Raw genomic sequence first — 136,145 nt, forward strand, 5'->3', positions numbered from 1 at the left:
GCCACCATGTCCCTGGCCTCGGCTACCACCTCCACCCTACTAGACTCAGGAGCTACAGGGATGTTTATAAGTCGTGACTTTGTCCGAAAACATAACCTGGAGACCATCCCCCTCCCCCAGCCAGTCCCAGTCCACAATGTGGATGGCACCCTAAATGAGAACGGGTCCATCATGGAAGAGGTGGAAGCGCTCCTTAGCTTCAGTCGGCACACAGAGCAGGCCTGATTTGCAGTAACCAACCTAGGTCGTCAGTCAGTCATCATTGGTCATTCATGGCTCCTGCACCACAACCCGGAAGTGGACTGGGCCCGGCAGAGAGTCACCATGTCCCAATGCCCACCTGCCTGCGAGGCCTCATGTTACAAGGATGGGGAGAACTCCCCTTTCCTCAATCCGTTCTTATAGAGGGATGACAATCGTTGTATCTAGTCTGTACCATAATGGGATATGTAATCGATGAGTGATCCCAGTCTTGCATGGGAGTGGATGATTGAATTCCCATCGATCGTGGTTGGTGATGTAGTGAGCTATTAAGGAATTGATGGTAGGTAGTTGGAGACGTCAGGATGGATGGGTCAGCCACAGGTACTTGGCACTCCTCGATGGAGTGTACCGTGTGCATGGCCGCGACTCGTGAGGTGGGTGAGAACTTCGTATAACTGCCATTGGTTACTTGGTGTTCGCAGTGCGAACATACCGGTAGCAGGTTGATATCATGAGTGTGCAATGAGGATTGACTAGTGGGGCCTTCGGTGACTTGGCATTCCCAAAGGGAACATACCGTTGGCAAGGGAATATGATGACTGATGAGGGAGGGAACAGACAATGGATGGACGGCTACTTGGTGCTTGCATAGCGAGTGTACTGGCATCACAGGAATGTGGGCCTCAGAGTATTCATGATCTCCAAGATCATGATACGATGTCGTCCATCGAGCACTGGGGGGAGAGCTAAGTGATGAAGTCCCATAGGGTACAGGTTCCATAGGATGATATACAAGTCAAGAGTCTTTGACTTGTGACCTCAAGTTCTCACGGAGAGGACCGCTAGAGGACTTGACATAACCAGACTTATAGGACATGTTGCAAGTTGTACAGTCACACAGGTTCAGTTGAGTCACCAGAAAGGGTTGTTACAAGGGACGGCACACAAGACAGTTGTAGAGAGTGGTAGTAGTTAGTGGGAACCGCCTTCAGCGGTTTCTGTACAAGACACATGACTATCTACAAATGGAAGGGTTGCAGGAAATCCCATGAAACACAAGTAACCTCGGCCAGCACCAAAACCCCAATGGGGAAAGCTTTGCACGAGGGGGGGGGAAAGGGGTAGAACAAGTAAGGAGGGTAGGGTATCAGGATAGAGGGCAAAAGGGAGAGAGAGAGGGAGCGATAGAGAGGGGAAGTCTTTGACTATGCGACAGATATGGTCATTGGAGACTCCATATCCGTAACACCTCAGGCCACAGCCGGTGACCCCAAAGGACCCAGACCTCACACTGGAACCCAGGGATGGGGTGTATGCTGTGGTAATCCCCCCTGGATGGGGGCATGACCTGAGAGCAACTACCACCCCATTGCAGTGGCTAGCCCAGGAGGCTCAGGATGCCACCTTGTCAGGGCACATACCCTGACTTAGCCCGGACCCGGACCCGTGTTTGGACCTGCTCCACTTCCCGTGCCGCATGATCCGTGCGCCACATGCTCCGGTCCCCAGATCCTACCTTCATGTGACTTCCGGGTATCCCTGGAAGTTTTCGCCATATTGGGCCACTGTGGGAAAGTGAGAAGTTAACCTTCTTCTCACTTTCTTACCCACAGTAGGCAAGTGTATCTTACTTGCCTTTTATCTTATACACTTTCTTACCCACATGTCAGGAACATGCCAGAAGCGTATCCGGATGACCCGTGAGGCGCGCGAGGTCGTCCGGGCTCGTAAGGTCGGAGGGGGGGGACTTTAGCTTCAGCGACTCGGGTGGAGCGCTGCGCTTTGTTCTTACGTTGGTGTCCCAATTTCAGACAGAAGCCTTACGATGAGGATAAGAGTTCAGAGGGGGAATCCAAGTCGATATACGAACTGAGGTACATCCGGTGTAACCTACACGCGTTATAAACACAAGTAACTAAATGAGAGCGGCCTGGAAGGAGTGGCGGATCAAGCGCAATATTAATGAATGAAGAAAGGAACAAATAATCAATATCGGCAAACTTGGTCAACAAAAGGAAAGCAAGGAACAATAGGAGGAACAATAGTCCGCAAGCGGACAAAAGAGAAAAGGCCATCCAGCTGTCTAGCAAGCCGTCCGGCTGGGGGCGGACAACAATGAAGCGGGCAACCTAGGTTGGGAGGTACGCGTGCGAGGGAGGAAGTGCAGATGAGGGTGACGGGTGGATGGATGGGTGGACGGATGATGATGATAGCGGGAGGGACGGGCCAAGTGACACTAGGACGCGTAGAGGGAAGTGTCGGATATGTCAGGTCATGACACCACAGTAGAGTCATTGCCCTGGACAGTGTCAAAAACCCGGATTGTAGGGGTAAATGCATGAGTCCGAATGCAGGTGGGGCTCAACTAGAGGGGGATCCGAGAGCTCCAGTGGTGGACCGAAGCTTCTCCAGGAAGCCCAGTTCTGCTGGATGGTACAAGAGGCTCTAAGAAGGACATGGCCTCAGCAACTCAGAGGGAGCACTGTGCCTCCGTTATGTCTCAGTTAGTCCTTGTATTTCTTATGTCTGAGGTATCTTGTAGAACGGGAACGGGATTCACTCAGAGGGACTTTGGGTAGCATTTTAGTCGACATTAGAACTGAGGAACTACAGGTTCTAATCTATGGGTATTTATAAAGGGGAATGGAAAGGACTTAGTGTCAGGGGACGACTCCCAGGTCCCCATGACCCTCCCCTATGGCCCACAGCCTCTGGTCTGGCCAGCCCTATCCAGGGCACAATCCTACTGTGGGTAAGGAGATGAATAGATAAAGGCAATGTAGAATACACTTGCCTACTGTGGGTAAGGAGATGAGAAGGAAGCTAACTTCTCATCTTCCCACAGTGGCCACAATATCAGCAAAACTTCCAGGGATACCCGGAAGTCACATGAAGGGGTAGGAACCGGGTCCGGAGCATGCGGCGTGCAGAGCGTGCGCACATGCGGGAAGCGCGGCAGGTGGAAGCGGGTCCGGATGCGGGTCCGGGTCCGGGCTAGTCAGGGTGTGTGCCCTGACACTTAGTCAAAGTCCGAATGACAATGGGACAACACCGAAAGGTGCTGAATGATACCAAGAGGTACCGAAAGGTCCTGAACGATATCTTTAATGGGGAACCGAGGTGTCGGACCATGGAGGGTGGAGTAAGAGGCCGGAAAATGAATGGGAATGAGAAATGGGTAAGGGGGGGTTAGCCGACTGAATGGTAAGAAGAAGATAGTCATGCTGAGAATGGAAGGTGACTAATAAGTGATGATGTGAGTGAGATCACCGAAGGATGCAGGTAACTCTGAAAGCAGAGTTATGTATCTGAAGGATGTTGGGTGACTCAAATAAATGAAATGGGTGGAGAAATGGTTTAAGGGTGTGTCATGGGATGTCGGAGGTCCATCAGGATATCGGAGCAAATACGGAGTCTCTGAATGTTCCGACTCAGGACCGAGCTTCCGGGATGGGAGTGGCCAAGGTTCAGTGTGCCGCAACCAGACTGGAGCTGAGACAGTCAGGAGGGAAGGTGACTTGGGGAGTGGGGAGGCATGGTGTAGGGGATGGTGAAGTTGTTAGGAAGGTGTGATGTGGTGGGAGTGCGCGGGGTCGGGATTCCGGGATATGACAGACAGGGCTGTTCATAGGTTAGGCTGTGGGCCATAGAGAGGGGTCATGGGGACCCGGGGTCCATCCCCTGACACACCTCAGGGGAACAACCCTTCTCTGAGATGGTGCCACAACACTACCAAGACTTCAAGGACGTGTTCTCAAAGGAGGCCTTTGACGAACTACCCCTTTGGAAGCCCTGGGACCATGCCATTGACCTTGTCCCTGAGGCCAAGCTACCAATGAGGGAAGATGTTCCCATTGTCACCTATAGAGCAGAGAGAACTCAATGACTTCCTTAGGGAAAATCTGGCCAATGGATGGATCTGCCCATCCAAGTCCCCATGGGGCTCCAGTGTTCTTTGTGAAAAAAAAAGATGGCTCCCTGAGGTTGGTCCAGGACTACCAGAAACTGAATGAAATTACGACCAAGAACTCCTACCCCCTCCCCCTCGTCTCCGACATCCTCACCTGACTCTGCACAGCCAAGTGGTTCTCAGCCCTTGATCTGAGATGGGGATTCAACAACGTCCGCATCAAAGAAGGGGATGAGTGGAAAGCTGCCTTTGCCACTAACTGGGGATTGTTTGAGCCAATGGTAATGTTCTTTGGACTGTGCAACTCCCCCACCACCTTCCAAACGATGATGAATGACATTCTCCAGGACTTCATAGACCGAGGGGTTGTCATCTGCTACATGGATGACATCCTAGTGTTCACGTCTACCCTGGAAGAGCACCGGAAGGTCGTCCAGGAAGTCCTTACCACCCTGAGGAACTGGAGGCTATTCCTCAAACCGGAAAAGTGCAAGTTCGAACAGCAGAAGATCACTATCTAGGGCTAGTCATCTCAGAGAACCACATTGCCATGGACCTGGTGAAGGTGCAAGGAGTGACCAACTGGCCAGCACCCACCAAGGTCAAGGAAGTCCAATCCTTCCTTGAGTTCATAAACTTCTAGCGCCAGTTCATCCAGGACTTCTCTGAGAAAGCCCAACCTCTCCATGCACTCACCAGGAAGTCAAAGCAGTGGACCTGGGGGAAGGAGGAACAAAGGGTGTCCAACGGATTGAAGGAAGCTGTCACATCAGCACCAGTCCTCACCTTCCCCTCCGACTCTGGCTGCTTCAGGCTAGAATGTGATGCCTCGAACTTTGCCACAGGAGCAGTACTCTCTCAGCTCCAAGAGGATGGAGAGTTCCACCCGGTGGCCTTCATGTCCAAAGGCTTCTCAGATGCAGAGAGAAACTACGAGATTTATGACAAGGAGATGTTGGCCATAGTCCGGGCCCTGGAGGAGTGGTGCCACTTCCTCGAAGGCACCCCAGAGGCCTTCAACATATTCACTGACATTGGAACCTCTCCTACTTCCACTCAGCCCAGAGGTTGAACCGATGCCAGGCCCGGTGGTCCCTCTACCTCTCCTGCTTCCACTTCTTGTTGGTCCATAGACTGGGAAGGCTCATGGGGAAGCTGGATGCACTGTCCCACCACCCAGACCACCCAAAGGGAAAGGAGGACAATATGGACATGACCCTCCTGCACCCGGACTGGTTCGAGGTAAGAGCTACAGAAGGGGTTACGGTGGAGGGAGAGGAAGCAGATATCCTTGACTGTCAGGGGACGGACCCCGGGTCCCCATGACCCCTCTCTACAGTCCACAGTCTGGCCTGTAAACACAGCCCATCTCAGGGCATAGCTACTGTGGGTAAGAAAGTGTATAGATAAATAGAAAGTAGGCTACACTTGCCTACTGTGGGTAAGAAAGTGAGAAGAAGGTTAACTTCTCACTTTCCCACAGTGGCCCAACATGGCGAAAACTTCCGGGGATACCCAGAAGTCACATGAGGTGGGATCCAGGGTGGGATCATGCAGCACGCGGAGCGTGCAGCACAGGAAGTGCACAGGAAGTGGAGCGGGTCCGGACACGGGTCCGGGTCTGGGCTAAGTCAGGGTATGTGCCCTGACATTGACAGAATATGCAGAGGGAGGGACCACGACAAGGGGGTGGTGAAGGCACTGAGAGAGATAGAGAAGGGGACCCTACACTCAGACAAGTGGGGAAAGGAGGGAGAGCTGATCCTCTACCGAGGACAGGTGTACGTCTGAAGGGACCCAAAACTCTGCCATGACCTGGTCTGACTCCACCATGACTCAGCAACAACGGGACACCCAGGGTGCTGGAAGACCCTAGAGCTTGTCTCCCGCAACTACTGGTGGCCCAAGATGCCTCAATACATAGCCCAGTACGCCTCAGGATGCGACACCTGTAACCAGGTGAAGATGTTCCCATCTCGAAAAGTCGGGAAGCTCATCCCAAACAAAGTCCCATCCTGCAGGTGGCAAGTGATCTCAGTAGACACAATTGGCAAGCTCCCAGACTCCAAGGGGTACAATGCAATCCTGGTGGTGGTGGACCGGCTCTCCAAGTGCATCCATGCAATCCCTATGGTCACCACAGCAGACTCGGCAGGCATAGCCTGGCTCTTCCTTGAGCATGTCTGGAGACACCACAGCCTTCCAGAAGAGGTGCTCAGCAACTGAGGCAGTGCGTTTGTCTCCCATTTCTCCATGGAGCTGGCAGCCCTCCTAGGAATCAAACTTGCCCCCTCAACAGCCTACCACCCACAAACCGATGGCCAGACCAAGCAAGTCAACCAGGAGATAGAAACCTACCTCCAGGTGTTCGTCAACCACAGACAGGATGACTGGGCCAACTGGCTGCCACTTGATGAGTTTGCCTACAACAACTGCATCCATTCCTCCACCCATTGCACCCCTTTCAAGCTTGACTCTGGGCAGCATCCATGCATGGGAACCGAACTGACCCACACATCTGAAGTTGAAGGGGCTAATGACTTTGCCTCTTGGATGATGAAAATGCAGGAGGAGGCAAAAGCAGCACTGGAGCACGCAGTGGATGAAATGGCATGGTATTATGACAGGAACCGGAGAGCAGCACCAGCATACCAAGTCAGGGACAAGGTCTGGCTCAACACCCAGAACTACACAACAGACCGACCAACCAAGAAACTTGACCACAAGTGGATTGGCCCTTTCCAGATTGTTAAGGTAGTATCCCTGGCAGCGGTAAAGTTACAGCTCACAGCCTGGCAGAGGGGAGTCACAAACATCTGCCCCTATACCCCTGATGGAATTGCTGAACGCCAGACAGACCCACCCCCAGGCCCAGACGTCATAAATGGGGAAGAGGAGTATGAGGTGGAGAAAATCATGGACTCCAGGTACCGATATGGACAGCTCTGGTCAAATTCTTGGGCTGGCCAAATTCGGAAAATGAATGGCTCCCCAGGGAGAACCTGGAGAACTCCCCAGACCTCATAAAGGAATTCCACCAGACTCACCTGGAAGCCCCCAAACCAGCAAAGACAAAAGAACCCTGCCAACCAAGAACCACAGCCACTTCAAGGAGAATGTCATATCCATACAATCCTGACCTCCGCTCCGGGCTCCCGGAACTCCGAACCCGACTTCCGGAGTCCTACTTCCCTTCCGTCACCTTCTCCTTGCCGACTCCCACGAGGTTACCCCACCTCCGGCTCAGACACCACCTTTGGTCCGACTCCGGAACATTCCGGGTCCAACCCCAACCTCAACACCTTCCAGATGAGTATGCAAAACCTAAGCTCCTGACTCCGGACCTCCGCTCCGGAATCCCATTCGCATCTCCGTCTCCGGAACCTCCGGTCTTAGCTCTGACCTCGGACTTTGACCCCACCTCCGCTTATACCCATTGTATTGGTTAGCTCATTCCATTTAATTATGTTTGCCAATATTCCGGAGTTTAACTTCCGAGTTCAGACTTTCCGGACTTACCTCGGACCTTGCAACTATTGCATTGTCCTATTCAATTCCGCTATTCTCCCTCATTCCTATTTGGGCTGCTGCTTCCTTTCTATTCAGTCAGCTAGCCATTCCCCACTCCCAACCTCCTTCCTTCCTCCTTGGGCCTTGGCCCTTCATTCCTCCTTTGAGAAACACCATTGAGTCAAACCCTTGACCCTCGGTGTTGTTCCTCTTTCCATCTCCCTTTGTCTCCTTTCGTCCTACCCTCGCTCCTTTTGATTCCGGACCCCTCCTTATATACAATGTACATAGTAACTTGTAACCTCAGTCCGAAATCGACATGAATTCCCCCAAGAGACTTTCCCTCTGCTAGATCCGAAATTAGGGACCCCTAGGACAACCAGCAATGGCACAGCGCTCCGCCTGAGTCGCTGAGGCCGAGGTCCTTCCACGCTAAGTCTCCGATTCCATTCCGGAGTCGTCCGAATCCGCCCGGTTCTAACAGAAGGGGGGTGATGTCAGGGCACAGCCCCTGACCCCACACACCCTCAGGTACCCTTGCCCCATTTTCTCCTATTTTTCCCTTCACTGTTCCACAATCCTGCATGCATGGAGACCCATGGGAACATTCTGGGCAAGTTACTTGCCCAGAAACCATCACAGCCATGACTGTGGGAACTTTCTGGGTGAGCAGCTTGCCCAGAATCTTCCCACAGGGGGTGCCAATTATGGAAAGTCAGCAAAGAGCCAAAAACTGTATAGTTCCCAACTTCCATTTGTAGTGGCTTCACAGGAGGTTGAGAAGGTTACCCTTCTTCTCAACTCATTTCCTGTGAAGGCTGGGGCTAGCCCCCTCAGTGAGTTTGAGGATCTCAGACTGGGACTAGACACCCCAGTAACTAGGAGGATCTCCCTGGGCCTGTCACAGAACAAGGGCCGGACCCTGACAGCTGGATAGAACTTGCAATGACAAGGCTAAATAAGAGGCATATGAAGTCAGATGAGTTTCATGTAGCAAACACCAAAGAGAAATGGATTCTTCCATGGAAGGCACAGCTTTGGTAGGGTGACCAAGGGAATGGAACAAGCAAGCAAGATTTTGGAGTGATTGAGCCAAATATGGGGTGTATGATGTTGGGTGAATGGCAACGAGCCTGGGGCAGAGCTTTACACATTCTTTGATCACCAGCAGCACCTCAGAATGACAGCCCAGATTGTCCAATGATACCTTAAGATTCTGGAGTGATTGAGCCAAACCTGGGGTATATGGTGTTGGGTAGATAGCAACAAGCTTGCACCAGAGCTCCACACTTTCTTCAACCACCAGGAGTGCTGTAAGCAAGCTAGGGATCTAACCCAGCAGGCAAACAGGAAAGGATGGGGATGGATTGGTATCCAGCAGGTCAGGAAAAAGGGGTAGTGGGAATTGGTGAAAATGGTCCAGTGGCATCAGCAAAAAATTGTTATGCTCCTGAGTGCTCTGGAGTATGGAGAGCACTGGGAGAATCAGGAGGAGATTGGCCGGTCCAGGAACAGCTCGTTTCCTCTGGAGTTGGCCAGGTACTCCAGGGCACTCCCAGGAGGGCATGGAGCATTGCTTTGTGCACAAACATATCCAGTAAATACAATTTAAATGCTTCAAAGTGTATAGGGGTGAGAAGCTTCTGGGAGCTCCTGGAGCATTTGAAAATGAAAAGGAAAAAAGAGGGAAGATTCCCCATGAATACCTCCTACCACAAGACTAACACAACAAGACACTGCTTAACATTTAGATCAAACACTATACTATATATCAAGGACACTGAGACTCACCAATACACAATCAAAATTTATGGCCTGATATATGATTAATCTGGCAACTTCATCACTTTTGGGCTTGCAGAATATGGAGGAGGGGGAAATGGGGGAAATGGGGGGAAATGGGGGGGGAAATGGGGGAGAATGAGGGGGGAAATGAGGGGGAAATGAGGGGGAGAATGAGGGGGGAATATAGAGGGAAATGAGGAAAATTTGAAAAATAGGGACTTCTAAAAAGTCGAAAAAATAATTAGGGAAAAATCAAAAAAAATTCAGGAACTGTAGTGCCTTTGAAGTGCTTTCAGGATATATAATTATTTGCAAAATTGAGGAAGAAATGATGGAGAAAAATGGAAAATACTTTCAGAGACCCAAGAAATAATGAGAACTAAATTGATGGGAAAGTCTGAAAATTGAATAGGAAAGTGAGGGGAACCCTTGTAGCATTGTTATTTTCTGCTGTTCTAATTTTTCCTGATTGTTCTTGGTCTCACTCCCAGCTGCTCCTGGATACTCCTGGATACTCCTGGAAGCTCCTGAAAGCTCCTGGGAGGGTCCAGGAGCAGCTGGGAGTGAGACCAAGAACAATCAGGAGAAATCAGAACAGCAGAAAATAACAATGCTACAAGGGTTCCCCTCACTTTCCTATTCAATTTTCAGACTTTCCCATCAATTCAGTTCTCATTATTTCTCAGGTCTCCAAAAGTATTTTCCATTTTTCTCCATCATTTCTTCCTCAATTTCGCAAATAATTATATGTCCTGAAAGCACTTTAAAGGCACTATAGTTCCTGATTTTTTTTTTTTGATTTTTTCCCTAAATTTTTTTTCAACTTCTTAGAGACCAAAATTTTCCTCCCACTGCTCCTGGCACATTGCATACTCCTCACCACTCCCAGCTGCTCCTGAACCCCCTCCCAGGAGAACACTATTGGCTCCAGGAGTGCCCAATCTGCTGTTTTGTCTCCCACATGCTCCAGCCACTCTTGATGCTCTGGAGCATAATGGACCTTTGCTGATGTGCAGTGACTTGGTGGTTTCTAGTCTGAGGGGAAAGGTAGATACATCCTCATGTACAGTATATATGAGAAATGATCAGGAAGAAATGATGGAAAATATCCAATGAGTCCCATGTGCTTAGGTGGGTCATATCAGCAACAAACAATATTGTAAAAAGGAAGGGAAAACAATAATGAAATAATAAAGCAATAAATGGCATCCAACCAAAAATATCCAACTCTATCCATCACCAATGAACTCCTGCTAATCATGTATCCTAATACTCCTAAATGGCACATTTCCAATGATACCAACATTGTCCAAATCAGTCCAGTGGTTGCTGAGATAAGTGAAATCCAATCTGAGTGTGGCCACACTGCTGGTGGGCATGGGAATTTGGTCTGTGGGGACTGGAAACGTGTATGAAAAATAGGGAAAAAATCGTGGAAGGGTAGGAATAGTATATGAGGACATGTGAGATGCATTTTATGAAGTGGGGATGTGCTGGTATGGGGAAATCACGATATTTGGTTTGTTTGTGCAGTACCAGCTGTGCCTGCCTACAGCACCTCAGAATGATGGCCCAATTGGTGCAATGAAAGGTTACAATTTATGAGGATTGAGCCAAATCTGGGGAATATGATGTTGGGTGAACAGCAAGGAGCTTGTGCCAGAGCTTCATGCTTTCTTTGATCACCAGGAGCACCTTGGAATGACAGCCCATATTGCCCAATGGTACCCTAAGACCCCGGAGCGACCGAGCCAAATCTGGGGTATATGATGTCAGATGAACAGCAACAAGTTCATGCCAGAGCTTCACACTTTCTTCAATCACAGGGAGTGGGAGCACTTCGAAATGACATCCTAGTTTGTGCAGTGATACCCTAAGATTGCAGAGCGATCAAGCCAAGTTGGGGGTGTAGGATTCTGAGCCTGCTGATGCAAGACAATGGCAGAGTGCTACGGAATCATTTGCCAACTCATACACCTCCTGAAATCTTGAAAAGAAGGCTTCATTCGCTCTCACTTCGTCAAGCACTTGAATTAATGGGTGAATGTCTTCCTTTGAACAGCGATCAACACTCAACTGAACATGAATGAAGAATGGCTTATGGAGCTTGTTGATGACTCATACCTTGGCCCACTCGGGAAACAATGATACGCTAATGTACGTTTCCGTTCTTATACAGACTTCCACCCAACACGTTATATGCTGATTTAAGAATGTGCGAACCGACACACCGAGCTCTCCTGAACTTCAATGAGGTGATACACGATATACCGACATGAGTAACTGAGTTGTTCAGACAGCGTCTCTTGAGGGATACCTGGCAGTGCTTCCTTTTCAGCCAAATCACCAATCAGCCCCAAACCCTCCACACAGCCAAGATCCTTATTCAAAATTTCAGTGAAACGCAGGGCCATCGTCACATTCACCCTGGTCGTATCCACCGCGTAATGATGATGGTTGGGCGATTCAGGCTCAATTTGGCCCATGAGGAAGTCATGGAAAGACTGGTGAATGATACGAATTGGCGTGTCGGAATATGGGTCCCATGAGAGGAGGGGAGTGAGCTCAGATAACGTGTCATGGAAGATTTTAGGAAGGGTGACAAAACTGTGTCCCACGCTGGAGTAGACAGTGGTTGTTGGGCAATTAAGACCGCTCCCATAACAATTGGGTAGTCATGGACAAAATCTTCATCCTTCCAACTACACTTGTCCAGAATGCTTGTATACAGGCCATCCATCATTCCTTCAGGAGAAAGTGTTGATCGGTTCGTACCCAGTTGAGCAGCCTCTCCAGTGTTCTCCTCGGATTCTTGCCACTCAACTTCATATAATGGAAGACAACGCTGATCCAAATGAACAAGCCACTAGCCTTCTCCAATATCTTGTGGACTAACACATCCTCTTCAATGGATTCACTCAGACTAGGATGGGCACCTTCAGACCTCTGTCAGGGACTCGTCCGGGGTCGAGGGGGTCCGGGTATAACGTCCGGGACTGAGAGCCTGGCGGGGGGCGGATCGGGCGTGCGTACTGACAGGCCCGATGTGGGACAGCAGTCCCTGGCCACTTAGACTGAAGTGGAAAGTTGAGAAGAAGGCTACTTCTTCGGTTCCCACTTCAGGTTCGTTTATATACATGTGGCTTGGATCACATGACGGGTGCCACGTCACCCTCGCACACAGCCGTAACCACCCGGGTGTCTCCGTGGGAGATCCCGAGGGGATCTGGTGCAGGCGCGCGTGCTGGGCACAGCGGGAAGTCGCCCGAGGTGCCCGGGCCGGGTACATGGTGGGCGCGCTGCAGATGGGTCAGTTGTACATTGATACAGAGAAAGTCGTCCGTGTAGAATAAAGAGAGAATAAAGGAGAAGTAAGATAAGGAGAAACTGAGGAGGGGAGGATGAGGGGGAAGAAGGGAAAGGGGGAGGAGGTAAGGAGGGGTGGACCGGCGGGGTACCGGGTCAGGTTGGGCCGGGTGGAGCCGGGTCAGGTGGGTGTGCCCTGACATCACCCCCCCCTTAAGCCGCTTTGCCTCGAAGTGGCCAGGTGGTTCTCCCTTTCTCTCCCTGGGGCTTGGGGGTGCGTCCTGTGAAATTCTTCGATTCGGTCGGGGGCATGGGTTAGGTGGTCCCGCTGGAGCCATTGGTTTTCAGAGTTCGACCAGCCAGTGAACTTTACCAGATACCAGAGTTTCCGGCGTAGCCACTTAGAGTTCAGTATCTTCTCGACCTCATACTCTTCCTCTCCTTCTACCAGTTCCGGGCCTGGGCGTGGGTCAGCGGGTCTTTCTGCGATACCGTCCGGGAGGTGTGGCCTGACGTTCGTCACGGACACAACTGGGTGGATTCCCTTCTGTCGGGCGGTGAGCTGGAGCTTAACGGCGGCCGGGGAGATGACTTGGGTGATCTTAAAGGGGCCAAGCCACTTGTGGTCCAGTTTCTTAGTCGGACGGTCGGTCGTGTAGTTGTAGGCATTGAGCCAGACTTGGTCACCCTCTCGATACTTAGGGGCCGGGTCACGGTCCCGGTCGTAATATCGTGCCATCTCGTCCGCTGCGTGCTCTAGGGCTGCCTTTGCCTCCTCTTGCATTTTCATCATCCTTGATGAGAATGCATCGGCGGCTTCCACCTCGGATGTGCGCGTGGGTTCTGTCCCCATCCTGGGGTGTTGGCCGGTGTCGAGTTCAAAGGGGGTTCGGTGAGTGGAGGAGTGAACGCGGTTGTTGTAGGAGAATTCTGCTAGCGGGAGCCAGTCCGCCCAGTCGTCTTGGCGGTGGTTGACGAACACCCGGAGGTAGGCCTCGATCTCTTGGTTGACCCGCTCCGTCTGTCCATCCGTCTGGGGGTGGTAGGGCGTTGAAGGGGTCAGCTTGACACCTAGGAGGTCTGCCAGCTCCTTCGAGAAGCGGGAGACAAAGGCGCTCCCTCTATCGCTGAGGATCTCTTCCGGGAGCCCATGGTGTCTCCAGACATGCTCCAAGAAGAGTCGTGCGATACCCTCCGAGTCCACAGTCGTCACGGTGGGGACCGCGTGGATGCGTTTGGACAGCCGGTCTACTACGACCAAGATGGCATTATATCCTCTGGACTCTGGGAGCTCCCCTATCATGTCCACTGAGATGACCTGCCAACGATGGGTGGGGATCTTATTCGGGGTAAGTTTCCCAACCTTTCGTGAGGGGAAGGGTTTGACGCGATTGCAGGTGTCGCATCTGCGTACATATCGTCCGACATACTCAGCCATCCGGGGCCACCAGTAGTCACGGGAGACGAGTTCCAGGGTTTTCCATCGCCCTGGGTGCCCCGTCGCCCGTGAGTCGTGGTGTAGCCGTACCAGATCATGGCGGAGCTGGGGATCTTTTGGGACATACACCCTTCCCCGGTACAGGATCAGGTCACCCTGCTTCTCCCATTCGTCCGACCTTAACATCCCTTCACCCAGTTCTCGCATGGCCTTCACTACCTTCTCATCATGGTCCCTTGCCTCACGTATCCTTCCCAGAATACCCGCCTCTTCACCTTCTACCGAAACTGCCTCTGTCGCGCGGGCTTCAAACCAGGCGGGTTGGAGAAGAGTTAGCCCCTCGTTGTCGTCTCTCCCCTTCGGGTGGTCAGCACAACGGGAGAGTGCGTCCGGCTTCCCCATGAGCTTCCCAGGACGGTGGACGAGGGTGAAGTGGAAGCGGGAGAGGAAGAGGGTCCATCTGGCTTGGCGTCGATTCAGCCTTTGGGCCGTCCGGAAATAGCTCAGGTTGCAGTGATCGGTGTAGATCTCAACCCTCTCTTCAACGCCTTCTAGGAAGTGCCGCCACTCTTCAAGGGCTCGGACGATCGCCAGCATTTCCTTGTCGTACACTTCGTAGTTGCGTTCTACGTCCGTGAAGCTTTTGGACATGAACGCTACCGGGTGAAACTCCCCATCCGACTGGAGCTGGGAGAGGACTGCACCGGTTGCGAAGTTCGAAGCATCGCATTCGAGCTTGAAGCGGCCGGAGTCTGAAGGGAAGGAGAGGACGGGTGCAGTAGTGACGGCTTCTTTAAGGGCTAGGAAGGCACCGTCCTCATCCGGGCCCCAATTCCAGGCTTGGGTTTTCCGGGTCAGCTTGTGGAGGGGGCGTGCTTTCTCTGAGAAGTCCTTGATGAACCGGCGATAGAAGTTCACGAACCCTAGGAAGGACTGCACCTCCTTCACTTTGGTTGGGACCGGCCAGTCAAGAACTCCACGGACTTTCACAGGATCCATCGCCATGTTGCCCTCCGAGATGACGAGGCCCAAGTACTCAATCCGTGTCCGCTCAAATTTACATTTTTCGGGCTTCAGGAAGAGCTTCCTCCTTCGCAGCGTCTCCAGGACCTCCCGTACTACCCTCCGGTGTTCCTCTAGGGTCGCGGTGAAGATGAGGATGTCGTCCATGTAGCAAATGACGACTTCCCAGTCGATGAAATCCCGAAGGATGTCGTTCATCATGGTCTGGAAGGTCGCGGGGGAGTTGCACAGGCCGAAAAACATCACCATGGGTTCAAATAACCCCCGGTTGGTCGCGAACGCTGCCTTCCACTCGTCCCCATCTTTGATCCGGACGTTGTTGAACCCCCAACGTAGGTCCAGGGCCGAAAAGTACTTGGCGTTGCGAAGGCGGGCGAGAACGTCTGAGATGAGGGGGAGCGGGTACGAGTTCTTGACCATGATTTCGTTCAGTTTCCGATAGTCTTGGACTAAGCGCAACGACCCGTCCTTCTTCTTGACGAAGAAGACTGGCGCCCCCATCGGGGATTTGGACGGGTGTATACGCCCGTTCTGCAGGTTTTCCCGTAAGAACTCGTCCAGTTCTTTCTGCTCGGGTCGCAAGAGAGGGAAGGTCTTTCCTCTGGGTAGCTTCGCGTCTGGCACCAGGTCTATGGCGTGGTCCCAGGGCTTCCGGGGGGGTAGCTGGTCAAAGGCTTCCTTAGAGAACACGTCCCGGAAGTCCTGGTAGTGCTCTGGTACCAACATCTCGAAGGGCACGGGCTCTGCCCCCGGGTCGTGGGCCTCCTGGGCCATCCGCTGGGATGGCGTCATGGTTGCTCTCAGGTCATGTCCCCACCCCGGGGGGAGGATCGCAGCATAGATCCCGTCCCCAGGCTCTACCGTGAGGTCTTGGTCGTCTCCCACTCGCGACCCCCTGCAGGAGGATGGGCAGCGGGACATGACGACCTTCTGTCGTGCCCAGTCCACCTCTGGGTTGTGATGCAGCAACCATGAGTGCCCTATGATGAGGGATTGGCGTCCCAGGTTTGCAACTGCAAAGCGGGCCCGTTCTGTATGTCGTCCGAACGTCAGGAGGGCTTCTAGTTCTTCCGTTATGGCCCCATTCTCGTTCGGGGTGCCATCGACATTGCGGACGGGTATGGGCTGTGGGAGCGGGGTGGTCTCGAGCCCATGCTTCCGGACGAACTCAGGGCTCACGAAGTTCCCGGTGGCCCCTGAATCCAGGAGGGCTGACACTGATATGGGGGCGAGAGAGGTCAGGGCGGTCAACGTCACCGTGAGGTTGAGTGACCTGGGGGATTGTTTGGAAAGGACGTAAATGGCGGGTGGAGACACCGCTACTTCGGGTGTTAGCTCTGGGCGTCTCTCACTTCTGTGGGTAGAGGATGCGCTTTTCCTCTTTTTCTTTGCGATAACTCGATGGAATTTCTGCAGTGGCTTTGACTCGCGCACGTTGCGGTATTTACACGGGTTATCTTCTACAGGCGGCCGGGGCGCATCCCTCACCGGTCGCCTTCCTGAAAATCCTCTTCCTGGGGGTCTGGCCCCGTCTCTCCCTCTTCTGCCTCTGGTCCCTCACCCAATTGCCTCTTCAGCCCTTCCATCAACGCTCGTAGGTCCTCTGGATGCAGGCGTCGGACTCGGTGGACCTTAGGGTGCGGGCACTCTCGTGTGACATGGCCTGGGGCGTTGCAATTGTAGCACAACCCCTTCCGTCTTTGGTCAGTCCTCGATCGGTCGAGGTCCATTGGCTGTGGACCTGTTCCTGGCGTGGGACGGGTTGTGGGCGTTGGGGGTGCGGGTGCGGGCGTAGGTCGCGAGGTGGTGGGTGTGGGCCGCGCGTAGGGGGGGGTGGTGGCTAGAGGGGGTCTGGTTGGTGGGAGTGGGGGTCTAGGTGGGGGTGCTCGTGGCTGGGTGGCCTGGAAACGTCGCCACTGGTTGTCGAGGAGGGTGGCCTCGCGTTTCCATTCAGCCCAGGTGGTGGGCATGGGGCGGAGACGGTAAATGCTCTCGCGGAGCCGGGCGTTGATCGCTTGCTCAAAGCGGTCGACCAGCCCTACGTCACCCAGTCTTGAGGCAGGCCCTAATATCTCGAACTCCTGGATGACCTTGTCCACGGAGTCGCTCCCCTGTCGGATGGCCGCCAGCTTCTGCCGGGCGGTGGCTTCCCGATTTGGGTCCTGGAACATGTCGTCGAGTTCCGTGTTGAACTCGTCCATGGTGAGTGCCGGGGACCCTGCCGTCAACAGCGAGATCATGCGTTGCGTTGCCCATGCTCCTGCCGGCCCTCCCTTCATGTAGGACAACACGAAGAGAATCTGGGAGAGGGCGGTGGGGAACTCGGACGTGCGGACGTGGAAGTAGATTCCACATTCGGCTTTGAAACGGTCCAGGTCCTCACTGGCTCCCGAGAAGGGCGTGGGGGGGGCGACCTTAGGTGGCTTGGGTCTGGGGGCAGGTGTGGGAGCGGGTGCGGGGATAGGCGCGGGTGCAGGCGCAGGAGCAGGTGGGGGGTGGTTAAGGACTTGGTTTTCCACAATAGCCTGCAGTTCCTGGAACCGGGCTAGGAGGTCATCGTACTGTTCTTCCGTCACCATGGCAGGGGAGGCAGGGGAGGCGGGGGAGATGAAGTTGAAGCCTTCTTCTGCTGTCAGGGACTCGTCTGGGGTCGAGGGGGTCCGGGTATAACGTCCGGGACCGAGAGCCTGGCGGGGGGCGGATCGGGCGTGCGTACTGACAGGCCCGATGTGGGACAGCAGTCCCTGGCCACTTAGACTGAAGTGGAAAGTTGTTATTATTATTAAAGGAGAAATATTGTACTACTTACCTGAAGTGGAAAGTTGAGAAGAAGGCTACTTCTTCGGTTCCCACTTCAGGTTCGTTTATATACATGTGGCTTGGATCACATGACGGGTGCCACGTCACCCTCGCACACAGCCGTAACCACCCGGGTGTCTCCGTGGGAGATCCCAAGGGGATCCGGTGCAGGCGCGCGTGCTGGGCACAGCGGGAAGTCGCCCGAGGTGCCCGGGCCGGGTACATGGTGGGCGCGCTGCAGATGGGTCAGTTGTACATTGATACAGAGAAAGTCGTCCGTGTAGAATAAAGAGAGAATAAAGGAGAAGTAAGATAAGGAGAAACTGAGGAGGGGAGGATGAGGGGGAAGAAGGGAAAGGGGGAGGAGGTAAGGAGGGGTGGACCGGCGGGGTACCGGGTCAGGTTGGGCCGGGTGGAGCCGGGTCAGGCGGGTGTGCCCTGACAACCTCGCAGCTGAGCGCGGATGTAAACGGTGCAGTCATGCTTGTTTGCATCATCCAAGAGATCCATTCTGAAGCGTTCGATCGGGAAAGCAGGGGAGAGAAAATGATCAACAAGATCAAAATGTCTTGAGGTGGCAAAGAATTTGATGTTGGATGGCAATCTCGGCACTTCTTTCCAGAGTATATCAGCAAGGTATTCGAAGACTTGCGGGCATCAACAATGACCACCAAAGGACCACTGGAGGGCGATGCCCTCAGGCGGAGAGGTCCGGCCATGAGCTTCTGGAATTGCACCGAGAAAGGTGCAGTTGCGAGGGTTGGATCATCCTTAAGAATGGATATGACAGAAGCACAATATGAGGGATCCTGCATTGCTAGAGATCGAGCCATGCCACTGAACAGGTGATCCGGCTGCGACTGCTCACCCGCTTTGAAGAAAAATGTCAACAACAGTAGCCCCTCACTCACACACTTTTCCGCAGTTGAATGAGCAATGGATGTCTTTCCAGCTCCTGCCACCGCCATCAGTAGCATCACCCGCCTTGCGCCGTCCTCCACGTTGCAACACCAGGCCATGATACAATCGATAAGATCTGTTCTAGTTCCCTCCAGGCACCCCTCAGCTGGGATATTGCAGTTCACTCAGAACTGAGTTGCGGGTTTGGTTGTTTGCCATGTCTGTTACTTTGGCACCGGTTGTCAGGACTAGAAACTAGTGGGGCAGCCAAAAAGTGTCTCGGTGGCAATGCCAAAATCTAGAGGACCCAGGAAATAAAATTATCAATGTGATCTGGGTGTGAATAATCTCGCCACCAGTCCCAAAAATCGATGACTCACCGATTCCCTCCATGGGTTTCCATGCTGCCACCAAATGGGGTGATGAAGACGAGCGTGGTGCTTGGAGGTGTATGGCCAGAGAATGGTGTGTGATGGGCCTGAAGGATATGCCGGTGCAGGTACATCACATCGGGATGCCTGAAGGGCAATGAGTTTAGGGCAGTGTACCATTTTGTGAAGAGGAGTGTTTCATTAGCTTTGTCTTGTTCAAGGATATGGGGACTGATAAAAAGATGTATTATTATTAGGTGTAACTACATATACAATGTTTTATAGTATGGCTACATGTGGAATGGCCAACGGACGAGGCAGGAGGCAGTGTCAGAGTAGTCATGGGATGCTGTGCATGCATGCACTGCATACCCGATAAGGCTAGTGAAATGACTTGTTATCCCAGTCTGTTGTTATGAGTAGACTTTAGGTGCTCAACGGCAACACTCAGACACTAACAAGGGACTCAAGCTCAAGTAAGTATTGAAAGATATTATCCTTAGGTTTTGACTACGAGGTTTTATAGTACAATGGGGCTATGCTACAACTGGGATGGCGCACGGACAAGATGGGAGGTGGTGTCGGAGTAGTCATGGGATGTTGTGCATGCACGCACTGCATACCCGACTAGTGATATTCAACAACGGCATTCACTGTTGATGAGGATCAGGACCCTTCGCATCTCTCTGCACCCATCTAAGCTTTCTCCACGGACCCAGCAGAGGAAGATCCTGCAGAGAAGCAACCTCAGTTCATCCTATCTCTTGCACTCGAGGTTACCTTCACGACTCTTAATTTGTTCTTTCTAAGAACCTGCTTGACTCCTTTGTCAGAGAAAGCATATGTCGCAAGGTGTGAATCGGACTCAAGGAGTGACTGATTTGATTGTGGAGTTGGGGATTTGATGAGAAGAAATACATAGTATTGTGGTGAAATAGTGGGAAAATGAAATAGTCAATGGGACTGCAACAAGTCCAGAGTTAGCACAATGAAGTGGGCAAGGATAGCTAAGAGGAGCTCACATCATATCACGAGAAGCAAATTGACGTGCTATTACCGGCCGAAGGTGGATGAAAGTGAACAGTGAAAGTGCCTTTGCAAAATAGGTACAGATTGATCAGCGGCATCGTCGTCACCTTCGAAGCAAGAGGCAGCTGGATTTGAATCCCAGTCACTAGAGGTATGGGATCCTAACGTTGCAAGGTTGGCTTGTTGGCCACAGTGGCTCTTGCCCCAGAGCCAGGTATGAACCATTCCACTCCGCTCTTCTTTGCGCATCACTCTGACAAATTCCTCGACAATTGGCCCTGCTTTTCGAGTCAGATCATGACCTGCCATACCCCGCATCCAAACACCCTCATCCTTCTCAACTTGTTGGAGGATAGTTTCTCTGGCCTCAATGAGATAGTCTCCCAATTCATTGAAATGAGCTCGCAGCTCGGCAATCTTTGAACTCGTAAGTGTGAGAACCATGCAAGAAATAATGCCACCACACCTCATCCTCATCCGATAAATCACTGCCATGGAGATTCACAACCTCGTCATTGCCAGCAGGGGTGAGATTGGTGTTGTGTGAGGTCTTTGGGTAGCTCAGCACACAAGGCTGTAAGTGATACAAGTTTGTGTATTTTACGGTGGTGTGTAAGCAGTTACCTGGAGGTTCCCACTTGCCCACGTGACTATATGTATCTAATTTACATGTGGCTCGGGGTTCGGGGCTATTGCCCTGACATTCTCCCCCCTTGCATTGCATTTGCGATGCATACAAGGTTGATAGTGAATAAAACAGAGTTTTAATAATTGATTTACATTGAGTTTGGAATTATCAATGAGTGTTTTGTTGTCGCCACTTTAAAGTGGGCGATTTTGTACATGTCAGTGAAGAAAAGAGAGGGGGTTTAAGGAATGAATGAGTGTGGGCCGTTACTTTGAAGTGAACGGCGATACATTGGTATCGCAGGGAGAGAAAAAAAATGGTGGAGTTTGTCGAAAATGAATTTCGACCCAAAGGTTGTATGTCTTTGGTGTTCCTCACTTGTTCTGTGAGGGTTCGTGTGTAAGTGGTGTTTACACACGAGCGGTGGTGGATGTGGGTCTTTTGATGGAGTGGAGATTTCTGCAATTGTTACTTGCAGTTCCTTGCATACAGTATTGTGTGCAGGGCCTCGAGTTGGGGGAAGGTGTTTTCACAGGCGCCTCAATGGCATATTACCGTGTCACTTTCCCCTCTCTCAAGGGTGGAGTCATTGCCCCGGAGGAGGGTTTTCCTCCGGGTTGTTCATCTGGACATCCGATTGCTGCATCGGATGCAATGACATAGCCTGGGCTACATTGTCGGGCTGTGGGCTTGACGAAGTGGGTGCTCCCTGGGTGGGAGTGGGTTGTTGTGTTCCTGAGCTGCTTGGCTCAGGTGTAGAGTATGGTAGGTCTACCGTTCTTCCCATGGGGAAGGGTGGTCGTTGGGCTGGTTGTCCAGCACGGAGACTTGCATCTCTTTCCCGGTATTTGGAAGCTTTCGCTTCCCGTTCTGCAGTTCTTGCGGCACGTTCCTCAGGAGTCCTGAGTGGTTTGAACTGGGACTTTAAGTAGGCAGCTTTGCCTAGACTTTCCCAGGAGATTTTTCCCTTATTCTCTGGGGAATTATATTCCTCCGCGAGTCTTGCGATACTCGGGAGTCCCAAGAAGTATTTCTCGGTTTCCTTCGCTTTTTTGCGAAGGGTTCTGTGTACCTTGCTGCTTTTGAAGGCTGCTTCGGCCTGTTCGTACCAGTGTACGAATTCTTTCCCACTCATGCTTGTCCACCAAGCATATGCACCGTCATGCACTGCTTCTGACCCTGCTATTCTCCTCATGGGGAAGTTGGGGTCGATTGTTATGTTGACTGGAGCTTCGACTTTGCCGAACTCGTTGAGTTCAGCGTTCTCATATAGCATGTGGACACTTCCCTGCAGGGTAGCTTGCCCATAGGGTGCTGAGGTACTCAGCAGCCCGCCACCTCTGGCAGTGGTCCCCGTTTTAGGGTCTGCTGTCGGTTGCCTACCGCTCTCCCTCTTCCCCTCAACATGGGTTTGCCCCTCTGAGGGCAGGCCCTTATGCAACCCAGACAGGGTCGCCTGCCCACGGGGTGGCAGGATAGTCGGTGCCCCACCCCTTGATGTGCTAGTCCCCATGTGGGGTCGTGCCTCATGAGGCCCGGAACCGTATCCCCTCCCCCTGACCTGGGAGGCCCCCATCATGATGGGTTTGGCAGTGAGGTCTGCCAGTGCGCGTGCCTCTCTGAGCTCGTGTTTCAGTAATTCAATCTCCCTTTTTTGGAGATCGACTTCTCTCTCTGTGTCTTTCAGAGAGTCAAAGATGCCCTCAGCATCTCTTTGTGCTCTGTTGTATTCGCGCCTCCAGTGGGCGCAATTGTTACGGGGATGGGGGAAATTCCCCATTCCTCGATCCGTTCTTATAGTGGGAAGGCGAGAGTCATGTCTAGTTTGTACCATAACTGGAAGTGTAATCGATGAGTGGTCCCAGTCTGACCTGGGAGTGGGCAATCGAATTCCCATCAATCGCGATGGGTGATGTAGTGAGCTATTAAGGGATTGATGATTGATAGTCGGAGATATCAGGACAGAAGGGTCAGCCACGGATACTTGGCGCTCCTCAATGGAGCGTACCGTGTGCGAGGTCGCGACTGGTGAGATGGGTGAGAGCCTCGCGTAGTTGCCATCGGGTACTTGGCGTTCGCAGTGCGAACGTACCGGTAGCGGGTTGATATCGTAGGCGTGCAATGAGGGCTGACTATTAAGGCCTTCGGTGACTTGGCGTTCCCAAAGGGAACGTACCGTTGGCGGGGACATGTGATGACTGGCAAAGGAAGAAACAGACGGTAGATGGGCGGCTACTTGGCGTTCGCGTAGCGAACGTGCCGGCATCGAGGGTAAGTGGGCCTCATAGTGTTCACGATCACCCTGATCGTGATGGGACGTCGTATGTTGAGTACTGGGGGGAGAGCGGAGTGATGAAGACCCATAGGGTACAGGTTCAATAGGACGATACACACGTCGAGAGTCTTCGACTCTCGACTTCGAGTTCTCGCGGCGAGGGCCGTTAGAGGACTCGATATAACCCGACTTATAAGACATAGTGAGAGTTGTACAGTCACACAGGTTCAGTTGAATCACAGGGAGGGTTGTTACAGAAGACGGTACACGAGACAGTTGTAGAGCAGTTGTTAGTTAGTTAGCGGGAACCGCCTTCGGCGGTTTCCGTACATGACGCGTGACTATCTACAAATGGTAAGGTTGCGGGAAATCCCGCGAAACACAAACAACCTCGGCCAGCACCAAAACCCCAATGGGGAAAGCTTTGCACGAGAGGGGGAAAGGGGTAGAACGGGTAAGGAGGATAGGGTAGCGGGATAGAGGACGGAAAGGAGAAAGAGGGGAGGAGCGATAGAGAGGGGAAGTCTTTGACCATGCGACGGATATGGTCGTTGGAGACTCCGTATCCGTAACAGCAATGGTCGCAGGCATCTTCTGACGCCCTCGAGTTATCAGACCGTGCCCGTTTGGACGGTCTGGACAAGGAGCTGCTGTCGCTCCCTCGTCTCCCTCCTACGAGGGACTTCATCTCTTTCAGCTCCTCACGGAGCTAACCTGTCTGAGCAGCTACCGCTGACACGATGGCTGATTCCCAGCCTGCATTTGGCTGGGGTGTTGTTGGACCTGGGCCAAATTGGCTAATCCAGGGGTTGATCTGGCCAGGGAAGTTCCCTGGGGAGTATGCCTGGGGCTGCAGCAGCAAATGCTGCCCCTGGAATGGCGCTTGTTGCACCATCGGTGCAGTTTGCACCGCATATGGTTGGAAGCCTCTTTGGGGAGGCTGGGGGTATGCGGTGCCTGTTAGCAATGCGGATGGTTGTTGGTTCGCAGCACTCATTTGTGCTGCGTGCGTTGTGTAATCCATGGCACTTATCTGCACCTGGTGTTGTTGTTGTTCCGGGGAGCCTTGCTCCCCGGGTTGTCATATTTTGATATCTGGTGGTTTGTTTGGATCGAACCGAGGGTTGCCTCCCCCAGAGAACGACATTTTGTTGTTATGTTACTCGTGGTGGTGGGAGGGGTTTTCGTTCTTGCGTGCATGGGATCCGCCACAGTTGTGTGTTCTTTTGCACGTGAGCCTGTGGTTCACGTGGTCTAGGCGAGTTACTCGCCTAGCCCATGTGATCTCTAGTACATGGTGTGGCTGTCTGGGTGAGTTACTCACCCAGAACTTTCCCATGCTCTTGGCTGTGGGCCATCGTCCCTCGGCTTTACTTCCTCTGCCTCCATTTTTGGGGGCGTAGTGATGCCGAGAGTTCCCTGTCTTCTTTGATAGGGAGTTTTTCTGGTTCCCTTACATTTTGTAAGGTGAGGTACTCGTCCAGGTGGACGAGGTGGTTGCAATTTCCTAGGGGTTCCCATGTGGTGTCCCCTAGTTCCCATTTGACCTTAAACCAGAGTTCGTTGTGAACCCATGCGTGGTTTAGGATTTCGCAAACTACTGCTTCACGATCGGAGTCTTCCCCAAAATTGTAGAATATGTTTACTTCCCTATTTGGGAAGATTTCCTGGTCATTCGGCTCGTGAGGTACGAGCCGGGATACATGGAATCTTGGGTGGATTCCGCATTGTTCAAGTTGTGGTGGCAACTTGAGGACGTAGTTTGACGTCTCTGGAAATGTTTCCAGAATTTTGTAAGGCCCTATGTATAAGGGCTTTAGTTTTCCTGCCCTCCCTTTGGGTAGGTTCAGCTTATCTGTGGATAAGTATGCAAGCTCGCCTTTTCTCAAAGGTGGGTCTGGGCATCTTTTCTTATTTGCCTGGATTGTTTGAGCAGTGCAATTGTGTATTATTGCGTCATGTGCTGCCATGAGGTTTTCCTTCGCTTTTTGGGCGAAGTCATTTACTCCCGGGTAGTCCGAGAGTGGTGCTGTTAGGCACATCTTTGGCATATGGCCGTAGATTAATTCAAACGGGGCAAATCCTGTCGATGTGTTCAAGCTCGCATTGATCGCGAATTCCGCCATCGACAGTTTCGCTGCCCAGTCGCGTTGGTCTGGTCTAACCATCGTGCGTAGTATTTGTACTACTTTTTGTATCATTCTTTCCGCTTGGCCGTCGCCTTGCGGGTGGAATGCAGTTGTGAATTTCAACTGTACACCGAGTGTTCGGTGTAGTTCGTGCCAAAATTTTGACGTGAATTTTGAGTCTCGATCTGATATGATCGAGTGTGGTAGACCGTGGAGTCTTACAACTTCACGAAGAAATACAAATGCTAGTTCTAGTGCATTCGTTGTTGTCTTTATTGGAATTAGGTGGACATTGGACGTCAACCTACAGATGATTACCCAGAGGTAATCATATCCCAAGCTTGTTGGGAATGGACCTGTGAAGTCCATGGCTATTGATGACCATGGTGTCTCTGGGGTCAGGAGTGGGTGAAGCATTCCGGGATTTCTCCTGGTGCTTTTCTTTGTCGTTTGACAAGTTCCGCAAGACCTGCAGAACTTGTGGGTATCCTTTCTCATCGACTTCCACCAGAAGTGTCAACGGAGGGTTTCCACTGTTTTCTTGGATCCTAGGTGTCCAAGTGTTTCATGGATGTTCTCAAGGATTATTCCCCAAATGGACTTCCTTTCGTAGTTTCCTTTCGGGACTACTATTTGGGTCGTTCCTCCTTCTCCAAGTCGGGTTATCAGCCCATCTTTTATGGAGAAGTTTTTGAAATTCCCCGGGTTCTCTAGGATTTCCCAGTGGATCTGGCTTTTCAAGTATCCAGATTTTATTGCCTCAATGAGGTCTTTTTCTTCGAATTGTTTTCGAAGGTTCTCTTCTGGAGTTATGATTTCTTCCAGATTTTGGGCGCTCCCCCCTAGAGTTTCCTCTAGGTTATCACTCCCCCCTAGAGCTTCCTCTAGGGTATTTCTCGCACGTATCGCTGCGAGTCTCTTTCTCTCTGAGTTTTTACTCAGGGTACTGCTTAGTAGCAGTTCTTCGTATTCCTCGATTCTGTCGGGGATAATGTCTTCTGCATTTTTGTCCAGGTGGATGTCCGCCGACACATAGTCGTCGAAATGCAGATCCTCGTCCATTGACAAGTTGTAGTATCGTGAGAGTGCATCTGCCACTTTGTTTTTGTGGCCTTCCACGTATTTTATTTCACAATTGAAGCTTGCAAAAAAGGCTTGCCATCTCAGGTGTCTCCCTGAGTTGTGGTTTCTCACTTTGAAATATTCCAAAGCTTTGTGGTCCATGATTACTGTGAATTCACAGCCTCCCATGAGGTCGTCTTGCCATCTCATGAGTGCTTTGAGGACACCCAGTGCCTCGAGCTCGTAGGCGAAGTACCTACATTGTGTGTTGGTGAACTTTTTGGACATGAATGCGGCTGGGCAGCAAGTCTGCCACCTTTTGCCTTGTCCAATTAATGCACCCATGCCTGCTGGGCATGCATCTGTTATGACCCAGACGTGGAGTTTGGTCCTCTCTTCTTCTGAGAGGCTTCCCAGTGGGTTCCACTGGACGGGCTTCAGGATCGGAGCCCTGCATGCTAGATGTTTGATCTCGTCGAAGCATTTCTGGTGGAGTGGTGTCCACCTGAATGTCTGCTTGTTTGAGCAGATTGTTTGCAGTGGTCCTGTGTAACCGCTGACGTTTGGCATGAATATCGATAGATATTCTACCATTCCCAGGAATCTTAGGACTCCTGTGTGGTCTACTGGCTCTCGCCAGTGGCGGATTTTTTCCATTTTATCTGCTTGAGCGTTGTAGGAGAAATAACGGCCACACTATGGAAACCCATTATGGAAATATGCCAGAATTTTTACGAATTATTATGTCTATACACGATAAATCGAAAGAAAGAGAAATAGCAAAAATACTTCAAGCTTACCATCAACGAGACGGAATTCTCGGGGGAATTTATAGCAAATATTAAACCAAGAATTAGGACAATTGACCAAGATTTGACTATAAAAATAATCAGAGAACCTCCATGGAAACTACTTTCCCACATCCGCACATGTAGCCAAGGATGGAAGTACCATGGAACAAAGATTCCTCAGGAACTAATGCAAAAATCAAAGTCGTGTTTATAATAGGCAATGTAGATGTCCCCCAAACGGAACCAATGAGAGTAATTACAGGGGAAACTACCCATAAACGACGGAGATATGACTAAAACTCCTGCAAAACAAGGACAATGTCTAAAAGGCAAGTGCGAAGATTAACTAGTAACGACCGAGACAAGCTTGATAGCCCATTAGAAAGGAAGGGATCTAAACTTAATCCTCCCAAAGTTTCATAATAAAAGGATCATGCGTTAATGAGATATCCAATAATGGGAATAGCGACATCAAAAGTCCGAGCTCAGGGAAAAGACGATGTTTGCATAGGATCCATAATTAAAACATACAACGAAATTTACACAGAAATTATTAAAAATGGGGAACTATAGTTATGCAAATTTTCAGCCCAAACGGTCCAGCCGTTGTGAAGTTATACCCATGATGGGAATATAGAAATCCGCATCATGTATAATGACATGTGAGGGTGGCGATGTGCAGGGAACTGGCCATCAGAACCGAGATCCGCACTTCGGCAGATTGCGAAGACCAATTTCCGTCCAAATAAGGAAGAGCCCGGTCAAAACAAAGCATGGAAAGTGCAAAACAACCTTAGATCATGAGGGAAAAATCTGAAATAAATCACAGAAGCCCATATGAAAGAAATAAACACCCACGCATATCATAAATCCCGAACAATTAAACGAAAACGGCTCCCGCATATGAATGACTATGGGAACGACGCACATGATTACCGAATGTGCACACGAATCTTTGCTAACTCAACGAATACCAGGAAATGGGACACAATATTAGTACCATTGGAAAGGTGGGAATAAATAAAAATTTATGATACCAAGAACGTAAGAAAACATCCAGAAATGAATGAGATACAAGGACATGAAGTTAGAAACCTGAAAACATGTGGGAAGACAGCTTCAAGAGGTCCAGAGTCCTAAATAAAATAGATAAAAATATGATATCTTCAAGGACAACCTACTATAACAACCAACAATACATAAGGAGGATTAGGATGTGATAATACAAAGGGGAATCAGGGAATATGAACGAAATTCACGAAAACCACTAAACTATGACGGACCATGGCGGGAATTTTAGGGAACGATGTTCTAATGGAGTGGAGAGCTATAACACATTCGTTTGAGTAATTCTTGACTACTAGCAACTTTTTCTTTCAGTTTTAAACCTGAATAATTCACTCATTTATCATTTCAGTCTCATTTTAACTAAATGTCACTAAATAAAATTGGAATAAATCAGCTGAAGGGCTCAGCACAGCCGTACGCATAATAATGCGAAGTTTGAATTCAGAATCATCGAGTCATAGCAAATTTAATGGTATATATAGGGAATTTGAAATAGGTAACTGCAACAAATACAGCGCAGCCAAGTTCCAATTAACCATTAAAATAGCTTAGGCGAGGGAGGACAACAAGAATTCTAGGCGCAGTCTGACTGCAGTAGAACCGCAGTTCAGCGCAGCACAAGCGCAGTAGAACTATAGCATGAAAATTTCATTTTTTATTCAGTTTGAGAAAATACACTGTAAATAAATCCTGTAAATAGAAGGTAGAGCGTGAAAAAGGAAGGCGACCCAAGGAGTATAAAAGGGAGACCCTTTCTGCGACTTTTTGCCCCCTTAGAGAAGTAAGAAAATAGAGTATTATTTTTCTCAAGCATTTCTGGTTGTCACTCCAGTGTGAAAAAGTGATATACAGTTAAGATTGCCACTGTAGTAAAAGGCAGCAATAAAGGAGAGAAATATTAAGTAGATATTTCAACAGGAGAGCTGGTTAACACTCCAGATTTCAAAGTGTAAACACAAAACAGTTATTTTGCTACTGTTAAAACAAGCAATAAAATAAGACAAAAATAAAACAAACTCAAGGGACACTCCAGACACAATCCAAATCCATTAACTGATTAGAATCTTTGAAACTTCACCAAGTAGAAGATTAAATCCAAATTAAAACAACACTACACAGAATTACACCTAGACAAATTAAGAAATTTCAATAAAGAAACAGCTCCGCAGGGCTCGGTTTATCTGTAAGTCAATTCCCAGGAACTTTAAAACTAACCCATAAAAATAGAATTAGCCAAAACACTCGGATTGGTACTATATTTACAATAAATAACATTAGTACACTTCCCCATCCTAACTAAAGAACCAGGGAACAGCTTGGTGGTGGTCTCGTTTGAACCTCCCAACTGACCTTCCTTCGTTCTCTCCTTCAGCGTGGATGCCCTGTTCGTCCACTCGGCTTCCTAGAACGCCTAGGATTGGGGCAAATGGCTGGAATTTTTCCGGCTTATGTAGAATTTCGCCCCTTTTAGGTGAGTGAATAACCACAATGGTGCTTTATTGTGGTTTTCCACCAAGCTTGTGCTGGTGAATATATCGTCGAACCAGACGTGTAGGCGTCTGCCTACTTCTCCTCGTAGTTCCCAGGTCAGTGTGTGCTGGAAGGTGCAGGGAGCGTTGCAGTCTCCTTGCTGCATCATGTTCGAGTTGTACATCCCATGGGGCATGGAGAATGTTGTCCTATGGACGTCGTCTGGATCCACACATATTTGTTCATACGCGTCCGACATATCGATCTTGGATCGGTATGTTGCTCTGGCGACTGATTCTTGGATCAGTCGCATGTCTGGCATTGGTGTGATGTCGAGGATCGTGTTTGAGTTATGGTTCCTCACGTCTATTACCGTGCGCAAAGATCCATCTGCTTTGTGAATGCACAGTAGTGGACATGCTCGCTCGCTGTTCACAGGATACCACCATCCTGCTTTTACATAGCGATCTATTTTGGTCGCTAGTGCTTCCTGCAGTGCTGCAGGACATCTCGGGGTGTTTTCCCGAAATTTCTTGTTCGGATCCTTTCAACGGGATTCGATGGTTCACCTCCCTCAAGGGAGGCATTTCTAATGGTGCTGGCGCCATTACAGTTTCAAATTTTTCTCTCCACCACTCCCTGAGTATTTCGAACTCTGGGTTGTTCATTGTCAGGGCACGCCACCGTCGCTGCCGCTGCCACCTCCTTTCCTTTCGTCTCACCCTCTCTTTCTCTCTTCTTTCCCTCTTCTCTTTTTTCTATCTTTATACAGATGATCTCTCTCTTTCTCTCCTACACTTGTAGCACGGACACACCCAATGCTGAGCACCCCGTAGGGGCACCGCCACGCCGGACGCGCTGCACACTCCTACTTGTATTTCCCCTCCAACACTCGGGATCGACCGCGGAGCCACCCACGGTAACCCGGCTTCGTCCGAAGGTGACGTGGCACTCCCATGTGACCCGTTCACACCTGTATATAAACTAAGCCGAAGCAGGACCGAAGAAGTAACCTTCTTCTCATTTCCCGCTTCAGGCAAGTACCCTAGTTTAGTCTAGCTTCCCACCCTAATAACAATGCATTTCCCGCTTCAGCCTAAGAAGCCACACAGGGACGTAAGCCTGAGTAAGGGCTATCCACTATACGGTCTCACCGCCCCGCCGCTGCCTGGGCTGCTAGTGCCGAGCGTTACGCCGCTACCCCCGCCTTCCTCAAGCTGTCCCTGACATTCATGGAGAGACCTTCCAGGTGTGGTATGTCTGGAAGTTCTAGTTCTTCCGGACTAGGATTGGGCCAACCTTCAGGGTATTTTCTTTTGATTACCCTGAGGTGTGTTTCAATCCCGCCTCCCTGTCAGGGGGGCTTCTTTTTTGGTTGTTCTCGGGCTCTTGCTCGAGTTTTCCATCCATGTGATCTCGTCACATGGTCTTCACTTATTCCAAGGGTGTCTATGTTGCCCTTGTTCACCGTTCTCACTTTGTGGGACCAGAAGTCTAAGCTTACCTGGTTTTTGTTTAACCAGGGGTGCCGAAGATGGCATCGTATCTGTCGATGTTAATTACATCGAAGTAGTGTTTTTCTATTTGGCCATTGATCTCAACGTCCACATTGGTTCCGAACAGGATCTGTGATCTTGTTCCTTTCGTCCCCATTTGAAGGACGACTGGGTTCTCCAATTGGAGAATTGGGATGTGGACCGTGCGGACAAAGTCCGGCGATAAAGCGTCCATTTCGGCTCCACTATCGAATAGCGCATAGGCTTTTATGCCTGCTATTTTTATGTGAGCTGTTAGCATTCTCTTCATTGAGAGCGGTCTGTTTGCGGGGTATTTTCCCGCATCTTTTGAGATGCGGAATTTCGCATCAAACAAGGGGGACTGGGTTTCGATGGGCTTTTGGTCCTTCTTCCCTTTGTCCTTGTTTTCCTTGGGTACTTTGGTGTATTTCCCCAAGGCGTCTTTTCTTGGTGCTTCCACCAAGGCTTTGGCGACTTTTTCGTCTGCCGTGTTTTCTAACTGGTGTGCTACAGCCAGTTTGATTTTATAATTTATGTCATCGTGATCGACGACTGACATTGGGCCCATCCTTATGGTCCCAACGTTGACTTCCTCACCCTCTGAGTCGGGTGAGTATTGAGGTCCTTTGTATGGGTCCTCTACTTCGAAGCTTGATGCTTCGGAGTTACCAGAGTTGTTCTCTGGTTTCTCATCTGATGAGCCTTTCGACTCTTCATCCGTTGAGTTCACGATCTCCATGGCAGCTATGCGCCTTGGTTTTTCATCGCTCGTTATATTGTGTCTTGGGCAATCTTTCGTTTGCCCTATTTTGCTGCATTTGCCGCAAATTGGAACTGACTTTTGGTCAGTTTTCCTCGAGTTTTTCGAGGATGTATCCTCTTTCCATCTGGGTTTCAGCTCTTCCACCTTCTTTCCTGATGGGAGGGCTCTGCCGTGGCTCATGGTTGCCGTGGTAGTTGTTCAGGTATAGTAACCTGATTTGTAGGCTGAAGACATCTTCAGCCCGTCAATTATCTCGTCTACACGAGATATTGCTTTTAACATCTCTTCGTTTGAGGAGAAGTCTGCTCTGATTCTATCATGAGCAATCATTTCCCTCTTCCATTCGAGGGAAATGTAGTTTAGGAACCTGGCATTGAAGGATGCCTGGTCTGGCGGCGTCACCATCTGGGACGCTGCTTTTGACAGTTCTAAGTAGAACTGTTTTAGGCCTTTTTCCACTTCGTATTTGACGTTGCGGTATTTCTTTGTCGCATTCAACACGGCGGAGGCTTTGATGAAGGTTCTCATCAATATGTTGAGAACTTTGAGGAACATGCCCTCATCTCCTCTGAGGTGAGTTTCGTCTCGGAGTCTAATTCCGAGGTCGAATGCAGGCCCCCCTAATCCACGAATCAAGCAGTCCAGGTGGACTTCGTCAAATTGGGGACCTTTGCATCCTCGTGAGGCGAGGAATCCCAGTAGTTCTGTGAACCACTGCCAGAACGATTCCATGTCGTTCTCCCCTGACCATTTCTTGTCAGGGAATGCCAGCCCATTCTTTAGGGCTTCTGGCTTCACTCCTTCTGGGTAGGGAGTGAGTATTCTCACTTCGGCCATTCTTATGGCCTTTTTGTACCATTTCTCCAGGTACTCTTCTTGCTCCCCTGCCTTCACAGGGTCGCTATCCAATGGAGATCTCTCCTTTGGGGGGGTTTTTGCTGGGGGAAATCTTCCTCGCAGCATTTCTTTGGTTTCAGGCGTATTCACCTGAAGTTGTATTTGTATTCTCTCATTGTTTTGAGAGGGTGTGAATGAGTTACCTCTCTGTTCGAGAGGTCCATCATAAGTGGACATTTGGCCGAACCTTTGGTACATGCCAATTCTCCTCCTAATCTCTGAACGATGCCTTCTTTCGGCATCGTCTTCTCCTATCCTTGGGAGAAGGATCTCCTTAGCATCTCTGTCAAGTTGCTGATGATATTCCAGTGTGCTTTCACTGGTGGTTCTTTTCATGAATTTTTCACGAGTTCTATTTATGTCCTGGACCGTGGTCCAGGGGTGTTTATTTGTTTCCTCACTTTTTTGTGAGAAATTTATTTCCTTCAGCAAGTCTGTTTGTTCGCTGATTTTTTCAGTCAACGGGTCGATTGTGTTGGCCATTCTTTCTAGAGTTATCTCTAGACGAGCCGTGCTATTATGGTTCGTTTCCTTGATCTTTTTTTGGATCGAGTTTATCGCGTTTATTATGCACGATTCCTGGTTTTCCAGGAGGAAGTTTGGTTGGGCGAGCAGAGACTCTCCCCAGTTGACATTTCCGCTTCTGGGGGTTCCAGAATGGGTTCTTGGAGTGAACACTCCACACTCGCTTTGTTTAGGCGAGGCCGTTGCGGAGGGTGCTTCCCTTTCATAGAGGGGTCTGTTCGCTGGTTTTTCCTTACTTTTACGTAAGGCTTCCTCAGTGAACTCCCTCATTTCAGTTCGCCTCCTCTTCATTATCTCGGAGACCTCATCCAAGGTTGGCGACCTTGCCTTGTCTGGCATGGTGTGTGGGAGTGTAAACAGCGGAAGTTCTTTTGGAGCTTCCCTGCTCTGGGAGATCCTGCTCTCAGGGCGTATCTTCGCACCTTCTCAGGCTGAAAGCCTGAGAAGAAGTTGATCTTCACTTTCTGTCCTCCATTCAGATGGAACCTGGAACAAGTCCAGTAGTTTTTCGGATAGCCGATGCGGGGGCTCTTCCCTTTGTTTCCCTTTGTCTGCCTTTGGGGCTTGACTTGGGGATGTGAGGGGGGACTCCAGGGGATAGTGGGGCCCTGGAGTTTCCTGCGACTCTATCTGATCAGCTTTTTGGGCTGATCGTTCAGCACTTACGTGTTTTTCGCGCAAGTCGATCACCTCGTGAGGAGGTGAGGGATCTTCCCCAGCTTGGGTTAGATTGGTGTGTTGTGGAGTTCTGGGGGTAATTGGCCCCGCACTTACTCCACGTAAGTTTCTAAAGCCTTCAGGGACCAGCCCTGAAGTGGTAGCTAATGCCGGATCATGTTGATCCTCATCGTCGTCTGACAACGGCTTTTGGTTTGAATCTCCCATGATGGGAGATTGCGGTTTCTTAATAAACTGCTCGTTTCTTTTTAGTGTCGCTGCAGATGCGACCTTGCCCTTGCGGGCGTGTTTAGGTGCCATAGGCGCTTCCGAGTCAGATGTTAAGATTGTAGAGTTGTGGGTTGTGTTGTAAAACACACCTCATGCACTTAAAAAAGTGTGAGGTCTTTGGGTAGCTCAGCACACAAGCCGTAAGTGATACAAGTTTGTGTATTTTACAGTGGTGTGTAAGCAGTTACCCGGAGGTTCCCGCTTGCCCATGTGACTATATGTATCTAATTTACATGTGGCTCGGGGTTCGGGGCTATTGCCCTGACATGTTGACATCCATGCGCACCTGAATCAAGATGTCAGCATGAGCGATTGAAGTGTCATATTTTACCTTTTTAGCTGAGTGATCCAAATCTTGAGTCGGATCTGCTAAGGATGAGTGAGTGCACTTGATTTGTTTGGCAGCTTGGTCACGGTTCCGGAGGTGAGTATGCTGATACAGGGGCATAACACGACACCGGTAGATATCTGTCAGGGCACACCCACCTCACCCAGCTCCACCCAGCTCCACCTGGCTCCACTCCACCCGCTACCCCTTCTCCCCCTTCCTATCTCCTCCTCCCTCCACTTCCCCCTCTTCCTATTTCTTCTCCGTCTCATTCTCTATTCTTTCTATTTCTATTTACATGGACGACTTCCCTTGATCGATGTACTACTAACCCACCCATGACCCATGCATGACGCACCCAACCCTGGATGCCCCGGACAACCCCCAGGTACACCCAGCACACGCGCCTGCAGCGGATCCCTTTGGGATCCCCCATGGGGATACCCGGGTGGCTGGGGCTGTGCATGGGGACGATGTGGCAACTCTCATGTGACCTGAGCACCATGTATATAAACATACCTGGGGTGGGAACCAGAGAAGCAGTCTTCTTCTCACTATTCCCACTTCAGGGACACTCGCCTGCGCTGGATCTGTCCCCGTATGCGCCCGCTTCATACCCCACCGGGCCCTCAGCGCTGGGCGATATACCCGGACGCTCTCGACCCCGGACCGGTCCCTGACAATATCCTCCCAAAATTCCATAGGAGGTTTCCCAGCAGAATGTATGAGGTGTTTTCAAAGGTGAAATGTGTTGGTGGCTTGTGCACCACAGTGGCAGGTCCAGTCTTTGATGTCGGTATTATAGTTGTGGCTGCTGATGGGCCTCTTTTCAAGTTCATTCCAAGCAGACTTGAAAGCTCGCTGCCAAGTTGTGAGGGGGCAGCTCCTGCCAAGGCACCAGTCAGGCTCAAGAAAGTGGGATGTATGAATATAGGAGTTAATGGTGGAATAGACAATGATGTAAACAGTCTGATCGAGCGGTGAGCGTGTTTTGAATCGAAGATAGCCATGTTTTAGACGCTTCCAGTGATTTTCAGTGATCATGGTTGTGCAGACATGAGAGAGACGAGATTCACAGGAGGATCGTGCCCAGAGATCCCATTTGCTGTACCAAGAATTCCAAAGATAGGCCCAAGCCTCTGTCAGACCATGCTCCCGGCAAAAAACATACATGTCATAGACACAGGCACGTTGGATGTCCCTAGAGTTCTCGAAGTTGCTGGAGGGTGATGGGAAGAATGGGTGATGGCAGAGGTGTTGAGTGAATTTCCGAAGGAGTTGCCAATGGTGTGCCTCGGGGCAGAACTCATATGCAGGGTCAGTCACGCACTTTTCCCCTGCTTCCAACTCATACTCTGGGGCATCATCACAGTCCTCACCATCCGACTGGGATTCCAACTCCTCTGCATCACTGTCCCTACCATTCTCGGCACTCCGCGTGCCACATCTGGCTTTTTTGAGCATCAAAAGCGCATTTTCTAGCTCATCTAGATGGGGATCATCTCCATCCTCTGAGACATTGTCATTGTCGTCAATTTCACCCCCAATGTGGGCGTCTAAATCTATTGTGGCATCTTTTAATTATAAGGATCAGAAGCAATATTGCACATACCATCTCTCGGACTGCTTCCCTGATCATGATCACTCGCCACCTCACCACCATCCAGTGCTTGTTTCCTCTTCAGTTTGAGCACCACCATGGCTCTAGGTGGTGCATTTCATACTATCAATCTATCTCCAAGCTGAACACGGAGTGTTGCAATAGTTTCCTTTGCAATGACAATCTGGTTTGCTCGTTGATGCTTTGTGCCGCTTTGTTAGTAATTTACATGGGATTCAACACCTACATCGCTTCCTGACAGCTCATGTCGTTGTCCAACTGGGACAAAGTATCTCTCAATGAATTCAAACCGACTTTGGGCACAATCCACTGCATATGGTGCTGGTGTGCGTTTCCGCATTGCAAGTCGCTTCTTCACTGCCCGAACAACATGCCAGTAACACAGTTGATAATTGGCTTCAGGCCAAACCAGCTGGAATGCATTTATTTCTGAGTAGTCTTTGTCGGAAAGGGTGAAGTGTGGCTTGATCCTCCCTTCTTCGTGGAAATAGTGCATCCACTCAGCCAAAACATCGTGCTTTGCATTCTGTGGAGGGCCTTTGCGCTTTGGGCGAATGAACAGCCATCCCAATGGCAAGCCTGACCCACATGCCTCCCCCATTAGAACAAACAGCTCCCAATCACCACCCACACACTTCCCTGGTAAGCCAAAGAATTGAATTTGCTATAATTTGGGCGAAGTTTATAGTACACTCACAACTTGAATCCATCAACACTTCTCGGATGTGGGGGCCCCAAGTTTTTAAGATGTGAGGTACCAAAAACGCAAGTGCCTCATATTGATCCTGGCCCTTCATTGGAATAGCCGATACCCTAGGTAACCCTGACATGAGCTTCTCCATTGATGCTTGCTCAAGGACTTTTTGGGCCAATATAACAGGATCTTGGTCAAGATGCCATTTTTTTTTATCTGCATTTTGCCAAATGGTGAATGCAGACTTCCGCGTGAATTGGATTGGGTGGTAATTGGCAAGAATCTTGGTCCAAATCTGTGTAAGCATATTAAATGAGGCCTCTCTTCAAGAAATGCCGAGGTTACTCACATCCTCGAATGTCTTTGAGTCATTAACCTCAATCAACCTTTGCACAGCCAGAGGCACCTCAACCCATTCATAGGGGACATGACTCATGGTGTGAGTTATTTGGACACCTGCACATGTTTGGTCCCAAATATCCTGGATATCAATAACAAGCCATCCTTTACAGGGAAAGGTGTCCATTCGGCAAGTGTCACAGTGCCATGATGGGTCATTGTGTTTTCGGTGGTGCTTTTGTGTTGATGAAAATTGTGCACAATGGAACGTGTATTGGTGAAGAGCACCTGAAAGACCTTTCCTAACGTTGTGCTTGTGGTAACTGTCACTGGTTGGTAAGTACAAACTATAAAATGGGGAATGAATGTGGGTGTCGACTGACCACCAACGGTATTTGGTAGATTCGGATATCATGCCAGCCAAATACTTTGCATACAAAATAAAGTATTGGTGTCGGTCAGGGCCAAGTTCTGCTGTGGGGAGCAATGATGCAGCCAGTTGGGTAGAACTTGAAGTATCGTCCTGGAAGTCTTTAAGAGGAAGGGTAACATTCTGTTCAAATTTTAGTGTAGTTGGGTTGGATGTAGTTACATGCTCAAGGATCTCTGGATCCTTAAGCTTACTGAGGAACTGTCGGGGGGAAGTCAGGGATTGAAGGAAGGTAGTCTCTTTCTGCTTCTGCTGTGAATCTTTCTGCTTCTGCCGTGCATCTTTTTTCTTGGCTGTGAGCTCCATTGTTACAGGAATGGAGTCTCTCGCGACCATGTCGACTGAACGTCCACCATGGCGGGTCCTCCTTCTGTATATCTTCCCTTCTCTTTGTTACCTTCTCCCTGCTACTCCCCTTTCTACACGTTCACTCCACGCTAAGCTTTCCCTTATCGGGTTTTGGTGCTGGCCGGAATATTTATTCTATTTTGCGAGACTTCTTGCGATCATTTCTTATTCAATAGTTAGCGTCACGTTTATGTACGGCAAGAGCCGAAAAGATGGAACCTAACGAATAACACATCACCCTCTGCTGTGCAACAACTGTAAACCTCCTTGTGCCAACACTGTATCGTCTGTGTAAGATTGTGTATGTCTCGGTCGTCGTCTATATGGGTCATCCCTGCCGAGGTTGACGACTCTAGCCACAGATCATCGAGTTCGCGCGTGACTCAACTCAGGTATGCGCAATCACCTTTTGCTGCGACTCATGTCGTTCGCCCAGGTACTGGGCCTGCATCTGTCTCACCTTACGGTGAGCATCTGGTTAACTCTACAGACGTATGGGTATTCGATACAAGCCCGTTCCCTTCGTCGCTGGTATGCTCTCGCGAGTGCCAAGTAGCCATCGAACCCACCACGTGTCGTTCGACCTACGAACGACTAACTCCTCCGTCACCGGTACGCTCTTACAAGCGCCAAGTATCCATTGACACATATACGGACCGTCCGCCAGATGAACGGTCTCATACCTCGTTGCCGGTATGCCCAACTGGGCGCCAAGTATCTGTCAACCCAGTCTCTGGCAGCTCCCTCAAGGAGCTGGAACATCACTCGTTGCCGGTACACCCAATTGGGTGCCAAGTACCCATCAATCAATTCTCAGGAAGCTCCCTCAAGGAGTCGTTATTTCACTCGCTACCGGTACGCTCCCTCGAGCGCCAAGTACCCGCTAGCCCTATGTCCTCGACTAGTCTCGTTCAGGACGTTCTCTCAACCTGTGATCCTATACACCCGCACACGGTACGCTGACGTAACGAGTGCCAAGTATCCGTCGTAACAGGCTCCCATTCACCGCGAGGTCTCAGCTTTCTGTCAAAAGCTCCATGGCCATTGGATAATTCTAATTGCACGACTAAGCTGCCCTACATACATGAGGTGGACGATTCTAAGTCGTCTATAAGGACAGAAAGATGTGGGTTACCCTCAACCCATTTCTTTAACATCCATGTTGCATGTATGGCAATTTTTTAATATTTTGGTGGTGGAATTGTTGGAGATGGTAAATTCTTTGATAGTCATCTTTAGGCCACATTTTGTGCAGTGCTTTGTAACTTGATTAGAGGACATGGAGAAAAGAGGTGACAGGTGACAGATATTTAGCGGCAATAACTATATATTAATTTTTGATTTTAGATTACATGCAGGTCAAGGGGGTCCTAGTGATTGTCTTGTCACCTGATGTTTAATGCAGAGTCCGCCGAAGACACATCTTGGCTGCCCCATCTGGTGAAAGTGTTGTCAGGCTAGTTCTCAGCTACACGGTTCCGATCGATCAGGATAGTGGTGGAACAATAATGCAAGAAAGAATTACCTGAAATATTGTTAAAGCTCTGTCGAGGACTTTCTTGAAGTCATCAATCCTTCCCGGATGCTTCAAGTGTGAGAAGTTGGTGACAGCAGACCATTTCTCCATTTTTGCAAGGATTGGTTTCATTTCAGTTGTAATCTTTCTAAGCGCGCTGTGGAGTGTCACATAAATGGGACAGCCTATTGACTGAGAATCATCTGTACGCACTCATCCAGCTTCTTGATGTTCTCTAGCCAAGGTTTTGCTTCTTCTGTCGAAGTGTCATAGGACTCGATGGCTGCTAGTACTTCCACTACAACTTCAACCACATATTTCCCAAATTCGTCCCATTCTTTCTTATCCGACTTGAACTTCTTTGTGTTACGAGTGATGAGCCTTAGTTCCTGATTCATCAGAACCCATCACTTACTTGGACCTCATTGGAGATGAAGAGCGTGCCGCTAGTGGCGCTTTTTAGGGGAGGGAATGCATCAGATGGAACATTGATGGCTGTGAGAATTGGGATGGCAATGTCACCTCCTGCTGCAAGGATGTGGTTAATGTCTCATCTGAGAGCATTAGCCTTTTCCTTGAGCGACATGGTTGACAGGGAACAGGTCGATGCAGACAGGTAACAACACAGTGGTAGCAAAGCAAGCATATACTTCACTGCCCAAGAGCCATGTGGTTAACATGAGGCACTGCCCCTTTCAGTTGGAAGGTGAACGCAAATCGATCAGTAGGACAGGCTGTCGCTCAGGGTGATGTGATGCACCATTTGGAAGAATGAGGAGATGCAAGATATCCGACTCAAGTTGTGCAGGAGCGATAGGACAAGGCCAACTCAAAGGGAGGCTGGTGGCTCTTGGATGGGTGCCGATACTTGATCTCACACAAGACCATGCAAATTTCGGTGAATTCCAATGGTGTTGTGATGGTCCACCAATCTTATTGATCACCAAACAATTGGCTTTGGATCATCGAAGTGGACCAATAGCGAGCACACTCATCTTTCTCTCCATCACGGTCCATCCAAGCAAAGTTCAGGTCATACTTGCTACACCTTGGACAACCACTATGTGGGCCTTTATAGGGGGGACCTCAGGACGTTTGCATGGGGCCTAAAAGGCCTTTTTCACTATAGATGTCCTAATTCAGTTTGATTCAATGGTTGCAAATTGTCCCGGAATGCCATACTCGTCCATCCCATGGTCTGTGCACATGCTGACCACTGTCTAGAGGGATGTCAACACTGTTTCCCACGGTCTGAACACACTTTACATAGTTGAATAGCCCCTTTGAATAGCTTCCAGAATATATATTTTGAGACTGAATTGACCAATAAATCATCGAGAAAAACGCAAAATACTTTTTTGGACACGAGTCTTTTGATGGTGGCTGTCCAACTTAATTAATGTCTGTGCACAATGCTGGTCACTGTCTGAAGGGGTGTCAGCACTGTTTTCCACGGCCCCAACACACTTTACACAGATAGATAGCCCCTTTGAATAGCTTCCAGAATATGTATTTTGAGACTGAATTGACCAATAAATTATCGAGAAAAACACAAAATACTTTTTTGGACGCGAGTCTTTGGGTTAGTGTGGCTGTCCAACTCAATGTCTGTGCACAATGCTGGCCACTGTCTGAAGGGGTGTCAACACTGTTTCCCACGTCCCCAACACACTTTACGCAGATGGATAGCCCCTTTGAATAGCTTCCAGAATATATATTTTGAGACTGAATTGACCAATAAATCATCGAGAAAAACGCAAAATACTTTTTTGGACACGAGTCTTTTGGGTTAGTGTGGCTGTCCACCTCATGTCTGTGCACAGTGCTGGTCATTGTCCGGAGGGGTGTCCAGACTGTTTCCCACGGTGTCAACACACTTTGGGTAGTTGGATAGCCCCTTCAAATAGCTTCCAGAATATATAATTTGAGACTAAATTGACAAGCAAGTTATTGAGAAAAATGCAAAATACTTTTTTGGATGCTAGTCTTTGGGATAGTGCTTGGGCCACTAAATTTCACTGACAGTCATCGAAGTCATCGAAATTCCCGGGTCACTGATATCACAAAGACTCGTGTCCAAAAAAGTATTTTGCATTTTTCTCAATAACTTGCTTGTCAATTTAGTCTCAAATTATATATTCTGGAAGCTATTTGAAGGGGCTATCCAACTACCCAAAGTGTGTTGACACCGTGGGAAACAGTCTGGACACCCCTCCGGACAATGACCAGCACTGTGCACAGACATGAGGTGGACAGCCACACTAACCCAAAAGACTCGTGTCCAAAAAAGTATTTTGCGTTTTTCTCGATGATTTATTGGTCAATTCAGTCTCAAAATATATATTCTGGAAGCTATTCAAAGGGGCTATCCATCTGCGTAAAGTGTGTTGGGGACGTGGGAAACAGTGTTGACACCCCTTCAGACAGTGGCCAGCATTGTGCACAGACAGTTGAGCAGCCTGAGGATTGTCATGGGAAATCAGATTCAATTGCGGCATTATGTTTTGAATGTCTACCCTGAATAATACAAATTTGATTGAATCACAGAAGCATTTGATTGAATTTGATTGAATTATAGAATCATCCCAGGACCTAGGACGTCCTGGGGACATCCTGGTGAATGGATCAGTCTTCACCAGGATGTCCAGGACATCCACTAGTAAATACCCCCTTTTAGGCCCATTTGAAGGCCAAACGGCCCCCCTCTATAGGCCGTCATTAGATGGCTGACTAGGCTGATCCTCGACTGCGTCCATCAACATGGTCGCCATAAACGGTAGGATCGGGCAATCCTACAAGGAAATGTCCGTGCGCAAGAAATATAGTCCATTGTATTCAATGATCGGTCCACAGCGTACCAAGAAACAAGGATTTCAACAATCGGGTCCTCACTTGTGCCTCCACAGAGTTCGTTTCGATAAGAGTCACGTTGAAAGCGAGAAAGCGATCACTCCCAGGGCCGATACCAGTTACCTCTCCACGGTAACCATACCCACCCGACATCTGATTTGTTCTCATATGCTCACCCTATGTTATCCAAACACGAATGTTGTTTGTTACTTTTAGTAGAAAGTTAACGTTTTGTTAGAATTCCGAGGGGATGGTGCTATGACGGTGTTGTTACATTGTGCTTTCAGAGAGGCGGTGTTCAAATCCTACACTGCTAATTTAATCAAGTCATTTGACCAACATCCGAGCCGCTCTCCTATCCTATATGGCATTCTGATACAGTCCCAGCGATCAAAGAACATCCCAATCTCTCGGTTGGCCTTCATCCGGTGCCATGCAACACTGGTCTGTCCCGGATAATCTTGGACAATATCCTGGTGCTCTTGCATTGACCAAGGAATTAACCTGTAGCGAGATCAGCCCGTGGTCCACGTGTCTCGCTGTCTACATTGTCCTGGATAATGTTATGAAGTACTCCAAGTGACAGTTTCCATCTATACCAACAGCATGTTGCGTTCGTTCCGCGTAATACCTCTCTGACTTGACTCGTTTGCTCACCATGCTGCGTAACCAATCTTGGTGTTATTCCAATGCCCTCCCAGCAATCGGGGAAAACGTCGCTCTTTGGTGACAGCTTGTTCTGTTTCATTGATTCCATCTATGGTTCCATCAAGAACTTCACCACGTACCCCAACCTGCCATCTCGGATAGCATTCCGAAGCTTCCTAGTGGTTGAAGGCACAGTGTCAATTCCCAGTGCCACCTTATTGTCCCTCAATCTTCAGTTTGGGCTCCATCGTTCCACAATAAATCTCACCAATTTCAAACGACTTGCCAAGAGACTGCCCACGATTGAGGGAAGTATCGATTTTCGACATCGGCTTGTTCACCTTCATCTCCCATCATATGCTCCCTGATCTGGCTCGGAAATATACAGGCCTGACATTCGGGCCGTTCCCCGATCTTGAGAGCCATGGTGAACTATCAAAAAATGCGCCCTCCCTTTGCCCATCCAATTTTACCTTCAATTTACCCTGGGTGCTGGCCGCCCCAATGCAAATGATGTAGGGGCTTCATTACCGTGCATTGGCAGCTCCACCTGTGCACGCATTGCCAATGTATCGGGATATCCTGACAGTCGTGAAGGGACGACGGCTGTTCATGCCTGATGCAGGACTCGTGCTTACGGCGCCAACACAAACTACATTTCTTTTGTGCTGACCCAATATATCACATTGATTCACAAGTGGTAGGGAACAGCGTAGTGCACAACCTTTTTATTGAGGGAAAAGCGTCCGACGGTGAGCTTCGCTTACGCTGAAATCGGTTAGAATCTCGCAGGAAGGGTAGATACAAGGAAGGCTATCGATCACTACTGCAAGACCAGCCTTATATTCACACGCGTAGGTTAGCGGTGACGCCTTCACCGCTCGGCATTCATACGCTGAGTTGTCTCAGTCTTCAAGTGCGTTACACGGTTATATAGAGATCTGAGGAGAAAGGAACAGGAGCGAAAACACAACCCCAAACATTAAATGGTTCGTTCTGGAAGATCTCAGCACATAGATGCACTTGAAGCTACGGCACACGTTGTTCCTCCAACATTTATGCAAACAAGGGCTCTCCTTCGCAGAAGACTGAGCTGCGCATTTGTCTGGATGTTTTGTTTAGATGATTCTGCCCTTGGCGTGGGATGGGGTTCCTCACCCAATCCCATTGACTTCCACTGGCCTCCTACCAACCCTCCGCCCCCCATAGAATTCTACACTGTCGTATACAGTCCCTGGTCATCACCTAGGAACATTAAGCATATTTCATGGGATCTATCTAGCCTGAACAAACATGATGCAAAAGGAAGCAGTGGCTAGCGCTTGCGCTGAAAGACCAAGAGCTGATCTGAGTCCACGGGTTAAATAATACAAGGCTGCGAAGATATCAACCACGACTAAGGCATCTCAAACGCACCTTTTCAAAACTCCGAAAAAATCCTCAGCTTTGATTCTTGCTTGGAACCTGTCGGCATTGCTGGAGACATTCCCCAACTCGACAACATCTTACGTCCCGTGGTGCCCGGGGGTGACAACCTCGTCGGAAACACGCTGCCCGTGTCAGGGTTCATACATACCTCAGCAATATCGCACCGCTGAGTCGTAACCCGATATCGAGCTCTGGTGCTAACCTTCCTTTTCGACATGACTTTTATTACGCGTCAGTATACTGAGTCTCTTGATCACAACTTCACCATTAATCAAGGGTCTGGCCAACTGTTTCACAATCCACCTTGCTTTCCCTGTAATTTTAGATCGTGCAAGACTTAGACTTCTCAGCGAGCGATACTATTTGCGACTCATGTGCTAGAGTAAGAATGGGACAATGACACTTTCCACGCGTTAGACAGATCTGACATGTCCGCCTGATATTGACGCCCGCGATTGGGCTGGCAGCGTGAAGCGATGATATTGCATCGTGGCTGTGTGAAACCTCTGTCTGCTCGCCTGTATCAATGCTCTGGCCCTTCTCAGGTGCTCTCCAGACTGGAATTTATCTTGAGTGAAATGGCAACGTTTGCTCCAACTATCAAACGCCCGGATGTGTATGAACCTATTTGGCCATTCCTGCTATTGTCAAACCGGGCCGGGCACGCTAGAAAGGATGAACCCACACTAAAATCTAAGTCAGGGCTCACAGAAAGAGAACACAGGACCAACTTTACTTCTGTCCCCTCCAGAGGCACATGCTTCTGTTGTCGTCCCCCCGCACACTATGGAGCGGACATTGTCGACATGCTTGAACATACCATTTTCGCGGTTGAACGATGCAAATCGGTGGCCAGATGGCCAAAATCTTTAGTTTTGAATTTCCCTTGAACCAAAGAGTGACCCCACGCGGCCGTACCGATTCATCCACGGTCTCAGGATTCTTTGATGTAGAACAACATAGTTATTCTGGGTTGTGGGGAACCTAGGCCCATGGAAAGGCATAAAAGGTGGGCTTTGGGGGCGATTCTTCCCTCCACACTTGCACTTTCTCTTTCTTGCGTTCAGCGCCGACTGCTCATCTGTACTCCATACTGTGATATCGAGTTACACTGCACACCGCGATTGTCCGCTGAGATGTCTTAGGCGGCCAGTGATCACTGGCGGGGCTGCTCACCGTGGATCCATGCACCGTATACTTTGCCAAAGTTCGCTAGAGGTCGGCTGCTATGATACCCTGGATTGTGAACATGTGCGTCTAGTGGTTTGACACATAACGCAAAACCCTTCACAATGACGACCCACTGTAGCATGATATCTGCCCCTAAAGCAGCGGCTAACATTTCCTTTAGTCACAGACGCGTTGTCGTTTGCCGAAAAGGCAAGGCCCAAGTACATCCCCTCATTTCTGAACCCAGCATGAGCGATTATCCCCATTTCCGCTCTACTTGTTCCAACAGCGAGTACTTGTGCCTCCACAGCTGGGCTTTGTTCCCCGATACTTATTGACGCTTGTTTCTGGTTAGGTCTATGCTGTTTCGTTTCTTGACTCGGTATGTGCGGACATATGCCCGCTCAGGTTCTGGTTCTTTCCTATTGTGAGTAGTTGTCCCGTTTTGCACTAATATTTGCTGAATGTTATTTCTCCATAGAGACCACATGGTCGCGTATTTGTTTCATGTCTCGTGTATTTCCTTGTCGGGCGGCACAATAGCGGTGATGGGCGTTGGGGCCGTCCTGAGCTGGAATTTTAACTCACGATTCGCCACTCGTCTAACCCGTCAACCGTCTGACCGATATCTGCATATCATCCACCCTCACCACATTCAAGGTGTGTCCACCCTTCTGTGCGTAAGTGCTGTACCGGTAATCACATGTGCATCCCAATGACTGATGTTCTTCGTTGCTTATCGGTCCCTACTTACTCAAATCTTCGATTATGCCTCCTTTAGCTTCAATTGTAATACTCCGGTTACTGTGCAACTGTGTTGCGAAATGGCGGTGCCTTGAGCGCACATCTGCCGGAATATAACCTTTTTTGTCCGCTTCTCCCATGCGCTTCAAAACTGGAACCTTGGTTCTGCACGCCGTCTGCAGAGGACGCTAGATCATCATTTCAGATAACATTCATTGCTTGCTCGCAAGAAAGACTTTTGACCGACAGGTCCCAGTTTGCCTAATCGCTATGACTGGCATCGGTGTAACGAGGTAGAAGCAGGATTTGAAGTGAAACTGTCCTAGGAGACTGCGTTGTGAGAGTAAAATCTGGTGTCCATATCTGAGAGGGAGACGGTCAGAAGGGCCAAACGGTGACGGTGCAAAGGTAGGGATGATGTAGGAAGCTCACACGGATCTGATACACGTCGTTCCTGCTTTGTAGAGTTTTGCACAGTGCTGGTGCACCGGCTGCAAACAAGTTGAACGCCGATTCACGGTAAAATCTGCCTCCTAACACAGGTCGAGGTCATGAAGCTCGGAATGTGGAAGGAGAGGGAAGCGCGCACAACTGGATGATACCACCCGCAACTTGTGGAGCAAAGCGACAGGTCGCGCGCGCGGTCGTCGTTGAAGAAAAGGTTCTAAAGAGTGCCTAGCTCAATCTTAACTCTAACCTTTTTTATGCGTTCAACCTAATTGTTGTGTTGCAGCCGCGTGTCCGCTATACAGGGCCTCCGATGTTGCGCGTCTAAATTGAAGGCTGTTTTGTTTATGATCAATCAATGTCGATGAAGCAAAAGGTCGGTGCCTTGCTTGCTGCCGGAGGACATGGCGATTCTAGTCACCAGCGCAAAATCTCGACAGCCATGAGATGTATGCGGAGTCACGAAGGAACACTCACAAAGTCTCTGTTGCAGGGATTCCGGGCGATGGGAAGGATTCGGCAGGCACGCCGTGGACACTGTAGCCGACGGGGGGGTTGCAGCCATCGACTCCTACGACACTTCGGTGGATGGACCACAGCCATGGGTGGAGAATCTCGCGAAATTGAACAAGTGTATCATGATCGTTTGATGGTAGGCGATATCATGCGCCGGCGGGCACCAATATTGAATAGAGCTCTTCTGCTTGCCTTGGTCCAACCTGAAGAATGCAAATTCGACTACTGAGGTAAGACATTGGACTACCAGACCGCACAGACTTGACATCCCGTGCAATCACGGTACGTGTCGCTTCTCTAGGTAGAACCAGCGGAGCTCCGAACTGCTGGACAGAACGATGGGGCCTTGCTTTGGGTAAAGTATGCGGATCCGCGTCAGGCCTGGCTGCATCGCGGTGGCTTCAAGGGTGTCCTAAACTTTCCCACGGGTCCGTTTTGGCAGCAAGCCGCTTCACCAAATAGGCTATTTAGGCCCTATCTGATGCGCAAAAAACACCCCCAGATAGGGTTTTAAACTTAGCTGAGTAGCCTGCTCTATTGCCTTTATCCTTTTCTGCTGACATGGCATTGATGCAGACGCATTTGTGCGCACTATAATTTCTACTGGGCAGGACTTCGCTAAGTCGTTAAGTATCCACATGGATCGCTACTGGCCCGGGCAGATGGCTGTAGTATTGCAATTTCTCTTAACCGTCCATGTCCAGAACCTGCCATCCCCCCTCAAACATTTTTCTCCCTGTGCCGCAACAGGCTCACAATGTCCAAAGTCGCCATTGGAGGCAATCCAAAAGTTGGCGTCAGTATTTACTCCAATATCAACCTCGCAGAGCCCAAAGACCTCCATGAATCTCCCATAGCTCACATCCTGGCCGTTGTCGTCGTGGTAATGCATTGCCCAAATGCAAGTGTCTGTTGGGAAAACATAGGTTAAGACCAGGAGAAAGTTTTGGTTTACCTACTTTCATATGAACTACCAAGTGAAGGGACGATGGCCCCGAACGGTTGTGTCTGGTTGGGAGTCATTTGGCCAACAGGTGGTGTCAGGTCGGGAGTCATTTGGCCAACAAGAAAACCAGCCGTGACAACGGGAAGTAGAGTAATTGGGGTGAAGGCACTCCACAATCGCATTTGACTTTCAACACTGCGGGCAGTATGAGTACGGCGTGAGTGGCTAAGTAATGTGAGTTAGGAGTGCTAACCTTAGTCTCGAGCGTAAGTGCGGAGGAGAAAAGGAGGTCAAACCCAACCGGTTACAAAAGAGCTAGACCCTGTTATATTTGGAGAGTGAAAAATAATCTTCCCTACCAAACGACCAGTAAGATTTTCCTTTAGGAGTGAATGACCAGCTAACCGCATATTACTGCAACAACGTGTTATAACGTTACATAGATAATAAACAGCATGATGAACAATTTTCAGAGCAATCTATGCACCAGCCGGGATTGTCCCGTTTGATGGGAACTCATGTGGCCATGTGATGTATTGGTAAATGTGCCTAAACGGGAAGTCAAACGGAGTAACACCCCCACCCCGCCATTCAAAGCCTCAGGTATTAGATACTACGCGGCAGTGCCGTTTCTCACCGTTTGAGCATTTTAACGGTACAGCAAGTTAATTCATTGTACATACATGCACCAATTACCATAAGATGCTGATTGATATTCAATTCAATCCCTAGCTCCGATCCTGACCTCTCAGCATGGCAGAGCAACACCTGAATGTCCTGAGGGTGTTGCTAGATACTGCAAGTGAGTTGAACAAGGAAAATTGGCCCCTGGATCACTCCGGACAGTGATGAGCATGAACATGGCAGGGAACCGTCAGAATTAAGATTGTTCATTTGATTTTTGTGTTAGCTCCAAGATACTTAATTATGCTACAGAACATGAATTGAATGGGGAATGGCATGCTAAAATGATGTTAGATGTGACTTTTTTTTTCTTCAAACATCATTTAACATGTTATGTCACATGGCTGCAGCACACGCATTGATAATTCTGACACATCCATGTCATGAATATTCCCTAGACACTACCATCCTTTCATTGGGGGTTGTCAGGGCATGGGAAAACGTTACCGTGACTCGCCGTCGGCGACCATTAAGGTCCGCTACTTCGGCATAACAGCCCGTCAAGGGCAGGGATGACAATCGTGGTGGAAAGGGGTTTCGGCTTCAATGACTCGTTCATGAGCGTTGCGCCTCGTACTTGATGCGGCCCCGATATTTCAGGAGGCAGGAGGTGCGACTGGGTCAGACAGAGAGTGCAGGGGGTAACCCTAGTTGATTTTCGAACTAAAGTACGAGGTAGCATACAACCGGTATTTAAGTATAACGGAATGAATAGAAATAAGTCGCCAGATCTCACGGAGATTGCGGGCAGGGTTAAGAAGGAACGAAAACAAACAAAGAGTGTGGGAGAAGGATGGCCATGCACGGCTGTCAAGATAAACAAGCATGATAAGGAAAGACTCATAGGCCCGTGACGGGCCATGGAAACAGGTAGCAGTGACGGGAAAGGGTGACGGGCTTGTCCAGGCGGCATCGGGTGGGCAGCGGAGTTGACGGGGTCGAAGCGGGGGAGGGAGAAGGTGTGGGGAGTGATCACCTGACCGTGGGAATTGCCGGGTCGTGACAGGGGTTCAGATTAGTTTATATGACCAATGATGGTGTACCAACAATGTTATAGCTGATATTGAGGTGAAATGGGGTTGTGTCAAGACACAGCAAGGAGGGAGCAAGCATGCCTGGACCTTTCCCTGGAAGGGAGGCCGGAGGTAGAGGATGAGCGGAAGGACCATGGCCCCAGTGACTCAGAGGGGAGTGCTGTGCCTACGTTCGTTAACGCTTAGTGTTTGGTCCTTAACTTCAGAACGAGGGGGTGTGAACTCTGGGGGAAAAGTTGTTATTGTTGATTTTGCACTGAGGTGCCATCAACTACAGTACAGGACTTATATACATAATACAAGACAAATAGGAACAAAGGGAAAACCCAAGATGGACTTACCCACTTGCTGGGTTGGCAATCTTGTGAGAGAATTGCCTTATCGAGCACTGTGGAGTGAGTAGTTGAAGGGTGGGATTAGCGACAGCTATTGGATAGTGGGAAAACCTTTGCAGGATTGGCAGAGGTCCTAGGAGGTCTGTAGTAATGTTGGGTAGGTAGGAATATTAATAGCCTTCTATGATTAGGATAAGGGGTACTGGAGATGGTACCGGAGATCAGAGGTGGAGGTGGACCGGAGGTATACTGGAGGGTATGGTGGAGGTGAGGGAGGGGATGGACTGGAGGTGGACCGGAATGGTGGTGGAGTAGGTTGGAGGCTGGGTGGAGTTGGTATGGATATGACAGCATCAGGAAACCCCCGAGGCTGATTGAGGTGATTGAGATCATTTCAATGTCACACAATTTACAATCACCACAACCAGGTCCCCTGATTACAATTACACCAATCACATGGGTGATTGAGCTGATTGTACTCATTGTACTCATTGTCACATTTCTCTTCTGCATGTTGAAGTTCATCAATAAAATTATTATATTTGAAAATTATGTTATGTACATACAGGCATGCAAGTAACTAATACCAAAACACAATGGTGCAAAACAATAGGAGGAAAGCGAAATGGGTGAAAATACAATGTAATTAAAGCAAACACACGCCTCAACTGCTGGACCGTTTGGCACCAAACTCAATGGGAAGATGGGGCTGGATCTCCTCTATCAAACAAGCCTAGGTCCATCGGAAACAGACATGTGGTTGTTGAGTATGCACAGTAAGAAGTTGGGGTTAGTGAAATACAATATAATTAAAGAAAGCAGACGCCCACCTCAACCACTGGATCATTTGGCACCAAACTCGGTGGGAGGATGGAGCCAAACCTCTATATCAAACGAGCGTAAGTTCATCTGAAACGGAGGTGTGGTTGTTGAGTACGAGCTGTAAGAAATTGAGGTTAGTGAGATACAATATATTTAAAGGAAGCAGACGCGCACCTCAATCGCTGGACCGTTTGGTACCAATCTCTGTAGAAAGATAGAGCTGGATCTCATCTATCGGATGAGCTTATAATCGTCGGAAATGGATGCGTGGTTGTCAAGTACATGCAGTAAGAAGTTGGGGATAGTGTCGTGTGTGAGAAGTTAAGTTGGGGTTGGATGGAATGACTTGAAAAAAAAAGAATATGGGAAGGGAGCATGTTGGGGAAGGGTTGGGTGACTGTGGAAGGGTGTTGGCCCATGAGCACAAGTAAGGAACATCGGAGTGGAGTAAAAAATATCCTGTTGCATAGTAAAGAGACATGGGTGTAGATAGCATGAGGTGGAGTGAAAAAAAAAAGTTACAAGTTGCAAACCAATTCATTTGAAAACTGTACAGCACCTGGAGCAAACAAATGGACTCGCAATTGTGATGATTGAGACGATTGTCACGGCCGTGCATTCCGGCCCGTTCCCGGCCCGTCCCGATGCTGCCCGAGCCCGTTACCGCTATGCGAGCGTGAGTGTGAGCCCCAACCTCAGCCCTATTCTCCATGAGGACTCCCTGCACACTCCCCCGCTTGCCCCTAGGCTCCCCTGCACCTGGCCAACTCCCCCACAGCCACACCAACCTTCCCATCCTGAGTCCGCCTCTGGCACCGTGCCCAGCGCGACTCCCCTACCCTGCCCACTTGGCCCCTACAGGGCCGCTATCATCCCCGCGCCCGACTCCGGCCCAACTCTGAGTCCAGCGCTGCTACGATACCATCGCTGCTATCGCGGCCCTACGCTCTTTCCTTTATTTATCTGTTATTGTTTGTTTTGACCCTCAGTCATTGCTGGCCGCTATGCGGCCAACCCCGCTCCTTATTCTTGTTTGCTTCCGGACCCTTCGGCCTCTGGCCCGGGTCCGCTTCCATTCATTTCTTCCTCCTATATATATCCTGTATGATACTTTATTGTACCTTAGCTCTAATATCAATGTGACCACGACCCCTAAGTCCTGACCCCAACAAGGCAACCCCAGTGAGTCCGAAATGAGGGCCGAGAGACAACTAGGGGGCACAGCGCTCCTTTAGAGTCGCTGAGGCCAAATGCCCTACCCTTGGGCCTTGTTTGCAGCATCACAGCCATTGCAGCCTATAGTGGCCCGCATCGGCGACTTTCAGTGCCGACCCCGGACCAGTGTCTAACAACGATTGAGAGTAGTCAATTGGGCAGATTGGGCAGATTGAGCACTTGAATTGCTCTCAATCACCTCAATCAGCCTCGGGGGTTTCCTGATGAGGTTGTGGTTGTACTGAACTTGAGATGAGTGCTTGGTGGCTAATGCAATACATTAATGTTATCTATCAGTGGGGCTCAAATAATATGCAATAGCTATGGTGCACTGAGCAAGGGTGTGTATACAGTCTAATAGACAGTTATGCTGGATCTAACAGCCTCAATTGGCAGGTGTTTCATGGATGGGAATTGGGGCCTTCACAATCGGCAATTGGAAGCCTGTTCCATAAACTCAGAATCAATTCTAATAGGGGTAAGACTGAATTAAATTTGGTAAGATATAGTACAGGTAGAGGGCATTGAGCAATGCATGCATTCATGACCTTAACTAAGCACCCATTTTGGGAGACATCCATACTGTCAGAGACCAGATCTGGGACAAAGGACAACATCCCCAAAGTGGAGGGCTTTGGCCTCAGTGACTTATCCCAGGAGTGCTGTGCCTAGTTACATGTCCATGCCCTAACTTACTGACTGGCAAGGGATTCTAGAAGAGGGAGAACTCTAGTTGATTTTATCACTGGGGTGTAACCTATCTACAAGTTATGTATATACATATAGTTACCTAGAGGGCAGGCCCATGAATGGCAGGACCAAGCGGAGCAGAGCTAACAGGTTTATAGGTTAGCCAACTGAATATTACTGACGAGTTGGGTTATGGGGTTGGTGGGGTGGCAGGCTATAACCCAGAAATGGAAAGGAGGGATCGGCCTGAAGGTAGATTTGCAGGGCAAGCAAGTGAATTGCCCAGCAGAGGTGGGGGTGCGCTAGCGGACGTTGGAGCTGTCCAGAGGCCTTTGGGACTCCATACTCAGGGAGGCATAGGTAATATATTGAATTGAGGGGGTGGTGACCATTGGGGGTGTCAGAGGGGATTATGGAATATGGAGGCTCCAAGGTTAGTGACGAAGGAGTGGAGGTGATCTGGAAGGACTGGAGGTAGTGGCTGTGGATGGATATGACACATACCCCATTATTGAATGGATTACCATGGGGATAAGAGTGGTCAAACAGGTCATATTTAGTGCTGCTTACAGTAGTCAGGAAGTGTGTGCATCGTAGCACCAGTTCCTATGAGCTTACAGTGAACACATTCTGTGCAACCATCATCAGCGGAAGTAAAAATAATGGCCATATGAAAGAAGTCCCATGGAAAATCAGCACATCGCTTGTACATCGCTGCCTTGCAATCATGACTATATATGTGAAGAGGAGGTACCAACTGTGGCACGCTCCATGCATCTAATATGTCAGAAAAAGTTCAAATCCATGTCAATATATTGCAATGTGATGCAATGACTAAAATGGATATGTGGCAATACAATGGTTGCTCAATGTTGCAACATGACCCATGCAGCTTATGGGTTTACACCAGACTCCTACCCAGTTGGTCTTTTCCAAATTCCTGCTACTCTGTAGCAGGTCTTGAAAGCGTGAACTGAATGCCCATGAAAGAGGTCCTCTATTATTGCAAATTACCTGGCTAACCCAGGGTCCATCACTTGTATTCCAAAATTCCTGCATTTGGTTTGTAAGTAGTTGCGCAACCTGCTGTCAAGGGCTCCTTCCGATTCACATGCCCTTTCAACTCCCATCTCCATCTTTGACAGCTGTCACCATCACAATTGAATGCATTTTGAAAAACCATGCTCTACACCCTCTCAGACTTGTTAATTGCCCTTCAACCTCACGATAAACAACAGCTATGAACTGTAGCTCCGGACAGACACCAGGAAATGAACACAAACCCCCAATCGGGGCAGCCCTGACCCCGATCCCCCTGCTGGCAACAGGCAACAGTCACACCCACCTTCAATCAACATACAATGATGCATCCAATTGCATTTGCAGAAAGGAGTTCTTCACCAATGTCTCCGAGCCCAGAAATGCAAGATGACAACAGGGATGAACAAGTCAAACCTTCTGCAGCCACCTTCTCCCTCGTCCCCCAACCCTCTGTGTGAGGTCTTAGGGTGGCTCAGCACACAAGGCTGTAAGTGATACAAGATAGTGTATTTTACGGTGGTGTGTAAGCAGTTACCCGGAGGTTCCCACTTGCCCACGTGACTATATGTATCTAATTTACATGTGACTCGGGGTTTGGGGCTATTGCCCTGACACTCTGGCTGTCAACCTCGATCATAAACATACTGACATCACTGTCAGGGATGCATCTGGGGTCAAGGCGGTCCAGGCATAGCATCTGGTGCTGAGGACCTCACAGGGGGTAGATCAGGCATGCATACTGGCAGGCCCAATATGGGACAGCTGTCCCTGGCCACTTAGACTGAAGTGGGAATGATGAGAAGAAGGTTCTTTGGTTCCCACCCCAGGTGTGTTTATATACATGCAGCTTGGGTCACATGAGGTCTGCCATGTCATGCTGCATACAGCCACAGTCACCCAGGTGTCCCTGTGGGAGATCCTGAGGGTGTATGCTGCATGTGTGCATACTGGGTTGCGCCCTGAGGCTATCTGGGGTGCCTGGGGCTGGGCATGTCATGCATGTGTTGCAGACAGGTCAATAGTAATTGATCAAAGGCAAGTTGTCCATGTAAAATAGAAATAGAAATAGAAAGAAGGGAAAATAGAAGGAAAAGAGAATGAAACAAAGGGAGAATGGGAAGAAGGAGAAATAGGAAGAGGAGGGGATAAGGGCACTGGGTGAGCTAGGACTGGGTGGAGCTGGGTGGAGCCAGGTCAGGTGGGTGTGCCCAAGAAGGCATCAGCAGCTTCTACCTTGGACATGCATGTGGGCTCTGTCCCCATCCTGGGGTGTTGGCCTCAAAGGGGGTCCAGCAGGTGGAGGAGTGGACATGGTTGTTATAGGTGAATTCTGCTAGTGGGAGCCAGTCCACCCAGTCATCTGGGCAGTGGTTGACAAATACCTGGAGGTAAGTCTCTGCCTCTTGCTTTACCTGCTCCATCTGCCCATCTCTCTGGGGGTGGTAGGGCATTGAAGGGGTGAGCTTGACGCTGAGGAGGTCCATGAGTTCCTTTAAGAAATGTGAGACAAAGGCACACCCTCTGTCACTGAGGATTTCTTCAGGGAGGCTGTGGTGCTTCCAGACATGCTCAAGGAAAAGCTGCATGATTCCCACTGAGTCCACCATTGTCACTGTTGGGATTGCATGGATGCATTTAGATAGGTGATCCACTATGACCAGAACAGTGTTGTAACCTTTTGACTCAGGGAGCTCTCCAACCATGTTGTCACAACCTGACATTCCCCAGGGTCCGACGACCTCCTCCCTGGCCTTTTCCCACACCCAAACACTCCCTGCATACTCTGCTTGCCATCCGTTGCTGTCCAACTACTCCCCGCTATGTCTTAATGTCCCCTCCCCTAGTTGTCGTTGAACAACCTAGCGGTGCAGAGTGCTGCAACCTCTTGTTCCATGTTTCTGTCATATCCTGGAATCCTTACCCTGCACTCTCCCACCTCACTACACCTTCCTAACAACCTCACCATCCCCTACACCATACACCCCCACTTTCCAACATCACCTTCCTCCCCAACTGTCTCAGCTGTGGCCTGGATCTCAGCACACTTGACCTTGGCCACTCCCATCCCGGAAGCTCAGCCCCAAGTTGGAACATTCAGAGACTCTGGATTGCTCCAACCTCCCAACGGATCTCCGGCATCATGTGACATACCTCTAAACCATGCCTCCTCCCATTTCATTTAGTGGAGTCACCCAACATCCTTTGGATATGTAACTCTGGCTTTGGAGCTACCCGCATCCTCCAGTGATCCCGCTCACATCATCACAAATTAGTCACCTTCCATTTATAGTATGACTGTTGTCTTCTTTCCATTCAGTTGGCTAACTTCCCCTTACCCATTTCTCATTCCCATTCATCCTCCAGCCTTCTACTCTGCCCTCCTTGACCTGACACCCTGGTTCCCTGTTAAGGATATTGTTTGGGACCTTTCGGTATCATTTGGCACCTTTCAGTGTTTGTCAGTATCACTCAGACTTTGACTAAAGTCCTTCTCTTCCTCCCTCTATATATACCTGTAGATTAGAATTCTTTGTACCTCAGTTCTAATCTCGACTAAAAGTTACCCCAAGTCCCTGTAAGCTATTTACTTAATCGTGCTATATGCACGATATTATGTTTGCCTCACACTTCCAGACCGTCAAATACCCTATAATCGGCTGTATTTTCAACAGGGAAGTAAAGGCTAATTCACCCTTGCAACATTCCCATGCCTCCATATATACAATGTTTATACATATTTATTATGCAACAAATATACAATAAAGATATAGGATGAAGGATGGGGCAAGTGTTGCCACCACTCCTTACACTCTCCTCCCTTGCAATATTAATATCATGCACAAGGGGTAACAAGGTGTAGAAGCAGTTAAGCTTTTACAAAAGGTAGTGAAGGCTGTTAAGCCTTGGTTGCACTGCCATGCATAGAATATATAATTTATAAAGATAAAGGTGGTCAGACCTTTATCATACTGATGGTTAATCAGCATATATTAAGTGTAAAGAATAAGTGTAAAGGCTGTTAGGCCTTCACAGAACTGTTAATTTGACAGTTCAGGGAATAAATGTAAATGTGGAGGCTGTTAGGCCTCCACCGATCCATTGATTTGATGGATCAGAGAAGAAAGGTAGTGCAGAGGCTGCTAGGCCTCCACTGATCTGTTGTTTTGACAGATCCAGAAGTTGACTAATGTAGAGGCTGTTAAGCCTCCAGGGATCTGTGGTTTTCAACAGATCAAGAAGTAGAATATTTAATGTAGAGGCTGTTAAGCCTCCACTGATCCATTGATTTGATGGATCAGAGAAGTGGAATATAGTCAAGGCTGTTAAGCCTTTTCAGAACCATAGGTTTAATGGTCCACGGAACAAGAAAGGAAGTAAAGTGAAGGCCATTAGGCCTTCACAATCCCCGGCTTATGGGGATTAATTAAAGAAATTATTAAAAACAATGACATGAAGGTGGTTAGGCCTTCATAAATATTCTGGGGTCAGTAAACCCCAGCCCAGTGCAACCTGCTCCTCCCTAAACAACTATATAGGGGGAGAATAGTGAGATTTACCCATAGAAATGGGTAATTTGATGGGACCTGAAGTGCAAGCATGCTTCTAAGGCCCAATACTCAGCATGAGCTGAGATACCTGAGTCCCTACTAGGAACCAGTAGGGAGACGGCTATACAGGCCATTGTTTACTCCTCAGTAGGAGAGGAAATGGTGTGGGGCCGCATGTTTGATGCAAGCCCACAGAAGCGGTGAAGCGTGACACGCTTCCTTAGGTCAGCCCTCATCAGCAAAGGCTGAGGAGCCGTGATACGAGTCTAGAACTAGTATATAGATGGCGATCCTAGTCGCCCTCTCCCCTCTTGAATGACGTCCAGGGGAACCAGTCAAGGTTCACCCAAGTCATTCACTTTGACATAAGGCTGTTGGTGACCTTAGTCTTCAGGAATTATTAGGATTTCGTAAAAAAAATCCCTCATCAAGCGGAATGCTTGGTATAGTCGCAAGGAAAGTTATTTCCTCAATTGTTAGCCTGAGGTTTCCCTCAGGAGTTGTAGCATCAGCGAGTACTAACCCGCTCCTCCCTGTACCTTTGTCAGGGAGATTTCAGATCACGGCTTTTCAGCTTGCGATCATCAACAGTGTCCTTTTCAGGGACACTCATACTTGAAATCTCATCTAAGTGGTTCGTGCCATAGTGTGGCGCGTTATCAGTCGCATCCCTGCCAGGGTGCAATTTTGCTGGAGTCAACTGAGACATTGGATGTCCCTTCTCAGTTCTGGTGTGAGCACCGAGTGCCCTGTTTATTTGCCAGCCTATTATCTGGCAGTTGAGTTTGTCATTGCAGCCCAATTAGCTGCAGCTATGCTTGTAGCTGTGCTCGCATCCATCTGGATTCGCATCCTCATTTAGGACACATTGAAATGGGCCATGACGCCCATTACAGTCTGCACAATCTTCGATTGTGCAGGTTTTGGCAGTTACTGAGAACCGCAGAAGAAGTAACAAACCGCAAATTTTTGCGATTTGTGAGGCTGTTCCAAGGCCTTTGCAGCCTTGGGAATGCTAGGAGGCCTGACTATGTCAGGCCCAAAGAGATCTGACACATGGAACGTGTCCAGGGATGATACTCACAGACCCATGTTCCTGAAGACAACTTCGTCTTCGGGCTTGCTTTCCAACACATTATGTTGGTATGTGGGGTCATATGGATCATTGATGAAGCGGTCTTCAGCTTCGCCATTCTCACCAATTGGGCCATCTGGGGTTTCCCCAGATGGTTCTCCAACTTCATCCTGGTTGTCAAACACGGGAATGGGCTCGGGTGCTCCATTATTGATGCCCAGGGCAAATATCTTTGCCTGATACAGATGGTTCAGGCACTCCGAAGCGTACCCAATTTTGCCACATTTGTAGCAAAGGGGTTTCCCTTCGAATCCTTCGAAGGGCATTGTTGAGTAACCACATTACCGGTATTTGAAGAATACCGGTTGCCATTGGAGTAAGGGGCTTGTGAAGGCCCCTTTGACGCAGATGAACCTGTGATGAGTTCCACTGTTGTCAAAGGCATCTTACTGCTAGAGTAAGAAGTGGGGATTTGGTGACTCTGTGTGGTAGTCACCTTGGAAGCAACTCCCTTCAATGAAGGGAGTGGGTTATTAGACCCACTCGGCTTTGCAGTTGAGTGGTTTGAGGATGTAGTATTGGAGGGTGTTAACCCTCCTCTATATGCGTTGATAGCACGCATTGAATCGTACACGTGATCGACATGTAGTACAGCAGTCCAAAGTTCTTCTTTGGACAAAAAATCGACCGATATTCAGTCATGCATTACTAGTTCCTCCTTCATCTGAAGGGGGAGAGCGTTCAGAAAACGCTCATTGAAACTCGCCTGATCTGGGCGAGTTATCATCTTCTCTGCAATGTGGAGAAGTTCTGTGTAAAAGCTTTTGATCCCCTTTTGGGAATCGTACGTGAGGGTTTTGAAGAGCTTGGTGGCAGGAACTGCTGCTGATCTCTTCACGTAAGTAAGCATCATGTCATATCCATCCCTGGCCATCGACTTCCGATCCCTCCGATCCCTCTGGTCCACTTCCACACCTTCTTCACTAACCTCGGAGCTCCCGTATTCCGCAATCCCCTCGGTACCCCTCGATGGTCACCACCCCCTCCTTTCAATTTATTACCTACACCTCCCTAAGTACAGAGCCCTGAAGGCTTCCGGACAGCTCCGACGTCTGCTAGCGCACTCCCACCTCTGCTGGACAATACACTTGCTTGCCCTGCAAGCCCACCTTCGGGCCTATCCCTCCTTTCCGTTTCTGGGTTATCGCCTGCCTTTCCATTAACCCCATAACCTGACTCATCGGTAATATTCAATTGGCTAATGTCTAACCCTGTTAGCTCTGCTCTGCTTGGCTCCACCATTTGCGGACCCGCCCTCGCTGTAACTATATATACTCAACTTGTACATAGGTTACACTTCAGTAATAAAATCAACTAGAGTTTACCCCCTTCAGTTCTGGTTGCCAGTTCAGTAAGTTAGGGCACGGACGTGTTACTTGGCACAGTGCTCCTGGCACAAGTCGCTGAGGCCAAAGCCCTCCGCCATGGAGACACTCCTTCGTCTCGACCAGGTCTCTGACACATCAGCTTCGTCAGAAGCTGAGTAAATGTGGGGGTGACCCCAATTTTGTAACCCTGCTTCACTTCATGAAGCACAATTGTTATGGATATGGAGTCTCCAACGACCATATCCATCACATAGTCAAAGACTTCTCCTCTCTATCGCTCCCCCTCTTTCTCCCTTTCGTCCTCTATCCCGATACCCTACCCTTCTTACTTGTTCTACCCCTTTCCCCCCCCCTCGTGCAAAGCTTTCCCCATTGGGGTTTTGGTGCTGGCTGAGGTTACTTGTGTTTCGCGGGATTTCCCACGACCTTACCATTTGTAGATAGTCACACGTCTTGTATGGAAACTGCCGAAGGCGGTTCCTGCTAACTAACAACTACTCTCTACAACTGTCTTGTGTGTCATCTTCTGTAACAACCCTTCCTGTGACTCAACTGAACCTGGGTGACTGTACAACTCACAACATGTCTTATAAGTCTGTGTCAGGGCACACCTGCCTGACCCGGTTCCACCCGGGCCCACCCGGGCCCACCTCACCCGCTCCCCACTACCCATCCTCCCTCCATCCTCCATCCTCCCTCTCCCCCTTCTTCCCTTTCCTCCCTTTTCCCTCTTTCCTCTTCCTACTTTATTTCATTCTCCCTTTCTGTTTATTCTTTCTATTTACATGGACCACCTTTCCTTGTATCATTGTACCATTGACCCATCTGGCTCGGACACCCCGACGACTTCCCACTACGCATAGCATGCGTGCCTGCAGCGGATGCCCTCAGGATCCCCCGCAGGGATACCCAGGTGGCTGCAGCTCCCCCGCAGATGACGTGGCACTTGTCATGTGACCCAAGCTGCATGTACATAAATGTACCTGAAGTGGGAACTGAAGAAGTAACCTTCTTCTCACGTTTTCCACTTCAGTCTAAGTGACCAGGGACTACAGTCCCAGATTGGGCCTGTCAGTATGCGTGCCCGCTTCGTCCCCCGAGAGGGTCCCTCTGGTGGGCGCTACATTCGGGCCCCCTCCACCCCGGATGTGTCCCTGACAGTCTGGTTATGTCGAGTCCTCTAACGGTCCTCGCTGTGAGAACTCGAGGTCATGAGTCGAAGACTCTCAACATGTGTATCATCCTATGGAATCTGTACCCTATGGGACTTCATCACTCTGCTCTCCCCCTAGTGCTCGACAGATGACGTCACATCACGATCTTGGAGATCGTGAATACTCTGTGTTATAGGAATGGACCTAGAATCTTATGGTCCATGACTATGAACAATCAAGCCTTTGGTCCCTTCACCTTTATTTCATGTCAAACCCCATGCCAAGCTTTCCCACTGGGTTTTGGTGCTGGCTGGGGAATTTGTTGAGTTTCAAGGGACTTCCCTTGACCATTGTGACTTTTATATTAGATAGTTAGAAGTCATATGATGTGTAAGGCAGATGCCGAAAAATGTCTTTCATTATCGAATACATAACCCACAAACCTTGTACCGCCATTGTAACATCCTCACCATTGTGCCACCACTGTAAACTCAACCTGTAACCCTGGAACCATGTCCACCTCCCTATTCATCCTCTCCATGACAAAACCGCAACGAGGAGGGCATTCCCATGCCCAACCTCCTGCTGCCCGCTCCCACCAGTCCACTGGGTGGTCGAGTGGTTACTCCCATCCAACCAGAAGTTCCCTATCAGGAACTGTAGCCTATCCCACCTCCTCAGGAGAAGGATATGGTCCAGGCAGCTCCAGGATGCCTGGCCACACCTGCAGGTCCCACTTCCCACAGTCACCCACTACTGTGCACTGGTCCACCAGCCCGCTTTCCCCAACAACTCCCTCCCATGAGTGCCAAGTCACCGATAGCCACCAACTGGGTGACTCCCTTTGGGAGTCCCAGTATCCCTCACTACTGGTACGCTCCATTGAGTGCCAAGTCACCACTAGCCAAACACTCCCAGCACACCCGCTACCGGCACGCTCCCAGGAGTGCCAAGTCCCTGTTAGCAGACAGCCAGGTGGCTCCCTCAAGGAGCCCACATCATACTCGCTACCGGTACACTCCCAGGAGCACCAAGTTACCGTTGGCCAACCCACAGGTTGTACTTCCATACATTCATCCTATTCCGCTCTCCCTCCGATGGCTACGCAGCCACCTCCATTAGTGAGCCGAACGGCTCAGGTTGGGTTCCCCGGAACCCATTCCTGTAACACTCTGAGGTCCACTTTCCCATGATGCCAGCACATTCACTATGCGAATGCCAAGTAGCCGCCCATCCACCGTCTGTTCCCTCCTTTGTCAGTCATCACATTCCCCTGCCAACAGTATGTTCCCTTTGGGAACGCCAAGTCACCAAAGGCCCCAATAGTCAATCCTCATTGCATGCTCATGATATCAACCCGCTACCGGTATGTTCGCGCTGCGAACGCCAAGTACCCGATGGCAGTTATACGAAGTTCTCACCCACCTCATGAGTTGCAACCTCGCACATGGTACGCTCCATTGAGGAGCACCAAGTACCCGTGGCTGACCCGTCCATCCTGACGTCTCCGACTACCTACCATCAATTCCTTAACAGCTCACTACATCACCAATCACGATCGATGGGAATCCGATTGTCCACTCCCATGCAAGACTGGGATCACTCATCGATTACATATCCCATTATGGTACAGACTAGATACGACGTTCGTCATCCTGCTCTAAGAACGGATTGAGGAATGGGGATTTCCCCCCATCCCTGTAACATTGGTGCCCCAACCCCGGTGCGAGAAACTCGCACCATGCCACCAAAGATGGTGTCCCTGTTGGGAGACAAACCAGTCACCCCGGTCCAAGTGACACACAAATTGTATCCTCCTTCCCGCCCCACAAGGATCAGTCAGTTGGATTGTAGATCCAACTCAAGAGATACCTCGCCAGTAGGCAAAGATGTGCATTCCTCGCCCAGCGCATTCCTAAGACAACAAGCTCTCAGGCAAGTCATTGAAGCTCTTGGAGAGTTTGAAGGTGGAATTTTTGAGGATTTGAATAACTACATGAAACGTATACGAAATTGGCGTCATCTCGCTCCCACTGATCTTGAGAAAGAGTCTGTTGGAGCCGGTCTCAAAGGAGAGCCTTTGAGATATCGACTAGGGACTGTCTGGCAGGTCAAGCTAACCGACCTGCTCATGAAAATTACCGAGTTCACCCAGCTTGTTACGGATACGGAGTCTCCAACGACCATATCTGTCACATGGTCAAAGACTTCTCCTCATTATCGTTCCTCCCTTCCGTCCTCTATCCCGATACCCTATCCTCCTTACCCGTTCTACCCCTTTCCCCCCCCTTGTGCAAAGCTTTCCCCAACTGGGGTTTTGGTGCTGGCCGAGGTTATTTGTGTTTCGCGGGATTTCCCGTGACCTTACCATTTGTAGATAGTCACGCGTCTTGTATGGAAACGCCGAAGGCAGTTCCCGCTAACTAACAACTGCTCTACAACTGTCTCGTGTACCGTCTTCTGTAACAACCCTCCCTGTCACTCAACTGAACCCGTGTGATTGTACAGCTCTCAATATGTCTTATATGTCTGGTTATATCGAGTCCTCTAACGGCCCTCGCCGTGAGAACTCGATGTCGCGAGTCGAAGACTCTCGACATGTATTTCATCCTATGGAATCTGTACCCTATGGGTCCTCCTCACTATGCTCTCCCCCCAGTACTCGACACACGACATCCCATCACGATCATGGAGATCGTGAATACTCTGAGGCCCGCTTACCCATGATGCTGGCACATTCGCTATGCAAATGCCAAGTAGCCGCCCATCCACCGTCTGTTTCTTCCTTTGCAAGTCATCATGTTTCCCTGCCAATGGTACGTTCCCTTTGGGAACGCCAAGTCACCGAAGGCCCTATTAGTCAGTCCTCATTGCACGCCTATGATATCAACCCGCTACCAGTATGTTCGCACTGCAAACGCCAAGTACCCGATAGCAACTATACGAAGATCTCACCCATCTCACAAGTTGCAACCTCGCACATGGTATGCTCCATTGAGGAGTGCCAAGTATCCATGGCTGACCTGTCTGTCCTGGTATCTCCGACTACCTATCATCAATCCCTTAATGGCTCACTACATCACCAACCGCAATCGATGGGAATTCGATTGTCCACTCCCAGGCAAGACTGGAATCACTCATCGATTACATATCCTGTTATGGTACAGACTAGACACGACCCTCGTCATCCTACTATAAGAATGGATCGAGGAATGGGGAATTTCCCCCATCCCTGTAACACAGCTAGCCACCAAGGCCAACTTAGCCGCAGGTGATTTCGTAGTGGATCCCCAAGGCGACCTCACCCTGATATTCACCATAAGAGGATGGTCGTCGCCCAAGGAGTTCAGCATTGCATGGAACTTCCTAGACCAGCATTTCAACTCCTTCGAAAAACATTTTGATGCCATCAAGAAAGCTGCTCATCCTTCATGGGAATTTGACAAGTTGTGCATGAGTGGACTCAGGTTGGCAAATGTCTTGCCCGCCAAGTTTACAGATCCTGGGCAAGTTGAGGAGGCGTGGTCGACCGAAATGTGACCCACTCGTCAACCTGAAGCCCTCCCGTCAGGATGGACCACATTTGAGGATCTCATATCTCCTGCTGAAGAGACCACTTTCGTTCGTAAACACACCCAACCGTCCAGGGCCTTCCCGGTGCCTAGACCAAGTATTAATGTCGCTGCAGGGATGCTACCCAGAGACGAACCCTCAATGCCGTTCATCACAATTTGTCGAGAGACCAACGCTTTCGAGAACCCCAAGGAGAGCGTGGGTTACACGGAATTTGTGAGAGGTTTGAAGGTCGGAAGGAAGACAGAGCTGGGACCTGTCGAGGAGAGACTCGATCCTGACAATCATGGACCCCAGATCATGATCCAAGACAACCACCTCTCGACCCCTGGCAGCCGCCACCATGAGGTGCGGGTCCACCACCCCCATCAGGACCACCACCTCCACCTGGACCACCCCCTCCGCCCAGTGGGGCTCCATACCCGGGGCACATTCTACCCGTCAGATACGCTGGGGCACCGCCCCCTCCGCCTCCCGGACCTGGAGCGTTGGCAGCGCCTCAGCAGAATCCTGGATACAGACCTCCTCCTCTTGACCGCACACAACCTTATGTGGATCGCAAATATACTAGGTCAGGCTTCCCGGAGTTTGATGGTTTGATTGACAGTGTTAGAGATGGGCGGAAACGGACGACTCCGGAGTGGAATCGGAGACTTAGCGTGGAGGGACCTTGGCCTCAGCGACTCAAGCGGAGCGCTGTGCCATTGCTGTTTGTCCATTTGGTCCTTAATTTCACAGTAGGTGAGCAGGAAGTCTCTTGGGGGCATTTCAGGTCGATTTCGGACTGAAACCAGACGAGTATGTACAAGCGCCGATATATATAAGGAAGGGGCAAAAGCACAAGGAGAAACAAAGGGTGACCGAATCGGAACGAAGACGTCCGAACGGGAACAAAGGGTTAGAGGGAGCGGAGCGGTACCGAAGGTCATAGGGCAAGACCTGTGATACATCCGAAAGGAGGTAGAGTGGGCGAGGCCCAGAGGGGCAGGAGGATGAGGGGAAGTGGGGGTGATGACTAACTGGCTAGAATAGAAGGAAGCAGTAGTCCAAATAGGGATGAGGGGGAATTGCGAGAAATACATTACAAACGGCGAGAGTGCCGGAGGCGGTCCGCGAAGCTCGGGGGTTGCGGAGCTTACGGAGGTTACGGAGGCGGGGTTGGAAGTCCGAGGAATATTGGCAATGGTGTTTACGTAGTATGAGGTCACCAATGCAATGGACTAAGACCGAGGTGGAGTCAAAGTCCGAGGTATGGACTATGACGGAGGCTCGGAGTAAGGTACGAACGGTGTCCGAGTGTGAAGTATGGAACAGCGGTGGATGGTCGTAACTTGGCGGAAGGGTGGCGGAGGAGTGACGGAGGAAGGAGAGAGGGGACAGGTAAGGAAGAGTAGTCAGGTCCGAAGGTGGATATCGGAACGGACGGAGAAAGCGTAGGGGATGACGGGAGGGTGGAGGTGTGGTGAGGGGGGAGCGGAGTTGTAGGAAGGGTGGCGAGTAGGGCGATGTTCGGTCCGAGATGAGTATCGGAACGGATGGAGAAGGGGTCGGAGAGGTAAGAGGAGGGGGGTGTTGCCAAGACCGAAGGTGAGTATCGAAAGCAGCGGTAGGTTATGACTCGGAGGTGGAGGTGGAGTCGGGTCGGGTCGGGTATGCACGGATATGACAGACAGCTATATAACGTGGTGCAGCATATGTCGGAACCTGGCCAGGCACTTGCCTGCTTTCGCCCAACAAATGACCCACGTACTTCCTGATCATTTCAAGGGTGCTCTGGCAGACTGGTGGTTGACTGTACCAGTCGCTGACAAGTTGTATTTTACCACCAATTGGGAAGATCTACACGGATATGTGCTACATTTCTTCTTAACACCCACCTTCCTCGACAAGATTTGAGATCGATTCCACACTTGCAGGTACCGTAAGGGTGAAAGGTACTCTAAGGAGTCCCCACACGACTTCGCGACACGCAAACTATGACTCTTACACATCCTATATCCACTTGCCGATGTTCCCAGACCAGAGGTCTTGAGGGGCGAGGCCCAAAGACTTCTAGAAGACTGTCAGGGCACACCCGCCTGACCCTGCACCCCGCGCCGCACCCCGCGCCGCACCGCCCTACTCCGCTTCCCCCACTATCACCCCCGTCCCTCCTTCCTCACTTTTCCCCTTTCTCTTTATTTCTATTCCACGGTCGATTTCCCTTTTCTCCATGTATTACTTTATACCTAACCCCATTCCCCTGATCGCCACATGCGCCATGCACACTCCTGCCTACCGAGCGGCTACCTCTGGGATCTCCTGCGGAGACACCCAGGAAGGTGCGGCTGTGCGTGGAGATGACGCGGCCTCCTCCACGTGACCCTGACTGCATGTATATAATAGCGCCTGGGGTGGGAACAGATGAAGCAGCCTTCTTCTCAACTTCCCACTTCAGGTAAGTACCATAGCTTTTCCCTTTTAATGATAAACCAACTTCCCACTTCAGCCTAAGTGGTCGGGGACGCTCACCCCGCGACGGGACTGCCGCTATGCATAGCCGACACCTGTCCCACCGAGTCCCTTGCGCTGGGACCTCGCCGCTTTCGGAGCTGTCCCTGACAAAGACATCCCGAAAGGATGGTGGGCCCATCTCAACATCAATCAGGTCAACACAGCTGAAGAACTCTTACGGCTGACTAAACTTGAGCATGACAAATTAGTAGCCAGTGATGAGTTCAGTATCGACGCTTTAGCAAACCGAGTTGCCCACATTAATGTGGAGAGGAATAAATGTGGAGGAGACCGTGTTGAGACCAGAAGCGTCGCCATCACGTCCGGGAGCCAGACCTACCCTACGAGCAACTTTAAGTCGCAGAAGAAACTGCCCAGACTGTGTCGACACTGTGGAAGTGCGAACCATTGGGACAACGACTGTCCCCCTAGGAAGGCTGATCGAGCCAGGAACAACTGTAAGGAGCGTGACAACTCGTCCAAGTTGGAAAGTACCTACCAACGAGCTTATGCTGCCTTAGTGGAAGGTCAGGAAGCAGAATTCGCAGTGGCCTACACAGAGTTTTGTACCCTGTCCGATTCCGAATTGTCGGATGTACCTGACATAGATAATGCCGAAGATTTTTCCTTTTCTTACATTGCAGCCTGTATGTGGAAGGAGATCCTGCCTGATGAGAGACTCATTGGGGCTGCCCTGGTCCCAGGTGAGATATATGAAGCCCGTAAGATATTCGAGTGACCCCCAGGTCAGCAGTCCTTAGGATCTGATGCTTGTCAGGTCCGTTGTCGCATCAACGCAATAGACGGGATCAAGATAGAAGCGTTGGCTGACTCTGGGGCAGCCTGCATGCCTGTATGACCGTATTAAAGGAGAAGGCACCCGCATAAGGCAAGGATTGAAATTGAATTTGGTTCAGCTAACAGGGAAGGCTACACGACGATTGACTTATACCTGCCCTCACAATGAGGTCACATCCTGTTGCGGGGTGTGGAAGCTTACGTACTCAAAGGGATGACCATCCCTCTGTTGATAGCCGAAGATGTGCAGACAGCATTCCAGCTGCATACTATGTGTCCACCTGAATGAGATTCTGGCAAGTGGCAGACTCAGACCACCAGGTTCCCCTCAAGAGCCAGATTCATCATGTGCCCACCTATCCAGTTATAGCCAGTCCTTCTCATTCTCGAGAACCTAAACGAGTGAACGTCTCAGGTACAGGTCAACTAAAAATCACGGAGGATGTGACCTTAGAACCATACACAGTCTGCCTGGTTGGGGTCACTGGTAACTTCGACCACAACTTGGGAGTACACCTCGTCGAAGGACGGAGGATGGGATGGAAGCAGGGTGACTGTCTGCCACCTCCAACCATGCTCGTAAACACTGCCCATCCCCTTAGGCTGCCCTTGACCAATCCGAACCCATACCCAATCAAAGTCCAGAGTGGGACAATGATAGCATCCATGTGCAATCCCAACAAGGATCTAGATGGCGCTGAACAACTAAGCGAGCCTCAGATCCGTGAATTCCAGAGTAAAGGACTATTAATACAGGCTGTTGCAGCGGAAGCCAATGTCCTGGGACAACCTGAGGAAGTCCATGATATCGATGGAGCTTTGGTCAGACCAAAGACAGTGGAGACGATACCTGGAGATGAAGTCCTTCCTGAAACCTTGGTGGATGTGGTAGACGTAAACCCAGAGTTATCGCCCGAAGAAAAGGAACAGCTCCGAGCCCTGGTGCAGAAGCACAAGAGGGCCTTCGCTACGGCTGGGAACCTGGGATGATATGATGCCTGCATGCATATATCATTAAAAGAAGGCACGAGACCCATCTCGCTTCTGCCATACCACGCCTCCCCTCTGAAAAGAGAGATCATCGATAAACAGTTAGATGCCTGGTTAGAGATGGGAGTTGTTATAGAAATGGATCTAGAATCTTATGGTCCATGACTATAGGTAAGCAGACTTTGGGATTCCATCACCTTATTTCGCTGTCAAACCCCATGCCAAGCTTTCCCACTGGGTTTTGGTGCTGGCTGGGGGATTTGTTGAGTTTCAAGGGATTTCCCTTGACCATTGTAATATTTATATTAGATAGTTATGAGTCATATGACATGTAAGGCAGTTGCCGGAATTGTTCCATCCTTATCGAATACATAACCCACAAAACCTTGTACCGTGATTGTAACTGCCACACCATTGTGCCACCACTGTAAGCCTTCTCTGTAACATCTGAATTGGTCCATATCGATGTCTACATCGATATTCTTACAATCTGTGAGAAAACCTCATCGGCCCGGTGAGTGCTCAGACACCGGACCTCACTCTTCCCGCTCCCACCCCCCCACTGGGTGGTTGAGCTCCTATTCCTATCCTTCCTGTAGTACCCTAGTGGGTCCTACAACCCTTCCTCCCTTCTTGGGAGGGAGAAGTGACCCAGGCAGCCCCAGGATGCCTGGCCATGTACCCGCGGGCCCAAATTCCCACGGTCACTCACTACCGTGCACTGGTCAACCAACCTGTCTGTCCCAACAAATCCCGCTACCGGTACACTCCCTTGAGCGCCAAGTAACCGATAGACAACCACTGGGCTACTCCCTCAAGGAGTGCCAACCACCCATGCTACCGGTACGCTCACATGAGCGCCAAGTCACTGCTAGCCAACTGTTAGATGGCTCCCTCAAGGAGTCCCCATTATACCCGCTGCTGGTACGCTCCTTGGAGCGCCAAGTTGCCGCTAGCCAACTGTTAGGTGGCTCCCTCAAGGAGCCCCCATTATACCCGCTGCCGGTACGCTCCTCGGAGCGCCAAGTTACCGTTAGTACACCCGGTCTCAAATCTCCTGCTCTCCCTTCAACGGCTACGCAGCCACCTCTGTCCGTGAGCAGAACGGCTCAGGTTGGGTTCCCCGGAACCCATTCCTGTAACAGGAGTGATCGAGCCGTCCCAGAGTCCCTGGGGCGCCCCGGTTATAATTGTCAGCCGAATAGGCTCTGCATGGATTGGTGAAAACTGAATGAGGTCACTATCCCGGACGAGTTCCCCGTTCCAAGACAAACGGATATTCTACAGGCCCTTTCCGGCTCCCAATATATGTCAACCTTCAACATGCTATCAGGGTTTATGCAATTGGAGTTCGATCAAGAATCAAGAGATAAGATGGCCTTTCGTACCCATCACGGATTGTTTCAATTTACAAGGATGCCTTTCGGGTGGCGAAACGGCCCACCCGTGTTCCAAAGAGTCATGCAGGAAGTCCTAGCTCCTTTCCTGTGGCAATTCGCCCTAGTGTACATCGACGACATCATAGTATACTCCACGTCCTTCGCCCAACACTTGGCACATATAGATCGAGTTCTTGATGCTATAAAAAGGGCTAACCTTACGCTTTCGCCGCCCAAGTGTCATTTAGGATACCAGAGTTTGTTGCTACTGGGTCAAAAGGTATCTCGCCTGGGACTCTCCACTCACAGGGAAAAGGTGCAAGCCTTACTGGAGATCGAAGAACCCCAAAACAGGAAGGCGCTGCGCACCTTCCTTGGAATAGCGGTTTACTTCTTCTCGTTCATACCTCAGTATTCACTCATTGCCAGACCCCTCTTCGACTTATTGAAAGATGGGGCTCCCTGGATCTGGCACGAGCCATGCAAACAAGCCTTCTCATTGCTGAAATACGCCCTAGCCACGGCTCCGGTCAGGGGACACCCCATGAAAGGGTTGGGTTATAGGCTCTATACCGATGCATCTGACGTAGCTTTGGTGGGTACGTTACAGCAGATACAGCCGATGACTATTAAGGACCTCAAGGGGATGTGCACCTACAAGAAGTTGAAACTCGCATATGATCGGCAGGAGCAGATCCCTGAGTTGGTAAATTGAACGCCGGGCGAGATGATTGCCCCCTACCTGCACAGTGGGCGTCCGCTTTCGAAGAATCTACTGTCCAGGTGGAAAGAGTTATTGTGTATTGGAGTCAAATGTGCAAGGGTCCCGAGACCCGATACTTGGCAACCGAGAGAGAAGCCTTAGCAGCTAAGGAATCGTTAGTCAGGTTCACACCATTCATCAAAGGCGAGGACCTACTCCTAATCACGGACCATGCGGCACTGCAATGGGCAAGGACCTTCGAAAACTACAATTGTCGCCTAGCGGCATGGGGTCTAGTCTTCGCAGCATTCCCAAAGATGACCATAGTCCACTGTCCGGGCCTTGCACATTCTAACGTAGACCCCTTATCTCGCTTGGCCCGGACCCCGGAAACGATATCCCCGAACGTGGAAAAGCTACTCAGTCTAGAAACCAGCCTGGCTCAGGAGGACCTTATCCAAAGTTGGAGCACATATCTGCGCAAAAACCCAGCAAAAGGAGCCTTTGTGGTTACCAGGGCACAGTCTAACGCTGTAGATAAGTTAGACCTATCATGTAGCATGGACATAGTGGACGAAGATCAAGTGGAAAAGAGCACGACAAGTTTATGGTTGGGTTTAGCCCCGAGAACAGCCGAGGAATTCTGTCAGGGCACGCCGCTGTCGCCGCCGCTGCCACCTCCTTTCCTTTCGTCTCACCCTCTCTTTCTCTCTTCTTTCCCTCTTCTCTTTTTTCTATCTTTATACAGACAATCTCTCTCTTTCTCTCCTACACTTGTAGCACGGACGCGCCCGACGCTGAGCACCGCCACGCCGGACGTGCCACGCACTCCTACTTGTATTTCCCCTCCAACACTCGGGATCGACCGCAGAGCCACCCGCGGTAACCCGGCTTTGTCCAAAGGTGATGTGGCACTCCCACGTGACCCATTCACACCTGTATATAAACTAAGCTGAAGCAGGACTGAAGAAGTAACCTTCTTCTCATTTCCCGCTTCAGGCAAGTACCCTAGTTTAGTCTAGCTTCCCACCCTAATAACAATGCATTTCCCGCTTCAGCCTAAGAAGCCACACAGGGACGTAAGCCCGAGTAAGGGCTATCCACTATACGGTCTCACCGCCCCGCCGCTGCCCGGGCCGCTAGCACCGAGCTTTATGCCGCTACCCCCACCTTCCTCGAGCCGTCCCTGACAAATTCCATCTGGCCTACTACACAGACAAAGAATTCAGGGACATATACTGCAAAACTCTTGACAGCGGTGTAGCAGGAGGTGCCTACCAAGTGTCAAAGGAAGGGTTGCTACTCTGGGACGACCCGCAAACCAGCCGATGCCTATGTGTCCCGAGAAGTCTAAGGACCACGATCCTCAAGGAAATTCATGACACCCCTCATGAGGCCGCCCACACGGGTATAGAAAGAACGCTCAAGTGCCTGAAATCTAAGTGTTATTGGAAGGACCTTGGAAAGGATGCTCGACAGTATGTGGAAACTTGCGACATCTGCCAGAAGATCAAGCATGACAGAGGCAAAATGCCGGGTCTGCTGAAGCCTTTGCCTGTCCCAGACTTGCCATACCACACGATAACCTTGGATTTCGTGACGGGATTACCCCCTCCTAAAGGAACCACGCAGCCAGATGCCATCTTGGTAGTGGTAGACAAGTTCACGAGATATGGGCATTTTATCCCATGCTCTTCCACCACAGATGCGACAGGCGCTGCAGACTTATTATGGTGCCATGTGATTAAACATGTGGGGTTGCCCGCAGTAATAGTCAGCGACCAGGATCCTCGTTTTCTCTCGACGTTCTGGTCATCCTTAGCGCATCACTTTAACACTAAGCTGGTGATGTCTTCAGCTGTGCACCTGAAAACAGATGGACAGACGGAAATAATGAACCAGCAATTGGAAGTCATGTTACAAGCTTATGTCAATAAGGACAGGGACGACTGGCATGAATTCTTGGACGTTCTGATGTTAGCGTACAATAATAGTCCTCACACTACTACGGGAGAAGCTCCTGCTACGCTACTGATGGGTTTCCAACCCCATCTGCCCAGCTTATTCCTAGTTCCCGAGGAGTCCCTCAACGTCAAAGCGGAGGAAAGAGTGGACACATTGAACGTATGCAGAAGATGGGCACGAGAAGCGATCCATCTGGCACAACTGCGTCAAGTTAGAGGGCACAATGCCAAACACAGGAGAGTAACATACGAAGTGGGAGACTTGGTACTGATCGATCCTCATAAACTCAACCTCCTGGAAGTAAAGGGTACAGGGAGGAAGCTAATGCAGAGATGCATTGGACCATTCGAGGTGATGGAGGTGATAAACGAAAATGCCTACCAATTAAAACTTCCCGACTTCTACCCTATGCATAATGTGGTGAATGTAGCGCACCTGAGGCCTTATCGTTCACCTGGTGACGTCTCAAGACCGTTACTGTCCAACTGTCAGGGGACGACTCCCGGGTCCCCATGACCCTCCCCTATGGTCCACAGCCCTGAGGTGTAACCAGCCCTACTGTGGGTAAGGAGATGAGTATAAAACAAGGCAAGTATATACACTTGCCTACTGTGGGTAAGGAGATGAGAAGGAAGCTAACTTCTCATCTTCCCACAGTGGCCACAATATCAGCAAAACTTCCGGGGATACCTGGAAGTCACATGAAGGGGTAGAAACCAGGTCCGGAGCATGCGGCACGCGGAGCGTGCATGCGTGCGGGAAGCACAGTGGGTGGAAGCGGGTCCGGATGCGGGTCCGGGTCCGGGCTAGTCAGGGTGTGTGCCCTGACACCAACCCCAGGGACGATATGAAAGCCTCGGAAGAGTTTGAGGTAGAAGAGGTGGTGGGGCACAGGAAGTGGAAAGGGAAACTCCTGTACAGAGTGAGATGGAAAGGATATGGGGCACAAGAAGACACCTGGGCAACCGAAAGAGACCTCCAAAACACCCCCGAGATCCTCAGAAGGTATAGATCGAAGGCGGGCCTGAGCAGATGTGAATAAGTGCCCACTTCCCGATCAGGTATTCACACGAAGTCGATTAATGGCACGTGATCAGGATTCACTTTGATCACCTTCCATCTCCATTGTTTTCCTCTTGTGATCCCATCAATGAACCTAACTGACAATGTCTCTTGGACTGGCAAGCATGAGCTGCAGGCCCACCCCACATAACTCTGTTGCGATCACAGATGAACACAGATGGGACTGCCCAGGTCTCGAGGCAGCCGAAGTATCGTCCGAGCCCTTCAAGAGAGCCCCATCCGACCCTATGTGGTTAAATGGGCAGCTGGGACCTCTCAACCCGACCTTCTTGTACATCGCTTTGCACCACGTAAGACCCGGTGCTCGATCTCTGGGTTGATTGTGGCTCTTACTACCTGAAAATCACCACCTCAACGAGGCCGAAGTGCTGAGAGAAAACGGGAACCAGAACGTTCCACCTCGATCTCTGACCCCATTGCTGGAACGCTGGGAGTCTTCAAAGGCCGCCGCGCTCAAGGCTGAGACCCTCATGAAATTGCGATTGCCTAATGAATTGAGGGAAGTAATATACAAAGTCGAGTCCAAGTCGGGCAGCAAGCATGAGTTGGACAGTCACATCTTTGCCTTCCAGTTCGCTCCCTGGCAACACCCCTTCACCATAATATACCTACACACTCCGGATCATTTCCCTCCTTACCGCTTTTGTCAATTACACCCGGATTGTCACGGCCGTGCATTCCGGCCCGTTAGCCGCCTGTCCCGATGCTGCCCGAGCCCGTTACCGCTATGTGAGCATGAGCGTGAGCCCCGACCTCAGCCCTATCCTTCATGAGGACTCCCTGCTCACTCCCCCGCTTGCCCCTAGGCTCCCCTGCACCTGGCCGACTCCCCCACAGCCCCACCAACCTTCCCGCCCCGAGTCCACCTCCAGCACCATGCCCAGCGCAACTCCCCTACCCCGCCCACTTGGCCCCTACAGGGCCGCTATCATCCCCGTGCCCAACTCCGGCCCAACTCCGAGTCCAGCGCCGCTACGATACCATCGCCGCTATCGTGGCCCTATGCTCTTTCCTTTATTTATCTGTTATTGTTTGTTTTGACCCTCGGTCATTGCCGGCCAGTATGCGGCCAACCCCGCTCCTTATCCTTGTTTGCTTCCGGACCCTTCGGCCTTCGGCCCGGGTCCGCTTCCTTTCATTTCTTCCTCCTATATATATCCTGTATGATACTTTATTGTACCTTAGCTCTAATATCGATGTGACCACAACCCCTAAGTCCTGACCCCAGCAAGGCAACCCCAGTGAGTCTGAAATGAGGGCCAAGAGACAGCTAGGGGGCACAGCACTCCCTTTAGAGTTGCTGAGGCCGAATGCCCTACCCTCGGGCCTTGTTCACGGCATCACGGCTGTTACAAAAATGGGGCCGGAAGCACCCATTTTCGTCCATTCTGGCGCAGGAATAGGGAAGGGGGTTGGACATAAGGGTTTACAGGTTGTTTCACAGATGGTTTAACATGTTGTTGAACAGGTAGTGTTTTTGTTGATTATTGATTGGTTAAACTCAATTACTATACAAATCATGTGATACAGAACCCATAAGAGTCTAAAATGGGAATTCCCATTTCCATAACAACGGCCATCATGGCCTATAGTGGCCCGCAACAGCAACCCTCGGTGCCGACCCCGGAACAGTGTCTAACACGGATCCATGAACACCTAATGGAAGTAGAAGTCCAAGAGGGATGTAAGATATCCTGGTTGGAACCCCCAAAAGGAATTTTTCTTGAAGAAAGTTTGACTGATTGTCAGGGCGTGGGAAACGTTACCGTGACTCGCTGTCAGCGACTGTTAAGGTCCGCTGCTTCGGCGTAACAGCCCGTCAAGGGTGGGGATGACAATCGTGGCGGAAGGGGTTTTGGCTTCAATGACTCGTTCATGAGCGTTGCACCTCGTACTTGATGCGGCCCCGATATTTCAGGAGGCAGGAGGTGCGACTGGGTCAGACAGAGAGTGCAGGGGGTAACCCTAGTTGATTTTCGAACTCAAGTACGAGGTAGCGTACAACCGGTATTTAAGTATAACGGAATGAATAGAAATAAGTCGCCAGATCTCACGGAGATTGCAGGCAGGGTTAAGAAGGAACAAAAACAAACAAAGAGTGTGGGAGAAGGACGGCCGTTGTAGGAGAAATAACGGCCACACTATGGAAACCCATTATGGAAATATGCCAGATAAATCACAAAAACCTCATACGACAAGTAGATATGAGCACATAGAAGGACCTGAATTTTAACGAATTTTACGAATTTTTACGAATTATTATGACTATACACGATAAATCGAAAGAAAGAAAAATAGCAAAAATACTTCAAGCTTACCATCAACAAGACGGAATTCTCGGGGGAATTTATAGCAAATATTAAACCAAGAATTAGGACAATCGACCAAGATTTGACTATAAAAATAATCAGAGAACCTCCACGGAAACTACTTTCCCACGTCTGCACATGTAGCCAAGGATGGAAGTACCACGGAACAAGGATTCCTCAGGAACTAATGCAAAATTCAAAGTCGTGTTTATAATAGGAAATATAGATGTCCACCAAACGGACCCAATGAGGGTAATTACAGGGGAAACTACCCATAAACGACGGAGATATGACTAAAACTCCTGCAAAAACGAGGACAATGCCTAAAAGGGAAGCGCGAAGATTAACCAGTAACGACCGAGACAAGCTTGATAGCCCATTAGAAAGGAAGGGATCTAATCTTAATTCTCCCAAATTTTCATAATAAAAGGATCATGCGTTAATGAGATATCCAATAACGGGAATAGCGACATCAAAAGTCCGAGCTCAGGGAAAAGACGATGTTTGCGTAGGATCCATAATTATAACATACAACGAAATTTACACAGAAATTATTAAAAATGGGGAACTATAGTTATGCAAATTCTCAGCCCAAACGGTCCAGCCGTTGTGAAGTTATACCCATGACGGGAATATAGGAATCCGCATCATGTGTAATGACACGTGAGGGTGGCGATGTGCAGGGAACCGGCCGTCGGAACCAAGATCCGCACTTCGGCAGATCGCGAAGACCAATTTCCGTCCAAATAAGGAAGAGCCCGGTCAAAACAAAGCATGGAAAGTGCAAAACAACCTTAGAACATGAGGGAAAAATCTGAAATAAATCACAGAAGCCCATATGAAAGAAATAAACACCCGCGCATATCATAAATCCCGAACAACTAAACGAAAACGGCTCCCGCATACGAACAACTATGGGAACGATGCACGTGATTACCGAATGTGCGCGCGAAACTTTGCTAACTCAACGAATACAGGGAAATAGGACACAACCTTAGTACCATTGGAAAGGTGGGAATAAATGAAAATTTATGATACCAAGAACGTGAGAAAACATCCAGAAATGAATGAGATACAAGGACATGAAGTTAGAAACCTGAAAACACGCGGGAAGACAGCTTCAAGAGGTCTAGAGCCCTAAATAAAATACATAAAAATATGATATCTTCGAGGACGACCTACTATAACAACCAACAATACATATGGAGGATTAGGATGTGATAATACAAAGGGGAATCAGGGAATATGAACGAAATTCACGAAAACTACTAAACTACGACGGACCATGGCGGGAATTTTAGGGAACGATGTTCTAATGAAGTAGAGAGCTATAACACATTCGTTTGAGTAATTCTTGATTACTAGCAATTTTTTCTTTCAGTTTTAAACCTGAAATATTCACTCATTTATCATTTCAGTCTCATTTTAACTAAATGTCACTAAATAAAATTGGAATAAATCAGCTGAAGGTCTCAGCACAGTCGCACGCATAGTAATGCGAGGTTTGAATTCAGTATGACCGAGTCATAGCGAACTTAAAGGGAAATATGGAGAATTTGATATAGGGAACTGCGGCAAATGCGGCGCAGACAAATTCTAATTAACCATTAAAATAGCTTAGGCGAGGAAGGACAATAAGGATTCCAGGCGCAGTCTGACTGCAGTAGAGCCGCAGTTCAGCGCAGCAAAGTGCAGTGGAACTATAGCGTGAAAATTTCACTTTTTATTCAGTTTGAGAAAAATACACTGTAAATAAATCCTGTAAATAGAAGGTAGAGCGTGAAAAAGGAAGGCGACCCAAGGAGTATAAAAGGGAGACCCTTTCTGCGACTTTTCGCCCCCCTTAGAGAAGTAAGAAAATAGAGTATTATTTTTCTCAAGCATTTCTGGTTGTCACTCCAGTGCGAAAAAGTGATATACAGTTAAGATTGCCACTGTAGTAAAAGGCAGCAATTAAGGAGAGAAATATTAAGCAGATATTTCAACAGGAGAGCTGGTTAACACTCCAGATTTCAAAGTGTAAACACAAAACAGTTATTTTGCTACTGTTAAAACAAGCAATAAAATAAGACAAAAATAAAACAAACTCAAGGGACACTCCAGACATAATCCAAATTCATTAACTGAATAGAATCTTTGAAACTTCACCAAGTAGAAGATTAAATTCAAGTTTAAATCCAAATTAAACAACGCTACACAGAATTACACCTAGACAAATTAATAAATTTCAATAAAGAAACAGCTCCGCAGGGCTCGGTTTATCTGTAAGTCAATTCCCAGGAACTTTAAAACTAACCCATAAAAATAGAATTAGCCAAAACACTCGGATTGGTACTTTATTTACAATAAATAACACTAGTACACTTCCCCATCCTAACTAAAGAACCAGGGAACAGCTTGGTGGTGGTCTCGTTTGAACCTCCCAACTGACTTTCCTTTGTTCTCTCCTTCACCGTGCACGGCCGTCAAGATAAACAAGTGTGATAAGGAAAGACTTGTAGGCCCGTGACAGGCCATGGAAACAGGTAGTGGTGACAGGGAAGGGTGACGGGCTTGTTCAGGCGGTGTCGGGCAGGCAGCGGGGTTGACGGGGTCGAAGCAGGGGAGGGAGAAGATGTGGGGAGTGATCACCTGACCGTGGGAATTGCCGGGTTGTGACACTGATGATCAATTGACAGCAAGTTCACCCGAGTTTGCTGTATACCTAGCTTGTCAGCTGCCATGTCATGTAATCAAGAATGGATTGTTCGAAGAACTGGACCTGAGCGGACATGCCAAGGCTGCTCGTAATTATCGACTCCCGTTAGCTCAAGGGACTGAAGTTCCTTGGTTCCTCGACTGGCCCAGATGGGAAGATGTGCCCGGACCATTGCCTGGTGCTGAAGACAGGGAGGCCTACGAATTCCAACTCGTGTGGCCTGGTCCACCCCCATCCAACAAGGACCTGTCCACCCTCAAGTTAGTGGAGAAATGTCATCTAAGCCGGACATTCTACTACCTGGATACCGGATGCTTCATGACTCGTGCCGAGGCACAAGAGGTGGTCATGGATGATGCTGAGCGACAACTGGCACAGCCAGATTCACCAACTCCTTTCAATGAGGGCTCAGATGAGCTGACATCAGGAACGTTGGGTTTGAACCTAGGAGATGCTCCCATACCGCCTCCATCTCCCAACTGGCCAGGTGTGGGGAGTTCGGTCTTCCTACCCCCTCCAAATGTGGTGGTGCCGCAACCAAGCATTCATCCTACCAACACCCCATCCGCCCTTTCCACTGACAACTCTTCTGCCTCATCCTCTCCCTCGGGTTCGTCGAACCATAACCACTGGAGGAAATTGCCTCGAGAAGAGAGAAGGTCCCATCCATATCCTGGCCAAAGAGAAGGATCAGTCTCGGGTCATTTGGGACAGGCTCATTGGCAAATGGGGAACAAAACCCATCGAACTTGGATGGACTCATATTGCCCCAAACCTAGTCGATCCAACTATGACAGAGATGCGGATAGAAGGTGGTCTTCTCGACCTACGTCTCGGGAATTGATTGCTCGAAGGGACAGCTGCCCTAACCCAAGAGACTTGAATCCCGATCCTTCCCCTTCTAGTATGGTACCATATAGCACCGGAGGGCCACAGTCAATTCTGCAGATGCCAACTTTCGCAATGCCAGTCAATCCTACGTGGGTGGTGGACAGCAACACCAACACCGCCATGCCTGCCTTCATTGTCAACCTGGCAGCTCCTCCAACGACTGTTCATCCTCCTTCTATGAGCCGGCACTACCCCCCGCCCATGCAGTACCCGGGATCGGATCTGCACCCATCCTCCTCCTCCAGTGGAGCTGTCAGGGCACAAGCCCTGGGCCCCCATTACATGTAGTCCTGTTGTAGATTAGTGTCACGTGACAGGCGACGGGTTGAGATCTATCGCTTATCACCCTGTAATACCCACACCTTTGTGACACTTACGGCCTGGTGACCTGAGCAAGCCCCACAGACCTCACACTTTTTTAAGTGCATGAGGTGTGATTAAAACTAATCTACACATCTATTTTTACATCTGTTCCGGGGATGGCACCTGACATGGCACCGTCATACCCCCAAATGGGGAAGCTCGCATCTGCAGCGAGAACAAAGGGTGGCTTTGTTAAAAAGCCATGATCTCCCAATTTGGGAGATAACCTAAACACTGTGTCATCGGATGATGATGAAGACCTGCCACATATTGGTAGGACCTCAGGGACAGACCCTGAGGATCCCAAAAACTTACATGGGGTAAATGTGGGGAACAATACCCTTAGAACCCCATGTGCCAACATGATCTCTCCTAGAAAGAGAGAGTTCTCACCACTGGGTGAGGAGGCAAACATGCGCACACGTAAGGGTGCGGCTGCCACACAAACAGCCTTAAGGGCTGGGTCAGACACGCCAAAAGAAGTCCCTGAGCCCCACTATCCTCAGGGAACCTCTCACTTGGTGCAAGACACTGACAAAAACAGCAGTAACTCCTGCTGGCACAGGGGGCCGTTTGTGGCCCCAAGCAATGTGGAAAAATTGTCCACATCGTCTCGTGTCACCCGCATGACATCCAGCTTGCAACATTGCAGCAAGCCGGTCCACTCCCAAGTCTATTTGACTGGGAGTTACTCAAAACCATCAAACGATCACTCCCACTGGCACAGGGAGCTGTTTCTGATCGCAAAAAATGTGGAAAAATCTTTCACATGTCCAGCATCGTCTCGCATTAAACGCGAGACGTCCAGATTGCAATATAGCAGCAATCACTCCCCAGTCGATGCGACTGGAAGTTGTCATAAACAACCAAATGACCACTCCTGCTGGTGCAGGGAGCCGTTTGGAGTTCCAAAAAATGTGGAAAAACCGTCCACATCTACGGAATCGTCTCGCGTCAGCCACGAGACGTCCAGCTTGCGATATAGCAGCAAGCCGGTTCACTCCCCAGTCTATGCGATGGGTAGTTGTGCAAATCGATCAAACGACAACTCCTACCAGCACAGGGAGCCATTTGTGATCGCAAAAAATGTGAAAAAAACTTCCACATTGTCTACATCGTCTCACATTAACTGTGAGACGTCCAGCCCGCAAAATCGCAGCATGCTGGTTCACTCCCCAGTCTATGTGACCGGGAACCACGCAAAACAATCGAACAATAACTCCTGCTTGCACAGGGAGCCATCTTTGATTGCAAAAAATGTGGAAAAAACCTCCACATCGTCGTTACCGTCTTGCAACTATAGTGAGACATTCAGCTCGCCGCCTAGGCGTGAGCCGGATCAAACCCCAGTCTATAAGACTGGGAATCATCAAAAACCCTCATGGGACGACCCCCACACAAGCGGGGAGCCAGTCCTGAGTGGAGGAAATGTGGAAAAAACTTCCACACCACCGACACCATCTCACAACCACTGTGAGACACTCAGTGCTCTGTCTGAGAATGAGTGCACACACTCCAACATGGATATAAAGGCCATGTCATCCAGATCGACACAAACTCACAGGTCGAGCTCACTTCCGGACTGTCCTCAGATGGCCTCGGACCCAGCGTGGACACAGCAAAGGGACCAGGTGCAGGAGGATGGGGAAGCTCCCCGAAGTCGATTGTCCAAGAAACTTCTGGACTTTTTCCAGGTCCCATCCGAATGGAGGACAGGAAGTGATGAAGAACTCCTTCTCAGGCTAAAGGCCCGAGAAATAATAGGAGAAAAGGTCAAGGGCAGATGCTCAGAGAGCACAGAGGCTCAGGGGAAGCCACTGCTGCCAAGGCCAAACCCGAAACTTTTGCCAAAAAAGCGAAGTCACCAACTTTGGATGAGGTCACCGAAGTCTGTAGGAGTGCAATGTGGCAGAAGAAGGAGCCTAGTAAGGAGAACCCACAAATGAGTGGGCAACCATCAACACCAGGCCCCATCTTAGGCGATAAATGGCCCTCCTCGGTCACTTCACCCAGGCAAAGGACAAGTGGAAGTAACCTTCCGAAAAACCCCTCCAGTAATGCTGGAGAGAACCAAACAAACCCTCGTGAAAACTTCACAAGGAAAACTCCCAGCAAAACATTGCTGGAGGATAATGGGCACCTCGAAAGATGGTACCACAAGGCCACACGGATGGCCGAACTTCTAACTTTCACCCCACACATAGACAGGGTGAAGTGGGACTGGTCAAATAACGGTCCTACTCAACTCCCTGACACGAAGTGGTCAGGCGAAAACGATACAGAAATTTTCTGGCAGTGGTACACCACACTGCTAGGATTCCTCACATCACGAGGATATAGAGGCGCACACTATGATGAAATCCATCTGGATTGTCTCATTGGTGGACTGGCAGAGCCTGCACTCTCACACGGACTAAAATTCCGTGAAGAGGCCCTCCTTAGAGATAAAGGGGGGAAATTTCTTGAAGCCCTCGATACGCTAATGAGGACATATATCAAGGAGCCCGCCACATTGAAGGTGACGGAAAAATACTGCAATGTAAAGTACAATGCAGGAAAAGGACCCAGACAGTCCTACCCAGAACCATCGCTTAATGCTCGGTTTCTGGAAAACATCCTCCCTGAATGCAAGGAGGAAATAATCAGAATGGGATTCTCCTCTTTTGAGGAGATGTTCAGAAAAACATCTCGCATGGACAAGATGAAAAACAGGCTGAGGATAGCTCCAGCCTACAGGCCAGAATGCTATGCCAGACCTGAAACCACCACGACCACAAATCGTGAAAAGCCCAACCAGGCGGGAAAGGAGAAACACGCAGAGGCAAGAGCCAATGTGCAAGACCCTAAATGTTACGGGAATGGGTTCCGGGGAACCCAACCTGAGCCGTTCGGCTCACTAATGGAGGTGGCTGCATAGCCATCGGAGGGAGAGCGGAATGGGATGAGTGCCTGGCAGTGTAACCTGTGGGTTGGCCAACAGTAACTTGACGCTCCTGGGAGGGTAGCGAGTATGACATGGGCTCCTTGAGGGAGCCACCTGGCTGTCTGCTAACAGGGACTTGGCGCTCCTGGGAGCGTGCCGGTAGCGGGTGTGCTGGGAGCAGTTGGCTAGTGGTGACTTGGCGCTCAATGGAGCGTACTGGTAGCGTGGGATACTGGGACTCCCTAAGGGAGTCACCCAGTTGGTGGCTATCGGTGACTTGGCGCTCATGGGAGCGTACTGGTAGCGGGAGTTGTTGGGGAAAGCAGGCTGGTGGACCAGTGCACGGTAGTGAGTGACTGTGGGAAGTGGGACCCGTGGGTGCGTGGCCAGACATTCTGGAGCTGCCTGGACTATATCCCTCTCCTAAGGAGGTGGGATAGGCTACAGTTCCTGATAGGGAACTTCTGGTTGGATGGGAGTGACCGCTCAACCACCTGGTGGACTGGTGGGAGCGGGCAGCAGGAGGTTGGGTGTGGGAATGCCCTCCTCGCTGCGGTTTTGTCATGGAGAGGATGAATAGGGAGGTGGACATGGTTCCAAGGTTACAGGTTGAGTTTACAGTGGTGGCACAATGGTGAGGATGTTACAATTGCGGTACAAGGTTTTTGGGTTATGTATTCGATAATGAGAAAACAATTCCGGCAACTGCCTTACATGTCATATGACTCATAACTATCTAATATAAATATTACAATGGTCAAGGGAAATCCCTTGAAACTCAACAAATCCCCCAGCCAGCACCAAAACCCAGTGGGAAAGCTTGGCATGGGGTTTGACAGCGAAATAAGGTGATGGAATCCCAAAGTCTGCTTGCCTATAGTCACGGACCATAAGATTCTAGATCCGTTTCTATAACACTAAACCCAAATGGAAAGGCGAATCCTCCCGGAAGCAGTCAGGGAACACCAACCAAAGGCTGGTACAAGTACGCAATAATCGTGGAATACCAGAGCAGGCAAAGAGCCACCCTGAGCACCAGTTAGTAGGAGACAGAAACCCAAGGCACAGGATCGCCAGGGAAGTCGACTACAAAACAGAAGGTGAAGTTGGAGACGACTCCGATGAAGAAGAACCGGAGAATATCTCTGGTGATTTCGAAGTGGAGGACACCTCCAATGACTTTGAACCAGAGGACCCAAACAAGGGACCTCACTACTCACCCAGAAGAAAGGGCGAGGACATCAGTGTTGGGACCACAATAATGGCCCCAAGATCTGACATCATTGAAAACAATGACGAAAAAAATACACTAAAACTGGCGATAAGCCAGACCAAAAAAAGAACTACCAACTCTTTGGTGACGACACTAAAGAGGGATTCCCCTGAGGAAAGTCACTCAGAAGACAACACCCCCAAGGAAAAAACCTCGGAGGGAGACCCACTGAAGGAGGACCCTTCGGAAGAAACCACCCCGGAGCCTCCAGAAGAAGATGAGCTCTGGGTGGAGTTTATACTCGGCTGGCTAGCAGCCACAATCCGCCCTCTCCCCAGTAGAAATACTGGGCTGCATCATGCACGATTGGCTGACAAGGCCAATCAGCCCTCCTTGTACTTGAAGGAGGACCAAGAATTGGCAGATAAGATCAAGTAGAGATCCTAACTCCCACTTGTGCAGACAACCCAGTCCGTGCAATCTTGCCACCAACTATTGGCAGCCTTCCTCTCATACCGAGAGGTTTTCGAAGGTCTACCTGACCATCGACTTATAGTAATATGCTATAGTTTTAACTCCTCAGACTGAGGAGACTCCACGTGTCTGGAAGCGCTCCAGGCCCTCACTTTTTCCCCTTTCTTCTCTGGCTCTTTTGTTGGGAAGGCCATAAACACGGTGAATGAGAAAGTCACCGATGCTTTGGTAGAAACACCAAAGAAAGAAACAAGCCAGTCCTAGCTCAGAAGAACCAGAACTCCCAGATAAATACCATCTGGAAGGCAATTGCTTGAGGAACCAAACTCCTTGAACTCGCAAACAGGGATAAAGCCGAATAACTCGGCCCAACCTATGTGATACTCATTTTAAATCCATTTTAATTGTAAATTTGCTCTGTTTCGAGCAATACAACCTTTGTACTAATTCCCAAAGTCCTAATGCCCCTACAGCATTGGTTTCTCTGACTTTGGTCCTCTATTCCATCTCCTTCATGTTGCAAGTGTGTGACATTGAATTGCGTTGCAGAGCGTGACATTTAGATGCATCACAGTGCATGACAGAAATTCCTGTCATGCCTTGTTACATGCTCCTGACTGAGTAACTTCGGGTAAAGCTGAGCAACTCAGCTTAAGTCACCTGACATTCAACATGGTGTCGAATCGAAAGGGCAACTGTGTGGTCTCAGGTTTAACCCCACTTATTAATGGTGGGGAAAAACTCGGATAAACATCCAAGGGATAACAATAGGGGAGAAAACATCCCCAATACAATTCCTTGATAGGGGAATTCAGTTTGCTTCCGGTGCCAGCCTGAGACCTCCAGCCAACCACAAATGCAAACAGATCAAACTGGCATTAGAAGACCAGTTGTAAGGAGTCATCATAGGCATCATGCCTATGAACTTGAGATACTCTTGAGACCAAATAACCTAGAGGAAGCTCTAGGGGGGAGCGACAACCTAGAGGAAACTCTAGGGGGGAGTACCCAAACCCGTGAAGTAAACACATCCCACAGACTTGGGATATGATTCCATCAAAGGAATTGTCCACAGGCAGACACAACAACGTCCACCTGATCCCACTCAACCATGAATGCATTAGAACTAGCATTCATGTTTCTTTGCGAAGTTGTATGACTTCACAGATTACCACACTCGATCACATCAGATCGAGATTCAAAATTCACGACAGAAAGTAGTACAGATACTACATGCGATGGTCAGACCAGATCAACACGACAGGGCAGCAAAGCTGTTGATGGCAGAATTCGCAATCAATGTGAGCTCGAACACATCGACAGAATTTGCCCCGTTCGAATTAATCTACGGCCATATGCCAAAGATGTGCCTAACAGCACCACTCTTGGACTACCCAGGAGTAAATAACCTTGCCCAAAAAGCGAAGGAAAACCTCATGGCAGCACACAACGCGATAATACACAATCGCGCTGCCCAAACAATCCAGGCAAATAAGAAAGACGCCCGGACCTGCCTTTGAGAAAAGGCGAGCTTGCATACTTATCCACAGATAAGTTGAACCTACCCAAAGGAAGGGCAGGCAAACTAAAGCCCTTATACATAGGGCCTTACAAAATTCTGGAAACATTTCCAGAAATGTCAAACTATGTCCTCAAGTTGCCACCACAACTTGAACAACGCGGAATCCACCCAAGATTCCATGTACCCCGGCTCGTACCTCACGAGCCAAATGACCAGGAAATCTTCCCAAATAGGGAAGTAAACATATTCTACGATTTTGGGGAAGACCCCGATCGCGAAGCAGTAGTTCGCAAAATCCTAAACCATGTGTGGGTTCACAATGAACTCTGGTTTAAGGTTAAATGGGAACTAGGGGACACCACATGGGAACCCCTAGGAAATTGCAACGACCTCGTCCAGGTGGACGAGTACCTCACCTTACAAAACGTAAGGGAACCAGAAAAACTCCCTATCAAAGAAGACAGGGAACTCTCAGCATCACTATGCCCCCAAAAACGGAGGCGGAGGAAGTAAAGCCGAGGGACGATGGCCCACAGCCAAGAGTGCGGGAAGATTCCGGGCAAGCAACTCGCCTGGACAGCCACACCATGGGCTAGACATCACATGGGCTACATCAGCAAACCTGGATGCGGAGGCCTGAGAGCTCATAGAGCTCATAGAGCTCTCAGAGCTCTCAGAGCTTCAGTACTTTGAAATTGCAGGTCCCCTTCTCTGAGAGCTCCAAAAAGTAGTCAAAGCTCTGAGAGCTCATAGAGCTATATTTGCACACAGGGGATTATTATCTATATGAGCTCCCTGAGTGTTTAATTTACCCGATATCAAAATTAAAATTTAAAAGCATTGACTATGGCATCATGTGACTAGCCATAGCCAACTCCCTACCATACAAGGGACTGAACAAACTCAGCTTCACTTTCAGCACCAATGCGGCACCAGACACCAAGGGTATGTAGCCCAATCAATATAGACCAAATTTAGGGATATAAATGCAGTTAATCTGAAATTACTTAGGGAAAATGCGGGAAAATGAGTGGGGGGGAAATGGGGGGGGAAATGGGGGGGAAAATGAGGGGAAAATTGAGGGGGGGAATGGGGGGGAATTGGGGGGGAATTGGGAGGGGGAATGAGGGAAAAATTAAAGGGGGAAATGGGGGGAAAATGAGGGGGAAATGGGGAAATTTGGAGGGGGGGATGAGGGGGGAAATGAGGGGGAAAATGAGGGGAAAATGGAGGGGGGGAATGGGGTAAAATTTGGAGGGGGGAATGAGGGGGGAATGAGGGGGAAAATGGGGGAGGAAATGGAGGGGGGAAATGGGGGGGGAATGAGGGGAAATTTGGAGGGGAGGATGGGGGGAATGGGGGGAAAATTGAGGAGGGAATTGAGGGGAAAATTGAGGGGGGAATGGGGGGGGGGGGGAATGAGGGGAAATTTGGAGGGGGGAATGGGGGAGAAATGGGGGGGAAATTGAGGTGGGAATTGGGGGGGGAATGAGGGGAAAATCGAAGGGGGGGATGGGGGGGAAATTGAGGGGGGGGATGAAGGGGAAAATGGGAGGAAAATGAGGGGGAACTGGGGGGTTTCTAAAAACTTGAAAAAAAGTCAGGGAAAATTAAGGAAAATTCAGAAAATGGGGGACTTTCTAAAAAAGGAGAATGTCCAAAAAATCAGGGGGAAAATCAGAAATTTTGGGATAAGTTAGGGAGAGATATTTCAGGAAATTAGGAATGATTGGAAAAAAAATTAATTCACTTTTTTGATAATTCAATGTGCATTGGAAAGTGCCAAAGTGGGGCAATGTAGCAATGTACGCTCCAGTGTTAGAAAAGTCTCCCACCATGTTTTGGTGAGTGTCAGGGCACAGCCCCTCACTATTCCACAATCCTGCATGCATGCAGACCCATGGGAAAGTTCTGGGTAAGTTACTCACCCAGAAACTATCACAGCCACAACTGTGGGAACTTTCTGGGTGAGCAGCTCGTTCCCACGGGGGGGTGCCATTTATGGGGAGTCAACAAAGAGCTGAAAACTGTATAGTTCCTGGCTCCCATTTGTAGAGGAGGTTGAGAAGGTTTAGCCCCCTCAGTGAGTTTGAGGATCTCGGACTGGGACTAGATACCCCAGCGACTAGGAGGATCCCCCTGGGCCTGTCACAGAACAAGGGCTGGGCCCTGACAGTGAGCCAAATAACCATGGCTTTTTGACCATGGGAAATTTGGTGTCAAAGGCTTGGATGATATCTGAAGAATACATCAGCTTTTTGTTTGCTTTATTTTCAATTTACTTCATTTGGAACACTTTGTTAAAACTGATTTATACCCTACATAACATGCATGGTTACATTGCCACACTTTGGTGCTTTCCAATTCACATAGAATCATCAAAATTGGTTGAGTTTTGAGCAAGAAATGAGATGAAAGATAAAGTGCAAAATTTTGAATTTCAGAGTTTTCCTCAAATTTTGTAAATAGCAATAAAAAATAAGGTGCTGATTTTAGTAAACACAAAAGGTATATGAGCTCTATGAGCCCACTGAGTTCATAGAGTTCATAGAGCTCATAGAGCTTTCAGAGCAATGACAATGGCCATTTTACACACATATATATCCATATTATCTTTGCACTACTGGTGCCAAAATAACTAAGCAGATTTCATGGAGATATGAAGACCATCCATGATTTAAAAACAAAAAGCTCTATGAGCTCTATGAGCTCAGTGAGCTCATAGAGCTCATAGAGTGTTTCAAGTAATGATGCTGGCCATGGAATATGCATTTCCAAAAATGTATATACATATTATCTTTGCACTTCTGCATCCTTAGGAGAATAAAATCATTCAAACATTTAATTTTCTCCACCCAATGTGTAGAGGGTGCACAGCAAAAAGACTCAATTTGCTCACAGAGCTCTGAGAGCTCTGAGAGCTCTGAGAGCTCCAAGAGCTCCCTACCAAGTTTGCTGATGTAGGCGAGTAACTCGCCTAGACCACGTGATCCCCAGGCTCATGTGTAAAACCATATGCAGTACAAACTGCACCGATGGCACAACAAGCGCCACTCCAGGGGCAGCAATTGCTGCTGCAGCCCCAGGTATACTCCCCAGGGAACTTCCCTGGCCAAATCACTCCCTGGATCGGCCAATTTGGCCCAGATCCGACAACCCAGCCAAACATAGGCTGGGAATCAGCTATTGCATCAGCGGTAGCTGCCCAGACAGGTCAACTTCATCAGGAGTTGAAAGAGATAAAGTCCTTTGTAGGAGGGAGATGAGGGAGCGACAGCGGCTCCTTGCCCAGGCCGTCCAAACGGGCATGGTCTGACAACTCAAGGGTGTCAGATGATGCCTGCGATAATTGCGCCCATTGGAGGCATGAGTACAATAGGGCATGCAGAGACGCTTCGGCATCTTTGTCTCTCTGAAAGACACAGAGAGAGAAGTCGACCTCCAGAAGAGGGAGATCAAGTTGTTAAAACATGAGCTTGAAGAGGCACACGCACTGGCAGACCTCGCTGCCAAACCCATTATGATGGGGGCCTCCCAGGTCAGGGGGAGGGGATGCGGTTCCGGGCCTCATGAGGTGCGACCCCATATGGGGACTAACGCACCAAGGGGCGGGGCACCGACTATCCCGCCACCCCATGGGCAGGCGACCCTGTCCAGGTTGCATAAGGGCCCGCCCTCAGGAGGGCAAACCCATGTCGAGGGGAGATGGGAAGACGGTAGGCAGCGATGACAGACCCCCAAAAGGGGACCACTACCAGAGGCAGCGGCCGCCAAGTACCATGACACCCTATGGGCAAGCCACCCTACAGGGAAGTGTCCACATGCTTTTTGAGATGGCCAAAGCCAACAAATTCTCGGCCCAACCCAAGCTGAGAGCAAGCTATCACCCCCGGTGATAGTGGACAACACAAGCCAACTCCGAAAGGAGTTGGATGAGACAGAATCCCTCATGAAAGGGAAACAAGAGAGCGAGACAAGCTCCTCACTCAGGCCATCCAAATAGAGACGACCTGATTACTCAGAGGTGCCAAGAAATGCCTATGAGAACCGTGCCACCCAGAGGCAGGAGTACAAGATTCGCATAGAAGTGCAAAAGATTACCTCTCTCCAAAAATGAAGAGAAACTGATTTCCAGAAATCGAGGAACTTGAATGTGAGCCTGAGCTCACTTGCGCACGGGCAGAATCCCACTGCCAAGTCCAACATGATGGGGCCTCCCAGGTTAAGGGGAGGAGATGTGATATTGGGTCTCAGAAAGTGTAACCCAGACAGGGACTAACACGACTGGGATGGGATACCACAATTCTCGCTACCCTGTGGGTAGGTGACCCTGTCCGGACTGCAGAGTGGTGCTCCAACAAGAGCACAGACCCAGGTTGAGGGGAGGAAGGAAGGCAGTAGGCAGCCTGTTACGGATACGGAGTCTCCAACGACCATATCCATCACATGGTCAAAGACTTCTCCTCATTATCGTTCCTCCCCTCTTTCTCCCTTCCGTCCTCTATCCCGATACCCTATCCTCCTTACCCGTTCTACTCCTTCCCCCCCCCTCGTGCAAAGCTTTCCCCAACTGGGGTTTTGGTGCTGGCCGAGGTTATTTGTGTTTTGCGGGATTTCCCGCGACCTTACCATTTGTAGATAGTCACGTGTCTTGTACGGAAACCGCCAAAGGCGGTTCCCACTAACTAACAACTGCTCTACAACTGTCTCGTGTACCGTCTTCTGTAACAACCCTCCCTGTCACTCAACTGAACCCGTGTGATTGTACAGCTCTCAATATGTCTTATATGTCTGGTTATATCGAGTCCTCTAACGGCCCTCACCGTGAGAACTCGATGTCGTGAGTCGAAGACTCTCGACATGTATTTCGTCCTATGGAATCTGTACCCTATGGGTCCTCCTCACTACGCTCTCCCCCCAGTACTCGACACACGACGTCCCATCACAATCATGGAGATCGTGAATACTCTGAGGCCTGCTTACCCGTGATGCCAGCACGTTCACTATGCGAACGCCAAGTAGCCGCCCATCCACTGTCTGTTTCTTCCTTCGCAAGTCATCATGTTTCCCTGCCAATGGTACGTTCCCTTTGGGAACGCCAAGTCACGAAGGCCCTATTAGTCAGTCCTCATTGCACGCCTATGATATCAACCCGCTACCGGTACGTTCGCACTGCGAACGCCAAGTACCCAATAGCAACTATACGAAGATCTCACCCATCTCACAAGTTGCGACCTCGCACACGGTACGCTCCATTGAGGAGCGCCAAGTATCCGTGGCTGACCCGTCTGTCCTGGTATCTCCGACTACCTATCATCAATCCCTTAATGGCTCACTACATCACCAACCGCGATCGATGGGAATTCGATCGTCCGGTCCCAGGCAAGACTGGGATCACTCATCGATTACATATCCCGTTATGGTACAGACTAGACACGACCCTCGTCATCCCACTATAAGAACGGATCGAGGAATGGGGAATTTCCCCCATCCCGTAACACAGCCAATAGCAAACCCCAGGCTGGGACCACTGTTAGAGGCGCAGGCTGTCAAGTACTTCGACACCCTATGGGCAAGTAACCTTGGTGGGAGGCATCCAATGCAACAGGGAACCATTCAACCGAGATAAGATAAATCTCGGTCCAAAAATCCTCACGAACACTGGGGAACACAGCATGGGAGCTGTGGCAAGAGGCAACAGCCTCCAAACAGCACCGGAACAAAGTTCCGGGGACTCATGCTGGCCATGAAGTCGAACAATCATTTGCTCCCAAACCAGGAGCAACTAGTACTCTGTCAAGCTCCGCACTTGGCAAGGTGGCTCTAACCACAGAAAACCATCCAGCTAAACAGCCAGATGAACAAACGAAAATCCAGAGCACAAATTTCTCTGGTAAAGTGGAAACCACTCCACTCTTGCGAAAATGCAAGAATTCGCACACAAAACAGTATGCAAAGCACTGTAAACAATATTTTACAGACCTAAATTATCAATTTGGGGAGGAAACACGGGCCGAAGATGCAAAACATCTTTGGAGAATTTCCCATTGGGAAACCCGATATTTTAAGGACTTCATATATATATACCTATCCCTATGTATAACACTGCCCACTTTAAAAGACGTTCACTCCTTTTCCTTCTCTTCTTTTTATGACTTGATGTACAATGTTGCCCACTTTAAAGTGGCAAACACATTCCTTATTCATTATTCCTTTTAAGCTTAAACTTTCCTTTTCTTTTTATCTTGTATGCATCGCAACTGCAATGCAAGGGGGGAGAGTGTCAGGGCACAAGCCCTGGGCCCCCATTACATGTAGTCCTGTTGTAGATTAGTGTCACGTGACAGGCGATGGGTTGAGATCTATCGCTTATCACCCCGTAATACCCACACCTTTGTGACACTTATGGCCTGGTGACCTGAGCGAGCCCCACAGACCTCACAGGAGCTCAGTATGATTCCCTCCATCTGGATTCCTATCACAAGCGTTCAAGAAGCCGGTCACCCTGGAGAGATGACCCATGGAGATATGCCCCTTGGGGACCACATCATGGTCGTTAGGAGACTGGGGGGCAATGTTATGGATACGGAGTCTCCAACGACCATATCCATCGCATAGTCAAAGACTTCTCCTCTCTATCGCTCCCCCTCTTTCTCCCTTTCGTCCTCTATCCCAATACCCTACCCTCCTTACTCGTTCTACCCCTTTCCCCCCCCCTCATGCAAAGCTTTCCCCATTGGGGTTTTGGTGCTGGCCGAGGTTACTTGTGTTTCACAGGATTTCCCACGACCTTACCATTTGTAGATAGTCACGCATCTTGTACGGAAACCGCCGAAGGCGGTTCCCGCTAACTAACAACTACTCTCTACAACTGTCTTGTGTGTCATCTTCTGTAACAACCCTTCCTGTGACTCAACTGAACCTGTGTGACTGTACAACTCACAACATGTCTTATAAGTCTGGTTATGTCGAGTCCTCTAATGGTCCTCACCATGAGAACTTGAGGTCATGAGTCGAAGACTCTCGACATGTGTATCATCCTATGGAATCTGTACCCTACGGGACTTCATCACTCCGCTCTCCCCCCAGTGCTCGACAGACGACGTCACATCACGATCTTGGAGATCATGAATACTCTGAGGTCCACTTTCCTGTGATGCCGGCATGTTCACTATGTGAACGCCAAGTAGCCGCCCATCCACCATCTGTTCCCTCCTTCGTCAGTCATCACATTCCCCTGCCAATGGCACGTTCCCTTTGGGAATGCCAAGTCACGGAAGGCCCTGTTAGTCAATCCTCATTGCACGCTCATGATATCAACCTGCTACCAGTATGTTCATGCTGCGAACGCCAAGTACCCAATGGCAGCCATACAAAGTTCTCACCCACCTCACAAGTCACAACCTTGCACACGGTACACTCCATTGAGGAGCACCAAGTACCTGTGGCTGACCCATCCGTCCTGACGTCTCCAACTACCTACCATCAATTCCTTAACAGCTCACTACATCACCAATCACGATCGATGGGAATTCGATCGTCCACTCCCATGCAAGACTGGGATCACTCATCGATTACATATCCCATTATGGTACAGACTAGATATGACATTTGTCATCCCACTATAAGAACAGATCAAGGAATGGGGATTTCCCCCCATCCCCATAACAACGATCTGCTTCGGGTCACCCTCTAAGGTGCGTGATAGTGTGTCGATGTGGAGCTCCTTGTAGCTCTCACCCTTCCACCCATTTCCTGAAATCCAGGAAGTGAGTTCTACTAGCCAGTTCTCAAATTTTTCGAGATCATTTTCCCCAAACCAACGGGTCGTGGGGAATGGAATGGAGTTCTTCTTGAGTAACTCCGGCCTCACATCAGGAGGCAGTGGAGTCAGGATTCTCATCCTGACTAGGTTCGTACTTTGATGAACCAACTCATCCCTGAAACCCTCGGGATCCCTGGGGGTTACGCTGTTTGGGTCCCATGAATAGGACCAAATGATGGATTATCATTGGGGAGGGTAGCACTTGCTACCCTTGGAGCCACAGTGCTGGGCTCCCTTTTTTGTATGGGGACAGGGATTGGTGGGGGATTCTCTGCTTGAGGATCCCCGATATAGCGGATTGTCGGCTGGGGAGTTCCCAGTGACTCGCACCTGGGCAGTCCAAACTGCCCACTCCAACTACCAGTTCTAGTCGGTCCGCGATGGACCGACTCGCAGTAATATCCACCAGATGGTTCTGGTGCAGTGAATCGCCCGTAGGTGTTTAACCTACGTTTTAGTTCCTGTGCATGGATGTCGAGATTGTCCTGCATATACAGATATGCAGCATCTCTGTCCATTCGTGTCCTGTATTCCACAGATGCTTTGCTAGGGGCAGGAGGGGCAAAGATTTGTCTTTGCCTCCTTTTAATATCACCCTTTTTGTTGACCACAATGGCTGACCCGGTTCCACGTTGTGGTTTCCAGGGTGTGGCTCCTTCATGGTCTGCATCGCTCGCCTCAGACGAGCTCTGCATAACAATAGGTACCGCAGGGAAATTTTTCGCCTGCAGTCTTAAGATAACTGGAGGGGGCTTCGTGCCCTGATCAACCTCTTTTCCCTTCAGCTTGGAAGGGACTCTCTTGGGGCTGGAGTCCGACACTCGGTCAGACTCAGTTCTGTTGGCACTAGCAGGCCAAACAGGATATTGGATGCCAGGATCATCTGTATTAATGATCCTGGTAGGTTTTCGTAGTACTACAGCGGGTTTTACACCGGTGTTAATCATGTTAATATTAACACGTGAGGTTGAGGCAGCTGGAGGGTTTAGTACCTCCCAAGGCCTCAGTGGAATAGTGCCAGTGACAGGCACATTAGTCAATAATCGGCTTCTAGCCGATTCAGAGCGAGGGTGCTGAGAGTTTTCTCTCAGCTCATCTGGAACTGCCTCATATTGAACCTGGGAATCGTGAATGATAACCGGGCCCTTACTGAGGTCAGCTAGTTTTTGATGGATTTCATCCATCTTTTCCCACATCTCTATTTGTGACACATTGAAACGGGTTGTGAGACCCATTATGGCCAGCACAATTCTTTTGAGTTGGCCATTCGTGGCTTCTGAGGGCCACATAATCGTTGGAAAACTGCCACTTTCAGCAGTTTGCAAAGGTGTGCCAAGGCCCTTTTGTGGTCTTGGAGTGGGTAGAAGTCCGACTATGTCGGGTACAGGAGGATCCAGCATGTCAACGGGCTTTTTAGGCCCTGGAGGCGTGTTAGATGGCTCCTCAGGAAGTTGAGACGGTACTGCATAGCCTGGGGCATCTGCAGTGCCATATTTCTTTGGATTCGACGCGTCAGGGCCCTCAGAGGGCCCAGGAGGCGTGTCGAAAATGCCAATCTGTCCTGGATTGGGTGGGAGATCAGGAGGACAGGCACTAGCGAAGCTAGCGCTGTCGTTTGTATTGGAGCTCTGCACCCCATCATGCAGAGCTCTTTTCCTCCTAGAATGCATATCATAATTGACATGCATTGAGGTAGTTGGTGGTTTTTCAACTACCAGGGGGTTTTGACGGTCTGTCTCCTTGGGAGGAGACAAATTGGTAGGGGGCTGCGATGGTTCTGAAGGAACTGATGCGGTTTTGGTTGTGCTATTTTCATCACATATCCCTAAGGTGGTTGGAGGCCTTAGGGGGACTGTGTCTGTGATGGGCACAGTGGGGCTGGATTCGCTCTGGTTGGAACCAGAGCGTGAATGACTTTTTTGTTGTTCTTCGACCGCAGTTAATCTGTGTTCGATCCTGTTCTGAGAATAAGACAGCTGGCGGAAGTTGGCCGCTTGGGACTCGAATTGCTGATCCATTTTTGCCTGGAATGCCTCAAGCATCCGAGTCATCACCTCTATGGGTTGAGGTGAATGCGTTTTAGATGCATCTGGGGAATCAACGGGCCCTAGAGACATGCCTCTTGCAGTAGGGGAAGGTTCAGGCACTGCAGAGCCTGGACTTTGTGTACCTGGGGAATCCTCAGGCCCTTGAGGTACAACCTCATGGTTGGCAATGTTTGTGGCAGGCACCTCAGTGCCTGCCGATGTTTCAGCATCTTCTGAGTACACATCTTCATTACTGGCTAGGTCAAAGCCAGTTTGAGCAGTGTCAGCTTCACTGGCACTGCTGTCTGCTGCGAGACCTTGTGCATTTCTCAGTGCATACCTCATTGTCCTTGAGAAGGACGACGATCCAGGTTCCCTTCTAGGTCTCATTGGGGAGGAAGGGTCCGGGTTATGAAATTTGACTGGGGTGCTTTGGCAACGCTGAGCAAATGGAAGCGTGGTTAGCACGGGGTTAGTTGAATGTAACTCACTGAGCATAAAAAAAGTGTAAGCTATTTACTTAATGCACGATATTATGTTTGCCTCACACTTCCAGACCATTGAATACACTATAATGGGCTGTATTTTCAATGGGGAAGTAAAGGCTAATTCACCCTTGCAACATTCCCATGCCTCCATATATACAATGTTTATACATATTTATTATGCAACAAATATACAATAAAGATATAGGATGAAGGATGGGGCAAGTGTTGCCACCACTCCTTACAGTCCCTCTATGAGTGAATCCTGACCTCTTCCTACAAGATACCGAGGTACTCTCCAAAAGTGTAATCCTGCATCATGAAATCATGACAATTGAATTGAATCAGACATTTTTTACATTGAAAATTTTGGATTTCATGACAGTTCATGACAAATTGTCATGAACTGTCACCAAATTTCATGAACCATCATGAACCATCATGTGCTGACAAGGTTCATGACTGCTGGTGACACAATATGACATGATGCCTCATGGAGGTTCATGAGTGGTCATGATGTTCATGAACCCTCATGACCTTTCATGACAGGTCATGAAGGTTCATGGAGTGTCATGGAGTGTCATATGTTTCTTTTGACCTTTCCCCATCATGTAAAATGCTATAATGTCCCATGATGCATCATGGACATTCATAATGCTCCATGAACATGTATGATGAGTCAATGCATGAGATGTCACAAGCACTTATGAACTGTCATATGACAGACCTTATTTGTGACAGCACTGACTGATCAACCTCCAACTCATGGACTTGTGTCAGCACTGCACTGAACTCTGCTTTTCCTCCAGCCACCTTTGCTGCTTGGTGTCAGAAACAGTGCTTGAGGGTATTCATGGGAAGTGGAGCAGAGTATGGCAGTGTGAGTGATCACTTAGCTGATAGGTTACTCCATTGCAAGGCATCAGGGGGTTGGGATGTTGGTTTCAACAACTCAGTGGGAGCGTTGTGCCACATGCTCTAGGCTATCCTGTATTCAGGTGTAGTGGAGGGAACCTGGTGGTGATGTAGGCTCAAGTGAAGATGAAGTCAGAGGTAAACTATTGTCAGGGCATACCCTGCCTGACCCCACGCCGCACCATGCTGCCCTACTCCACTTCCCCTGCCATTGCTTCTTGCTCCTCCTATCTCACCTTCCCCCTCACCTTTCCTTTTTCCTCTTCCTCTCTATTTCTGTTCTATGGTCAACTTCCTCCTTCTCTATGTACCACCAGTGCACCCACATACCTGGGAACACTGCACACCCCTCCTGTACCACTACACCCTAATGCCACTGCCCCTATCGCTGCACCCACTGCACACATTCCCACCCACACAGTGGCCACCCCCAGGACCCCTGCAGAGACACCCAGAGGGGTGCGGCTGTGTGCAGAGATGACATGGCACCTTCCATGTGACCTCAGCCACATGTATATAACAGCACCTGGGGTGGGAACAGAAGAAGCAGCCTTCTTCTCACTTTCCCACTTCAGACTAAGTGGTCAGGGATGCTCACCCCATGACAGGACCACTGCTATGCATAGCCACTACTTGTCCCATTGAGTCCTCCATGCTGGGACTTTGCCACTTTTGGAGCTTTGGGGGGTATTCTAGTTGACATTCAAACTGGGGTACATAAGTAGTATACTATCTACAATGCATAAATATGAAAGGGAGAACAGAAGAGGGGCTGGTCAGTCTGGCACCTGAATGGGAGGCAGAGCGGTGAACATGACAAACTAAATGAGGGATGAGAACCAGGGAGACAGAGAGTGAGAGAATGAATGAGAGTGGAATGAACAAATAAACAAAGAGGCAAAGTAGGGAGGCAACTGACAACCTGGGTGCCAATATAGTAGCAGATCAAGTGTCAATATTTTACTTATTCATTCTTCACCTGGGTTCTTGTCTTTGATAATCCCCACTCATTTCTGCACTGGACTGACTGGCCCTTCCCATGATTTCTCTCCCTTATTTATACCTTGTAAATGCTTTCAGGGACCTTAGTCTGAAATCAACTAGAGCAACCCCCTCTTGTGTGATGCTTTCATATCACTTTCAACTTAAGGGCAACATGTAATTAACCATTATGCCCCCAACTGTCATTGTTGTACCAACAATCCTAATTTATGATCAATCACAATGATTCTTGGGAAGACTCATAGTGATTCATGAAGGTCCATGAGGGTCCATGATCCTTTATGAAGGCTCATGACACTTCATGACACTTCATAGACAGGCATGTAACCACTCAAAACCTGCCTGGAACCACTTAAGTCATGAGCAATCATGACCCCCCATGCAGGTTCATGACATCTCATGAAATTCCATGATGGTTTGTCATGAACTGGCATGACTGTGTATGACACTTCATGCTGCTTCATGAAGTTTGGTGACCATTCAAGAAATGTCATGACTTCCATGAAGGTTCATGAACCGCCATTACACTTTTTGCAAGTTACTGAAGATACCCCAGACACATGAAATAAAAGGACTAACTGAGATGTAACAGAGGCACAGCGCTCCCTCTGAGTCGCTGAGGCCATGTCCTTCTTAGAGCCTCTTGTACCACCCAGCAGACCCGGGCTTCCTGGAGAAGCTTCAGTTCAATACCGGAGCTCTCGGATCCCCTCTAGTTGAGCCCTGCCTGCATTCAGACTCATGCACATTACCCTCATTCAGGGTTTTTGACAATTCCCCCCCCCTCTTACACATCCACCTTGTGCTAAGCTTTCCCCTATTGGGGTTTTGGGGCTGGCCAGTAATGTTATTCCATTTTGCAAGACTCCTTGTGATCTTACTCATTCAGTAGTTAGCATCACATTCATGTACAGCTTGAGCTGAGAGTGACGAGAACTCAACTACAATCAGATACTCCTACCAACTGTGCAACATCTGTAAACTTCCTTGTGCCAACATTGTAAATGTGTTAGACACTGGTCCGGGGTCGGCACCGAAGGTTGCCATTGCGGGCTGCTATAGGCCGTGATGGCCATGATGCCACAAACAAGGCCCAAGGGTGGGCATTTGGCCTCAGTGACTCTAAAGGAGTGCTGTGCCCCCTAGCTGTCTCTTGGCCCTCATTTCAGACTTACTGGGGTTGTGTCATATCCATACAATCCTGACCTCTGCTCCGGGCTCCTGGAACTCCGAACTCCGACTTCTGGAGCCCTACTTCCCTTCCATCACTTTCTCCTTGCTGACTCCCAAGAGGTTATCCCACCTCCAGCTCGGACACCACCTTCAGTCCGACTCCAGAACATTCCAGGTCCGACCCCAACCTCGACACCTTCCAGACGAGTACACAAAACCTATGCTCCCGACTCCGGACCTCCGCTCCGGAATCCTGTTCACGTCTCCGTCTCTGGAACCTCCAGTCTTAGCTCTGACCTCAGACTTTGACCCCACCTCCGCTTATACCCATTGTATTGGTTAGCTCATTCCATTTAATTATGTTTGCCAATATTCCAGAGTTTAACTTCCGAGTTCGGACTTTCCAGACTTATGTCGGACCTTGCAACTATTGCATTGCTCCATTCAATTCCGCTATACTCCCTCATTCCTATTTGGGCTGCTGCTTCCTTTCTATTCAGTCAGCTAGCCATTCCCCACTCCCAACCTCCTTCCTTCCTCCTTGGGCCATGGCCCTTCATTCCTCCTTTGAGAAACACCATTGAGTCAAACCCTTGACCCTCGGTGTTGTTCCTCTTTCCATCTCCCTTTGTCTCCTTTCGTCCTACCCTCGCTCCTTTTGATTCTGGACCCCTCCTTATATACAATGTACATAGTAACTTGTAACCTCAGTCCGAAATCGACCTGAAATGCCCCCTAGAGACTTCCTGCTCGCCTACTGTGAAATTAAGGACCAAATGGACAAACAGCAATGGCACAGCGCTCTGCTTGAGTTGCTGAGGCCAAGGTCCCTCCACGCTAAGTCTCCGATTCCACTCCGGAGTCATCTGAATCCGCACATTCTAACAGGTTGCCTTGTTGGGGTCAGGACTTGAGGGGTTGAATCGATATTAGAGCTAAGGTACAATAAAGTAACATACAGGATATATATAGGGAGAATGAATGAATGGAAGCGGACCCAGGCCGAAGGCCGAAGGGTCCGGAAGCAAAAGGAAACAAAGAGTGGGGTTGGCCGCACAGTGGCCAGCAATGACCAAGGGTCAAAACAAACAATAACAGATAAATAAAGGAAGGAGCATAGGGCCACGATAGCGGCGATGGTATCATAGCGGCGCAGGACTCGGAGTTGGGCCAGAGTCAGGTGCGGGAATGGTAGCGGCCCTGTAGGGGCCAAGTGGGTGGGGTAGAGGAGTCGTGCTGGGCACGGTGCTGGAGGCGGACTCATGGCAGGAAGGTTGGTGTGGCTGTGGGGGAGTCGGCCAGGTGCAGGGGAGCCTAGGGGCAAGCAGGGGAGTGAGCAGGGAGTCCTCATGGAGGACAGGGCTGAGGTTGGCGCTTGCATAGCAGGAATGGGCTCGGGCAGCATCGGGATGGGCAGCTAATGGGCCAGAATGCACAGCTGTGACAAAATGACTGTATACGGCTGTAAATGTCTCGGTTACCACCTATATGGGTCATCCCTACCAAGGGTGACAACTCTAGCCATGGGTCATTGAGTTCGTGCATGACTCAACTCAGGTATGTGCACATGTCTCCTGTCACAACTCATGTTGTTCACCCAGGCACAGGGCCCTTGTCTGTCTCCCTCCATGGTGAGGAATTGGCCAACTCTATGGATGGACTCATACACAAGTCAGGCCTGCCATCATCATCACCGGTACGCTCTTGTGAGCGCCAAGTAGCTGCTGACCCCACCATGTGTCATTCAACCTTTGAACGACTACCTTCCCTGTTACCAGTATGCTTGTATGAGCACCAAGTACCCATTGACATGATCATTGGCTGTTTGCCCAACAAACAGCCATATACCCCATTGCCAGTATGCCCATCTGGGTGCCAAGTACCCATCAACCCAACAATAGGAAGCTCCCACAAAGAGCTGTCATTCCCCTTGCTATCAGTACGCTCCCTTGAGTGCCAAGTACCCATTAGCTCCCAACTCTCAACTGGTCCAGCTTGGGACATTCCCTTTACTTGTGATCCTATACATCCGTGCACAGTACACTCACATAATGAGCACCAAGTACCTGTCATAGCAGACTCCCCATCACCACAAGGCTCCAGCTTTCTGTCAGAAGCTCAACAGTCACAAGCAAAAGTTCATTACATGACTGAACCACCCTATGTACATGAGGTCAATGAACCCAAGTTGTTGTCTATAAGGACAGGAAGAAATGGGTCATCCAGGATCCATTTCTTTAACAGCCTGCCCTGCAAGTCTACCTTCAGGCTGATCCCTCCATTCTGCTTCTGGGTTAGTGTCATATCCATCCATGGCCATCGACTTCCACTACCTCCAAACTCTCCGGACTACCTCCGCTCCTTCTTCACTAACCTCGGAGCTCCCGTATCCTGCAATCACCTCTGCTTCCCTCGATGGTCACCACCCCCTCTTTTCAATATATTACCTATGCCTCCCTAAGGACAGAGCCCTGAAGGTTTCCGGACAGCTCCGACATCCGCTAGCGCACTCCCACCTCTGCTGGGCAATTCACTCGCTTGCCCTGCAAGCCCACCTTTGGGCCTATCCCTCCTTTCCATTTCTGGGTTATTGCCTACCGTTCTGCTAACCCCAAAACCCGACTTGTCAGTAATATTCAATTGGCTAATGTTTAACTCCATTAGCCCCACTCCACTCGGCCCTGCCATTTATGGGCCCACCCTCGTTGTAACTATATATACTAAACTTGTACATAGGTTACACCCCAGTAATAAAATCGACTAGAATTGACCCCCTTTAGTTCTCATTGCCAGTAAGTTAAATTAGGGCATGGACATGTAACTTGGCACAGCGCTCCTGGCATAAGTCGCTGAGGCTGAAGCCCTTGTGAGGTCTTAGGGTAGCTCAGCACACAAGGCCATAAGTGATACAAGTATGTGTATTTTACGGTGGTGTGTAAGCAGTTACCTGGAGGTTCCTGCTTACCCACATGACTATATGTATCTAATTTACATGTGACTCAGGGTTCAGGGCTATTGCCCTGACATTCTCCCCCCTTGCGTTGCATTTGCAACGCATACAAGGTTGATAGTGAAATGAAACAAAGTTTTAATAATTGATTTACATTGAGTTTGGAATTATCAATGAGTGTTTTGTTGTTGCCACTTTAAAGTGGGCGATTTTATACATGTTGGTGAAGGAGAGAGAGAGGGTTTAAGAAATAAATGAGTGTGGGCTGTTACTTTGAAGTGAACGGCGATACATGGGTATCGCAGGGAGAAAAATAGTGGAGTTTGTCGAAAATGAATTTCAACCCAAAGGTTGTATGCCTTTGGTGTTCCTCACTTGTTCCGTGAGGGTTCGTGTGTAAGTGGTGTTTACACATGAGCGGTGGTGGATGTGGGTCTTTTGGCAGAGTGGAGATTTCCGCAATTGTTACTTGTGGTTCCTTGCATACAGTATTGTGTGCAGGGCCTTGAGTTGGGGGAAGGTGTTTTCATGGGCACCTCAATGGCGTATTACCGTGTCACTTTCCCTTTTCTCAAGGGTGGAGTCATTGCCCTGGAAAGGGTTTTCCTCCGGGTTGTTCATCTGGACATCCGATTGCTGTGTCAGATGCGATGATGTAGCCTGGGCTACATTGTCGGGCTGTGGGCTCAACGAAGTGGGCACTCCCTGGGTGGGAGCGGGTTGTTGTGTTCCTGAGCTACTTGGCTCAGGTGTGGAGTACAGTAGGTCTACCGTTCTTCCCATGGGGAAGGGTGGTTGTTGGGCTGGTTGTCCAGCATGGAGACTTGCAACTCTTTCCCGGTATTTGGAAGCTTTTGCTTCCCATTCCGCAGTTCTTGTGGCACGTTCCTCAGGAGTCCTGAGTGGTTTGAACTGGGACTTTAGATAGGCAGCTTTGCCTAGACTTTCCCAGGAGATTTTTCCCTTATTCTCCGGGGAATTATACTCCTCCGCGAGACTTGCAATACTCAGGAGTCCCAAGAAGTATTTCTCGGTTTCCTTTGCTTTATCGCAAAGGGTTCTGTGTACCTTGCCGCTTTTGAAGGCAGCTTCGGCCTGTTTGTACCAGTGTACGAATTCTTTCCCACTCATGCTTGTCCACCAAGCGTATGCGGCATCGTGTGCCGCTTCTGACCCCGCTATTCTCCTCATGGGGAAGTTGGGGTCGAATGTTATGTCGACTGGAGCTTCGACTTTGCCGAACTCGTTGAGTTCAGCGGTCTCGTATAGCATGTGGACACTTCCCTGCAGGGTAGCTTGCCCATAGGGTGCTGAGGTACTCAGCAGCCTGCCGCCTCTGGCAGTGGTCCCCGTTTTAGGGTCTGCCGTCAGTTGCCTACCGCTCTCCCTCTTCCCCTCGACATGGGTTTGCCCTTCTGAGGGTGGGCCCTTATGCAACCCAGACAGGGTCACCTGCCCACGGGGTGGCAGGATAGTCGGTGCCCCACCCCTTGATGTGCTAGTCCCCATGTGGGGTCGTGCCTCATGAGGCCCGGAACCGTATCCCCTCCCCCTGACCTGGGAGGCCCCCATCATGATGGGTTTGGCAGTGAGGTCTGCCAGTGCACGTGCCTCTCTGAGCTCGCATTTCAGTAATTCGATCTCCCTTTTTTGGAGATCGACTTCTCTCTCTGTGTCTTTCAGAGAGTCGAAGATGCCCTCAGCATCTCTTCGTGCTCTGTTGTATTCATGCCTCCAGTGGACGCAATGGTCGCAGGTGTCTTCTGACGCCCTTGAGTTATCAGACCGTGCCCGTTTGGACAGTCTGGACAAGGAGCCGCTGTCGCTCCATTGTCTCCCTCCTACGAGGGACTTCATTTCTTTCAGCTCCTTGTGGAGCTGACCTGTCTGAGCAGCTACCGCTGATGCGATGGCTGATTCCCAGCCTGCATTTGGCTGGGGTGTTGTTGGACCTGGGCCGAATTGGCCGATCCAGGGGTTAATCTGGCCAGGGAAGTTCCCTGGGGAGTATGCCTGGGGCTGCAGCAGCAAATGCTGCCCCTGGAATGGCGCTTGTTGTGCCATCGGTGCAGTTTGCACCATGTATGGTTGGAAGCCCCTCTGAGGAGGCTGAGGGTATGCGGTGCCTGTTAGCAATGTGGATGGTTGTTGGTTTGCGGCACTCATTTGTGCTGCGTGCATCATGTAGTCCATGGTGCTTATCTGTGCCTGGTGTTGTTGTTGTTCCGGGGAGCCTTGCTCCCCGGGTTGTCATATTTCGATGTCCGGTGGCTTGTTTGGATCAAACCGAGGGTTGCCTCCCCCAGAGAACGACATTTCGTCGTTATGTTTCTCATGGTGGTGGGAGGGGTTTTCATTCTTGCGTGCATGGGATTTGCCGCAGTTGTGTGTTCTTTTGCACGTGAGCCTGTGGTTCACATGGTCTAAGCGAGTTACTCGCCCAGAACCTTCCCACGCTCTTGGCTGTGGGCCATCATCCCTCGGCTTTACTTCCTCCACCTCCGTTTTTGGGTGCATAGTGATGCCGAGAGTTCCCTGTCTTCTTTGATAGGGAGTTTTTCTGGTTCCCTTACATTTTGTAAGGTGAGGTACTCATCCAGGTGGACGAGGTCATTGCAATTTCCTAGGGGTTCCCATGTGGTGTCCCCTAGTTCCCATTTGACCTTAAACCAGAGTTCGTTGTGAACCCACACGTGGTTTAGGATTTCGCGAACTACTGCTTCATGATCGGGGTCTTCCCCAAAATCATAGAATATGTTTACTTCCCTATTTGGGAAGATTTCCTGGTCATTCGGCTCGTGAGGTACAAGCTGGGATACGTGGAATCTTGGGTGGATTCCGCATTGTTCAAGTTGTGGTGGCAACTTGAGGACGTAGTTTGACATCTCTGGAAATGTTTCCAGAATTTCGTAAGGCCCTATGTATAAGGGCTTTAGTTTTCCTGCCCTCCCTTTGGGTAGGTTCAGCTTATCTGTGGATAAGTATGTGAGCTCGCCTTTTCTCAAAGGTGGGTCCGGCATCTTTTCTTATTTGCCTGGATTGTTTGAGCAGTGCGATTGTGTATTATTGCGTCATGTGCTGCCATGAGGTTTTCCTTCGCTTTTTGGGCAAAGTCATTTACTCCCGGGTAGTCCGAGAGTGGTGCTGTTAGGCACATCTTTGGCATATGGCCGTAGATTAATTCAAATGGGGCAAATCCTGTCGATGTGTTCGAGCTCGCATTGATTGCGAATTCCGCCATCAACAGTTTCGCTGCCCAGTCGTGTTGGTCTGGTCTAACCATCATGCATAGTATTTGTACTACTTTTTGTATCATTCTTTCCGCTTGGCCATCGCCTTGCGGGTGGAATGCAGTTGTGAATTTCAACTGTACACCGAGTATTCAGTGTAGTTCGTGCCAAAATTTTGACGTGAATTTTGAGTTTCGATCTGATATGATCGAGTGTGGTAGACCGTGGAGTCTTACAACTTCATGAAGAAATACAAATGCTAGTTCTAGTGCGTTTGTTGTTGTCTTTATTGGAATTAGGTGGACGTTGGACATCAACCTACAGATGATTACCCAGAGGTAATCATATCCCAAGCTTGTTGGGAATGGACCTGTGAAGTCCATGGCTATTGACGACCATGGTGTCTCCGGGGTTGGGAGTGGGTGAAGCATTCCGGGATTTCTCCTGGTGCTTTTCTTTGTCATTTGACAAGTTCCACAAGACCTACAGAACTTGTGGGTATCCTTCCTCATCGACTTCCACCAGAAGTGTCGACAGAGGGTTTCCACTGTTTTCTTGGATCCTAGGTGTCCAAGTGTTTCGTGGTCGAATGGACTTCCTTTCGTAGTTGTCAGGGCACACACCCTGACTAGCCCGGACCCGGACCCGCTTCCGGACCCGCTTCCACCCGCTGTGCTTCCGCATGCATGCACGCTCTGCGCACCGCATGCTCCGGACCCGGTTTCTACCCCCTCATGTGACTTCCGGGTATCCCCGGAAGTTTTGCTGATATTGTGGCCACTGTGGGAAGATGAGAAGTTAGCTTCCTTCTCATCTCCTTACCCACAGTAGGCAAGTGTATATACTTGCCCTTCTTTTATCCCATCTCCTTACCCACAGTAGGATTGTGCCCTGGATAGGGCTGGCCAGACCAGAGGCTGTGGACCATAGGGGAGGGTCATGGGGACCCGGGAGTCGACCCCTGACAGTAGTTCCCTTTCGGGACTACTATTTGGGTCGTTCCTCCTTCTCCAAGTCGGGTTATCAGCCCATCTTTTATGGAGAAGTTTTTGAAATTTCCCAGGTTCTCTAGGATTTCCCAGTGGATCTGGCTTTTTGAGTATCCAGGTTTCATTGCCTCAATGAGGTCTTTCTCTTCGAATTGTTTTCGAAGGTTCTCTTTCGGAATTATGATTTCTTCCAGATTTTGGGCGCTCCCCCCTAGAGTTTCCTCTAGGTTATCGCTCCCCCCTAGAGCTTCCTCTAGGGTATTTCTCGCACATATCGCTGCAAGTCTCTTTCTCTCTGAGTTTTTACTCAGGGTACTGCTTAGTAGCAGTTCTTCATATTCCTCGATTCTGTCAGGATAATGTCTTCTGCATTTTTGTCCAGGTGGATGTCTGCTGACACATAGTCATCAAAATGCAGATCCTCGTCCGTTGATGAGTCGTAGTATCGTGAGAGTGCATCTGCCACTTTGTTCTTGTGGCCTTCCACGTATTTTATTTTGCAATTGAAGCTTGCAAAAAAGGCTTGCCATCTCAGATGTCTACCTGAGTTGTGGTTTTTCGCTTTGAAATATTCCAAAGCTTTGTGGTCCGTGATTACTGTGAATTCACGGCCTCCCATGAGGTTGTCTTGCCATCTCATGAGTGCTTCAAGGACACCCAGTGCCTCGAGCTCGTAGGCGAAGTACCTATGTTGTGTGTTGGTGAATTTTTGGACATGAATGTGGCCAGGCAGCAAGTCTGCCACCTTTCACCTTGTCCAATTGATGCACCCATGCCTGCTGGGCATGCGTCTGTTATGACCCAGATGTGGAGTTTGGTCCTCTCTTCTTCTGAGAGGCTTTCCGGTGGGTTCCACTGGACGGGCTTCAGGATTGGAGCCCTGCATGCTAGACGTTTGATCTCATCGAAGCATTTCTGGTGGAGTGGTGTCCACCTGAATGTCTGCTTGTTTGAGCAGATTGTTTGCAGTGGTCCTGTGTAACTGCTGACATTTGGCATGAATATCGATAGATATTCTACCATTCCCAGGAATCTTAGGGCTCCTGTGTGGTCTACTGGCTCTCGCCAGTTGCGGATTTTTTCCATTTTATCTGCTTGAGCGTGGATGCCCTGTTCGTCCACATGGCTTCCTAGAACATCTATGATTGGGGCAAATGGCTGGAATTTTTTCCGGCTTATGTAGAATTTTTCCCCTTTTAGGCGAGTGAACAACCACAATAGTGCTTTATTGTGGTTTTCCACCGAGCTTGTGCTGGTGAATATATCATCGAACCAGATGTGTAGGCGTCTGCCTACTTCTCCTCGTAGTTCCCAGGTCAGTGCATGCTGGAAGGTGCAGGGAGCGTTGCAGTCTCCTTGCTGCATCGTGTTCGAGTTGTACGTCCTGTGGGGCATAGAGAATGTCATCCTATGGACGTCGTCTGGGTCCACATGTATTTGTTCATACACGTCCGACATATCGATCTTGGATCAGTATGTTGCTCTGGCGACTGATTCTTGGATCAGTCGCATGTCTGGCATTGGTGTGACACCGAGGACCATGTTTGAGTTACAATCCCTCGTGTCTATTACTGTGTGCAAAGATCCACCTGCTTTGTGGATGCACAGTAGCGGGCATGCCTGCCCACTGTTCGTGGGATACCACCATCCTGCTTTTACATAGCGATCTATTTTGGTCGCTAGTGCTTCCTGCAGTGCTGCAGGACATCTTGGGCTGGTTTCCCGAAATTTCTTGTTCAGATCCTTCAATGGGATTCGATGGTTCACCTCCCTCAAGGGAGGCATTTCTAATGGCGCTGGCGCCATCACAGTTTCAAATTTTTCTCTCCACCACTCCCTGAGTGTTTCGAACTTGGGGTTGTTCATGGAGAGACCTTCCAGGTGTGGTATGTCTGGAAGTTCTAGTCCTTCCAGACTAGGATTGGGCCAACCTTCAGGGTATTTTCTTTTGATTACCCTGAGGTGTGTTTCAATCCCGCCTCCCTGTCAGGGGGGCTTCTTTTTTGGTTGTTCTCAAGCTCTTGCTCGAGTTTTCCATCTGTGTGATCTCGTCACACGGTCTTTGCTTATTCCAAGGGTGTCTATGTTGCCCTTGTTCACCGTTCTCACTTTGTGGGACCGGAAGTCTAAGCTTACCTGGTTTTTGTTTAACCAGGGGGTGCCGAAGATGGTGTCGTATCTGTCAATGTTGATTACATCGAAGTAGTGTTTTTCTACGTGGCCGTTGATCTCAATGTCCACGTTTGTTCCGAACAGGATCTGTGATCTTGTTCCTTTCGTCCCCATTTGAAGGACGACTGGGTTCTCCAATTGGAGAATTGGGATGTGGACTGCACGGACAAAGTCCGGTGATAAAGCGTCCGTTTCGGCTCCACTATTGAATAGCGCATAGGCTTTTATGCCTGCTATTTTTATGTGAGCTGTTAGCATTCTCTTCGTTGAGAGCAGTCTGTTTGTGGGGTATTTTCCCGTGTCTTTTGAGATGCGGAATTTCACATCAAACAAGGGGGACTGGGTTTTGATGGACTTTTGGTCCTTCTTCCCTTTGTCCTTGTTTTCCTTGGGTACTTTGGTGTATTTCTCCAAGGCGTCTTTTCTTGGTGCTTCCACCAAGGCTTCGGCGACTTTTTCGTCTGCCATGTTTTTGTCAGGGACACATCCGGGGTAGAGGGGGTCCGGATGTATCGCCCGGCAGAAGGGCCCTCATGGGGTGCAAACTGGGTGTGTGTACTGGCAGGTCCGGGAAGGGACAGCAGTCCCTGGCCACTTAGACTGAAGTGGAGAATGTGTTATTGTTATTAAATGTCAGGAACGTGCCAGAAGCGTATCCGGGTGACCCGCGAGGCGCGCGAGGTCGTCCGGGCTCGTAAGGTCGGAGGGGCGGGACTTTAGCTTCAGCGACTCGGGTGGAGCGCTGCGCTTCGTTCTTACGTTGGTGTCCCAATTTCAGACAGAAGCCTTACGATGAGGATAAGAGTTTAGAGGGGGAATCCAAGTCGATATACGAACTAAGGTACATCCGGTGTAACCTACACGTGTTATAAACACAAGTAACTAAATGAGAGCGGCCCGGAAGGAGTGGCGGATCAAGCACGATATTAATGAATGAAGAAAGGAACAAATAATCAATATCGGCAAACTTGGTCAACAAAAGGAAAGCAAGGAACAATAGGAGGAACAATAGTCCGCAAGCGGACAAAAGAGAAAAGGCCATCCGGCCGTCTAGCAAGCCGTCCGGCTGGGGGCGGACAACAATGAAGCGGGCAACCTAGGTTGGAAGGTACGCGTGCGAGGGAGGAAGTGCGGATGAGGGTGACGGGTGGACGGATGGGTGGACGGATGATGATGATAGCGGGAGGGACGGGCCAAGTGACACTAGGACGCGTAGAGGGAAGTGTCAGATATGTCGGGTCATGACAAAAGGGAAAACTATACTACTTACCTGAAGTGGAGAATGTGAGAAGAAGGTTACTTCTTCGGTTCCCACTTCAGGTACATTTATGTACATGCAGCTTGAGTCACATGACGAGTGCCACGTCACCCTCGGAGACAGCCACAGGCATCCGGGTATCCCTGTGGGGGATCCCGAGAGCGTCCGCTGCATGCACATGTGCTGGGCACAGCAGGAAGCCATCCAGGGTGTGTGGGCCGGACGGGTCAATAGTACATTGATACAAAGGAAGGTGGTCCGTGTAGATAGAAGGAAATAAACAAGAAAAGGAAGATGAGAGGAATGAGATAAAGAAAGGGGAAGAAAAAGAGAAAGGAAGGGAAGGAGAGACAGAGGAAGGAGTAAGGAGGAGGGAGAGGGTTGGACAGCAGGGAGCAGGTGTGGTGTGGCCAGGTGGGTCCTGGTGGACCCGGGTCAGGCAGGTGTGCCCTGACATCACCCCCTCCTTAAGCCGCTTCGCCTCGAAGCGGTCAGGTGGTTCTCTCTCTCTCTCCCTGGGGCTAGGGGATGCATCCTGTGGAATTCCTCGATCTGGTTGGGGGCATGGGCTAAGTGGTCCTGCTGGAGCCACTGGTTCTCTGAGCTTGGCCAACCAACAAATTTTACCAGATACCAGAGTTTCCGGCGTAGCCACTTGGAGTCCAATACCTTCTCGACCTCGTACTCTTCTTCTCCGTCTATGAGTTCTGGGCCTGGGTGGGGGTCAGTGGGTCATTCTGCGATATCATCCGGGCAGTGTGGCCTGATGTTTGTTACGGATACAACTGGGTGAACTCCCTTCTGTCGTGCGGTGAGTTGGAGTTTGATGGCGGCTGGGGAGACGACTTTGATGATTTTGAAGGGGCCAAGCCATTTGTGGTCCAGCTTCTTGGTTGGATGGTCGGTCGTGTAGTTCTGGGCGCTGAGCCAGACTTGGTCGCCTTCTCGATATTCTGGGGCTGCCTGTCACGACCATGCATCCCGGCCCATTAGCTGCCCATCCTGATGCCGCCCGAGCCTACTCCTGCTGTGCAAGCGCGAGTGCTGACCTCAGCCCTATCCTCCCTGAGGGCTCCCTGCTCACTCCCCCACTTGCCCCTAGGCTCCCCTACACTTGGCCGACTCCCCCACAGCCACACCAACCTCCCTGCCCCAAGTCTGCCTCTGGCACCGACCTAGTGTGACTCCACAACATTGCCTACTCCGCTATGACACCATCGCCGCTATTGCGGCCCTACACCCCTTCGTTTATTTATCGTTATTGTTTGTTTTGACCCTTGGTCATTGCCAGCTGCTGTGCGGCCAACTCCACTCTTTGTTCCTATTTGTTTCCGGACCCTTCGGCCTTCGGCCCAGGTCTGCTTCTATTCATTCTATCTTCATATATATATCCTGTATAGTACCTTAGCTCTAATATCGATGTGACCACGACCCCTAAGTCCCGACCCCAACAAGGCAACCCCAGTGAGTCCGAAATGAGGGCCAAGAGACGGCTAGGGGGCACAGCACTCCCTTTAGAGTTGCTGAGGCCAAATGCCCTACCCCCGGGCCTTGTTCGTGGCATCACAGCCATTGCGGCCTATAGCGGCCCGCAACGGCGACCCTCGGTGCCGACCCCGGACCAGTGTCTAACACTGCCTCACGGTCTCGGTCGTAGTAGTGGGCCATCTCATCTGCTGCGTGTTCCAGTGCGGCCTTCACCTCCTGCATTTTCATCATCCTTGACGAAAATGCATCAGCGGCTTCCACTTTGGACATATGTGTGGGTTCCATCCCCATTCTGGGGTGCTGGCCGGTATCGAGTTCGAAAGGGGTTCGGTGGGTGGATGAGTGGATGCGGTTGTTGTAGGAAAATTCCGCTAGCAGGAGCCAATCTGCCCAGTCGTCCTGTCAATGGTTGACGAACACCTGGAGGTAGGCTTCGATCTCTTGGTTGACTCGCTCGGTCTGTCCATCCGTCTGGGGGTGGTAGGGCATTGAGGGGGTTAATTTTACGCCTAGGAGGTCTGCGAGCTCCCTCGAGAAGCGGGAGACGAAGGTGCTTCCTCTGTCACTGAGGATCTCCTCAGGGAGCCCGTGATGCTTCCAGATGTGCTCTAGGAAGAGCTGCACGATACCCTCTGAGTCTATGGTCGTCACAGTGGGGACTGCATGGATACGTTTGGACAGGCGGTCCACCACCACCAGGATGGCATTATATCCCTTGGACTCTGGGAGCTCTCCCACCATATCCACTGAAATTACCTGCCAACGACAGGTAGGGACTTTGTTCGGGGTAAGCTTCCCAACCTTTCATGAGGGGAAGGATTTGACGTGGTTACAGGTGTTGCACCCACATACGTATCGCCCGACATACTCCGCCATCTGGGGCCACCAGTAGTCGCGGGAGACAAGTTCCAGGGTTTTCCACCACCCTGGGTGCCCTGTCACCCGCGCATCATGGTGTAGCCTCACTAGGTTGTGGCGGAGTTGGGGGTCTTTTGGGACATATACCCTCCCCCGGTACAAGACCAATTTGCCTTGCCTTTCCCATTCATCTGACCTTAGGGTTCCCTCCCCTAGCTCTCGCATGGCTTTTACTACTCTCTCATCGTGGTCCTTTTCCCTGCATATCCGATCTAAGATGCCTACCTCCTCACCTTCCACTGAGAATGCCTCTGTTGCGCGGGCCTCGAACCAGGCTGGTTGGAGGAGGGTCAACCCTTCGTTGTCGTCCTTCCCTTTCAGGTGGTCAGCACGACAGGAGAGGGCATCCGGTTTTCCCATGAGCTTCCCAGGACGATGGACAAGGGTGAAGTGGAAGCGGGAGAGGAAGAGGGACCATCGGGCCTGGCGGTGATTTAGCCTCTGGGCCATCCGGAAGTACCCCAGGTTGCGGTGATCGGTGTAGACCTCGACCTTCTCTTCAGCACCCTCTAGGAAGTGTCGCCATTCCTCAAGAGCTCGGACGATCGCGAGCATCTCTTTGTCATACACTTCATAGTTACATTCCACGTCCGTAAAGCTCTTGGACATGAATGCCACCGGGTGGAACTCCCCGTCGGGCTGGAGCTGGGAGAGGACTGCACCGGTTGCGAAATTGGAGGCATCGCATTCGAGTTTGAAGTGGCCGGAGTCAGAGGGGAAGGAGAGAACTGGGGCAGTGGTGACAGCTTCTTTGAGGGTACAGAAGGCATCATCTTTGTTCGTGCCCCAGTTCCAGGTTTGGGCCTTTCGGGTCAGCTTGTGGAGCAGGCATGCCTTCTCAGAGAAGTCTTTGATGAACCGGTGATAGAAGTTCACAAACCCCAGGAAGGACTGCACTTCCTTCACTTTGGTTGGGGTTGGCCAGTCAAGGACTCCACGGACCTTTACGGGGTCCATGGCAACGCTGCCCTCTGAGATGACGAGGCCGAGGTACTCGATCCGGGTCTGCTCAAACTTGCATTTTCTGGTTCCAGGAAGAGCCTCCTCGTTTGCAGTGTCTCCAGGACTTCTCGGACGACCTTCCGATGCTCCTCCAGGGTGGCCGTGAAGATGAGAATGTCGTCCATGTAGCAGATAACGACTTCCCGGTCGATGAAATCCCTAAGGATGTCATTCATCATGGTTTGGAAAGTCGCAGGGGAGTTACACAGCCCAAAGAACATTACCATAGGCTCGAACAGCCCTCGGTTGGTCGCAAATGCTGCCTTCCACTCGTCCCCATCCTTGATCCGGACATTGTTAAACCCCCAGCGCAAGTCCAGGGCAGAGAAGTATTTGGTGTTCCAGAGGCGGGCGAGGACGTCCGAGATGAGTGGGAGTGGGTACGAGTTCTTTATGGTGATCTCATTCAGCTTCTGGTAGTCCTGTACCAGGCGCAGTGATTCATCCTTCTTCTTGACAAAGAAGACTGGTGCACCCATCGGAGACTTAGATGGTCGTATCCGCCCGTTCTGCAGGTTCTCGTGCAGGAACTCATCCAGCTCTTTCTGCTCTGGGTGCGAGAGGGGGAAGGTCTTCCCTCTGGGCAGTTTGGTGTCTGGTACCAGATCTATAGCATGATCCCAGGGCTTCCGGGGGGGCAACTGGTCGAAGGCTTCTTTCGAGAACACATCCCGGAAGTCCTGGTAGTGCTCTGGCACCAGCATCTCGAACGATGCAGGCTCTGCGTCCGGGTCATGGGCCTCCTGGGCCATCCGCTGGGAGGGGGTCATGGTGGCCCTCAGGTCGTGTCCCCAGCCGGGGGGGATGATTGCAGCGTAGATCCCATCCCCCGGCTCTAGTGCAGGGTCCTGGTCGTCTCATGCTCGGGGCTGTCTACAGGCGGATGGGCAGCGGGACATGACGACTTTCTGTCATGCCCAGTCTACCTCTGGGTTGTGGTGTAGCAGCCACAAGTGCCCTATGATGAGGGACTGTTGTCCTAGGTTTGCAACCATGAAGCGGGCGTGCTCTGTGTGCTGCCCGAACGTCAGGAGGGCTTCCAGCTCTTCAGTTATGGCTCCATTCTCGTTTGGGGTTCCGTCAACGTTACGGACAGGAATGGGTTGCGGGAGAGGGGTTGTCTCGAGCTTGTGCTTCCGGACGAACTCAGGGCTTATGAAGTTCCCGGTGGCTCCTGAATCTAGGAGGGCGGACACTGACACTGACGTGAGGGAGGTCAGGGTGGTTAGTTTCACCATAAGGTTGAGGGATCTGGGGGATTGCTTGGAGAGGACATAGATGGCTGGCGGGGATACTCCACTTTGGGTGCCATCTCTATGGTTCTCTTACTCTCATGGGTTGAGGATGCGTTTTTTCTCCTCTTCTTTGCAATAACTTGGTGAAGTTTTGGCATTGGCATTGACTCATGCGCGCTGCAGTATTTACACAAGCTATCTTCTATGGGCGCCCAGGACACATCCCTCACCGGTCGCCTTCCTGAAAATCCCCCTGAGCCTCTGTCTCTGGCTCTGTCCCTTCCGTTTCTGGCTCTTCAGTCAGCTGCCTCTTCAGCCCTTCCATCAATGCCCGAAGGTCCTCAGGGTGGAGACGTCGTGCCCGGCGGACTCTGCGGTGCGGGCAGTCTCGTAGGATGTGCCCCTGGGTGTTACAGTTGTAGCACCGTCTCTGGTCAGTCCTCGAGCGGTTGAGGTCCATCGGTTGGGGGCCCATCCCTGTTGTGGGGCGAGCTGCCGGGGTGGAGGGTGGAGGCAGTGGTGCAAGTCATGGGGGCCCAGGCATGGGTCGTGCCTGAGGTGGGGTCATGATTGATGGGGGTCGAGTTGGCGGGAGCATGGGTTTGGGTGGGAACGCGCGTGATTGAGTGGCCTGGAATCGTCGCCACTGGTTGTCCAGGAGTGTGGCTTCGCGCTTCCACTCGGCCCAAGTAGTGGGCATGGGGTGGAGCCAGTATATGCTCTCCTGGAGGCAGGAGTTGATCGCCTGCTTGAAGCGGTCGACTAGTCCTACATCACCCAGCCTTGAGGCGGGTCCCAATATCTCGAACTCCTGGATCACTTTATCCACGGAGTTGCTTCCCTGGCAGATGGCTGCCAGCTTCTGTCTAGCTGTGGCCTCCCGGTTCGGGTCCTGGAACATGGCATTGAGTTCTGTGTTGAACTCATCCATGGTGAGGGGGGGGGGAGCCAGCCATCAGCAGGGTGATTGTGCATTGCATGGCCCATGCCCCTGCAGGTCCTCCTTTCATGTAGGACAACATGAACAGGATCTGGGAGAGGGCAGTGGGGAACTCAGCCATGCAAACATGGAAGTAAATCCTGCACTCGGCCTTAAAATGGTCGAGGTCCTCGCTAGCTCCTGAGAAGGGAGTGGGGGGGCGACCTTGGGTGGTTTGGGTCTGGGTGCAGGTGCGGGTGCAGGGGTAGGCATGGGGGCAGGTGTCGGTGCAGGTGCAGGTGGGGGGTGGTTGCGGGCTTGGCTCTCCACAATGGCTTGGAGCTCTTGGAAGCGAGCCAGCAGTTCTTCATACTGCTCTTCTGACACCATGGCTGGGGAGGCAGGGGAGATGGGGGAGGCGGGGGAGACGAGGTTGAAACCTTCTTCTGCTGTCAGGGACACGTCCAGGGTAGAGGGGGGACAGATGTATCGCCTGGCAGAAGGGCCCTCACAGGGTGCAAACCAGGCGTGCGTACTGGCAGGTCCGGGAAGGGACAGCAGTCCCTGGCCACTTAGACTGAAGTGGAGAATGTGAGAAGAAGGTTACTTCTTTGGTTCCCACTTCAGGTACATTTATGTACATGCGGCTTGAGTCACATGACGAGTGCCACGTCACCCTCGGAGACAGCCGCAGGCATCCGGGTATCCCCATGGGGGATCCCGAGAGCATCTGCTGCATGCACGCATGCTGGGCACAGCGGGAAGCCGTCCAGGGTGTGTGGGCTGGATGGGTCAATAGTACATTGATACAAAGGAAGGTGGTCCATGTAGATAGAAGGAAATAAACAAGAAAAGGAAGATGAGAGGAATGAGATAAAGAAAGGGGAAGAAAGAGAGAAAGGAAGGGGAGGAGAGACAGAGGAAGGAGTAAGGAGGAGGGAGAGGGTTGGACAGCGGGGAGTGGGTGTGGTGTGGCCGGGTGGGTCTGCATCAGCAAACTTGGTAGGGAGCTCTCAGAGCTCTCAGAGCTCACAGAGCTCACAGAGCTCTGTGAGCAAATTGAGTCTTTTTGCTGTGCACCCTCTACACATTGGGTGGAGAAAATTAAATGTTTGAATGATTGTGAGGTCTTTGGGGTTGCTCAGCACACAAAGCCGTAAGTGATACAAGATGATGTATTTTACGGTGGTGTGTAAGCGGTTACCCGGAGGTTCCCGCTTGTCCACGTGACTATATCTATCTAGTTTACATGTGACTCGGGGTTCGGGGCTATTGCCCTGACATTCTCCCCCCTTGCGTTGCATATGCGATGCATACAAAGTTGATAGTGAATAAAAACAGAATTTTAATAGTTGGTTTACATTGAGTTTGGAATTATCAATGAGTGTTTCTGTTGTCGCCACTTTAAAGTGGGCGATTTTGTACATGTTGGTGAAAGGAAGAGAAGGGGTTTGAATGAGTGTGGGCCGTTACTTTGAAGTGAACGGCGATACATTGGTATCGCAGGGAGAGAAGAAAGAAGTGGTGGAGTTTGTCGAAAATGGATTTCGACCCAAAGGTTGTATTTCTTTGGTGTTCCTCACTTGTTCTGTGAGGGTTCGTGTGTAAGTGGTGTTTACACACGAGCGGTGGTGGGTGTGGGTCTTTTGGCGGAGTGGAGATTTCCGCAATTGTTACTTGCGGTTCCTCGCATACAGTATTGTGTGCGGGGCCTCGAGTTGGGGGGGGTGTTTTCACGGGCGCCTCGATGGCGTATTACCGTGTCACTCTCCCTTCTCTCAAGGGTGGATTCATTGCCCCGGAGGAGGGTTTTCCTCCGGGTTGTTCATCTGGACATCCGATTGCTGCGTCGGATGCGATGACGTAGCCTGGGCTACATTGTCGGGCTGTGGGCTCGACGAAGTGGGTGCTCCCTGGGTGGGGGCGGGTTGTTGTGTTCCTGAGCTGCTTGGCTCAGGTGTAGAGTATGGTAGGTTTACCGTTCTTCCCGTGGGGAAGGATGGTCGTTGGGCTGGTTGTCCAGCTCGGAGACTTGCGTCTCTTTCCCGGTATTTGGAAGCTTTCGCTTCCCGCTCCGCCGTTCTTGCGGCACGTTCCTCAGGAGTCCTGAGTGGTTTGAACTGGGACTTTAAGTAGGCAGCTTTGCCTAGACTTTCCCAGGAGATTTTTCCCTTGTTCTCCGGGGAATTATATTCCTCCGCGAGTCTTGCGATGCTCGGGAGTCCCAAGAAGTATTTCTCGGTTTCCTTCGCTTTTTCGCGAAGGGTTCTGTGTACCTTGCTGCTTTTGAAGGCGGCTTCAGCCTGTTCGTACCAGTGTACGAATTCTTTCCCACTCACGCTTGTCCACCAAGCGTATGCGGCGTCATGCGCCGCTTCTGACCCCGCTATCCTCCTCATGGGGAAGTTGGGGTCGATTGTTATGTCGACTGGAGCTTCGACTTTGCCGAACTCGTTGAGTTCGGCGGTCTCATATAGCATGTGGACACTTCCCTGCAGGGTGGCTTGCCCATAGGGTGCTGAGGTACTCAGTGGCCCGCCGCCTCTGGCAGTGGTCCCCGTTTTAGGGTCTGCCGTCGGTTGCCTACCACTCTCCCTCTTCCCCTTGACATGGGTTTGCCCCTCTGAGGGCGGGCCTTTATGCAACCCGGACAGGGTCGCCTGCCCATGGGGTGGCGGGATAGTCGGTGCCCCACCCCTTGATGCGCTAGTCCCCATTTGGGGTCGTGCCTCATGAGGCCCGGAACCGTATCCCCTCCCCCTGACCTGGGAGGCCCCCGTCATGATGGGTTTGGCAGCGAGGTCTGCCAGTGCGCGTGCCTCTCTGAGCTCGCGTTTCAGTAATTCGATCTCCCTTTTTTGGAGATCGACTTCTCTCTCTGCGTCTTTCAGAGAGTCAAAGATGCCCTCAGCATCTCTTCGTGCTCTATTGTATTCGCGCCTCCAGTGGGCGCAATGGTCGCAGGCGTCTTCTGACACCCTCGAGTTATTAGACCGTGCCCGCTTGGACGGTCTGGACGAGGAGCCGCTGTCGCTCCCTCGTCTCCCTCCTACGAGGGACTTCATTTCTTTCAGCTCCTCACGGAGTTGACCTGTCTGAGCAGCTACCGCTGACGCGATGGCTGATTCCCAGCCTGCATTTGGCTGGGGCGTTGTTGGACCTGGGCTGAATTGGCTAAACCAGGGGTTGATCTGGCCAGGGAAGTTCCCTGGGGAGTATGCCTGGGGCTGCAGCAGCAAATGCTGCCCCTGGAATGGCGCTTGTTGCGCCATCGGTGCAGTTTGCACCGTGTATGGTTGGAAGCCTCTTTGGGGAGGCTGGGGGTGTGCGATGCCTGTTGGCAACGCGGATGGTTGATGGTTCGCAGCACTCATTTGTGCTGCGTGCGTCGTGTAATCCATGGCGCTTATCTGCGCCTGGTGTTGTTGTTGTTCCGGGGAGCCTTGCTCCCCGGGTTGTCGTATTTCGATATCCGGCGGTTTGTTTGGATCGAACCGAGGGTTGCCTCCCCCAGAGAACGACATCTCGTCGTTATGTTACTCGTGGCGGTGGGAGGGGTCTTCGTTCTTGTGTGCGTGGGATTCGCCGCGGTTGTGTGTTCTTTTGCACGTGAGCCTGTGGTTCACGTGGTCTAGGCGAGTTGCTTGCCTAGCCCATGTGATTTCTTGTACATGGTGTGGCTGTCCGGGCGAGTTACTCGCCCAGAACTTTCCCACGCTCTTGGCTGTGGGCCATCGTCCCTCGGCTTTACTTCTTCCGCCTCCGTTTTTGGGGGCGTAATAATGCCGAGAGTTCCCTGTCTTCTTTGATAGGGAGTTTTTCTGGTTCCCTTACATTTTGTAAGGTGAGGTACTCGTCCAGGTGGACGAGGTCGTCGCAATTTCCTAGGGGTTCCCATGTGGTGTCCCCTAGTTCCCATTTAACCTTAAACCAGAGTTCGTTGTGAACCCACACGTGGTTTAGGATTTCGTGAACTACTGCTTCGCGATCAGGGTCTTCCCCGAAATCGTAGAATATGTTTACTTCCCTATTTGGGAAGGTTTCCTGGTCATTCGGCTCGTGAGGTGCTAGCCGGGATACATGGAATCTTGGGTGGATTCCGCGTTGTTCAAGTTGTGGTGGCAACTTGAGGACGTAGTTGGACGTTTCTGGAAATGTTTCCAGGATTTCATAAGGCCCTATGTATAGGGGCTTTAGTTTTCCTGCCCTGCCTTTGGGTAGGTTCAGCTTATCTGTGGATAAGTATGCGAGCTCGCCTTTTTTCAAAGGCGGGTCCGGGCGTCTTTTCTTATTTGCCTGGATTGTTTGAGCAGCGCGATTATGTATTATCGCGTCGTGTGCTGCCATGAGGTTTTCCTTCGCTTTTTGAGCAAAGTCGTTTATTCCCGGGTAGTCCGAGAGTGGGCTGTTAGGCACATTTTTGGCATATGGCCGTAGATTAATTCGAACGGGGCAAATCCTGTCGATGTGTTCGAGCTCGCATTGATCGCGAATTCCGCCATCGACAGTTTCGCTGCCCAGTCGTGTTGGTCTGGTCTAACCATCGCGCGTAGTATTTGTACTACTTTTTGTATCATTCTTTCCGCTTGGCCGTCGCCTTGTGGGTGGAATGCAGTTGTGAATTTCAACTGTACACCGAGTATTCGGTGTAGTTTGCGCCAAAATTTTGACATGAATTTCGAGTCTCGATCTGATATGATCGAGTGTGGTAGACCGTGGAGTCTTACAACTTCACGAAGAAATACAAATGCTAGTTCTAGTGCGTTCGTTGTTGTTTTTATTGGAATTAGGTGGACGTTGGACGTCAACCTACAGATGATTACCCAGAGGTAATCATATCCCAAGCTTGTTGGGAATGGACCTGTGAAGTCCATGGCTATTGATGACCATGGTGCCTCGGGGGTCGGGAGTGGGTGAAGCATTCCGGGATTTCTCCTGGTGCTTTTCTTGGTTGTTTGGCAAGTTCCGCAAGACCTGCAGAACTTGTGGGTGTCTTTTCTCATCGACTTCCACCAGAAGTGTCGATGGAGGGTTTCCACTGTTTTCTTGGATCCTAGATGTCCAAGTGTTTCGTGGATGCTCTCGAGGATTATTCCCCGAATGGACTTCCTTTCGTAGTTTCCTTTCGGGACTACTATCTGGGTCGTTCCTCCTTCTCCAAGTCGGGTTATCAGTCCGTCTTTTACGGAGAAGTTTTTGAAATTCCCCGGGTTCTCTAGGATTTCCTGGTGGATCTGGCTTTTCAAGTATCCAGATTTTATTGCCTCAATGAGGTCTTTTTCTTCGAATTGTTTTCGAAGGTTCTTTTCTGGAGTTATGATTTCTTCCAGATTTTGGGCGCTCCCCCTAGAGTTTCCTCTAGGTTATCGCTCCCCCCTAGAGCTTCCTCTAGGGTGTTTTTCGCACGTATCGCTGCGAGTCTCTTTTTCTCTGAGTTTTTACTCAGGGTACTGCTTAGTAGCAGTTCTTCGTATTCCTCGATTCTGTCGGGAATGATATCTTCTGCATTTTTGTCCAGGTGGATGTCCGCCGACACATAGTCGTCGAAATGCAGATCCTTGTCCGTTGACGAGTCGTAGTATCTTGAGAGTGCATCTGCCACTTTGTTTTTGTGGCCTTCCACGTATTTTATTTCGCAATTAAAGCTTGCGAAAAAGGCTTGCCATCTCAGGTGTCTTCCTGAGTTGTGGTTTTTCGCTTTGAAATATTCCAAAGCTTTGTGGTCCGTGATTACTGTGAATTCACGGCCTCCCATGAGGTCGTCTTGCCATCTCATGAGCGCTTCGAGGACACCCAGTGCCTCGAGCTCGTAGGCGAAGTACCTACGTTGTGTGTTGGTGAACTTTTTGGACATGAATGCGGCCGGGCGGCAAGTCTGCCACCTTTCGCCTTGTCCAATTAATGCACCCATGCCCGCTGGGCATGCGTCTGTTATGACCCAGACGTGGAGTTTGGTCCTCTCTTCTTCTGAGAGGCTTTCCGGTGGGTTCCACTGGACGGGCTTCAGGATCGGAGCCCTACATGCTAGACGTTTGATTTCGTCGAAGCATTTCTGGTGGAGTGGTGTCCACCTGAATGTCTGCTTGTTTGAGCAGATTGTTTGCAGTGGTCCTGTGTAACCGCTGACGTTTGGCATGAATATCGATAGATATTCTACCATTCCCAGGAATCTTAGGACTCCTGTGTGGTCTGCTGGCTCTCGCCAGTTGCGGATTTTTTCCATTTTATCCGCTTGAGCGTGGATGCCCTGTTCGTCCACTCGGCTTCCTAGAACGTCTAGGATTGGGGCAAATGGCTGGAATTTTTTCCGGCTTATGTAGAATTTCGCCCCTTTTAGGCGAGTGAATAACCACAATAGTGCTTTATTGTGGTTTTCCACCGAGCTTGTGCTGGTGAATATATCATCGAACCAGACGTGTAGGCGTCTGCCTACTTCTCCTCGTAGTTCCCAGGTCAGTGCGCGCTGGAAGGTGCAGGGAGCGTTGCAGTCTCCTTGCTGCATCGTGTTCGAGTTGTACGTCCCGTGGGGCGTGGAGAATGTCGTCCTATGGACGTCATCTGGATCCACGCATATTTGTTCGTACGCGTCCGACATATCGATCTTTGATCGGTATGTTGCTCTGGCAACTGATTCCTGGATCAGTCGCATGTCTGGCATTGGTGTGACGTCGAGGATCGTGTTTGAGTTACGGTTCCTCGCGTCTATTACCGTGCGCAAAGATCCATCTGCTTTGCGGATGCACAGTAGCGGGCATGCTCGCTCGCTGTTCGCAGGATACCACCATCCTGCTTTTACATAGCGATCTATTTTGGTCGCTAGTGCTTCCTGCAGTGCTGCGGGACATCTCGGGGTGTTTTCCCGAAATTTCTTGTTCGGATCCTTCAACGGGATTCGATGGTTCACTTCCCTCAGGGGAGGCATTTCTAATGGCGCTGGCGCCATTACGGTTTCAAATTTTTCTCTCCACCACTCCCTGAGTATTTCGAACTCGGGGTTGTTCATGGAGAGACCTTCCAGGTGTGGTACGTCTGGAAGTTCTAGTCCTTCCGGACTAGGGTTGGGCCAACCTTCAGGGTATTTTCTTGTGATTACCCTGAGGTGTGTTTCAGTCCCGCCTCCCTGTCAGGGGGCTTCTTTTTTGGTTGTTCTCGGGCTCTTGCTCGAGTTTTCCCTCCGTGTGATCTCGTCACACAGTCTTCGCTTATTCCAAGGGTGTCTATGTTGCCCTTGTTCGCCGTTCTCACTTTGTGGGACCGGAAGTCTAAGCTTACCTGGTTTTTGTTTAACCAGGGGGTGCCAAAGATGGCGTCGTACCTGTCGATGTTAATTACATCGAAGTAGTGTTTTTCTACGTGGCCGTTGATCTCAACGTCCACGTTAGTTCCGAACAGGATCTGTGATCTTGTTCCTTTCGTCCCCATTTGGAGGACGACTGGGTTCTCCAGTTGAAGGATTGGGATGTGGACCACGCGGACAAAGTCCGGCGATAAGGCGTCCGTTTCGGCTCCACTATCGAATAGCGCATAGGCTTTTATGCCTGCTATTTTTATGTGAGCCGTTAGCGTTCTCTTTGTTGAGAGCGGTCTGTTTACGGGGTATTTTCCCGCGTCTTTTGAGATGCGGAATTTCGCATCGAATAAAGGGGACTGGGTTTCGATGGACTTTTGGTCCTTCTTCCCTTTGTCCTTGTTTTCCTTGGGTACTTTGGTGTATTTCCCCAAGGCGTCTTTTCTTGGTGCTTCCACCAAGGCTTCGGCGACTTTTTCGTCTGCCGTGTTTTCTAACTGGTGTGCTACAGCCAGTTTGATTTTATAATTTATGTCATCGTGGTCGACGACTGACATTGGGCCCATTCTTATGGTCCCAACGTTGACTTCCTCACCCTCTGAGTCAGGTGAGTATTGAGGTCCTTCGTATGGGTCCTCCACTTCGAAGCTTGATGCTTCGGAGTTACCAGAGTTGTTCTCTGGTTTCTCATCTGATGAGCTTTTTGACTCTTCATCTGTTGAGTTCGCGATTTCCATGGCAGCTATACGCCTTGGTTTTTCATCGCTCGTTATATTGTGTCTTGGGCAATCTTTCGTTTGCCCTATTTTGCCGCATTTGCCGCAAATTGGAACTGACTTTTGGTCAGTTTTCCTCGAGTTTTTCGAGGATGTATCCTCTTTCCATCTGGGTTTCAGCTCTTCCGCTTTCTTTCCTGACGGGAGGGCTTTGCCGCGGCTCGTTGTTGCCGTGGTGGTTGTTCGGGTATAGTACCCTGATTTGTAGGCTGAAGACATCTTCAGCCCGTCAATTATCTCGTCTACACGAGATATTGCTTTTAACATCTCCTCGTTTGAGGAGAAGTCTGCTCTGATTCTATCATGAGCAATCATTTCCCTCTTCCATTCGAGGGGAATGTAGTTTAAGAACCTGGCGTTAAAGGACGCCTGGTCTGGCGGCGTCACCATTTGGGACGCTGCTTTTGACAGTTCTAAGTAGAACTGTTTTAGGCCTTTTTCCGCTTCGTATTTGACGTTGCGGTATTTCTTTGTCGCGTTCAACACGGCGGAGGCTTTGATGAAGGTTCTCATCAATATGTTGAGAACCTCGAGGAACATGCCCTCGTCTCCTCTGAGGAGAGTTTCGTCTCGGAGTCTAATTCCGAGGTCAAATGCGGGTCCCCCTAATCCACGAATCAAGCAGTCCAGGTGGACTTCGTCGAATTGGGGACCTTTGCATCCTCGCGAGGCGAGGAATCCCAGTAGTTCTGTGAACCACTGCCAGAACGATTCCATGTCGTTCTCCCCTGACCATTTCTTGTCAGGGAATGCCGGCCCATTCTTTAGGGCTTCTGGCTTCACTCCTTCTGGGTAGGGAGTGAGTATTCTCACTTCGGCCATTCTTATGGCCTTTTCGTACCATTTCTCCAGGTACTCTTCTTGCTCCCCTGCCTTCGCGGGGTCGCTGTCCAATGGAGATCTCTCCTTTGGGGGGGTTTTTGCTGGGGGGAATCTTTCTCGCAACATTTCTTTGGTTTCAGGCGAGTTCGCCTGAAGTTGTATTTGTATTCTCTCATTGTTTTGAGAGGGTATGAATGCGTTACCTCTCTGTTCGAGAGGTCCGTCATAATTGGATGTTTGGCCGAACCTTTGGTACGTGCCAATTCTCCTTCTGATCTCTGAACAATGTCTTCTCTCGGCATCGTCTTCTCCTATCCTTGGGAGAAGGATCTCCTTAGCGTCTCTGTCGAGTCGCTGGTGATATTCCAGTGTGCTTTCACTGGTGGTTCTTTTCGTGAATTTTTCACGAGTTCTATTTATGTCCTGGACCGTGGTCCAGGGGTGTTTATTTATTTCCTCACTTTTTTGTGAGGAGTTTATTTCCTTCAGCAAATCTGTTTGTTCGCTGATTTTTTCTGTCAACGCGTCGATTGCGTTGGCCATTCTTTCTAGAGTTATCTCTAGACGAGCCGTGCTATTATGGTTCGTTTCCTCGATCTTTTTCTGGATCGAGTTTATCGCGTTTATTATGCGCGATTCCTGGTTTTCCAGGAGGAAGTTTGGTTGGGCGAGCAGTGACTCTCCCCAGTTGGCATTTCCGCTTCTGGGAGTTCCAGAATGGGTTCTTGGAGTGAACACTCCACGCTCGCTTTGTTTTGGCGAGGCCGTTGCGGAGGGTGCTTCCCTTTCATAGAGGGGTCTGTTCGCTGGTTTCTCCTTATTTTTACGTAAGGCTTCCTCAGCGAACTCCCTCATTTCAGTTCGCCTCCTCCTCATTATCTCGGAGACCTCCTCCGAAGTTGGCGACCTTGCCTTGTCTGGCATGGTGCGTGGGGGTGTAAACAGCAGAGGCTCTTTTGGAGCTTCCACGCTCTGAGAGATCCTGCTCTCAGGGCGTATTTTCGCGCCTTCTCGGGCTTTCAGCCTGAGAAGAAGTTGATCTTCACTTTCCGTCCTCCATTCGGACGGAACCTGGAACAAGTCCAGTAGTTTTTCGGATAGCCGATGCGGGGTTTCTTCCCTTTGTTTCCCTTTGTCTGCCTTTAGGGCTTGACTTGGGGACGTGATTGGGAACTCTAGGGGATAGTGGGGCCCTGGGGTTTCCTGCGGCTCTATCCGATCAGCTTTTTGGGCTGATCGTTCGGCACTTACGCGTTTTTCGCGCAAGTCGATTACCTCGTGAGGAGATAAGGGATCTTCCCCAGCTTGGGTTAGATCGGTTTGTTGTGGAGTTCTGGGGGTATTTTGCCCCGCACTTACTCCACGTAAGTTTCTAAAGTCTTCAGGGACCAGCCCTGAAGTGGTTGCTGTTTCCGGATCGCGTTGATCCTCGTCGTCATCTGACGACGGCTTTTGGTTTGAATCTCCCATGATGGGAGATTGCGGTTTCTTAATAAACTGCTCGCTTCTTTTTAACGTCGCTGCAGATGCGACCTTGCCCTTGCGGGCGTGTTTAGGCGCCATAAGCGCTTCCGAATCAGATGTTGAGATTTTATAGTTGTGGGTTGTGTTGTAAAACACACCTCATGCACTTAAAAAAGTGTGAGGTCTTTGGGGTTGCTCAGCACACAAAGCCGTAAGTGATACAAGATGATGTATTTTACGGTGGTGTGTAAGCGGTTACCCGGAGGTTCCCGCTTGTCCACGTGACTATATCTATCTAGTTTACATGTGACTCGGGGTTCGGGGCTATTGCCCTGACAATGATTTTGTTCTCCTAAGGATGCAGAAGTGCAAAGATAATATGTATATACATTTTTGGAAATGCATATTAAATGGCCAGCATCATTACTTGAAAAGCTCTATGAGCTCATAGAGCTTTTTGTTTTTAAATAATGGATGGTCTTCATATCTCCATGAAATCTGCTTAGTTATTTTGGCACCAGTAGTGCAAAGATAATATGGATATATGTGTGTGTAAAATGGCCATTGTCATTGCTCTGAAAGCTCATATACCTTTCATGTTTACTAAAATCAGCACCTTATTTGTTTATTGCTATTTACAAAATATGAGGAAAACTCTGAAATTCAAAAATTTGCACTTTATCTTTCATCTCATTTCTTGCTCAAAACTCAACCAATTTTGATGATTCTATGTGAATTGGAAAGCACCAAAGTGTGGCAATGTAACCATGCATGTTATGTAGGGTATAAATCAGTTTTAAAAAAGTGTTCCAACTGAAGTAAATTAAAAATACCACCCAATAAAGCAAACAAAAAGCTGATGTATTCTTCAGATATCATCCAAGCCTTTGACACCAAATTTCCCGTGGTCAAAAAGCCATGGTTATTTGGCTCACCAAAACATGGTGGGAGACTTTTCTAACACTGAAACATGCATTGTTACATTGCCCCACTTTGGCACTTTCCAATACACATTGAATTATCAAAAAAGTGATTTAATTTCTTTTCCAATTATTCCTAATTTCCTGAAATATCTCTCCCTAACTTATCCCAAATTTTCTGATTTTCCCCCTAATTTCCCCTGATTTTTTGGACATTCTCCATTTTTAGAAAGTCCCCCATTTTCTGAATTTTCCTTAATTTTCCCTGACTTTTTAGAAACCCCCCAGTTCCCCCTCATTTTCCTCCCATTTTCCCCTTCATCCCCCCCCCTCAATTTCCCCCCCATCCCCCCCTTCGATTTTCCCCTCATTCCCCCCCCATTCCCCCTCCCAATTTCCCCCTTCAATTTCCCCCTCATTCCCCCCCCATTTCCCTCCTCCATTTTCCCCCCATTCCCCCCCATTCTCCCCTCCAAATTTCCCCCTTCAAATTTCCCCTCATTCCCCCCCCATTTCCCCCTTTCAATTTTCCCCTCATTTCCCCCCCATTCCCCCCCATTTCCCCCTTTCAATTTCCCCCTCATTTCCCCCCATTCCCCTCCAAATTTCCCCCCATTCCCCCTTCAAATTTCCCTTCATTCCCCTCCTCATTCCCCTCCTCATTCCCTCCTCATTCCCCCCTCATTCCCCCCTCATTCCCCCCTCATTCCCCCCTCATTCCCCCCTCATTCCCCCCCCCCCAATTCCCTCCTCAATTTCCCCCCATTCCCCCCCTCAAATTTCCCCTCATTTTCCCCCCCATTTCTCCACTCATTTTCCCGCATTTTCCTTGAGTAATTTCAGATTAACTATATATGTATATCCCTAAATTTGGTCTATATATTAATTTGGCTATATACCCTTGGTGTGTAGTGCTGCATTGGGGGCTGAAAGTTAAGCTTGGTTTGTTCAGTTTCCTGCATGGTAGGGACTTGGCTGTGACTCATCACATGATGCCAGAGTCAATGCTCTTAAATTTAAATTTTTGATATTGGATAAATTAAATACTCAGGGAGCTCATATAGATAATAGTGCCCTGTGTGCAAATATAGCTCTATGAGCTTTGACTACTTTGGGGAGCTCTGAGAGAAGGGGACCTGCAATTTCAAAGTACTGAAACTCTGAGAGCTCTATGAGCTCTATGAGCTCTCAGGCCTCTGCATCCAGGTTTGCTGATGTGGGTGGACCCGGGTCAGGTGGGTGTGCCCTGACAGTTTTCTAGCTGGCATGCTACAGCCAGTTTGATTTTGTAATTTATGTCGTCGTGGTCGACGACTGACATTGGGCCCATCCTTATGGTCCCAACGTTGACTTCCTCACCCTCTGAGTCAGGTGAGTATTGAGGTCCTTCGTATGGGTCCTCTACTTCGAAGCTTGATGCTTTGGAGTTACCAGAGTTGTTCTCTGGTTTCTCATCTGATGAGCCTTTCGACTCTTCATCCATTGAGGTCGCGATCTCCATGGCAGCTATGCACCTTGGTTTTTCATCGCTTGTTACATTGTGTCTTGGGCAATCTTTCGTTTGCCCTATTTTGCCGCATTTGCCGCAAATTGGAATTGACTTTAAGTCAGTTTTCCTCGAGTTTTTTGAGGATGTATCCTCTTTCCATCTGGGTTTCAGCTCTTCAGCCTTCTTTCCTGATGGGAGGGCTCTACTGCAGCTTGTGGTTGCTGTGGTAGTTGTCCGGGTATAGTAACCTGATTTGTAGGCTGAAGACATCTTCAGCCCGTCGATTATCTCGTCTACACAAGATATTGCTTTTAACATCTCCTTGTTTGAGGAGAAGTCTGCTCTGATTCTATCATGAGCAATCATTTCCCTCTTCCATTCGAGGGGAATGTAGTTTAGGAACCTGGTGTTGAAGGACGCCTGGTCTGGCGGTGTCACCATCTGGGACACTGCTTTGGACAGTTCTAGGTAGAACTGTTTTAGGCCTTTTTCTGCTTCATATTTCACGTTGCGGTACTTCTTTGTTGCGTTCAGCGTGGCAGAGGCTTTAATGAAAGTTCTCATCAATATGTTGAGAACTTGCGTATCTTCGCGCCTTTTCAGGCTTTCAGCCTGAGAAGAAGTTGGTCTTCGCTTTCCATCCTCCATTCGGACGGAACCTGGAACAAGTCCAGTAGTTTTTTGGATAGTTGATGCAGGGGCTCTTCCCTTTGTTTCCCTTTGTCTGCCTTTGGGGCTTGACTTGGGGGCGTGAGGGGGGACTCCAGGGGATAGTTGGGCCCTGGAGTTTCCTGTGACTCTATCCGATCAGCTTTTTGGGCTGATTGTTTGGCGCTTACATGTTTATCGCGCAAGTCGATCACCTCGTGAGGTGAGGGATCTTCCCCAGTTTGGGTTAGATCGGTATGTCATGGAGTTCTGGGGGTATTAGGCCCCGCACTTACTCCACATAAGTTTCTAAAACCTTCAGGGGCCAGCCCTGAGGTGGTTGCTAATGCCGGATCGTGTTGATCCTCATTGTCGTCTGACAACGGCTTTTGTTTTGAATCTCCCATGATGGGAGATTGCAGTTTCTTGATAAACCGCTCGTTTCTTTTTAGTGTCGCTGCAGATGCGACTTTGCCCTTGCGGGCGTGTTTAGGCACCATACATGCTACTGAGTCAGATGTTAAGAGTAGATAGTTGTTGTGGGTTGTGTTGTAAAACACACCTCATACACTTAAAAAAGTGTGAGGTCTTAGGGTAGCTCAGCACACAAGGCCGTAAGTGATACAAGTATGTGTATTTTATGGTGGTGTGTAAGCAGTTGCCCGGAGGTTCCCACTTACCCACGTGACTATATGTATCTAATTTACATGTGACTCGGGGTTCGGGGCTATTGCCCTGACAGCCCTCCACCACAGAGACATTCCTTTGTCTCAACCTGGTCTCTGACAGTATTTTATTACTCCCTGACTAGTACACATCTTGTATGGCACCAAAAGCCCCTCGCACTCATTTGCAACTATGCACATTAGTTCCCAACTCTGCCTCACCGTCCCCAGAACCCTCGCAGCCTGGTCCTAGTTGATTGGTGAGAAACCAAGTTGAGTTTCATAGCTTTTCTAATCTAGAAACCCCTCTCCCGTCAACTCCGATCATGCATCCCATTAGGAATCGATCACCAGTTGCAGATTCCGACTTCAGACACCACGGAACAACCCATAGACCCTGTTCACTTCTTTGGACTTGGTTCCGAGGTCCCCAATTTCATCAACCCTCCTCCTGCTAATCCTCCCATCCCCACTCTCCCAACCGCCGACAATGCCAAACCCATCCCCAACATGGCTATTGTACAACTAGCCCAAGCCATCGCCACAAGGTCCGTGAGCCTGAACAGTTCAATGGAAAAGATCCCCGAGAACTCCGAGTATTTCTGGTCCAATGCGAACTGAATTTCCAGGACCGTCCCCTCACTTTTGCTAGTGACTGTGCCAAGGACATCTTCGTGCAGTCCTACCTCAAGGGAATGGCCCTCAATTGGTTCAAGCCGGATCTATTATTTGATCAAAATTCTATGCTTTGTCCACGATGGATGAATAACTATCAAGAGTTCATCAACGAACTCCAAACCAACTTCAGTCCTCACGATCCTGTGGGCGACGCTGAAGTTCAACTAATGACCCTGGAGATGAAGGATGAAGACCACATCAATAAGTATGTTGTCGAGTTCAACTGACATGCCTCTCAACTTCATGGTTACAGAGAAGCCATGCTTCGTTGTTTTTTTTATAATGGATTGCCAGAACGTATCAAGGATGATATTGCCAGAGTAGGTAAACCTTCTACACTTTCGGAACTTCACACCTTGTCACAAACTTTCGATGCATGCTATTGGGAGTGCAAATCTGAAGTGACACGTCACACGAAACCCTCCTCCTCTAACGTTTTCGACAAGTCCACCGCCACTTCTCGCTCCGACCCTGTTCCTTCCTCCTCCTCTTTCAACTCTGCTTCCGGTAGCAAGCCTCCAAAGGACAATAAGAAGTCGGAGGCCAGCCCTGCTAAACCGGACCTTTCGTCAAAACTCGGGGACAACGGCAAGCTCATGCCACAAGAGCGCAAGCGCCATCTCGATGAGAAACTTTGCATGTTCTGTGGTCAGTCTGGCCACATGGTCAAGGACTGTCCCAAGTCTTCTTCTCACGCATCTAAGGCCTGTTTGGCCCAGACTGAGGAGCAAGGATCCGCTTCCACAGAGGCAAAAAATTAGTCCGCACCCCTGTGGACTCCGCACGGACCGGGGGTTGCGATTCTTCCCTCCATGTGCTCAAAGAAGTGCGTTTAAACGTGTCTTCCATTTCCGACTTATCCTCCCTCCATATTCCTGTTTCTTTTTCTCTTTCAAATGGTCTATTTTCTCCTCTCAATGTTGACCCTTCGGTTAATGTTCTACCCATTGTAGATAGTGTTGCTGATGTACCACTCTCTCCTCCACCCCCTCCAACTACTTCCATAGATCGATCCACCTCTTTCCGTTCTCTTCTTTCTCTTCTCCTGCTCTCCTCCTCTGTCCAATGATAGGACACACAATAAACTCTTCCACACCTATGAGAATGTACCCGCACTCATAGACTCTGGGTCTTCAGACTGCTTCATTGACAACACATTCATAAAGAAGTTGGCCTTGAAGACATATCAGATAAAACCCCTACAACTATGCCTATTCGACGGTAGCACCAACTCAATCAAAACCCGTGCCATTGATATTCCCCTCCACTTCGCTTCCAGAAACATCACCCCCACAACTTTCTTTGTCACATCACTGGATGGATCATGTTCCCTAGTCCTAGGACACAACTGGCTTACCCGCTACAATCCATTGATTGACTGGGTCTCAAGCAGTATTATGTTCTGAACTTCCAAACCTACCAAGACAGCTACTCCGAGCTCTCCCCCATCGTCTCCAGCACCACTGCCATCGTCCGACATCCAACGATCTGATGTTCTGCCAGCACCCCAGTCCCAGGCCCCCACTCCTCTGTTACCATCTATCAAGTTCATCAGCCATTCCGCATTCGCAAAGGCTTGTCGACTTGAAGGATCCGTATCCTTCAGCCTAACCATCCCTTCCAAGGACAGCCACTTAAGGGCTGCCTCATCCCACACCGATTCCGTTGACCTCTCAGCTGTTCCGAAGGAGTATCACGAGTTCGCGGATGTGTTCAGTAAGAGCAAAGCCTCGACACTGGCACCGCACCGTGAGCATGACCTGAAGATCGACCTTGAGGAAGGCACTTCACCACCCTTGGGTACTATGTACTCTCTTTCTACTTCGGAACTCGAGGCTCTCCGGGTTCATTCGTCCTGCTACTTCCGCTCATGTGGCACCGGTCCTCTTTGTCCGCAAGAAGGACGGATCCCTCCGTCTTTGCATTGACTTCCGAGGGCTGAACAAGATCACCAAAAAGGATCGCTACCCACTTCCCCACATCTCAGACCTCCTTGACACCCCTAGCCATGCCACAGTCTATACCAGACTCGACCTCCGGCATGCTTACCACCTGGTTCACATTGCAGCAGGCGACGAATGGAAGACTTCCTTCTGCACGCGCTATGGTTCCTATGAGTGGCTTGTCATGCCATTTGGTCTCACGAATGCACCTGTGGCCTTCCAGCGATTCATCAACACAATCTTTGCCGACCTCTTGGACGTTTCTGTGGTAGTCTACCTAGACGACATCCTTACTTACTCAGGCTTCACATCAGGAGCATGTCTGAGAAGTTCTTAGGAGACTCTGCAAACACGGCCTATATGCCAATCTGAAGAAATGCGAATTTCATATGGACACTACGGAATATCTTGGATACTGCCTTTCTCCCTCTGGACTTACCATGTCCATCAAGAAGGTTAAAGCCATCCAAGATTGGCCCAAGCCCCATAAAGTCAAGGATGTCCAGTCCTTCCTTGGCTTTGCTAACTTCTATCAGCGTTTCATCCACCAATACTCCGACATTGTGGTCCCCTTGATGTGCCTTATGTGTAAAGGAGCCCCCTGGTTATTCTCTGACGACTGTTGCTCTGCTTTCAACACCTTGAAAGAAGCCTTCACTTCTGCTCCCATCCTGACACATTGGGTACCTGATGCCCCCCTCATTGTAGAAACTGATGCCTCTGATTATACGATCTCTGGAATCCTGTCCATCCATTGTAATGATGGAGAGATTCGCCCCATCACTTTCCACTCTAGAACACTCTCGGCACCGGAGCTCAGTTATGACACCCATGATAAGGAACTGCTTGCCATCCACAATGCGTTCTGATCATGGCATCACTACCTTGAAGGTTCAGGAACTCCAATCGACATCGTCACCGACCACAAGAACCTCGAGTATTTTTCCACCACCAAACTCTTGACCCGGTGGCAAGCCTGCTGGTCAGAGTGTCAGGGCCCGGCCTCTGTCCAGGGGTGGCCCTACCTCAGAACTGGACACTTGCGGTGTCCCAGGCAGCCAGGTGCTGGATCCTACCCCAAGCTCCTCAAACTCACTAAGTGGGGATTGAGTTGAGATGAAGGGTAAGTTTCCCTATTCCCCACTTGGCTACTATAAAAGGGAAATGTACTGTACAGTTCGTAATGTGACTAGGGGTAGGAGCCGAGCATGTTCCCGCAATGCAGAAAAGGTGTCACATGGGTTAAGGCGAGTTGCTCACCTTGACCCACGTGATTTTTCCCGCGGGTTCGCATGCGGGCTGTAGTTGTGAAAGGTGTGTAAAGATGGGAGGATCAGGGAGGTGGGGGGAGGTCAGGGAAGGTGGTTCTGGGGTTGTATGGTCAGGTGTGGTTGCCCTGACACAGAGTTCCTCTCCCAGTTCCACATGACTGTCCGATTCTGTCCTGGAAGACTCGGAGTAAAACCAGATGTGTTGACTAGACACTGGGACGCCTATCCCAAAGAAGGGGATATGGACTATGCTCGTGTCAATCTGCAGAACTTCTGACCAGTCTTCACTTTGGAGCAGCTCACTGCATCCTTACAAGCCACGTTCCTAGCTGCCACAGTAATCCGAGCAGCCATACTCATCGACACAGAGGCTCTCCATCGAGACATTCTAGCCTCCCTCTCCTCCCATACCACAATCTCCTCTCATCTCACTTCCCCCAACCTCCCCAATTCCCACTGGTCCATTGATGCTGAAGGCCTGTTAAGGCTGGACAACCACATTTATGTTCTGGATTCCAACGATCTCCGTCTCTGCATTTTGCGAGACAAACACGACCACCAACTTTCCAGACATTTCGGTCAAAACCAGACTCTGGATCTAGTACGTCGTGAGTACACCTGGCTGGGCATCTGTAACTTCATCAAGAGCTACGTGTCCTCCTGCACTTCTTGTGCCTGTGCCAAAGTCCCCTGTCATAAGCCTTACAGCTTGCTCAAACAACTCCCCATCCCCAAACATCCTTGGAACTCCATCTCCATGGATTTCATCGAACAGCTACCCTCCTCTTCCGGATTCACTTCCATCTTGGTCATCGTGGACCGCCTGTCCAAACAGTGCATTTTCATTCCTACCCATGATACCATCACCTCTCCAGAACTGGCCAAGCTCTTCCTCCTCCATGTGTTCTCCAAGCACAGAGTTCCTTCCCATGTCACCTCCAACAGGGGTCCGGAGTTTGTCTCTCATTTTTTCCGTTCACTTGGTAAGGCCCTCGACATCCACCTCCACTTCACCTCCAGTTAGCATCTGGAAGGAGACAGTCAGACCGAACGGATGAACCAGACACTCGAGCAGTACCTGCACATCTACAGTAACTACCAGCAGGACAATTGGTCTGAACTCCTACCTCTCATGGAGTTCGCTTACAACAACACTCTGAATGCCACTACAGGCATCTCTCCATTCTTCGCCAACAAAGGCTACCATCCAAACATCACTGTTCACCTGGAGCAAGACCTAACATCAGTACACACCCAAGAGTACTCCATAGATCTCAACTCCCTCCACCACTTCCTTCGCAAGGAAATGCACCTTGCTCAGATCTGTTATCAGGGCCCGGCAGACTCCCGTCAGAGTCCTGCCCCAGCTTTCGAAGTAGGAACCTCAGTCTATGTAAAAGCCAAGTATTTCCGCTCCACCCGACCTTCCAAGAAGCTCTCTGAGAAAAACCTCGGCCCATTCGAGATCATTGCCCACATTGGAACTCACTCCCTCACTCTCTGCCTGCCGGAAAACATGCAAGCCATTCACCTGGTATTCCATGTCTCGCATGTTATAGGAATGGACCAGAATCTTATGGTCCATGGTTACAAGCAAGTAGAACCAGGTATGCCTCCTTATTGTTTTCCCCTATTTCTCTACCCAAACCCCATGCCAAGCTTTCCCACTGGGTTTTGGTGCTGGCTGGGGGAATTGTTGAATTTCAAGGGACTTCCCTTGACCATTACAACTTTTATATTAGATATAAACTAGTCATATGACATGTAAAGGCAAATGCCGAAAGAGGTTTTCTTCATCTAATACATAACCCACAAAACCTTGTACCTGCGATTGTAACTGCCACACCATTGTGCCAC

The 136,145-nt window shown here is 49.9% G+C and overlaps 10 protein-coding genes across 10 annotated transcripts; 3 read left to right on the plus strand and 7 right to left on the minus strand.

Moving 5' to 3' along the window:
• Positions 1–11,008: 11,008 nt before the first annotated feature.
• On the minus strand, positions 11,009–11,895 carry EI90DRAFT_3121796 (uncharacterized protein; the record flags this gene model as incomplete). Its single annotated transcript, XM_039063436.1, has 4 exons — positions 11,009–11,282; positions 11,385–11,485; positions 11,534–11,649; positions 11,727–11,895. The coding sequence occupies 4 exons, from the start codon at positions 11,893–11,895 to the stop codon at positions 11,009–11,011; spliced, it is 660 nt and encodes a 219-aa protein (XP_038917478.1).
• A 6,781-nt stretch (positions 11,896–18,676) lies between these two features.
• On the minus strand, positions 18,677–19,045 carry EI90DRAFT_2880450 (uncharacterized protein; the record flags this gene model as incomplete). The annotated part of the gene is made up of 1 exon (XM_039053918.1): positions 18,677–19,045. A coding segment is annotated over one exon (369 nt), but the record flags the coding sequence as incomplete, so codon positions are not given.
• Positions 19,046–35,600: 16,555 nt separating this feature from the next.
• On the minus strand, positions 35,601–35,981 carry EI90DRAFT_2820302 (uncharacterized protein; the record flags this gene model as incomplete). Its single annotated transcript, XM_039053569.1, has 1 exon — positions 35,601–35,981. A coding segment is annotated over one exon (381 nt), but the record flags the coding sequence as incomplete, so codon positions are not given.
• A 3,613-nt stretch (positions 35,982–39,594) lies between these two features.
• EI90DRAFT_3015366 (uncharacterized protein) lies at positions 39,595–40,022 on the minus strand (the record flags this gene model as incomplete). Its single annotated transcript, XM_039056889.1, has 2 exons — positions 39,595–39,781; positions 39,838–40,022. The coding sequence occupies 2 exons, from the start codon at positions 40,020–40,022 to the stop codon at positions 39,595–39,597; spliced, it is 372 nt and encodes a 123-aa protein (XP_038917481.1).
• Positions 40,023–46,201: 6,179 nt separating this feature from the next.
• EI90DRAFT_3052146 (uncharacterized protein) lies at positions 46,202–46,598 on the plus strand. The gene has a single exon (XM_039059909.1). It carries the CDS (start codon positions 46,209–46,211, stop codon positions 46,437–46,439), a length of 231 nt encoding a protein of 76 aa, XP_038917482.1. The 5' UTR covers positions 46,202–46,208; the 3' UTR covers positions 46,440–46,598.
• Positions 46,599–48,296: 1,698 nt separating this feature from the next.
• Positions 48,297–48,868, minus strand: EI90DRAFT_3052152 (uncharacterized protein; the record flags this gene model as incomplete). The annotated part of the gene is made up of 2 exons (XM_039059910.1): positions 48,627–48,868; positions 48,297–48,568 (listed from the first exon to the last, which is right to left on the minus strand). A coding segment is annotated over exon 2 (173 nt), but the record flags the coding sequence as incomplete, so codon positions are not given.
• Positions 48,869–58,286: 9,418 nt separating this feature from the next.
• EI90DRAFT_3121807 (uncharacterized protein) lies at positions 58,287–59,143 on the minus strand (the record flags this gene model as incomplete). Its single annotated transcript, XM_039063437.1, has 3 exons — positions 58,287–58,460; positions 58,703–58,766; positions 58,827–59,143. The coding sequence occupies 3 exons, from the start codon at positions 59,141–59,143 to the stop codon at positions 58,287–58,289; spliced, it is 555 nt and encodes a 184-aa protein (XP_038917484.1).
• A 21,823-nt stretch (positions 59,144–80,966) lies between these two features.
• On the plus strand, positions 80,967–85,178 carry EI90DRAFT_3015367 (uncharacterized protein; the record flags this gene model as incomplete). The annotated part of the gene is made up of 3 exons (XM_039056890.1): positions 80,967–82,298; positions 82,346–83,437; positions 84,483–85,178. 3 exons carry the CDS (start codon positions 80,967–80,969, stop codon positions 85,176–85,178), a joined length of 3,120 nt encoding a protein of 1,039 aa, XP_038917485.1.
• A 4,940-nt stretch (positions 85,179–90,118) lies between these two features.
• EI90DRAFT_3015368 (uncharacterized protein) lies at positions 90,119–90,739 on the plus strand (the record flags this gene model as incomplete). Its single annotated transcript, XM_039056891.1, has 2 exons — positions 90,119–90,452; positions 90,570–90,739. 2 exons carry the CDS (start codon positions 90,119–90,121, stop codon positions 90,737–90,739), a joined length of 504 nt encoding a protein of 167 aa, XP_038917486.1.
• Positions 90,740–95,515: 4,776 nt separating this feature from the next.
• Positions 95,516–96,978, minus strand: EI90DRAFT_3015369 (uncharacterized protein; the record flags this gene model as incomplete). Its single annotated transcript, XM_039056892.1, has 2 exons — positions 95,516–95,563; positions 95,593–96,978. 2 exons carry the CDS (start codon positions 96,976–96,978, stop codon positions 95,516–95,518), a joined length of 1,434 nt encoding a protein of 477 aa, XP_038917487.1.
• Positions 96,979–136,145: the final 39,167 nt, after the last annotated feature.

The sequence above is a fragment of the Cantharellus anzutake genome (genome assembly GCF_015039405.1).
Source record: "Cantharellus anzutake strain C23 chromosome Unknown EI90scaffold_17, whole genome shotgun sequence".
In the NCBI taxonomy this organism is placed as follows: domain Eukaryota; kingdom Fungi; phylum Basidiomycota; class Agaricomycetes; order Cantharellales; family Hydnaceae; genus Cantharellus; species Cantharellus anzutake.

Coding starts and splice junctions, on each gene's coding strand:
- EI90DRAFT_3052146 (XM_039059909.1), top strand. CDS start 46,209: ATGGTCGCGTATTTGTTTCATGTCTCGTGTATTTCCTTGTCGGGCGGC.